Here is a 144179-nt window from a genome sequence, read left to right as displayed (position 1 = left end):
TGCGGGGGGTATGCTAGTTCTGAACGTCACATGCTAATGTAAAAAGCTGGTTTTTGATATAAATATGCATGCATGTATTGTATAACATAATGTCCTAAGATTGTCATCTGATGAAGATCAAAGGTTAGTGCTGCATTTAGCTGTGGTTAGGGTTTATGTGACATATGCTAGCTTGAAAAATGGGTGTCTGATTATTTCTGGCTGGGTACTCTGCTGACATAATCTAATGTTTTGCTTTCGTTGTAAAGCCTTTTTGAAATCGGACAGTGTGGTTAGATTAACGAGAGTCTTGTCTTTAAAATGGTGCAAAATAGTCATATGTTTGAGAAATTGAAGTAATAGCATTTCTAAGGTATTTGAATAATGCGCCACGGGATTCCACTGGCTGTTACGTAGTTAAGTTAAAATAAGTGTTCATTCAGTATTGTAATTATGATTATTACAAATTAATTAAAAAAAATAATAATCGGCCGATTAATCGGTATCGGGGGTTTTGGGTCATCCAATAATCGGTATCGGCGTTGAAAAATCATAATCGGTCGACCTCTACTGAAAATACTTATTTTGAGAGTTTGTATCCTACTTCGTAGTAACAATAACATTCAATTTGGCAAATATAAAGGTCAAATGTAGTCTTTACTTCAAAATATACACATTCAAGGTAAATATGAAAGTAGTTTAATTAGGAAATAAGCTAGTTCGCTTTTTCATGCTCAGGTTGACCTTAATATGGAATTGCTCAAATGTATCCTGTTTGAGCCACTTGGCCTGAGCAATTTGACAAAAACTGGTTTGTCTGAGTCCGTTCTCAAGCTCTGCCCTCTTCTACACATTGACTCGGTACTAGTACCCCATATATATATAGCCAAGTTATCATTATTCATTGTGTATTTATAATTACGTGTTATTACTTTTCTATTTTCTTTCTCTCTGGATTGTTGGGAAGGGCTGTAAGTAAGCATTTCACTGTTAGTCGACACCTGTCATTTACGAAGCATGTGACAAGTACAATTTTATTTCTCCCCCCAATCCATCGGCCCCTCTCCCATCTCTCCCCCTCCCGGCCCGCCTCTCTGGCAATTCAGCATGATCTTCTGTCAGCAGTTTGAGAACGAAAACACTTTCTCCAATTGCCAAGGCTTGCCAAGACACCTGTCACACTACCCATATGTTCTCATCCTGGCACAGGAGACTGAGGGGGAAAGAAGCAAGACGGAGCGAAAGGGAAAATGGAGGTGCAGTCCTACATTATTTTCACTCTGCCATCATGAGGCTTGCAAATATTGCGTGCATATTAAACCTATCAGTGGCCTCTGCCAACACTATGCATTACAAACTGAACTGAGAGCCAAGTTGAAGGGCAGCCAAAGAATGTATGCTCTGTGGCTGAGCTGAACCCAAAGGGGTGCCGGTCACATAAGCAATGCTAAAATGGACTGGATGGGAAACACAAACACTCACTTTAGTTTAGCAGGTCTGATTAAGCCCAAAATGAAAGATTCAATCTATTGTGGGCCTGTGACTTATGGCTGAACAAAAGACTACACTTCAAAGACAACCTCCAAAACCTGCCCATCAGCACTGGCAAACAAGCAAAGAATGCTTACTTCAAGATACGCAGTATTTTGCAAAACAGCATGCAGCCCGAACCAAGCAAGACATGATAGAGCAATATGAGATGGGCAACAAATAGTCTGCAGAGTGGGAGACTTCTGAGAAAATGTATTTTGTGAATTTGGAGGGGGATAATGTGTGGGGATTATCTTATCTGCCCTGGTGTGAGCAGCATAACATGCAAGCACATTGATGTATTTTAAATTTGAGCATTGGAAATAACAAGGAATGAATTAATAAATGTAGCACTGACCCACATGAAATCGGGTTTCTGGGTTGATTAAGACATGAGAGTTCCATTATCCATTAGCCTATAATCTCCTATCATCTGTGTAGCAGGCCTATTAGAATTCCCCATGCATTGGAGAAAAAGCACTGGAAGACAACACAATCCTTTAGCTACTAGCCTAATCAAAATGTAACCAACACCATGAAAATAACACCCCCACTTGGGATGTCACTACCTGCCTCGTTCTATTGGCAGGTCATCACTCTAACCTCTGTTTACTTCTATTACTGACATGGACTACTATTCACGCCATTCAGCCATTACATTTAAATGTTTTCACATTTACATAATTTAGCAGATGCTCTTACCCAGAGCGACTTACAGTATTGAGTGAATCAATATTAATACTGGTCCCCCTTGGAAATCGAACCCACAGCCCTGGCGTTGCAAGCGCCATGCTCTACCAACTGAGCTACACGGGAGTACCATGTCCATTCAATCATCTCTGTTCAGGCCAGTCCCTTTGGGTAAAGAACATTTCAATGACCAGAAACTGATAACCAAGCTGCCGTGGAATAACTGCAGCACAATTACAAGTAGCAAAGGCCTAATTAAAAAATGGCTATTACAAAATTAGCAAGGGAAATCAGGCTTTGCATAGGCCTATTTGCTGGTCATAGCCTAATCAGTACAACAACAAAAAACGACTTCCCTGTAAGTCGTTGGGCAGAGAAGTCAAATCCTTCTCTTTTACACTCACCCAAATGGAGCGCTGAGCTGCACAAATGCAACACTATGCTAACTAGCCTACTGGTAATAACTATAACTTCCTTAACCTGTTCTCAAAGACAGATGACTCAATACAACTTCAAGCATATATTTAGCCTAAATAACTACTCACCATTGAGATATCAAAACAGGCAATGTTAATAAATATGTTTTGATAAAGGAATTAAAATGAGAACCTCACATCAAGGCTATTACTGCTTTATTCAGAGCCAGACCTTCGTCTGGCTATTCCTAGCAGCTTGCCCTTGTACTGCTCAATCAACACTGATGGCAGAGGCAGACTAAAACCTTTTAAAGCTTATCCTGATGAGAACCATGACTATAAATGCAGGGTTTAATGTGTGCAAAGTCAATGCTACTCACGCACAAGGCTTAATTGGTTTGTCTCTGTATAGTCTGACAAGCCATTCAGTGAAAATATTCAGTGGTTGAGTAACTCCTATAATACTGCTGCACAATAGAACTCCCTAGAAGGTTGTATGGGCTTCTAGGGTGTTGTTTTACTGTCTTCCCTTTCATTAGAAAATAAATAAACTATTACAATGCACTGCCCTTTGAGTTTGTGGTATGGTTCTCGACCAAGTCATCGACAAAGTACTGTATGTGTATTAGCTAGTGAAAGGGACACACACAATTGTACTGTCTAACAAGTTAATATAATTACCCTTGAATTCAAGGAGAACTCAGGTGAACTGGATGACCCCAGATGACAATGCACTTTGTACTGCTGTGTCCTTACATCATGTCCATAACTAGTGTTTTTACAACATACAACCAGACTACCAGTGGTTTTATCTGGCCTTTTATCGAGGTCAGATGCTCCAAGTAAAGTTGACTACCGAAAACACAGACCCATCATGTGTTTTTTAAGCCAATAGCCTACATTTTATATTTCTGTATTACTATTACAATGTTTGTTTACAATCACTGTAGCTAATTTGCATGCTATTTAGCTAAATGCCTAGCTAACTATCAACTGACAATGCAGGAGACTAGGCAACTTTACTTGCAACACAGTAATTTAGCTAGATAGCTAGTTTATTAGTTACTTGTTCTACAGTATTTCCCCACAAATGTCACCTACCTACCTAAAGGCAATCGACCTTTCCATTTCCACAAAAACACGAACGTTAATAATGCAATAGTGCCATTGCTTTGGATAGATGCAAATGAAATGGAATGAACATCGTAACGTCATCTACCGTTAGCTACATGAACTGGGCGTTATCTTGATACACTGACAAGATAATTCTGTTGAGAAAAAGTTTGATTTGAGCAAACGTTAGCTCCAACTATAATTATTATTAGTAGCTAACAAGATAGACATTAGCTTCGAAAAGTTGCAAAGGCATTATTCCTTGTCTGTCTATCTAGAGTCGAGCAAAGTTTGCTGCCGCCCGAACGGACGTTAACGTCAGCCTGCAACAAATTCTGACAGGCTAGCTAGCTTCTAGCTGGATACATCCTACCGCATAAAAACACAAGACTGACACACTTGGGGCTATCCAAAATAAGTTAATGTTGGTTAGCCAGCTAACTAGGTCTAATTGACGTCATTTGGCTAACGTTAGCTAGCAAGCTATGTAATGCAGAACAAACCTGTGCGGGCTGAGACCATGGCTCTTAACAGATATCGAAGAGAACAGGCAAATTCCCCCAAAATGTGCTAGGCGTGTGCGTTACCTAATGTTACCCACGTTGAACAGTTAGCGCGCGCCGCTAGAGTGGAACCTTTTTCACCAAATGACACAAGCAGCAACAACGTTTTGACGATGAGGTTATATTCGATTAGTGTCCAAATCAATGTTTTTACTCTGTCGAACTCACCTTTTCCCGATCAAACGTCGCCCATTCCCCCCAGTAGCTCGCTTTCACTAGAGGAAGGCCTCCCCCACTCCAGCTGTGTCAGTAGCCGCAATTTTTTTTTATGCAACCGGAAGTGTATTATGTTTCGAGCCCGACCTGCCAATGGTTCTGCCTGGGCAGAGATTTTGATATAATGACGAGATAGCAAATATTATGGATATAATGGCAAGATGCATGTCCCTCCGCCCTAGCAATCTGAGTCGTTGTCCACAAAGCGGCACCGCGGGCTGTCAAGCTCCCGCCTATCCTTTCTTTGCATTATTGTAATCATTTTTGAATATTCGATGAGGGTTGTTGACGTCAACCGCCTATATTCAAGTACGAGAGATGCTATGGGCTGCTACGTGGTTGGTGGTGTCCAGTGCGAGTCGCATGGTTCTTGTAGGCAACACAGATGCTGATGGTCGACCTACTTTGTGAGATGAGAGTGAAGGCGGTACGTGAGGTGTCTCCTCAGCTGTTTACCATCGCTACTCTGACAGGACATGCCATGGGACCCAACTACTCTATCATCATGGACAAGGGAGCTGCCCATCGCTCTGGCAATGCCCATCAGTGGCAGGGAGGTTCTGTGTTCGAATCCAGGCTGCATCACATCCGGCCGTGATTGGCAGTCCCATAGGGCGGCGCAAAATTGGCCGAGCGTCGTCCGGGTTTGGCCGTAAGTGTAAAAACGAATTTGTTCTTAACTGATTTGCCTAGTTAAATAAAGGTTACATAAAAAAAAAAAAATGAATACACTCTTAATTATGCTAGCCTCATACCACGAATATGCATAGCCATCGCGAGACAACTCCGGTATAGTGTTTTTTTCCTCAACATTGCCGGGATGTCACGTGTCCATTCGTAACAATTTAAGTATTACGAAACTTCTATTTGATCAAAAAGACCTCACGTAGCAAATAAGCCATTAATTTTAATGTTGACCAAATTAAACACTCTCATTAACCAGGTTTGCGTTCAACTATTTTATGCGAGTAAAGTACATGTCAGATAAAAAATAGAATTACATTTTTCGGTAAACTTTCCAAATGTCGACAAAACAAAGTACGATAGACAAGGTGGGATATGTTTGTGTCTGTTCAGTGAATTATGCGAGAAGTGTCTGTGGAAACGCATTTATTCGCAAATGTTGATATAATAACCATCATTTTGAAGGAAACTTGGAGTCAACGATGATATGTTGTGTGGTCCTTCCACGACGACTCGGAATGCAGTTTATTACACTAGTACAGTTGAAATACGTTATGACGACCTTCACAGGGTGGTGAAATTGCAGTTGATGAGCATTATGCTCCTTTAAATATAGAGGGCCATATTCTGGTGACATGATGATTGGTGCTTGGCTGCCGTTTGACAAAAATAATATCGCTCGCTCTTATCCATAATCTCATAGTGTAGGTAGCCTACCCATACTGTATCATCGACCTGTTAGCTAGAGCGCACGTGCCAAGGCCACGCAAAAGTTTTTGTGAGAAGACCACCAGTAGCGTTGAAAATGCAATGCAAACCCATTTAACTTGCATGTTTCATTCGTACATTGGAATTTAACAGCAAATGTTATTTTTATGTGCACTACGTCATCATGCACATACTTTTATCCACAATAAGTCAGTTTGATGGAAACACATCTCTGGTGGGAAAATGCGCATATTGTTTTATACATATTTTAGAACATTCGCATGAAAATCTTTCGCCAATTGGATGGAAACCTAGCTATTGACCTCCATACAAAAACTCCTCGCTTGGTGAGCGAAAGAAACAAAACAACGCCATCTGCTGGTCCAGTTTCCCTGTTGCTTTGCCTCTTCCTCTCTGGTCTGAATCTGCTAGTATCGATAGCTAGATTAATAACCATAATAAAACAAATATACCTACACATGGGATAATAAAACTCACGGGGTTATGTCGTCATTATTATTATCCCGTACCTACTGCATCAAATACCTGCTAGGCACGTTTTTTTTTATGGTGACACATTTGTAGCATATCCTATCCAATTTTTTTATGTTACCTTTATTTAACCTGTAAAATCAGTAAGAACAAGTACTTATTTACAAACGACAGATTTGTACCTTGTCAGCTCGGGGATTCGATATAGCAACTTTTCAGTTACTGGCCCAACGCTCTAACCACTAGGCTACCTGCCGCCCCGATCACATTAAGGTACAACAAATTATTATCTGTTTGAGTTAGGTTCAAAGTTGTTAATCACAGTAATTAAGAAGTTTATGTGTGGGTTGTGGGATCACAAAATGCATTTCTGTACTGCTGTTTAGATTCCATCTCTATGCGCAAGCACATGGCCTATGGGGCCTGCCCTACAAAATCTATGCTTCATACACTGTTTAAATTATATTAATAAGGCTTGCCTACAGCATATCACAACATAAAACTCAGAGAAAAATAACATTTGGGATTTGTAAAGAGAATCCTCTCACAGTTGAATATTTTCAGAGAAATGCACATTGGGCCAGGGGTGCCAAACTGTTTGAAAGTAGGGGTCAGAGGCTGCATTTGGACAAGAGGTCAAGGCCAATGCCTCTATATTGGGGACACATGGGCTGCGTTTAGACAGGCAGCCCAATTCTGATATTTTTTCACTAATTGGTCTTTTGACCAGTCATATCAGCTCTGAAAAGATCTGATGTGATTGGTCGAAAGACCAATTACTGGGAAAAAGTTATCAGAATTGGGCTGCCTTTCTAAATACAGCTCTCCTTTATCATACCACATATGTGGTGATCTATTTCTGCCCAGAATAGTTAACCCTAATTTCAAAACACAATGTCTCTCATATGTCCTAACTGCAATGATATGTGATAGGCTATATTCTACTGTCTGGAGATTTTTTTTACGTAATGGAAAATTTAAAACAGGTTCAGCCCCTGGTTCGACCGTGATCTTGCAGAGTTACTCCACCTCAAGAATTGCATTTGGCGAAAGGCTCGGCACATGCATACTCAGGCTGACTGGCTATCGTTCAGGCAAATGAGAAATGAGTGCACTCAGGCTGTCCGGAAGGCCAAAGTTAATTACTTTAAGGAGCAGTTATCGCTCTGTGGATCTAACCCCAAGAAGTTCTGGAAAACCGTTAAAGACCTGGAGAATAAACCTTCCTCCTCACAGCTGCCCATGTCCCTTAATGTTGATGATATGGTTGTTACTGACAAGAAGCACATGGCTGAGCTCTTTACTCACCTCTTCTTTAAGTTAGGATTCCAATTTAACTCAGCCATGCCTCCTTGCCCATCCAACATTCCCTCATCTCCCACTCCTAATGCGACTATCCCAGATGCTTCTCCCTCTTTTTTTCCTGCCCCGCTACAAAGTTTCTCCCTGCAGGCAGTCACTGAGTCTGAGGTGCTAACTTGACCCCAACAAAAACATCTGGGTCAGATGGTTTAGACCCTTTCTTCTTTAAGGTTGCTTCCCCTATCATAGCCAAGCCTATCTCCAACCTTTTTAACCTGTCTCTCCTTTCTGGAGAAGTTCCCATTGCTTGGAAGGCAGCCACGGCTCATCCTTTATTTAAAGGGGGAGATCAAGCTGATCCTAACTGTTCTAGGCCTTTTTCTATTTTGCCCTGTTTATAAAAAGTGTTGGAAAAATTTGTCAATAATCAACTGACTGGCTTTCTTGATGTCTATAGTATTCTCTCATGTATGCAATCTGGTTTCTGCTCAGGTTATGGATCTGTCACTGCAACCTTAAAGGTCCTCAATGATGTCACCATTACTCTTGATTCTAAGCAATATTGTGCTGCTATTTTTATTGACTCGGCCAAAACTTTTGATACGGTAGACCATTCCATTCTTGTGGGCCAGCTAAGGAGTATTGGTGTCTCTGAGGAGTCTTTGGCATGGTTTGCTAACTACCTCTCTCAAAGAGTGCAGTGTATAAAGTCAGAAAATCTGCTGTCTCAGCCACTGCCTGTCACCAATGGAGTACCCCAAGGATCAAATCCTAGGCCCCACGCTCTTCTCAATTTACATCAACAACATAGCTCAGGCAGTAGGAAGCTCTCTCATCCATTTTTATGCAGATGATACAGTCTTATACTCAGCTGGCCCCTCCCCTGATTTTGTGTTAAATGCTCTACAACAAAGCTTTCTTACTGTTCAACAAGTTGTTCTGAACACCTCCAAAACAAAGGTCATGTGGTTTGGTAAGAAGAATGTCCCTTTTCCCACAGGTGTTATAACTACCTCTGAGGGTTTAGAGCTTGAGGTAGTCACCTCATACAAGTACTTGGGAGTATGGCTAGACGGTACACTGCCCTTCTCTCAGCACATATCAAAGCTCCAGGCTAAAGTTAAATCTAGACTTGGTTTCCTCTATCGTAATCGCTCCTCTTTTACCCCAGCTGCCAAACTAACCCTGATTCAGATGACCAATCTACCCATGCTAGATTACGGAGACATAATTTATAGATTGGCAGGTAAGAGTGCTCTCGAGCGGCTAGATGTTCTTTACTATTCAGTGATCAGATTTGCCACCAATGCCCTTTATAGGACACATCACTCCAGTCTATACTCCTCTGTAAACTGGTCATCTCTGTATACCCATCGCAAGACCCACTGGTTGATGCTTATTTATAAAACCCTCTTAGGCCTCACTCCCCCTTATCTGAGATATCTACTGCAGCCCTCATCCTCCACATACAACACCCGTTCTGCCAGTCACATTCTGTTAAATGTCCCCAAAGCACACACATCCCTGCATCGCTCCTCTTTTCAGTTCACTGCAGCTAACAACTGGAATGAGCTGCAACAAACACTCAACCTGGACAGTTTTATCTCAATCTCTTCATTCAAAGACTCAATCATGGACACTCTTACTGACAGTTGTGGCTGCTTTGTGTGATGTATTGTTGTCTCTACCTTCTTGCCCTTTGTGCTGTTGTCTGTGCCCAATAATGTTTGCACCATGTTTTGTGCTACTACCATGTTGTGTTGCTACCATGTTGTTGTTATGTTGTGTTGCTTTCATGCTGTGTTGTCATGTGTTGCTGCCTTGCTATATTGTTGTCTTAGGTCTCTATGTAGTGTTGTCCTGTCTCTCTTGTTGTGATGTGTTTTGTCCTATATTTATATTGTATTTATTTTAAATGTTTTATCCCAGGCGCAGGTCCCCGCAGGAGGCCTTTTGCCTTTTGGTAGGCCATCATTGTAAATAATAATTTGTTCTTAACTGACTTGCCTAGTTAAATAAAGGTTAAATAAGTAAGTAAATGATCCACCCTTTATGAACCAGTCATAAAGGTACTGCATGTAGTTCTGTAGTCTCTCCAGCATGGGGTGCCACTGACTAAAGAGAGGGCTGTGAAATAACAATCTATATGGAGCAATAGGGAGCAAAGAAAATAGTAAGGATAAATAGAGATATAGTTATTTGAAAGCAAAACAGAGGAAAGGAAAGGTCACAATAATTATATTGTGGCATTACTTTGATATGTTTCTCTTTAAAAATACATGCTTATCTGAAAATTCGATGGAATTGCAGTCGTTGATATCTTATGTGTAGCCTAATGCTACAGTATGTCTGCGATACTGTAACTTCACCACAATCTGATTTACATCTCAGAGCTATGCAATAGTATGACAAGGAGTCCCTCCCTCCTGATTTAGAGTATTGTAATGCAAAAGTGATTTGCAGTTTTAATTTCCAATAAAGCAGTCTAGCTTCTCAATAATTTGTATTTTTTATTTAACCTTTATTTAACTAGGCAAGTCAGTTTAGAACAAATTCTTATTTACAATGACGGCCTACCCCGGCCAAACCCTAACGATGCTGAGCCAATTGTGCGCCGCCCTATGGAACTCTCAATCATGGCTGGTTATGATATAGCCTGGAATCAAACCAGGGTCTGTAGTAACACCTCTAGCACTGAGATGCAGTGTCTTAGACCGCTGCGCCACTTATAATTACAATTAGAATTACAGTTAATGCAGTACATAGTGTTGTACATATGATCTAATGTAGCAATTGCAGATAACAGAGTTGTGTCAAATTAACTGTGTCACCTCAACCAAATCTATTTTTACATATTAACCATAATACAAAATAAACATTCATCCAAAGAACAGAAGCTACATTTAGTTTCTCTCTACTTGGATATTGACCAATATATGCAAAGAGGCGAGTTTGAAATCTTGCATATGTATGAAGCTATGTACTGTATATAACATGTTTATTTGTCAAAAGTAAAGATTTCTGTAAAAGACAGACATCAATACATCAATCTGGAGTCAATTTGGAAATGTGATAATACAACATAATGAACATCTTTCAAAACAGAAATACTCTTTGTGTACACAGTGGACTTTGGAACATATCAAATGGACAACCTTGTTGTCATTGGCAAGTTAGTGCATGGCTGCAACTTTTTCTTTTTGATGATGAACAAACTAAAGCTTACAAACCTGAATTTCTAATGATTGTAAAAAATTAAATAAAAAACAGCTTTATATCTTTCCTATAAAGCAAGAATGGAAAAGCTCTTTTCTTTTTGACTCTTTTAGACTATGGTAGTCTCTGTCCTTCCTAGCCTGCAGTATTTATGGACGAGAGGGCTGAATGTGATCCTGTGTGTATTTTTTCTCATTCTGTGTGAGTGACAGCTTGGCAGCTCTAGTGAATATCTTACCTAATCTGGGTGCAGGTGGATGATCGACATAAGGAACAGAATCGCTTTGTCATTGCACATGCTCCTTGTTAAACAAGTTGCTCCTCTATTCTCAACAGTAATTTGCTTTTTTCAAGAGATCGACACAGAACTGAAGGTGCTGCCAAGGTATGGTGATTAGAAATTGTTTTGTTGACCTGCAGGGGTGGTCATGGTATTGATAACATTTCAAGCAGCCTCCTAATCAAAGGGTTTCCTGTTGAAGTTGTAATCTTTCTTGAAAAAAGGCTTTGTTTGTTTCAGTTCCATTTAGGCTACTTGACCAATAACTTTTTGGCGGTAAACTAATGGGACTGGGTTTGAGTGGTGTTGTGGCAAGGATCAGGAGGGGGCTCCAGGTGGGGTGGCTTGAGGCTCTGAGATGCCTCACTTTATTTTTATTATTCCAGATGAGTTAGCAAATTCCCCAATGACCCCCCTCCTTAAATCTTTGGGGAGCAAGGGCTGCTAGGATCTGTTCAAGGTCATGATCTCAGGTATCAGTGTGAAGGAATAGGGAGCTCTACTGTTTTGTTTTGTCTATAGAACATTCACCCCCCCCCAAAAAATGAACATATGCCAAAGTTCTTTGTTTCAGGATAAAAACAGAATAACCTGAACAATGAAATCCTATCATTGTCACACAACTGTCACTTTAATTTTCAATATCAAACATAATTGAACTACAACATCTTGACATGCAAGAAAATGGTTTACACTTTAATAACATTTAATAGCAATGGAGGACATTCCATTTGTCTCCTTGTAAATATAACATGAATAACACATTGTTCTCCATGTGCAGCAAGAGTCCAGAAATAACTTGGCTGTCAGTACTCAGGAGGAACAATGGCCTCCCAGTCCTCTAGTCCAGAGAGAAGCTATAGTTCACTGATGGAGAACATATTTCCCAATAGCAGGTGTTTGAGTCTGTCAGTGCCTGGTCCTCACCATGACTGTCAATGAAAGGGCCAGCTCGGCCAGGTGTGGGAGCACCTCTCGGCCCTCTCAGGTTACTCCTTGAAGACGTTGAGGGTTTGGGGGAGGATGTAGCTGATATCAGCAAGGAAAATGTTGCCATTATATATAAAGAGAGAGAAAGCACACCACATATTTCCCCTGTCATTGTGCAAGACTAGAGCAAATTATTCTAATGATTCTAAAACCAAAAACCATGCATTTGCATCTTTTGTTTAGTGCTTTATCTGTCCCTTTAAATATTTAGGCGCCTTGATGAAAATGAATAGCTTAGATATCTTAATTTGATCTGAAAATCTGAACTACCAAAGATGAACAAAGGTACGGCACACTAGTCTCAGAAAAATCATAATTAGAGGTGTATGGATACAAATGATAATGAAGCTCTAAATGTTTCGTCTTCAAATGTATCATATTGCATTTGCCTAAGAAATTAAGGCAAATTGTGGAAATTATGGCCTGGGCTTTCAGCGAACACAGAGAGGCCTGTGGGGATGAGTGATATCTGGCACACCATGAAGAGAAGGAGAGGTGTGCTGTCCGGTGCTTAGCCCAAATGAAAGCCCTGCTTAGTGGAGCAGAGATCAAGATGACGGACTGGTGGAGGGTTCAGCTGGGCCTTTGTTATTGATAAGTCTGTCATCCCTGCTGATATTGGAGCAGTAATGGCAGCTGATGATTAAGCCAATCCTGAGCTATTAACTACATTTCTTATCCCTTTACTCGAGCCCAGGAGAGCAGGCTAAAGAGACAAAGGCCGCCTTTATGAAGCCAAGGACTTAAACGGCATCCACCTGACCTGAAAGACACAACTGTAACGTATTTCTACCAGGCCAAAGAAGTCAGGGATGAGGTACGTGTCAAAGGTTGCTATTTTAAATGAAGGGGTTCTGAGTGACTGGGCTGTTGAAAGAAGGCTGCGATGAAATTAGAGAAAATTGGCTGTTTTGTCAACATTTCATCGGCAGATTTACAGAAAGCTGACCTCAACCCTCTCTCTCCCCTTTTTCGTTAGGCTAAGGGGATTGGGTCACTCAGAATTGACTGACAAATCTCCTCTTTATTTCTCTCTCGCTTTCCCTCTCCCTCTCAAGAAGTGATATTTAATATGATCTCTTTTTAATGATCCTTAGCTGGCTGAAATTACATCTCCTCCAAAACATGTAAAAAGACAGGCTTTAGCTTTATTTACCAAAATCTTAAGGAAATGTGCCTCTTAAAAATGTTTACAACATATAACCTAGTTTGATTACAATTAAAACTAAACAGTAATACAAAGTAATATTTTGCCTACAAATATAGACATTAGATATTATAGTGAAACCAGCAAACAATGTTGTCAATCTTACAAGTGAACCAACCTGGAAATGAAATATTACAGAACTGAAATGAAAATATAGCTACTGGATTGGTTGCCTATGAACACATCACTTTACAAATTTTGCAACACAGCATTTCCATCTCAAATCCCTATCCTTGTCCCTGACCCCATACCTGTCTTATGTCTTTCTCTGGTATTCCCTGACAAAGACCAGCAGGAGTCCTGGTCTAGTTGGTTTAGCCACCTGCAGCCAGAGGCAAAGCATCTTTCATTAAAGTCTAAAACTTCAGGAATATGATACTGACCCTGTGATAAGATCTGGTAATGCAGTAACATGGAATTATGAAGAAAATTGCCATTTTGTAAATAAGCACCTGTGATCTCTTATGAAAGCCCCCTGTTTATGGGCCGGGTCAGTACAGGGAGAGAGGTGGCCCTGGAACCCAATCCGTCCCCGTGTGCAGACTCAGAGGGGGAATTTACAGATCAGGGGCCATGCAGGGGCCCGGGGGCAGTAATATTGGAGCTGTGGAAGGTCAGCCCAGGGAGGACTAGACAGTGCTCCCCCTTACAGGGGAGAATGGCCTCCTGTAGATGGTCCCTTTCATAACCACCAGTCAGTGGCCTGTGTTAAAGTCATGTTGAGAGTCGTGTTGTGGTGGTCAATGCTAACAGGGAGGGAGGCTCTACAGGGCAGCATTCCATCCACCGTCTGTAGTGTGTGAACCAGGCTGACCACATCACTTTATTGCATTGATCCCTGACTTCAGTGTGGAGGTGTTGTCCTGTTATCATAGACGGAAGAGGAAGCGAGACACCCCACTCACAGTTTGTTTTCCTGTTTTTTTGTTGTTCAATGAAAGTCAATTAACTAAGTAGATCAGACCCAGCTGTTTTTGCGGGAGGGTGATCTCTCACTCACCAGCTTAACAGGTTCTGAGACAGCAAACAGCTTAACAATGTCAGACAGAAAATGAAAGGGACAGTTCCAACAGAATGGCAGAAAAAGGCCTAATGTTTAACAGCACATTTTTTTATAGTTCTTTTTTTGATATCATACCTAGAGGCCCGGGCCATGAAGAAGCTATAACATTGCCGTTATTCTCTTATCCTCATTGATTATCCACATACACAGCACTTGTGGAGCTTTTAGAATATAGCCTCCCGAGTGGCACAGCGGTCTAAGGCACTGCATCGCAGTGCTTGAGGAGTCACTACAGACCCGGGTTTGATCCCAGGCTGTGTCACAACCAGCCATGACCAGGAGTCCCATAGGGCGGCACACAATTGGCCCAGCACAGTCCAGGTTAAGGGAGGGTTTGGCCGTTGGGGCTTTACATGACTCATCGCTCTCTAGCGACTCCTTGTGGCGGGCCGGGCACCTGCAGGCTGACCTCGGTCGTCAGTTGAGCGGTGTTTCCTCTGACACATTGGTGTAGCTGGCTTCCGGGTTAAGCGGGCAGGTGTTAAGAAGAGTGGTTTGGCGGGTCATGTTTCGGAGGACGCATGACTCGACCTTTGCCTCTCCCGAGCCCGTTGGGGAGTTGCAATGATGAGACAAGATTGAAAAGGGGGTTAAATAAAGAATATAGGCTACCCAACAATATAATGCTGTCCATTGTTTTGTTTCCTCTGTCACTTGTCAGTTCTTTTTAAAGGCTTGTAATGGGTTGTAATGATCTAGTGATTGATCCCACAGAGGCATGTCTGTTCTCCCTCCCCTCCATCCCTGAAAGTGCATGTCAGGTGCGATAGAGTTATGTGACATTCTGACAGATTTGACGAAGGAAATACAGTGTTGTACTTACACTCACCCCAAGTTCAGAACCATCAAAAGAGCCCACCAAGCATGCAGGTGTCCTGCAAGAAAATTATGCTACCCTCCCCCACCCCTTTAGCTCTCTCTTTTCTCTCTCCGAGCAGCCACAAGCAGAGCTATGCTTAATACTCACATAGCAAACCTTCTGAACATACTGATATCCATGATCAGGGCTGGCTGTAGCGTTTTGGGGTTGCAAAGTTTGGTTGGGGGCCGTCCCGACCTCGCGGCAAAACATTTTAGTGGCTCCCTTCTTTGTGAATTTTCTGCAATTAAAAAAAACTATTTTATGGGGTGGAGAGAAAATGTTGCAGTTTTATAGCAAATTTCCTGAAATTATACACATTTTGCCATCTGAGTGTAAAGTGACTAACATAATCAGGGACCCTGGGCACATGCCTTGCGTGCCCTGTCAGTAATTACGCCATGATTACTACAAGGTTTAGATAGCTGTCTTGACTAACTTACCTAGCAATCTATAAAATGTTAGCTGACATGGGCTAATTGAGTGACTTCTAGTGACAGACATAACAAGAGGCAAACCGCTGATGCTCTACCAAATTTTGAAATTGCAACTTGTGTATTCTATTATTCTAACCTAAACAGTAAGTTGAAACCACGACTGACTTGTTTTCGTTTTTGGTCTGGGGCCCCCTAGTGGCCCGCGGGGCCCTAAGCGGCCGCTCATGTCGCTTAGTGCCATCACTGTCCATGATACAGTTTCCAACAAGGTGTCATTCTCATATACTGTGGTTGAAATCTTCAGCCAAGAACAGGCTGCTGGTCGTTCACACCTCATAGAAGCACAGGACTATCCGTGGACTGCCACCTCTAAGGATTTGTTCTGTTTCACCTCATTATACGCAGCTTGCTTTGACAAATTCTTGATTTCCGTTTGTAAGTGGAGGCTTTGGTGAAATTTAAGTCAGAATGCCCAGTTCTCAGTGCAATCAATTTACCCAGGCTTTCCTTAAACATAATCCCCACTGTTAGTTAAGTGTCCACTGACTCATGACTACATAAGTCCCCCAACACAAGAACAGGTTAAAGTGGCTGGAAATGAGTGCTCAGGAGGTTTGCTAAAATGGAGAGGTTGGATGGAAGAAAGAGAGAAGTCTTATTGTGCTAGAACTGATGTGTTTCTTGTCTCCTCTGGGTAGTTTCCTCATCACCTCTTTAAATTTGAAAGCGATTGGCACACAGCCCACAGCAGGTTCTCTTGAGGAAGCCAGCAAAGCAATGAGGGTCAATGGTGGCCATACATTTTAAACTCTGCAGATTGGAATCGGCCATGGACGCACTGCAGGAATACTAACACAATTAGCTTGATCATATTATTGTCATACTACCCTCTTCAAGGATAACGTCAATTAAGATACTCTACCATGAAAGGTGATTGAGATATTTTGTATGTAATAATCCAAATATCCGAATGTCTGTCCAGGACATTTTGAGGTGTCAGTTTTAATATAGGTGGCTCTGTGCAGTAAGTGCGAAACCAGCAGTTACTTTTAATTCGTTCCCCAAAGATGTCTTGTGAATGAACATGAAAGACTGGAAATTTAATTTAAGTGCTCAAATTACTTGGCAAAGGCTAATCAAGGAAAAATAAATAATTTGAAATATCCATTTTGGAGAAATGGGTCTTTCACGGAAATTCATTTGGAATAGTGTCTTAAATCACAAATAAGTGAAATTAAATAATCTTGTCAAGAGATTTGGGGACCAGAAATGTAAAGCCAGTGTGACCACAAAACAGATTTTGAAAAAATACCAATCTTGAATAGCCATAAACTGCTTTTGACCTGCAGAGTACAATGTGTAACATGCTCAAACTCCCCATAACTCTCGCCCTCGGTGGAAGGGCTGGAGAGGGAGTGGGGTTGGCAGACATTTTTTCACAGCTCATTCCAGAACGATGTAATAAGTGACATGACTGTGGCCTTAACTAACACTCACAGACAAGTGTTTTTTCCACCAAGCCTATGTCCTTCCTCACCTAAATCATGCCTCTAGATTACACTGTAAAATGTACTGTATGACCTCATATGGTCATCATAATTGGATACATATTCTTAGGCCTTCCAACATAGAATATATCAGGGGCCCAAACACAGCAACTGTTTTGTACTGTAGACCCGGGCAAGCCTGTACTGTGCCACATGTTCAGACATACAGTACTGTGACTTACAGTCTGTGTTATATTTTTATATACCATCAGGGGGTGATGTGAGAAAGCTGAAACAAAATATCTAATCATTCGTCCATTAGTCCAATAAACAAGCAACCAATGCAATCGTTAATTATAGTAAACTAAGAAGTTATTTAAACCTAATCTCTCTTGGACAGATTTTGCGTGTTAACCGAAAAATCTGTCTGTTTGGGTTTCTCGTCACTGGTTATTTGTATTTCGCAGGGGTTAGCATCTTTCAAATTTCTGAAGGGGAGGGGACATTCGGCCCGTAGACTTGCCGGTAACTTGCGAAGAAAGAGGGTGGAGCTCCTTGTTCCGGTTCTGTTCCTCACTCTAGCAACTCTTAATCCCTTCTCTTAAAATGTATGGTCCCAGAACTTAATTGAGCAGCTGACCAATTACGCAAGACTTTAGTTCTGGGTTAACTAAGATTGTTTTAAACGTAATCAGGTGAAATACCATTATAGGGCTTATATCATTAAATAAAAACTATTTGACCATTTACTGTTCTTATTTTGCTAATTCAAAGTTGAGGTAAAATCATGTGTACTGTGTGTAATAGTCTCTGAACTGAAGACACTGAGGGGGAGGAGTTCAGAACAATATTTACAAGCTGGGAGTGTGATTAAGACAGTAATTCAATTAGACAAGTATCCCCGCCCACTCTGTCTGTGGGTCAAAGTTAACCTCCATTTTCATCATGGGAGACCGGAGATGCCTGAGCTCCACTGGTTTCCTTTTTGGGTTAGTCAGATTGGACAAACAATGGCAATTACATACATTGACTATCACTGCTAGAAATATCAAGAAAATATGCTACTGATGTACACATACAAACCCCAGTGAGGATTATAGGCTACAGGAGGAGGGAACAAAATATTGAGTTCAGTTTTTGCAAACATTTTCAAGCAGAGCAGTTTCACCTGAAACAAACCACAGCTGCTTTGCCCTGCAGGAGAACATGAAAACAAGTTATATGCAAAAGATAATTCATTGCATAGGGTAAAGAGGCATGACAGCGCACCGAGGGACATGCATAAATCAATAGATTGTAACCACCACTGTTCAGTGTAGCTCTTCCCTTGTTGGAAAGCACATGTACACCATGTTCATCTGCTATTAATCCAACCCAGAGAGAGACACTGTGTCGTACCTTGAGTCTGATAAAACACTCGTAACAAAGCAATACAATCTACAGGACTGAATATACTGTGCATACAGTGCATTCGGAAAGTATTCAAACCCCTTCACCTTTCCCACATTTTGTTACGTTACAGCCTTATTCTAAAATTGATCAAGTGAATTATTTTCCTCATCAATCTAAACACAATAACCCATAATGACAAAGCGAAAATCGGTTAGAATTTGTTTTGTAAATTATTACAAATAAAAAACAGTATTCCGACCCTTTGCTATGAAACTTGAAACTGGGCTCAGGTGCATCCTGTTTTCGATTGATCATCCTTGAGATATTTCTACAACTTGATTGGAGTCCACCTGTGGTAAATTCAATTGATTGGACATGATTTGGAAAGGCACACATCTCTCTATATAAGGTCCCACAGTTGACAGTGCATGTCAGAGCAAAAGTCAAGCCATGAGGTCGAAGGAATTGTCCGTAGAGATCCTAAACAATATTGTGTCGAGGCACAGATCTGGGGAAGGGTACTAAAGAATTCTGCAGCATTGAAGGTTCCCAAGAACACAGTGGCCTCCATCATTCTTAAATGGAAGAAGTTTGGAACCATCAAGACTCTTCCTAGAGCTGGCCGCCTGGCCAAACTGAGCAATTTGGGGAGAAGGGCCTTGGTCAGGGAGGTGACCAAGAAGCCAATGGTCACTCTGACAGAGCTCCAGAGTTCCTCTGTGGAGATGGGAGAAACTTCCAGAAGGACAACCTTCTCTGCAGCACTCCACCAATCAGGCCTTTATGGTAGAGTAGCTAGACGGAAGCACCTCCTCAGTAAAAGGCACATGACAGCCTACTAGGCGTTTGCCAAAAGGCACCTAAAGGACTCTCAGAGCATGAGAAACAAGATTCTCTGGTCTGATGATACCAAGATTGAATTATTTGACCTGAATGCCAAGCATCACGTCTGGAGGAAACCTGGCACCATCCCCACAATACAGTGAACCATGGTGGTGGCAGCATAATGCTGTGGGGATGATTTTCAGCGGTAGGGACTGGGAGACTAGTCAGGATCGAGGGAAAGATGAACGGAGCAAAGTACAGAGAGATCTTTGATGAAAACCTGCTCCAGCGTGCTCAGGACCTTAGACCTGGGGCGAAGTTTCACATTCCAACAGGACAACATCCCTAAGCACACAGCCAAGACAATGCAGGAGTGGCTTCAGGACAAGTCTCTGAATGTCTTTGAGTGGCCCAGCCAGAGCCCAGACATGAACCCGATCGAACATCTCTGGAGAGACCTGAAAATAGCTGTGCAGTGACGTTCCCCATCCAACCTGACATTGAGAGGATCTGCAGAGAAGAATGGGAGAAACTCCCCAAATACAAGTTTGCCAAGCTTGTAGCGTCATATCCAAGAAGACTCGAGGCTGTAATCGCTGCCAAAGGCACTTCAACAGGTACTGAGTAAAGGGTCTGAATACTTATGTAAATGTAATAGAGTTTTTTTTAATATACATTTGCAAAAATGTCAAAAAAACTGTTTTGGCTTTGTCATTATGGGGTATTGTGTGTAGATTAATAAGGAGGGGGGACGCAATTTAATGCATTTAGAATAAGGCTGTAACTTAACAAATGATGGAAAAAGGGAAGGGGTCTGAATACTTTTTGAATGCACTGCTCCTTCCTTCTCCAAACTGTTTGTTTTGTGGGCTTATGAGACTTGATGCACCTGCACTGTAACTTACTGGCACCCAGTAAAAGAAGATACAATATGTTACCGTAAATTCCATAAAGAAACTTTGTTTTAACAGTACATTACTGTAAAGTTTTGTATTTACGGTAACATACTGTGCCTTTATTTATAATAACTTACAGGTAACTGGATGCCTTTTTTTTTTTACAGTGTGTTGTTAATTGATATAAAATGAATGAACAACTTCTTGGGCCTGTTGTATTAATTTCAAGGCTACCATATAAAATGCATCTTTAGCGAGACAAAAAAAATCACAAGTTAGTTAGCACTTTGCCCCAAGCCATACTCACACTAAACCCTTTCTGTTTTGACAGATGGCAGTCTGTCCTCTCCCCTGGCTTGTTATTTCTATTCCCAACTTAACAACTTCCCATTGAAGCCTTTGAAACATTCCAAAGGCAACTTTAATAAGAGCTGGGTCTTCATTGGATGCACAAGCGTATCTTAAACTGGATTTCCGTACCTTCCTTTACCGTCTGAGACCTGTCTGAGACCTGTCTCTGCACCATGCATCTTCCTGTATGTGATTTCATACCGCCTTATCTTTTCAATAACTAAGTGCAAACAGTCCCTTCCCCTCAGTCTGAACCATTGCCATCAGATTGAACCTATGCTGGGGGCACCTGCAGGACTTTGCAATAAAATATTTCTGAGCTACATTACAGACAATGATACAAGAATGTATATACCAAGCTTATACAATTTGACTTGGACTTGTTGGACTTTATTACCAGCTTATATAGACCTATATATATTCTAGTATGGCTATACATATGCAGGTCATGTGACAATAACAACAACAAAAAATGTGTGAACATGGATGCCAATAGTACTACCATATAAATTATTAAAAACAATTCAACCTGGGACAAAGGGGAAAAAATCAATGGGAACAATATTCCAAAATCAATAGGGATATCTATCAGTAATGGCTGTATGTAGCTCTAATCTAAGGTGGTGAAGTGACAAGACTGGTATTGGCAGCTGACACTTTGGGAACACTGCAAGGCCCTATGCATTATTAAACATCTTGTGTGTTGATCTCTCCAGTGACCTCTACAACCCTGTAGTCCTGTCCCTCCATGGTGCTCTAATGAAAATCACCTAGCTGTCCTCATAATGTGGTTTCGGTATGACGACACAGCCAGCATCAAGTACAAGCAGTGGAATGTTGAAATGATGGTGTATTTGTGACCATATAATTCCACAAACTGTAGAACTCTGTGATGTGTAGGATCTCTGTGTTTGTGACAGCCTCGTGATAGACAGCCTATCACATTTTCTGAAATCCTTTTAAGTCTTATTTTATTTCAAGAACTCAAAAAAGATGGTTGGATATGTCTGATTCAAACAAATTATACAATATTTGCTGTCAGTCATTTCATGTCATGTGGGCAACTCAGGTGACCAATTTGTCCGTGGACTGAAAGTGCCTGGGTGCAGGGGAGAGAAAGGGTGGGGACAGCAGGGTAGACAGAGAGAGGGGGAGGAGAAGGACCATGCAGGCCTGTCATCCTGACTCTGAGATGAAGTGGGGAATTAGTGTGGAGGTGAAAGCCTGCTGAGGACCATGGAGAGATAGGATAAAATCTCCTGGAATTCACAAATGGTGTCGGCATGAGTAGACAGAGTGAGGGAGAAAGAGAGAGAGAGAGGCAGAGAGAGAGAGAGAGAGAGAAGATAGAGAGATATTTTGTGTTGTTCTAACCTCTTGACACCAGAATAGGCAGATATTACTTTCTTCACACAAAAAAACACAGGACTCTGGCCTCCAGATCATTACAGTATGACACCAGTACATACTACATACCTGGTACAGATCACTGTTGACCTTTCTGTGTGATAACCTGAGAAATCACATCTTATGATATACAATAATGAAAGCTGTCTGGAAGAGTGGATGATGTGTTTGTGTATCCTGCGGCTGTGTGTGTGTGTGTGTGTGTGTGTGTGTGTGTGTGTGTGTGTGTGTGTGTGTGTGTGTGTGTGTGTGTGTGTGTGTGCGCGTGTTGTGGTACAGCAACACCAGGCATTCCTCCTCCAGCAGACACACTGACTAGGCGAGAGTGGGCTCAGGTATCTCCAGTAACCTCCCTTTTGTCCTGCGCAATAATAGAGCCTTTTGTCTGCTGGTTTCTGCAGGTCATTGTGAGGAGCACTTCTTAGTGTCAGCTTTAATTTACACTGTAATCCTAACCATGATGCTCTGGGGAGCACTGCGGCAGCATTACCTGATAACTGCACCCAAGGGGGAACTTGTAATGTTTGTTGCTTAAATATTTAAATACCGGTTGAATTGACATCCGTTAGACCTCACCCAGAGTAACGGCAGGGTCCACAGGGTGGATGGTTGTCTGGAAACTTCCTAAGATCCCAGCCAGGAAGATGGCCCTCGGGCTCTGTCTGCCTCAGTGTCCTCAAAAAAGAAAAGAAAGAAAAGAAGACAGATCCTCACTTTAAAACAGCAAACATTATAACCTAATACAGATACTCAGCTTCAGTCAGACAGTGACTGGGACATAACACTGTCTGTACCGTGCTTCTCTTCGGAATTACATGATCCAGCAGGAAGAGTGTTTCTTCAAACTTTAGACATCTTGGCTGAAAATATATGTTAAACTTTCAAAGCTTATTATGATAACATTTACTGTTGAGAAATGGTTAGTAAAATGTTTGTCTTACTTCGCCATTCAATTATTATGTACTGTAAATGCAATATGAATGGGCTGGACTATAACCAACCAATCAATCAGTCAATATAATCATTGATCATTACTGAGTCTGGCTGTTTCTAATATCTCCTCTTAAATACTTTTTGTAAATAACGCAATAACTGACAATTTCAGGAAAGATCTTCGAGTGTAATGTATACTTATAGTAGCCATACCAGAACCCAGTTTTCCAGTGACAAGCAAGTAAAAACATGGGGAGGTTCAAACGGGCCTGTTGACTTGTGGAGTGGAGGGTTGTGGGAGCCAGTCTCAGCCCTGTTCCCCGGCACGGCTCACGTTCTCTGGGTGAACCCGTGTCCCGGGGCCCTGGGCCAGCTGGGCGGCTCTGTCTCATGTCTCAGGTCCTCACAGTTCACTGAGCCCTTTAAAGTGAACACACCCACCAGGGGCACTCAGGCCCACAAACACAGACAGGGCAGTCTTGGCTCCCATCTGAGACACACACACACACACACACACACACACACACACACACACACACACACACACCAGACAGGCATCCTTTTATCTAACTCACTTTCCTTTGATTTAATTAAGACACACATTTTTGTATTTCTTGTTGTTGTTTTTTTCATCTGCGAGAGATGGATTCTGAGATGGTTACTGGAGGGAAATGTCCAGAGTGGATCAGTTTTCTGACATGGCACACTCCAGTGAACATATGCATGGAGATCAAAGTGACCCCTGTACCTACCACAGTGCATCCCCGACAGATCTGACAGTGCCCCCATTGTGCAACCCTGACCTGTTACTGATAATGGATAGCCGCCACAGCCGCCCCCTTTGAGAACCGGTCACACACAGAGAGCCATGCAGAGCTATGGCTGCAGTAGCTATCCCCCTGAATCATCACACATGACAACAGGTCAACTCTCATGTAGTATGACAGACAGGACTATGGACAATACACTCAGTGCTGAGTCCTTGTATCTTCGTGAATGTGATTCATTATCATTCACTAGATTCATAGCTTCCTCCCTGTTGCAGCCATTTTGGTCTGTAATCTCTCCCCCGCATTACTGTTTATTTATCGTAGTGCAGAAACTCTTGGAACATCAAAGAAAGGGAACAACTGAGTGTGAGTTCCGCACATAGAAATATTATCTGCAGTTGTTTGATATTTCTGCTTAAACAGCAATGCACAGGATTTGGTTTCCATCAGGTCAGAACAGAATTCTCCCCCCACATCTGACTCTAGTCTGTGTTTTCAATTCTACTACGTTTTAGTATCTTGATGGAACTTTAGATTAGTCTAAAACAGACACTCTCTCCTTCAGGCTGGTGATAATTACTTTGTTTTGGTACTTGCATGGATCTGTAAACCTGTTCAGAAAGGTTGTATCCCTGAAAGTGCTTTCAGCATTCAGACAGTCTCAGAAAGTCTCCCTACCAGCCTTGTCTTTGCCCTAGGCTGATGATCTCTACGTCAGGCCCCTCACAAAACAAATTTGGATGATCAAGGCCAGAGCAGTAGTAAAGTACACCAACTTTGACCTTCTCATGAACTCTGTCTTCACTGTACCTTGGAGGTTGACACACATTATTGGTTCTGTGTATATTAGAGACCAATCCATGACAGGTTTGTGAATTATCACTGGCATGAATGTGTAAGATATACTGAAGGGCTGCTGGTGGCTCCATCTAACCCAGACTGACTCCCCTGTAGCAGAGACAGTGGGACCATGAGGGGGTCAAAAATGCACAAGTTATCAAATTATCCCCAAAAGCTCCTCCATACCCCCCGCCTGGGCTTACAGAAGCAGGCCAGACTCCCACAACGCACCCTGCCAGCCTGCCAGTCCTGAGGGCTCCTCCAGACAGCTCAGGAATTTAGGATGGGGATCCGACAAGGCCTACAGCTGGGATGGGAATTTCTCTCCTCCTCTGTTTCAGCTTCTTATTGTCTGGGACAGGGATCCTGGTGTGCTCCGTCTGCCTTTATCTTCCTCTGAATCACATGTTTGGATGACCTGTTTGTTGGGGTTCTGGGGTCATAATCCTAAAACATCACTGTCTGTCTTTCAGAGGAAAACTAGAATGTCACTAGAACAAAGGTGCACCAAGCTGAAACATTACAGGAAAATGGAGGGGCACAAAACAGAACTAATATTTCACCTCAGGGGGACCCTTGATGGAATGAATTGTTGTTAAAAACAATTGTAAATGTTACACCAGTTTGTAAAGTTGAAGCAGCCAAGGATGGGTTTGTACTGATTAAGTTCCATAAGAAACAGCAGTTTAATTTTGTATGAAATAAAAATTTGACAAATGCGTCTTGCAATGTGAAGGTAAATATAGGTATGCAAATTATTTATTTATTACATAAACACATGTTGCAACTTTCTATTTATGGTCTGGAAATGATCAACAACAACAATATCTAAAATAGTAATTATTTACATAATTACATTTGGAAATATTACTTGGAATAAATACACTCAATAGGCGAAGGAAGGTTTTAGCATTCAGGGTTTTATCACCATTCTCAGTTTAAAATCATTATAGACAATCCATCATCATACTGAACCATGCATGTTGGTATGGTATGATATGGTGATGAAACATAGCTTATTAAAAACTGCAGTAATAATTTCAGATAATGAAGTTATCAACACATGAAAACCATCACCAACACATAGGCAAAGTTATGAGTCTGATGCTTAGCATTAATTATGACAGTAAGAAGTTACCACACTACATTTTAACATGTGCACTTACTTCTAGAATGATTTCAGAGATATGGTTTTAACTTGATATTTATTAAGTACAAAAGGATTACAAAATATTGACACTTACATTCTATTATCTAACTGCTTCTAATTAATTCACAATTCCATTTTAAACATGATTGCAGTACAGTGAATGGGTTCCAGGGGGCAGTATTAACCTGGCAGAGATACATGTGGCCCCACCGCAGGTTGACCACAGAACAAATCAAATCAAATTTTATTGGTCACTTACACATATTTTGCAGATGTTATCACGGGTGTAGCGAAATGCAGACAAGACAGTAAATAATGAAACTCTTATCTATAGCTTAGACAATATCACCACAAATATTTCCCCACAAATTGACTGTTTCATGAAAACTGTATTAGTAACACCCATACAGAATCCTACCAGAAAATTATGTTCTCAGGCCTTACTATATTACCAACTTTGGAGTGTAGCATTGACATTTGATTGGTCATTATTTTCACCTTCCCTGTGGCAGGTAGATTAAGTCAACTAATCTTGGAAGATACAGCGTGACAAGAATGTGTCACAGTGCCAATAATGTATTTTAAAAATATATATATATTCTTCACTTTCATCTTTAATTAAGACTAGATCTCAAAGAGGTATCATGAAAGTAGTTCTAATAAATATTTTCTTTGGTATTTCTCATTTCAGGTGAAGCTATTTTACTTTTAAGAAGGTAGGCCTAGTTGGATTTAAGAAGGAATGAGGGGTGTGTGTGTCACTATGTTGAGCATAGCATATTTTAAAATATATTTCAATTGCTTTTCTCTCAATTAACTGGAGAGGGAGAGCTGCAGTGTAGTTTGATCATATGATTTCAACTCATTGTTTATAAAATTCATCGCACAGCTTATACAATCAAATATAAAAGCAACCGTTATTTTTTTACTGCGTTGGCACAGCTAAGAACGTTCCTCTGTTCCACTCGCTGCTCATTATATTATCAAAATAGGATTTTGCATATCTAAGATTTTAATAAAACATTCACATCATGTTTCAAGTTTTAGTGTCACGCGCACAAGTACAGTGAAATGCCTTTCTTGCAAGTTCTAAACCCAACAATGCAGTTGTCAATAACAATGTAATACTAAAAACAACAAGGTAGAACAAAAACACATGAGAAATAAAAACACACAAGAAAGTAACACACTGTATACAGGGTCAGTCAGTTGTCACCGCCCCTCTTTTCCTGTAGTCCACAATCAGCTCCTTGGTCTTACTGACATTGAGGGAGAGGTTGTTCTTCCGGCACCACCTCCCTGTAGGCTGTCTCATCCTCACCGGTGATCAGGCCTACCACTGTCGTGTCGTCAGCAAACTTAGTGATGGTGTTGGAGTCATGCATCGCCACGCAGGCATGGGTGAACAGGGAGTACAGGAGGGGACATAATGATTGTCGGAGGAAAAGTAAAATGTACAAGATAGTTTTATGACAGATTCAGTAACTTTCTTTTGTTTTGTAGCAAACCTTATATAATTTATTTGAAGACAATGGCAATCAACACAATTCACACCACTGCATTAACAAAAACAAGCAATCATTTAGGGTCTTATGAAATGAAATTGTATGGATATTAGATAAGCCTAAAGTGAAAAGATCAAAAGGCCATATGACAACAAACAAGTTGCACAGTAAAACAAACAGCCAATAACAAAATACCCAGCTAATCCTTGTCCTGGCTAGCCTCATTGTTGACCACACCATATTGCGAAAGCTGAAAAGCAGCTGAAAAGAAGCCAGATCAAAAGGCCAGATCACAGCTGAGGCCATGACACTCGTCACATACAAACTCAGCCGACGAGATGGACAGATGAGATGGAATGAGAAGATATTAGAGTAGGAGAGAGCAGGATATGGCTGGGCTGCAGATGAGGCCTGGCAGAGAGAGGCAGGCAGCTCCAGGGAGAATAGGCCGGCAGTACCATGCAGGTGGCTGGCTGGTTGGCTGGCTGTTGGCCCTCAGATGGGCCTGCCGCCAGTCTGGCCACAGGCCACAGGCCCCATCCCGACCTCCTGCTCTCTATTCAGCCCTTTGTGTTGCTGTGGGGCGGCCTAGACAAATTCATGTCTCATCATCATCACACACTGTGATAGCAGTGACTCAGCGAGCGTCAATATCCCCTGTCACCTAAATCAATAGTGATGACTGTATTACACAACAAGCATGCCCGTACGCACGCACGCACACACACACACACACACACACACACACACACACACACACACACACACACACACACACACACAGAAGAGTGATAAATACACAATTAAGCAAAGGCTAAATATTGTCCTTGCATTAATATATTCTTCTAATTTACATGAAGCCTTAAACCCAAATAGGAAGTAATATACCCATACAAAGCCTCGAGTGTCAAGCAATAATGCAGTTTGAAATGTACGCACTGTCTTTGGATTGGCTCTCACAGCTGATATCTGCAGATATCAGAGGAAGTGTCTCACCTTCTGTTTGATTGTTCTCTATGCATACTCTACACAAACACTCACTCACACCCACACACTGTCACACCCTCATCTGTTTCACCTGTCTTGTGCTTGTTGCCCATTTTCTCCATTATCCCCTGTGCATTTATACCTGTGTTTTCTGTTTGTCTGTTGCCAGTTCGTCTTGTCTCGTCAAGCCTACCAACGTGTTTTTCCATACCCCTGTTCTGTTTAATCCCTGTTTTCTAGTTCTTCCGGTTTTGACCATTCTGCCTGCCCTGACCCCGAGCCTGCCTGCCGTTCTGTGCCTTACGGACTCTGCCCTGGATTACTGACCTCTAGCCTGCCCTTGACCTGTCATTTTCCTGGCCCCTGTTTTGTAAATACAATTCTGTGACTCGAGCTGTCTGCATCTGGGTCTTATCATGAGGTCTGATGGTACGAACTGGCCCTGACTGACCCAGCAGACTCGGACCAGCTCCACAACGTCATTTCCTCCTAAGGAGCCACCATTGGGAGATACGAGGAGTTACTTCGAGGTATTATGGAAGGATTCCAGACCTTAGCGGAACGCCATGAACGTGCCTTGAATACATTGCTGAAGCAATTCCGTGGATTGTCTGTTAGGCAGCCAGCCACTACAGTAACCTCCCAGCCCCTCAATAACCCCGCTGTCAGCAGCGCGTCTCTCCAGGCCACCCCAGCATCCCGAGAACCCCGCTTACCTCCTACGGAACGCTTTGCTGGAGAGTCAGGAACCTGTCTGGCATCTCTCTCCCATTGTTCCCTCATCTTCGAGCTGCAGCACTCGTCCTTTCCCTCGGACCGCTCGAAGATAGCATACCTCATAACGCTGATGTCCGGGAGGGCCTTCGCCTGTGCTACGGCGGTGTGGGAACAACAATCTGCCGTGTGCTTCAGTCTGGAGGAGTTTGTGGCTGAGGTGAAAAAGGTTTTCGATTCTTCGTTGTCCGGGAGAGAGGCTGCCCGGAAGTTACTCCAGCTTTGTCAAGACTCCTGCAGTGTGGCCGACTATGCTGCACGTTGGCTGAGTGCCTGGAACGCGGAAACCCTGTTCGACATGTTCCTAAACAGATTATTGGAGGTTAAAGATGAGCTCGCAGCCCGGGAGCTGCCTACGGATCTCGACTAGCTCATCGCCTTGACCATCCGGATCGATGGGCGGCTACGGGAACGTAGGAGGGAGAAAAGATCTGATTCCGGTCCCACTCGCTCGCCCAAGGATTCCACCTCGCCTCAGAAGAATCCTGGAAGTCCCCGGCGTCTACGTTTCTGAGAGAATCCGAGGTTACCGAAGTTCCCCCGATAGTCTCCGAGGTCTGCCGACTTGCCTCTTCCGGAGTTGATGCAACTCGACAGGGCTAGGTTGTCTCCAGCCGAACATTTACACAGACTCTACACCAAGAGTTGTCTGTATTGCGGGACTACCGGTCATTACATGTCTACCTGTCCATTAAAAGACTAGGCTCATCAGTAGGTACGAGTACTCTGGTGGGCCATATGGAGAATTACTCGTACTCCTCTCCATGCCATCCTGCGGTGGGGCAACCAGTCAAAATCTCTCTGGGTACTCATTGACTCTGGGGCAAATTAGAGTTTCATGGACACTACTCTGGTGTCAGAGCTGGGCATCCCCACTCAGCCTCTCTCCATTCCCATGGACGTTAGAGCGCTGGATGGGCACTTTATTGGCAGAGTCACCCCCAATACCACTCCTATCAACCTGGGAGTGTCAGGGAACCACAGCGAGACAATGCAGTTCATGATCATCAAGTCTCCTCAGGTACCTGTGGCATTGCGGTTTTCATGGCGCCAGCGTCACAATCCCCTCATCGACTGGACTGCTGGTGCTATCATGGGCTGGAGCCCGTACTGCCATGCTCATTGCCTGAAGTCAGCACAGCCTTTCCCCGGCAAGTCTTCCTGTGGGCTTGAAAGAAGCCTCAGATATCTTTGCCATTCCAGCGGAGTACCAGGACCTCCGGGAGGTTTTCAGCAAGTCCCGAGCCACTTTTCTTCCTCCACATCGACCCTATGACTGAGTGATTGACCTTCTCCCGGGCACTACACCAACCCCGGGGACGGTTGTGTTCACTGTCGGGTCCGGAGACCAAGGCTATGGAAACGTACATCGAGGACTCCCTGGCTGCAGGGTGTATCCATCCTTCTGCCTCCCCCGCCGGCGCAGGGTTCTTCTTTGTGGAGAAGAGGGACAAAACCCTGCGTCCGTGCATTGACTACCGGGGCCTCAATGACATCACGGTTAAGAACCGCTACGTGCTGCCACTCATCGCCTCGGCTTTCGAGCAGCTTCAGGGGGCCACCATTTTCTCTAAGTTGGGCCTGCAGAATGCCTACCATCTGATGCAGATATGGGAAGGTGACAAGTGGAACACAGCTAGAGGACACGACGAATACCTGGGGATGCCATTCGGTCTGACCAACGCTCCTGCTGTGTTCCAGGCCCTGGTTAACGACGTACTCCGCGACATGTTGAACCGGTTTGTGTTCGTCTACCTTGACGAAATCCTCGTCTTGTCACGCTCAGCTCAAGAACACGTTCTCCACGTCCGACAAGTCCTCCAGCGTCTGCTGGAAAACCAGCTTTTTGTGAAAACAGAAAAATGCGAATTCCATCTCTAATTCCTTGGATACATCATTGCTACTGGTAATGTGCAGATGGATCCCGGAAAGGTGAGAACGGTGGTGGATTGGCCCCAACCCACATCCAGAGTGCAGCTGCAATGCTTTCTGGGATTTTCCCATTTCTATTTCCATTTTATCTGGGGTTACAGCACCCTGGCTTCCCCCCCTTTCAGCAATCACCTTTTCCAAGGTGTCATTCACGTAATCCCCAGCTGCTGACCAGGCATTCCTGGACCTTAAGCACCGCTTCACCACAGCTCCTATATTAACCTGTCTGGGCTAGGGGGCAGTATTTTCACGGCCAGATGAAAAACGTACCCAATTTAAACAGGTTACTACTCTGGTCCAGAAACTAGAATATGCATATTATTAGTAGATATAATAGAATATAATATATATATATTAATAGAATATAATAGAATATGCATATAATTGTTTGATTTGGATAGAAAACACTCTGAAGTTTCTAAATCTGTTTGAATGGTGTCTGTGAGTATAACAAAACTCATATGGCAGGCAAAAACCTGAGAAAAAGTCAACCAGGAAGTGGAGGATCTGAGAATAGTAGTTCTTTTTTCTAGTCCCTTTCGAAACTACAGTATCCATGGGGTTACGTTGCACTTCCTAAGGCTTCCATTGGCTGTCTAAAGCCTTCAGAAAGTGGTTTGAGCATTCTCCTGTCACTGGGCAGATAATAGGAGCTCAGTTTCTGAGTGGACTGCCTGGCAACAAAGGGATTGGATATGCGCGGTCAGGCGAGCACGCTGTTCCTTCTTTTTCTCCTTGAATGAATACGCTATTGTCCGGTTGGAATATTATCGCAATTTTACATTAAAAATACCGTAAAGATTGATTTTAAACAGCGTTGACTTTTCGTCTCTGGTTCCGCACTCGCGTGTTATGCCTTTGGATAAGTGATCTGTCCGCACGAGCAAAACGGAGGTATTTGGACATAAATATGGATTATTTGGAACAAAAACAACATTTCTTGTGGAAGTAGCAGTCCTGGGAGTGCATTCTCACGAAGATCAGCAAAGGTAAGAGAATATTTCTAATACTAATTCTGAGTTTAGGTTGCCCCGAACTTGGCGGGTGTCTGTATAGCTCACCGTGATGGCTGAGCTATGTACTCAGAATATTGAAAAATGTTCTTTCTCCGTAAAGCTATTTTAAAATCTGATACAGCGGTTGCATCCAGGGGTAGTCTATCTATAATTCTTTAAATAATTGTTGTATATTTTGTCAACGTTTATGATGAGTATTTTTGTAAATTGATGTGCACATTCACCGGGCGTTTTGGTGGGAATACATTTTCTGAACATCACGTGCCAATGTAAAATGCTGTTTTTGGATATAAATATGAACTTTATCGAACAAAACATACATGTATTGTGTAACATAATGTCCTAGGAGTGTCATCTGATGAAGATCGTCAAAGGCTAGTGCTTAATTTAGCTGTGTTTTGGGTTTTAGTGACACATGTCCTTGCTTGGAAAATGGCTGTGTGATTATTTTTGTCTATGCACTCTCCTAACATAATCTAATGTTTTGCTTTTGCTGTAAAGCCTTTTTGAAATCGGACAATGTGGTTAGATTAACGAGAAGTGTATCTTTAAAATGGTGTAAAATAGTCGTATGTTTGAGAAAGTTGAATTATGACATTTTGTTGTTTTTGAATTTGCCGCCCTTATATTTCACTGGCTGTGTCCCCTAGCCCATAGAAGTTAATCCATCCGGACCTGTGTCGTCAGTTCGTGGTGGAGGTTTATGCTTCGGATGTCGGAGTCGGGGCTGTCCTGTCCCAGCATTCTGCCCTGGACCTTAAGCTGCATCCCTGTGCCTTCTTCTCCCATCGTCTTAACCTGTTAGTACTAGGGGGCAGTATTGACACGGCCGGATAAAAAACGTACCCGATTTAATCTGGTTACTACTCCTGCCCAGTAACTAGAATATGCATATAATTATTGGCTTTGGATAGAAAACACCCTAAAGTTTCTAAAACTGTTTGAATGGTGTCTGTGAGTATAACAGAACTCAAATGGCAGGCCAAAACCTGAGAAGATTCCATGCAGGAAGTGGCCTGTCTGACAAGTTGTGTTTCATCTTGGCTCTTTTTATTGAAGACTGAGGATCTTTGCTCTAACGTGACACTTCCTACGGCTCCCATAGGCTCTCAGAGCCCGGGAAAAAGCTGAACGATATCGAGGCAGCCTCTGGCTGAAACACATTATCGCTTTTGGCAAGTGGCCGATCAGAGTACTATGGGCTTAGGCGCGTGCCCGAGTCGACCGAATGCTTTATTTTCTTTCGTCTGTTTACCTAAACGCAGATTCCCGGTCGGAATATTATCGCTTTTTTATGAGAAAAATGGCATAAAAATTGATTTTAAACAGCGGTTGACATGCTTCAAAGTACGGTAATGGAATATTTAGAATTCTTTTGTCACGAATTGCGCCATGCTCGTCACCCTTATTTACCCTTTCGGATAGTGTCTTGAATGCACGAACAAAACGCCGCTGTTTGGATATAACTATGGATTATTTTGAACCAAACCAACATTTGTTATTGAAGTAGAAGTCCTGGAAGTGCATTCTGACGAAGACAGCAAAGGTAATAACATTTTTCTTATAGTAAATCTGACTTTGGTGAGTGCTAAACTTGCTGGGTGTCTAAATAGCTAGCCCTGTGATGCCGGGCTATCTACTGAGAATATTGCAAAATGTGCTTTCACCGAAAAACTATTTTAAAATCGGACATATCGAGTGCATAATTCTTAAAATAATTGTTATGCTTTTTGTGAACGTTTATCGTGAGTAATTTAGTAAATTCACCGGCAGTGTTCGGTGGGAATGCTAGTCATATGCTAGTCACATGCTAATGTAAAAAGCTGTTTTTTGATATAAATATGAACTTGATTGAACAAAACATGCATGTATTGTATAACATAATGTCCTAGGGTTGTCATCTGATGAAGATAATCAAAGGTTAGTGCTGCATTTAGCTGTGGTTTGGGTTTATGTGACATTATATGCTAGCTTGAAAAATGGGTGTCTGATTATTTCTGGCTGGGTACTCTGCTGACATAATCTAATGTTTTGCTTTCGTTGTAAAGCCTTTTTGAAATCGGACAGTGTGGTTAGATTAACGAGAGTCTTGTCTTTAAAATGGTGTAAAATAGTCATATGTTTGAAAAATTGAAGTTTTTGCATTTTTGAGGTATTTGAATAACGCGCCACGGGATTACACTGGCTGTTACGTAGGTGGGACGATTTGGTGCCACCTACCCTAGAGAGGTTAACGTCACAGAGAGGAATTACGATGTGGGAAATATGAAACTACTTGCGGTGAAGATGCTGTTGGAGGAGTGGAGGCACTGGTTAGAGGGGGCGGAACATCCATTCATTGTGTGGATGGATCACAAGATCCTGGAATATCTCCGCATCGCCAAGTGTCTTAACTCCAGGCAAGCTCAATGGTCCCTGCTTTTCACTCAGTTCAACTTTACCATCTCCTACCGCCCGGGGTCCAAGAACGTGAAGCCAGATGCGCTTTCATGCTGCTATAGCCCCTCTGCTACACCCTTGGACCCCGAGACCATCCTTCCCACCTCGTGTCTGCTGGCTGCACTCATCTGGGAAATAGAGAACCAGGTCTGTGAGGCGCTGCGTTCCCAGCCGGAACCCAGGGGGGGGCAGCTAACTGGATGTTTGTCCCAGACTCTGCCCGCATCCTGGCCCTGGAATGGGCTCATTCCTCCATGCTTGCCTGTCAGCCTGGCTCTCGTCGTACCCTGGTCTTTGTTCGACAACGCTTTTGGTGGCCCAACATTGTCCCTGACGACTCCGCGTTCGTCGCCTCCTGCACTGTCTGTGCTCAGAATAAGACTCCTTGGCAAGCTCTGGCTGGCCTCCTTCAACCACTTCCTGTCCCTCACCATCCCTGGTCACACATATCTCTGGACTTCGTCACTGGTCTCCCTCCGTCTGATGTCAACACCACGAACCTTTCGGTAGTGGACAGGTTTTCCAAAGCTACCCATTTCATTCCCCTCCCCAAGCTACCCTCAGCCAAGGAGACGGCCCAGCTCATGGTGCAGCACGTCTTCCGGATCCATGGACTTCCGGTGGGCATGGTCTCTGACCGTGGTCCTCAGTTCTCATCCCGGTTCTGGAAGGTGTTCTGCACACTCATTGGGTCGTCGGCCAGTCTGTCCTCCGGGTTTCATCCCCAGTCAACAGCCAGTCGGAGTGAGCCAATCAGGACCTGTAGACGACTCTTCACTTCCTCATCTCCGCCAACCCCACCACCTCGAGCCAGCAACTCGTGTGGGTGGAATATACCCACAACATCCTTCCCTGCTCAGCCACTGGTCTCTCGCCTTTCAAGTGGTCGATGGGTTATCAGCCCCGCTCTTCCCTGAGAAAGAGGAAGAGGTCAGCGTACCCTTGGCCCAGACGTTCATCCGCCGCTGTTGCCGTACCTGGAAGAGAGCCCGGTCTGCTCTTCTCAAGACCACCTCTAGGGGTCGACGACAGGCAGAGGGTATGGCTGTCCACTCGTGGTCTGCAAACATTCCCCCTGTTTTATTGGCCTTTTCCCCATCTCTAAGATTCTTAGCCCCTCTGCTGTTCATCTTCTGTTGCCCCCCGCATCCTCCGTATACATCCCACTTTTCGTGTATCAAGGATTAAACCTCTGTCTTACAGCCCTGTCTCCTCTTTTCCCCATTATCCCCTGTGCATTTCTACCTGTGTTTCCTGTTTGTCTGTTGCCAGTTTGTCTTGTCTCGTCAAGCCTACCAGTGTGTTTTTCCGTACCCCTGTTCTCTTTAGTCCCTGTTTTCTAGTTCTTCTGGTTTTGACCATTCTGCATGCCCTGACCCTGAGCCTGCCTGCAGTTCTGTACCTTACGGACTCTGCCCTGGATTACTAACCTCTGCCTGCCCTTGACCTGTCGTTTGCCTACCCCCTGTTTCGCATAAACTTATGTGATTCAAACTGTCTGCATCTGGGTCTTATCCTGAGGTTTAATACACACTGACACTGACACTACAACACACACACACACATGCACACACACGCTTCATTTGCTCACACATACAGTTGAAGTCGGAAGTTTACATACACTTAGGTTGGAGTCATTAAAACTTGTTTTTCAACCACTCCACACATTTCTTGTTAACAAACTATAGTTTTGGCAAGTCGGTTAGGACATCTACAAGTAATTTTTCCAACAATTGTTTACAGACAGATTATTTCACTTATAATTCACTGTATCACAATTCCAGTGGGTCAGACGTTTACATACACTAAGTTGACTGTACCTTTAAACAACTTGAAAAATTCCAGAAAATTATGTCATGGCTTTAGAAGCTTCTGATAGGCTAATTGATGTCATTTGAGTCAATTGGAGGTGTACCTGTGGATGTATTTCAAGGCCTACCTTCAAACTTGGTGTATCTTTGCTTGACATCATGGAAAAATCCAAAGAAATCAGCCAAGACCTCAGAAAAAAATTGTAGACCTCCACAAGTCTGGTTCATCCTGAAGGTATCACGTTCATCTGTACAAAAAATAGTACGCAAGTATAAACACCATGGGACCACTCAGCCGTCATACCGCTCAGGATGGAAACGCATTCTGTCTCCTAGAGATGAACGTACTTTGGTGCGAAAAGTGCAAATCAATCCCAGAACAACAGCAAAGGACCCTGTGAAGATGCTGGAGGAAACAGGTACAAAAGTATCTACATCCACAGTAAAACGAGTCCTATATTGACATAACCTGAAAGGCCGCTCAGCAAGGAAGAAGACACTGCTCCAAAACTGCCATAAAAAAGCCAGACTACGGTTTGCAACTGCACATAGTGACAAAGGTCGTACCTTTTGGAGAAAAAAAGGGGGAGGCTTGCAAGCCGAAGAACACCATCCCAACCGTGAAGCATATCATGTTGTGGGGTGCTTTGCTGCAGGAGGGACTGGTGCACTTCACAAAATAGATGGCATCATGAGGGAGGAAAATTATGTGAATATATTGAAGCAACATCTCAAGACATCAGTCAGGAAGTTAAAGCTTGGTCGCAAATGGGTCTTCCAAATGGACAAGTACCCCAAGCATACTTCCAAAGTTGTGACAAAATGGCTTAAGGACAACAAAGTCAATGTATTGGTGTGGCCATCACAAAGCCCTGATCTCAATCCTACAGAAAATTTGATGGCAGAACTGAAAAAGCTTGTGCGAGCAATGAGGCCTATAAACCTGACTCAGTTACACCAGCTCTGTCAGCAGGAATGGGCCAAAATTCACCCAACTTATTGTGGGAAGCTTGTGGAAGGCAACCCGAAATGATTGACCTAAGTTAACCTCTCTAGGGGGTGTGGGACAGTAGCGTCCCACCTGGCCATCAAAGGTAAGTGATTAATTTTATCGCTATTTCTGACTTGTGTAACTCCTCTACTTGGCTGGTAACTGTTTGTAAGGATTTGTCTGCTGGGTGCTGTTCTCAGATAATCGCATGGTATGCTTTCGCCGTAAAGCCTTTTTGAAATCTGACACCGTGGTTGGATTAACAAGAAGTTAATCTTTAAACCGATGTATAAAACTTTTATGTTTTATTAATTTTTATAATGAGTATTTCTGTTTTTGAATTTGGCGCTCTGCAATTTCACTGGATGATGATCTTCATATGGTTGCACTCACAAGACTCCCATTTACTCAATAAATGTTTGTTTTGTTCGATAAAGTCCCTCTTTATATCCAAAAACCTCTGTTTTGTTTGTGCGTTTTGTTCAGTAATCCACAGGCTCAAAGGCAGTCACAACAGACAGACGAAAAATCCAAAATGTATCAGTAAAGTTCGTAGAAACATGTCAAACGATGTTTATAATCAATCCTCAGGTTGTTTTTAGTCATAATAATCAATAATATTTCAACCGGACAAAAGCTTCGTCAATATAAAAGGAAAACAAGAAAGGCACGCTCTCAGTCGCGCGCATGAAAAACCTCTGGGAACTGCAGTGTTCACTCATTCAGAGTGGTCTTACTCCCTCATTTTTCAGAATACAAGCCTAAAACAATTTCTACAGAGTATTGACATCTAGTGGAAGCCATAGGAAGTGCAATTTGAGTCCTAAATCAAAGGGATCTGTATAGGCAGTAAATGGAAAATTACAGACATAAAAATATCCCTTTTCCTGGATGGATTTTTCTCAGGTTTTCACCTGCCATATCAGTTCTGTTATACTCACGGACATTATTTTAACAGTTTTAGAAACTTTGGAGTGTTTTCTATCCAAATCCAAATTATATGCATATCCTAGCTTCTGGGCCTGAGTAGCAGGCAGTTTACTTTGGGCACACTTTTCATCCAGAAGTGAACTACCCTAGTGAGGTTAAACAATTTAAAGGCAATGCTACCAAATAATAATTGAGTGATGAAAGAAATTATAGCTGAAATAAATAATTCTCTCAACTATTATTCTGACATTTCACATTCTTAAAATAAAGTGGTGATCCTAACTGACCTAAGACAGGGAATTTTTACTAGGATTAATTGTCAGGAATTGTGAAAAACTGAATTTAAATGTATTTGGCTAAGGTGTATGTAAACTTCTGACTTCAATTGTACATAACATTATTAACATTATTGCTGACTCTACACACACTCACCTATTATCATCAGACACGGTGCTGCTACTCGGTTTATCATGTATATCCTGATGCCTAGTCACCTATACATATCAACCTCTATCACTCCGGTATCCACTGCCGGCCCGCTCATTAGGCAGGATTAGGCCGCCGCCTATGATGGCAGATTGACGAGTGCGGCATTTTCTGAGCTAAACTGACCAAGACCCACCTCCAACAACAACACATAAAACCTCACATAATTCTGCACAAAAGCAATTACAATTTCTCTCAACCAGTGGCATATGGGCTTTTTAGGTGAGCGCTGATGTCGCCCTGTGATACAGTGTCGACTTTGTCAAAGGCAGGGGCGCAAAATGTCCAGGGTGCTGTTGGAGAGAGCTTCGGCGCTCCACCAACATTCCGTCAAAAAAGTATCTAACATAAATCATATAGCAGATATAGGATATTGTAGAAAGAGTATGCAGCCTTTTCTGTAGCCTACAGGCTGGAGATAAAATGTATGACAGTGCAATGAGACGGACACTTTTAACATCATGCAGGTTTCTCCAATCAAATAGCCTAACCTAAATCAAATAAAATAAGAAATGAGCTGTCGTGTTAACAATCAACATATCCTAAAACAGGACAGGTCAAAGTAAAATGGACAATATGGAATGGACAATCACAACTTTTGTCCAGGAGTTTCACCCCATTGTCATGATCAGTCGTTCCAAGTTTGTATCGATACATTTTTAACAAGCTGATCATACACAAAAATAAAATACTTCTGCATTTCCTGCTGTGTTAACACATTGCAAATAGGCAGACGATAACTCCTGAAAAAGTTTAGTTGCTGATTTTCAGAGCTTAAATAGCCAAATTCATTAGTCACAGGAATCAGGACTAATAAAGCCAATGCAACGGCCTGTTTTACAAATGGTGAGCCTACAACATGGATGGGCATTCATAAAATTCCATTGCAGCCGACATGGAGCCCTCTTTCTTTGTAAATATGGTATTTGCACTGACCCTGGAACTGACAGTAGCTTACTTACTCTGTCATGTTCTTCTTATTACTATTTCTCATGTGTTTTTGTTCTACTTGACTTTTTTATTGTACTACTGTTATTGAATTGTTGGGAAAGACCAAGCAAGAAAGGCATTTCACTGTACTTGCATTTCACTAAAACTTGAAACTTGAAACATTCAGGACAAGCAGGGAACCAGAACAACCCACTTCCATTTGTTTTCTCTTCTGTGGCTATGAAGCTACAAAAGAGACTGTACAGTATTTGTTACCTTAAATCCATGTTGGTGTGGTTTGATGGTTGTGAAGGAGGCATGAGATTCATATACTGTGGTACCATGAGTGGACAGGACCTAATGAGAAGCAGGGGGGCCTGGGAGGTGGGAGCTGGATGGGCCCTGGGGACGGGGTCACCCTGGGTTAACTATCAAAGATGAGGGCAAACCTATCCCTGTGGAAAAGGCCCAAAAGAAAACATCACCCTGTGCAAACTAAGCCCTCCAAACAGAACAGGGAGTTCCCCGCCATACAATAATTAATCCAAGACACTAGAACCTGCATTTTTTTCATCCTACTAACTCCTTACTGGTCACAGCCCACAAGACTGGACACTGAGAAACTTTGGTCCAAAAACATGTTGGTCTATTGAGACGAGAAAGTCATCATTCAGCCATCCTGTTAAGGTGGATAACTTGACATTTGGCACAATAGCTGTGTATGATTGTTGTATAAAAAAAGGCTTTGACCCTCTTTCTTTGTAAATACAGTAGTTTGTTTTATATCAATATTTTTTGGTGGAAGAGTTGTATTACTCTATGTGCGTATTGCCAAGCCTTAGCTTTTGAGAGCATTTCATGGTTTTCAACAAAAATACTGACCATAAGAAATTGATACATGTTTATTTCTTTGACTGTTTATTGAAAAATATCTGAAGGAATGAATAAAGTATATATGGTTAACCATGGAGAAAATATGATAATAAATGTATTATAGAGTCTTGGAAAGATTCGTGTGGGGATTTTGAGAAACACCCAGCAAATGTGGAAACCACACGGTGATAGACAGTGAAAACCAAATGAAAATAAAGACAGATGTGAAAGTCCAACATTTAGCATGACAGAAACAGTGGCAACAATGAAGTTGTCTAGACGACTTGTTTTTATTAGATGAAAAGCTGGCTATTAATGCATTCTCTTGATTAAAGTCAACTTGAAAAAAAAGTCTAAACCCAATCCAAATTTCTGTGGATGTACAGTATACTTTACTGTTTAAACTTTAAAACATAGTAGTGGCATTCACAATCCCAAAATAACTCTTTCTTACAATGCTATTTAAATCTTTCAAACAAGCCTACTTAAAAATGTGACACAATCTGTGCAATTTAACTCATAATGATAATGCGGTATTTTATTGTCATCAACTTGACTGAGTCAGGCAATGTAACTATTATGACCACCACTCGATGAAGATGAAGTGCTTCTTCTACAACTAGAACAGTGTTTCCTGAATCCTTTGTCCACCATGGTCCAAGAGGGCATGCACCTGCCATGCCGTTACTGGGGCTGGCTGATTCAGCAGTGTGGTCCAGCTAACATCACAATTCATGTCAAATCCTCCATGGGATCACTGCATGGATATCAAGTGAAGAGCTCCTCTCTATGTTCTGTGATTATGATAGAGGACCTCAACCATACTGCTAACAAAACCCAGCTTCCCCAGCAGATCACTGGATGTTATGCATGTACATGTACCCATACCATAGATAAGAAGACACACACACACCTACAAAAATGCTGCCCCCCCCCCTCGTTTTTTAATCACCCCCCCTGCTGAAACACCTTGTTAGAAGGCCCCTTAAAGAGAATCTCTTTCATCACAGCGACACTTTTAGTCTCATTTCACATGTCCAGACAGAGGTAGCAGTGCTAATGGGGTTGCAATAATTGTCAAATGGGTTACAGGTCCTTGGGCAGAGGCAGTAAAGTCACATCACTGAGACACTGCTTGTCTGACAGCTCACTGCATGGTTCTAACTACTATAAATCTATGAAGTTCTAGAACCTTCTGATGATCACGTCTGCTTTATTCTTTATATTTGTCTTTAGCCAACTTGCTTTTTGTTGTGGTTGCCTTAACCACTTAAAAAAATACTATAGTTTACTATTTTATGAATACTGTAGTATTACTATAATTTAAAAACGGTGGTGTTTTTGTGGACTGTAATATATTGTAGTATTTACTATAGTGCTTTTGTAGATATTTCTGTAGAATACTATAGTATTTACAGTTTACTGTGTGTAAATACTGTAGTATTACTATAGTTTTTTGTATATACTATAGTATTTATTGTAGTGTTTTTGAGGACATTATTGTAGTATAGTGTAGTGTTTACTGTAGTATTTTTGCAAACCTTACTGTAGTATTTACTATAGTGTTTTTATCTTTAGAAGTGGGTTCTTTCTCTTTGAGGAAACCTACTGGACAAATACTAAAACAGCAAACTTTTCATAACCTTTACTGTGGGTAAGTAGGACTGGGGTCTGAATAGATAGTTCAGCGCTTCTGCTCCTTTCTATAACCTGTAGCGAACACAACACATCTTCTAAACTTGGCATGTAGGTTTCTCACTTATGGGTGGCACAAATTGGGATATGGGGAGGGGAATGGGCAGGGTTTATGCAAATTAAATACTGTGGTATCACTATAGTTAAAAAACTGTAGTGTTTTTGCTGACTGTAGTGTTTTTTCAGACATTACTATAATATTTACTGTAGTGTTTTTGCGGACTGTAGTATTCTGTCGTATTTACTGTAGTATTCTACAGTATACAACAACATTCTAAAGTAAGTACTACATATGATCGAGGGATACTACAATGTATAGTATAGTATTCTACAGTATACTACCGTTTACTACAGAATTCTATAGTAAGTTCTACAGAATACTACAGTCCGCAAAACCACTACAGTAAATACTATAGTAAACGGTAGTATTTTTCATGTGGGTAGAGCCATAAGAAATATGTTTAGACAAGTACAAAATGTATGCCGGTAGGACCTTTCTTTCCCCAATATGTCAAATGAATCAGCAAAGTGTACAACTGTGAAGTAATGCAAGCTGCTAAAGACTTAAGTTATTGGTTATTGGATATGGTCATAATGAGTATACTAGATCAGCGTTTCCTCATCGTCCAGTCAACATGGAAGAAAAAGAGAAACCAAAAGCCATTAAGACATCGCTCAGCACTTGTAGCCTACTGGGTCCTAAAGCACCAGTAATGTGTTGTTTCTATATGTCCAATGCTGATGAGTTTATTGTTTTAGAGCAGGGCTCCTCCTGCTGTGATCATTAACAGCTTTAAATTGTTCAAGGCTGAACTCGTGCTGAAATCCAAGCTCCCAGACATCATTCATTAATTCAATTAGGACACAATGACATAATTTGCTGGGGGAGCATGGTCGTAAACACTAAAGATGGCTGACACCTGTCTATGTAGATACTGCAGGGCAGTCGTACAGTCACATACTTTGCATATTTCTCTCTTAATTGTATTAACACCCGCATGGTCTATTAATGTTGCTCTGTTCCAATTGCTGTGGTGACACAAATATGCCATGTTTGCCATCATCCCTGCAGTGTGAGTCTAGTTATGTTTGGCATACAACCTACTGCGGGGATAATGCAAGATTAGATGGTGTTCTCTTCATTGTCAGGAGAACAAGAAGCGCACTAACAAACTATGTTATTATTTATTTTTCTCTGTAAGGGATGAAAGATTTGGGATACACATCATTCTGTAAGCGTATGTCAGACCTGTAGCTATCTAAAAGACCTGTGACAGGACTAGTTGGGCAGGGACATTTACACTTTACTCTTACAAACAGTTTATGTGGACTTGAATGATTAAAGCATGTACATTCCTCACCTGACACTGAGACAGCTTATCTTTTGAATCTTCTTCCAGACAGTTTGAACACAAACTTTAAGACAGTGAAGAGGCAACCCAATGTTTCCAGGGCAACTTGACAAGAAATTACATGCACCTTCAAATGTACAGCCAAAGGCAAGGGGTTTGTGGGTAGCCTTTCCTCCCTGAGCGATGGTAACTCATTCCAGACTGGCTGGGAACACAGCCCTCTCTCTGTCAGGGCTTGCTGCCTTCACCTGAGCCTCCTGCTGCCTTCACCTGAGCCTCCTGCTCCCTCCCAGAAGGCATCACATTGTTTTCCTCCTCTCAGAGGCAAATCAGGTGATCCAGTTACACAGTGATTGACACCACCGATGTGCATCTCAACAAGAGGATTGGATCTGCTCAAGAAGTATTTCAAATGTTGTTTTGAGGAGCTAATACAGAATGGATGTTTCGGAGTAATATGCAGACATCATAAAACTATGACACGAGAGCTTTACAAAGCATGAGTAATGTTCATTTTAAATAAATCTTTCTTAAACCCCTTCTCTGAGAACATTTTCATTTAGTGAAAAGCTATAACATAAAGACATAAAACCGTGTGTGACTTATCCTAATTCATGGCTTAGTGCTCAACGCCATATAGCTTGTCAGGCCTCCCTTTCAGCAGAGGAAGTCAACAGAGAGCTTTCCATCAGGAGGGTACAGGGAGTCTGATGACATGCAGGGAGGTGGGGAACAGAGCCATGTGAACCCATGTACCTCCACACCACCTTGGGAGAGAACCAGTAAATGCCCGGGGTGAACCGATCCATCACGACCTTGACTTTCCATTGCCTGCTCTGCCTCACTGATGTGACGGTCTGACCGCACCAAGCGAGGAGGAGTAGGACTAGAGGGAGGGTCTGTGAAACTCAAGCCTCACACACACAAATGCATGCACGGCCACAGCCGGATGAGTAAACACACAGAGAGAATGTATACATAAAACCTGTTTACACAAGACCGGGCCGGGCGGTACTGGTGGATCCAGAGGCTGGGGCTGAGTCTGAGGCTGGGGCAGTGCAGTGCAGGTCACCAATGCATCTACAGCCTCTTCAGAAAAACACCACAACTCTATGTTCTGCTCTGGTAGGTCCACTTAGGTTGTTGACTGTAAGGTAATCAATATCGACACATAAAGGTCATTCTGGGAGGTCACGTCCTTTGATATCTGTGCTAGGATGTAATCTGGAGCCAGAGATTATTGCTCCGGCTAGAAACATATACTATAAAAAATGATAATGCATCCTCATCCCAACACTGACAGGTAAACAATCAATGAGATTGAGGTTTATATAACATGGAGATCAAAGAAACGTCAAATGATTTTCCATACTGTACATGTTGTGGTGTTCTATGTCTAAATATTATCATGGATCTATTGAGATGAATATGTTATTACACCCAACAGTTAATCCTTAAAAATATATCTTCAATATAGGGAGAAGACAAACAATAGCAACACTTAACTTCACCAGACTCAGAGACATTGTAAAAGTGTAATTTCTCTCCAAAATGACCCCACAGTTAATTATTAAACCATGACATTTAAGAAAGCCCATAAAAATCCATATAGTGAATGTCCTAACCTTTTGAAGAAAAGTTTGGCGGGGCTGTTCATCTGAGGTTTATTTGGGATGTTTAAAGCCTTATAATAAAGCTGTCAAAGCCAGTCAAAGCTGCCCATCTGAGAGTAACGGTCTTCTGGTGTGGTGCTCCAGTTGGTCAGCTGAGAGAAGAAGGTACTGGGGTTCAGTCAGGCCTCTGATACAGTCAATACGGTCTGGGAGGACACAGCCATAGAGAGAAGACTCTCTGAGGAGGCACAAGGAATCATGCTTGTGCTTACACTATATATCCATCCATCTAATGAGACATGTATGGAAAACACATTCACATTCACATTAAAGTAATAGCATTGCTGTTCTGACAAAAACTCTGGAGCCTTCATAATATCTCAGAGAAGGTCAGAGGGAAGGGCATGCAAGTGACAGTGGTAGGGACCTCTATCCTCTCTGAGAAAACACCCGTTATCAGATAGGTCAATTAGGTCATACATAGATCACACAGGGTGACGTGACAAGATCCAGAATCCAGCCCAAAGGTCGTTAGGTTTGCACTGTTAAAGAATAGCTTTGTCACTGCAACTGGAGTTAAGCAGGATTCCAGCGTGGGGTTTAACGAGGGCTTAAATAATTGAGGTCGGCCAATTAGATTTTTGTGGATTCATTGCATGACTTGTCTGGGTGTAGTTAATCCCTTGGACCATTTCACTTAAACATGGCCCAAAGGTCCTTACTACTGTAGCTACTCCCCTCAGAATGTCATACAGTATGGCTCACACTGCCACTGACGTGGTAAAGCTTGGAAAGGAAGACCCTCTTCGCTCTCTGTGAGAGAAGTATCCCTCCTGCCCTTGTTAGGAAATTGAATTATTTATACTGACCTAAGGACATTCTTTTGAAACTCGTCAATATATAAAGTAAGATAAAAGTTGATTATTTCATTGTTTAGAAGTTTATTGCAATTCTATCAGAGGAAATTATTTCATAACATATGTGCAAAAGATGCTGCAAACTCGAGGCATCAGCTGATTTGAATGATAAAGATTAGGAGAAAAATGGTCAGTGTCACTTCAGTAAGTTTTGCACTCTGCAGATTTACTATTTTTCAAAGACCTTTGGGCATGAACAAAAACTTAAGCTAATTTATGTAAACAAATATAGACCTTAAGAACAGGCTTGGTTTTTATAACTTCCCTCATAAAGAACAGAGGCAAACTCGTATTTTGTGAGCAAATGTATGTCTTACAAGTCAGCAATGGCCTACAGGAAGCAGAGAAAAAGGGTCTCTTATTGGAGGTATTAAGCGTATGTAATAAATAGAAAGTACATGACAGGATGTACGCCAAATGCAGAATTCCTGCCAGTTTAGTTGACCAGTTATTGGCTGTTGACTTTAGGATTTACTGTCTACGGCAAGTTCTATGCCTACAGTACCTGTGATTTATTAGCCAATGGCTATTTCTGTCAAAACATCGTGGGGTGAAATATAGCAGAGAGCCTAAACACCTTGTCCTGTACTACATCCCAGGGTAACTGAAAGGTCTCTTCTACTTCCCAGAGGACTAGATGTGCTGTCTGGAGGGACCCAGTCTGCTGCGAGCCAGTCATCTGACTCTTCCCTGCCCTGAGTGTGCCTGGACAAGTTGTCTCCTATTCAGTTTCAGCTATACAAGTGTGATAGGATCACAGAGTGCAGAAAGCATCGGGCTTTAACAGGCTATCAAATGAAACTGATTATGTCTCTCCGTTACATGAAGCCATTTTTTTTGTAAGAAAATGAGACGGAATAAAATACTTAAATAGAGCTCTTTATTTGACGGATGGTAAACTGCCTGAGTAATATGAAACTGCAGACACACACTCCCTTCCAAGTCTTGTGGTTAACAGACAGCTTATCTAGAGAGAAAACGCCGTGACAGGTTTAATTCTGTGTTCCTTTTTGACGTATGTCCATCCAATACAACAGCAGAGGTGAACTTTAATTTGTTAGAAGTTAGCTCAGTAAATGTCAGTGTCCTGTGTATTTGCAAAAAGGTAAGTCAGGTCATGTAATAATGGTAAGCACACAGGTATCAGTTTACATTGCATTTCATGGTTATGAAACACTATAGTGAAAGATAAATCAACTTATTTACCCTGCATGCAAGCAATGACTTTGCCACTGCATAGTGTTCTAACAAATCTCTAATTAAAGTTAAGACCACAAGCAAGATATTAGGTTTTCCAATGAACTTATCTTTATCCACATTGAATAGCCTTTCTTAGGTTTCATAATAGGAGCATAATACTGTCTGTCTGTATGTCCATTTTAATTAGACGCAGCAAATGGAAAACTCTTCCTCTAGTCATTCTTATTCTATAAATTGAGGTCCCCGGTCAATATATTGTTCTAGTTTGCAAGACATACAATTCCCACGAGGGAGTCCAAAAATGTCTGTGGCAAAAATGTGTTTGGGGATTGTAGGGCAGCATTAAAGGTGGATCTCCAGGAGGTTAGGGGTGCTGGCTTGTGTTAGCCCTGGAGGTTATCTCTACTACATCCATTGCCCCTGGCCTCACCATCCTCCTCAGACTTCAAACAGTCAGACTGCATTCCTCGGCCGTGTACAAATAAGGACTAATAATGCTGAAAAATAAAAAAGCAAAACAGATGGTGTCCAATAGCGTGGGAGAATTACTGGGGCTATCCAAGGCTATATCTACACCTCTAGGCACAGAGAGGCAAATCACATTCCATTTCTTTCTCAGCAAAAGGACACAGAGTTGACCAGCCTCTCACGACGCAAATGGTTTCATACAGTATCTGTGGAAGAGTGTGGTATTTTTGATTGAGAGCCTGAACTCAAAGCTTCTCTGGGGGGCAGTACCTGGCTGGATAGCAGGCTATGACCTCTCTATTTGGTTACAGTCACAGCACAGTCAGTCAGCCTCAGTCGTGTGCTCATCACGTACAGGGCCCTTCAAGACTCTTTCTTCAAGAAAATGACTGGCTTGAAGAAAGTGTCAGAGTCAGACATCGGTTACCACCATTCTCCCTAACAGTTAACCACAAGCGATGAAAAGTGCTCAACAAAAACGGAGAGAAGCTCCTCTGGTCCCCAGTCGGACTAGGGCTGAACTCAGATGATTGTGCTGAGAGCAGGGAGATCCAGACAGTGGTGAGCCCACAGAGGCCTGATTGTCTTTGGCCCAGCATGTAATTAGTTGGGCTGAGGGAAATGTGGTCTCGGTCGCTTCTAATTGTAAGGTTGGGAAATAATGGTGATAAAATACGCCTTAAAGGACCTCATTGTGTTAAAATATGCTGTGGATATGAAAACAATAGTCAGATAAAAACAATGTATTGTGGGATATTCAGAGCAAACCCAGTCATCTGTTACAGTAGATTAATTAATGAAGGGCCTCTTCTGATTTGAGTGATGGAGAGAGGATGGTTGTAAGGTCACTGACTGACACATACTGTAGTACTATCAATTGTCTCCAGCCATGCTGTGTTCTTAAGAGGCCTGCTGCTAAGAATGTATGTAGCTATTCATTTAATACTTTGGATAAACAAACAGGACCATACATATGTTTTTTCTTGGGGCGGAATGTAAAGAAAACATCTAGAAGAAAAAAACAGGCCTACAACTGTCTCTCAGGTGGAAAATGGGGGATTTTGGTAATCTAATGAAAATATTGTCGCTGGACTAATTTCCTATGTGGTGCCAGAGCGGCAGTGGTGAAAATGTGTGAAAACTCTACGGAGGCCAATGGTTAACAGAGTGGAAATGTGTGTATGAGAGTGTGTGTGAGGGTGTGTGTGAGGGTGTGTGTGAGTGGTAGAGGTCAGCTCATGTTTCAGGACTGGTGTTTTCTTGCCCAGGCCACCCCACTAGTCCCTAACAGGGACTTCTCTGGGCTAGCTGAATCTCAGCGCAGGCAGTGATACAGGCTGGCATTCAGCTACTGCCTGCACTGTTTTGGCTTGATTAGTTCCGCTCTAATTTGAGAATCTAGAATCTCAGGTTTGTGTTGATGATGAGTGGTACATTATTAATGACAATAAGCAGTTCGTGGTTTGAAATGACAGGATATGAAGGCATATGGATGGAATAAGGAATTATGGTTGGGAAAAGCTTAAACAACCAGTACATTATTGAGATCCAGAAGTGCCTAAGAGTGAAAAGGTTTAAAATATTGTGATATTCACTAATACGATATAATATCTTCAAATAATGGAATACAACATGAATAAACATGATGTCAACTCTGCACAGTAAAGTACTATACAGTACAGTATATCACACTACATGCTTGTGTTTGCTGGTAACTGAGCTTACAGTTGTCGTCAGAGCCCTACACTGTGGGTTCATCTGGCCTGATGTCTACTAGGTGAGGTCCTGACCAACAGTCTTTTTGAAATGCAAACAGTCTGTGGGTGAGCCAGCTCCCTGTGTGTTTACTGTAAACAAGGCTCCTTTGTCACCCCAGTTTGCTGTGGCTTTCACTCTGTAATCAGTATGCACGACTCAGCCCATCACTTCAACCTGCTTCCTGAGAAGAGTCATAACGATGCATGTTCCCTGGACATACTGTATCTCCTCACAGCTGTACAGAGTCTTAGTTCGTCTATAATAAATCATTCCTAACATACTAATAATACCACACATATATTAAAAGGATATTAGCTAATAATGTACAGTAGAAATGGCAACTGCATTTGGCTATGGTAAGACTGTCATTAGTGGAGAAATGACAGCAATTCAGCCAGAGGCCATAACTCACATAGATTAACAAGGTGATATGGGTGGTACCCATTTCCCTGTCATTTGTATCTGTAGACACTGAGGTGTTTGGGCTGAAGTGGTAATGTAAGCGATGCTCCTTTAAGGAGTGGCGGGATAATAACAGAGAGACAGGGGAAGACGAACGACCCTCTACCTTCCAACACCTGTGATGTCAGATCTCTAGGTTGATAAGGAAGAGATATACTACTGTACCAGAGAGAGCAGGCATTCAGCAGCTCACTCACCCCACAAGCCCTCCAAGCCTCGGTCGTCACCATCACAGCAGTAGATCTCGCACGCATTGTTTTAGCTGCTGTGGAGTTGTCTTCAGGTGGACATTTATTTAATACCTCATTCACTCACTCACTCACTGTCACGGATCCCTCCGGAACTTTCATCACGCACACCTGTCCCCTATTCCCACTGATTAGTATTTGTATATATGTGCCCTTTGGTTTCCATTGGGCTGTCGATTAATGTTACTATGTCCGTTGGTGCGTGCGAGTACCTGTGCTGTGAGTTTTGGGCTTTCGTGCCCTGTGGATTGCGCAGATGATTACGGGTCTGGTCCCGTGGGTTAATCATTGTGCGCGCGTGTTATTTATTTGAGGTACTCCTCGCTCTTTTGTTTGGGTTTCAACCCTGTGTTTTTGTATAGTGTTTGTTTGTTCTTCGTCCCCGTGCCTTTACACGGCACGCCATAATTTAGGCTTAATAAAAAAAACTATTACGCATTTCCTGCGCCTGTCTCCCGAATCATTCATACCAACGTGACACACACGCTCATGTACGCTGTGCATGAAGCACAGAAGCAAACACACAGCAAAAAAAAGAGAGGGCAGCGACTACCCAATTAGGATTTTTTTTAAATCGAAGTGAACATCCTGACCACAGCAGCTGAAAGCTAAACAAATATACATACACATGTGATTCACTGTTTGCAGAATGTCAACCTGCAGTCACAAAAGGACATAGAATGGGAGGACGAGGAGGACTATAAAATTGGATTGACAGAAGTATCACCTAATTTAGTATGATAAGATAGAGCTCAGATTAGAAGAGACTGTAGGCAGTAAGCAGGAGGCAAGACAAGGCTCTGGAGGAAGTGTCAGCTTGCCTGACCGCATTGAGAGGCTGTCAGGGAGATGAAGGATCACCCAGGTGGTATCTAGCCTACATTCAAGCAGCTGCTGGGGGTGTGGCTGGAGCCTACTCAAGCCATGCTACAGTATCCTGCTCTTTTTCGGTCACCCAAATTACCCATCCCCCCCCCCCCCCCCCCCCCCTCTCTCTCCCTCCCTCTTCTCTCAATTCAATTTAAGGGCTTTATTGGCATGGGAAACATATGTTTACATTGTCAAAGCAAGTGAAATAGATAATAAACAATAAAATGCTCTCTCTCTCTCCCCCCCAACTCTCTCTCTTTCTCTCTCCCTCTCTCAATAAAATCATAAATGAACATGGTTGCAATTGCAAATTTCATCCATTCACACAGTTTAATAAAAATAAAAAATAAACCTTGAGTTCAGTCGCTTTAACTATTACTATACAATGAAAATACACAATACAATGTTGAATTTGCTATTATGAGGTTCAGTCTTTGAGTACAACAGTGCTTTAGTGTAGCATGAATTAAGCTATTATCAGGAGAAGGAAATATTGTTTATTCAATGAACCAATTGACTTTGGTAATTTAGCAATTTCTTAACATTCAAAATGTACATTTGACATGGTCTCAAGTCTGTACGAAATAAATAGCACAATTTTGCTCATTTACAGCTTGGCTGAAAAAAAAGGGTTATGGTTGGTTCATAATTAAATGGCATACAAATTCATTTTAATAATCATGGACCCACCAGTGGAGGCTGCTGAGGGGAGGACGGCTCATAATAATGTCTGGAATGGATTTGAATGGCTGGAATGGAGTGAATGGAATGGTATCAAACCCATGGACACCATATGTTTTTGATACCATTCCATTGACTCCATTCCAGCCATTATTATGACCCTTCCTCCCCTCAGCAGCCTCCACTGGTACTCATTAGTTACATAACAAAATATTATCCTTTTAAATAAAGCTTTTCAGATTCAGAAGTACCTTCAAGAGCATGTTATAGTTAAATAAATAGAATGTTTTCCATTTTAACATGCACAACCAATCTGTTTGGGAAAGTATTTACACTAAACAGACACTACACTCCATATTTATTTTCGAAAGGTGTATATGTCGACACATACATACTCACATCCTCTCTTGTGAACACACTGTCTATTTACTATGAACACCATATCTTCTCTTTAGGGCTAAAACTATCAATGTGATCAAGCTGAACACATTATAAAGAGGACATGGAGTTCAAAACCACATTCTGACATCTCAACAATTCACATGATTTTTTTTAAGGGTTTTTCACTTTTATGGTCATACGATTAACTATGGAGTCATGCATTATGAGAACTGGTAAGCTTGTAGTATTTGGTAAGAGTTTTTTAAATCAGTGGCTCCATGAAATTTCTTTAGGTGGACAAAGAAAGGTGTGCTACTTCTGTGACAGTACTATACAAATATGCTACCAATAATCTCTAGAAAGGAGGAGAAAATAGAATTATCCCAGGGAATCTTCACGGCTGAGAAAGTAGTTTCTCTCTCTTTGAGTCCATTGTCTGCAAATGATCCAGGAGTCACTGGAAGAGGTTGTTGCTTATGTCTTGTCCATAGCAGTGTGGAAACTCCTTGATGTGAGGCAGTTGAGGAAGTTGAGAAGCAGATTTTGTGGATGATCTGCTATATTACATAACATCATTTCTGTATGTGGTTCTTTCATGATGCAAAGTAAGAGTTCTGCATGGAATAGAGTCGGTCAATGGGTCCCACACGTGCTTGCATATTCACTTCCGAAGATGCCATGAAGCAGTCACTGAGGCTGGTTAAAGATGTGTCACTGTCTATATCATGGAAAATTGAGTCATTACCTGTAAAGAAGAAAAAGACAAAAATGAGTTGCAAGAATATAATCATGTACATAAAAAATAAATATTAAACCCACACATTGAATAAAAGCAAACTGCAACTTCCAATTGCACTGATAATACAGAGGATGTACTGTATTTATGAATGTCTTGCAAATGAATAATTGTTAGTCTTGAATCCCACTTTGAATTATTGTTATTACTTGCTAGTGTAATTCTGATAACTGTTTTGACAATAACTCTCTGAAGTCATTGTCCTGCCTCTCTGGGACAGTTACTATAGATCTGAGAGGAACATGTCAACAAAGAACTTAATATGCATCTCATAATTTCTTGTCCTATTATTTTCCTTGCGGGAATTGTTAACTTTATTGCACTCCAGATTTTAATGACACTGTTACACAAGACGGGGACAGAGTGATGAAGAGGCATATCGTTTAATGTGTTGGCAATATCATCCTTCCCTCTATTTATCCCATAAAAATAGAGGGAGTGTGATGAGACTGGGACTTTGGGTGTTGCAATTGCAAGAAACAAAATGGTGGCTTAAAAAAATGATATCACGTTCAAGAAGCTATCTTTATGGGGTTGGAGACACTGCTCAGAATTGTCTTCTACCAGTTTCACCCTGTGTAAGTAAAGGGAAGAATAAAACAACAGATTCCAGATTGATTCCCTCTGACTGTCACATATTAATCACATAAAATTGTTATTTTGCATCGTGGCACATTACTATATTCATCATGGTCACCATTGTTTAGATTATAATTTACCGCAAGCTCTTTGGATTATCTAAAAGCTCTTCACATAGTCTGCAATGCAAACTTTTAGATAGCATACCAGAGCATAGAGAGAATATAGTGAGTGATTGTGGGGTGGGAGTAGGAGGGTAGTAGAAAACATGTTGGATTGATTTAAAAATTAACTTCAAAATCAACCAATGGCCTGTTTGTGTCATCTCATGTGTGTGTGTGTGTATGGGGAGGTGGGGGTGGGGGGGGGGGTGGGGGGCTTGTACTTTGTGCGAGCGGCCTAAACACATGTCCCACACTGGGGAGTGTGTGGGGTTGAGAAGAGGGGCAGGGGGACTGATGCTCACCATATGGGTTCATGTGGTCTCCGGGCATCTGTGGGGGGGTGAGGCCCTGCTGGAAGGGGTCCGTACTGTAGCCGTTCTGATCCATGGCAACCAGCTGCTGCTGGGGCGGGGCCAGTGGCGTGAAGGAGTTCATCATGCCCTCCATCCGATTGGACATCACCTCTGTAACACAGCCAACCACACGGAGAAAGACTTTACATTAAGACTGTTGTGGAAGAGGCATTTACCTGATAAGCATTTCTCAGCTGGAAGGAAAGCCATCGACTCTAAATCTAATACAGAAACTAGACCAAAAGCACTGTCTCCATGGAAACCCTCCCTGCTCTACTGTGGCCAATGGAGATTCTCCCAGCATTTCCTGATAGAAGGCTGCTCTTGACTCACTCAGTGGTGAGTGGGACACACACACAGCCCTTGTTGGTTTAAGACTGGAGCTCACCACCCTGCACTTTCCTTTACATTGGTGAGCCCTTGTGAAAAAATGTCTGTCATTCATTTATTTTTAGTTTGAGAAGTTTTATATGTTCTTGAGATTTTTTCTTGTTTAAGTTAACTGCACAGAGTGGATTTTGTTATCTTAAATACATACACTGCCTTCAGAAAGTATTCATACCCCTTGACTTATTCAACATTTTGTTATTACATCCTGAATTCAAAATGGATAAAAAATTTAAAAAATCACCAATCTACACACAATACCCCATAATGACAAAGTGAAAACATGTTTGATCATTGCTAGACAACCATTTTCAGATCTTGCCATAGATATTCAAGTAGTTTTAAGTCAAAACTCAGGAACATTCACTGTCTTCTTGGTAAGCAAATCCAGTATCGAATCCAGTATTGGCCTTGTGTTTTAGGTTATTGTCCTGCTGAAAGGCACTGTATATCCTATCTCCTCCCATACCATCCTATCCACAGTATGCACTTTTGGGCATTTCAGGCCATGACAATATTCCTTTTCTTAGAGAGTTTGACAAAAGGTCCATAACTTAACACACCACGAGGTCAGTTTTACAAACTGGTCCATAAAATGAAAGCATTATTACATTAAGTTTATACTGTAACCGAAAATGATTCAATAATCTTCATGGCTTTTCAGTACCAAGGCAATGTAGGTCTGTTCAGTAATTCAATGTCAATGTAAGCCTTGGGATTTCCACAGAAAAGAAATATAGAGCTCCTTTAACTTGTAAAACTGTAATTTCTCTAGTGCAACATCTCTTAAATCGTGAATTTTATGTCTACTGTATACTTTGTTTTGATTCTTCCTTCTCACTGTTATAATTCCTGTGTTTTCTTAACATATTGTGAGATGCTTCCTCCATAGTGGATTTATGCCTTTCCAATTAAGCTTTTGTCTATGACTGGAATGATATCATTACCACAATTGAATCAAAAATCTCAATCTAATATGATTTGTAAACATTTTACAACTGCTTTAGGTATTTTGCCTGGCAGTGTGTTAGCATGGCATTATCTGCAATATTTCTTTATTTTCCTCAGTTTTTATTTGCTTTGAAGACTGTCTGTGAACACGTGTTGGTGTGGCTCTGACTTCGTGTGTGTATGACATCATTTACATTTTTCAAATTGAAACTTTATTTAACTAGGCAAGTCAGTTAAGAACAAATTCTTATATACAATGACAGCCTACCAGCGAACAGTGGGTTAACTGCCTTGTTTAGGGGCAGAACAACAGATTTTTACCTTGTCAGCTCAGGGATTTGATCCAGAAACCTTTTGGTTACATTCTAACCACTAGGCTACGTGAGATGCAGTATCTGCACGGGGACATGAGAGTTGGACCTGGCTACAGCAGGCAGACTACAGTACTCACACAGAACGGGTCATCTAATTTACAAGGATGCTTAACAGGATTTGAGTTGTAAATCTCCCCACCCACACACACAGCAGACACGGTCTCCCTTGTACCACGCCTGACTGGGGCCACAGACGCTAGCTAGCCTCCTCCACCTCCGCTCACCAGTGGACACTAGGAGTAATATGAGGGGGGTCACACATGAGCAGAAGCCATTACGACCGTTTGACTCCCATGGTTCGCATGTTCCTCAATTAATGCCATGTTTTAGAGCTGTGGTGTACAGTATGTGATTATCCTGCCTCTGTGCTTCTCATTGAAGTGTCATGCTACACGTTTAGCTGGTTGAAACATCATTTTCATTTCTGCTATGTGATAATCCCAGATCACAAATTAAACATCATGTCAAATGCAAAATAACTGTCTAAAGTCATGGTAATAACAGCTGCTTTTAAACTACTGAAACAGCTATTTAAAATGATACTGGGACAGTGGTTGTTGCCCTATTTCAGGCCGAACTGAAGGCTGTGTACTGTACCTTGGCCAAGCCGTTGAGAATTCTGTTGTTCCTGTTGCTGCTGCTGTCTTCTTGCCAGCTTCTTCATCTGAAAAAAGGAGACAGAGTTTTAATGTACTCCCCAAACTAACATGTGCTCTTTTTAATTTGAAAATGATGCTCCTTGTTGCTCACCCCTGAGTGAACTACAGGAACACGTATCTGACTGTACTTCATTATCAAAGGCTTTTGAAGATAATATCAAAAAAGGCAGTGGGTGTAGACATCTAATGGAAGACTGAGGTAGATTTGCAAGCATTGCACTTTAACTTTACAGAGTTGAAAGGAATGCAATGAAAAAGTTAAATTTATCGTTGATAGCTCTGGTGATTGGATAGCTGTTTTAGAGTAATGTTTTACCTATTCCAGCCAATCCATGTGCACCATTGCTGTTGTTACTTTGTTCTCTTGATTAGTAACAAATAACATCATTATCTCAAATAACACTGCCTTTGGGGTGGTTATGCTCTCACCTTGGCTCTCTGGTTTTGAAACCACACCTGTACCACACGAACACTGAGACCTGTCTCAGCAGCCAAAGTCTCCCTCACCTTTAATAGTCAACACAAAAGCATTTCAACATCATACAAGAAAACAAACTTAACTACAGATTGGAATCGTATGTGCTTTTTGAAAAACTTATGGCATATTTCCAAGTGGGCGCCTTGCCTCTCTATTTTCTTTGATTTCAAATGTTGAATTAATGTGGCGGTCTTTTTGGACTGCTTGGTTACTGCCTCTTCAAAGCTCTGGACCGGGTGCAGTGAATGCTTTTAGGGCCTACGCTAAATGCAGTTCCTCTCTTTCAGAATGTCATTTGGCGCAGGGCAGGCGGGCTGCGTTACCCTCTACCTCAGTTAACACAGACCAGAGTGCTGCTTGCCACTTCAAAGCACAGCTCTGAGGTGCTGGAGATTTTTTGAATTTGAGAATTTTATTTGTAGAACTACTGTAGGCCTCATGGCATGCATCCAATTCTCCACATGCCAGTCTGTCCAGGGGGATATTCTAAAATATTAGTGTGGATTTGCATCGACCGTATACTACAAAAGCACGTCAAAGCAAGCTTAAAAGATTGATTTTGTTTCACAAAACCCAGGTTTCAGTTCACAATGTGTGTATAATGTAGCCATGCAGACATTTCAAGTAGCTTTTTCAATGTAGGCCATTCTTACAGGTCATTTTCTGTCCATACTATACACTTGTTCCTCAGCTACGTTTGTGCTCAAGCTGCAGCCAGCTGTCTTCGCGTAAGAGGTTAAATAGAGTGTTAGTTTTCAGCTCTGTTCAGTGTTCAGTAGGCAGACAGTGGTATTGTATGTGTCTGTCTGTCTGTCTGGTGAGAATAGAGCTGCTGTGGCAGAGATCAGGTCATGTGAAGGACAGGAGAGGGCCTCACCTTTCTGCAGGGTTTGGAGGACACCTCGAAGGAGGCTTTGAAAGCGCGTCTCTGCTGAGTGGTCAGAATGGTGCGTGGCCGCTTGGGCCTCCTGGGGTCCTTCCCATCATCTCCCTTCCCCTGGCCTCCCGTGCCTTTCTCCTGCTTGATATCCACATCGTCATCGTCGCTTTTCTCTGCATGGAGATACAGATATTTTTCACCAATATCAGCATGGGTTTGAGCTGACAACATCCCTGACAGTCTACTGATAAATATATGGTCTGTTCTTTTCAATTCCAAGAGATTCAGACTCCACAACTGTATCCATAATGAATGGAGACACGTGGTTTTAATCATTTTTGATCAATTTATTACAAAAACAATAGGCCACATGCACGATTAGACATTCAGAGGACTGAAAAGAATAATGAAAAATGCACATTTGTCATTAGATTTGACATTGTGTCATTGGTAATTCATTACACTGGTTGTTTTACACCAAATAAATCTTTGATAAGAATCCTACATAGCAGATCCACCACAACATGACAAGGCAGCATGAGCACATATGGGAAATGAACTCAAAATATCAAAGGAAATGGGAAATATATATTTTAGAACCCCACAAACTCTAAAGAAAAGGAAAATGCACATTGGGTCCCAACAGACAAAAAGACTGAAGGGACGCTATGCATAAAGAGACAAATTGCAAAAAGTTACCAAAAGGTGGAAAGCTGATGTAGATTTTATTGTCTTTGGTAATTAAATGTGTCCATAAAGGGATCTCGATGTTTCTCTCTATTGGCACACATTAAGTGCTATCTTAACAAACTAGCTAAATTGCTTTATCATCAAAATAGTCTGCTAATCTAATAAGCAATATCAGTGTAATAGAAAGATAATCATAATTATAACACTAAACATAATGGCTTTGACTCCTGTGTTGAATAATGTATCCCCAGTGCATTAGTAAGATAATACAAGGCCTGTGTGAGTGAAAGGCAGTGTTCTCAGAAGCAGCAGCAATGTCAATTCAAGCAACAAATGATGTGGGCTTCCTGTGATTGCTTAGAGATGCATACATCATGGATCCGTTCTGTCTGCTGTCATCTGGTTCTGATCATCTCTACTGTAAACAGTGTGGTGTAGTAGGCCAAACTGCATTTCTCCAGTTGATTTCAACATTCTGTCTGCCGCATACGTCAAGGTTATACTCTGTTCATGTCAACTCTGGAATTTTGGAGACCCCCATAAAATACCAGTGTGATACACTGGGAGAAAACGAAGCGCGGAAGTTAAACAAATATTCCTATAAGTTGACAAAAGTGTACACAGGCACAGACGGTTTGATAAATTCTCTGCCTTTGTGTGTGTGTGTTTAAATGAGAGCCAGATGGGTCTGAACAGTAAGGCTTGGCGAGATGCCTCACTGTGTGGAGGCGAGGCGAGGATGCAAGGAACACAGAGGAGCAGATAAGAGGAGCTACGGTCGGCCCTCCGCAGAAAGGCCCCAAATCCTCCCGTCAGTCAACATGATACACTGATTTCATTCCTTCCAGCACAACAGCCCGCCCACACAAGAACCCAACAGCCATTAATACAGATTGGCTTCTGCTCACTGCCCATAATATCCATTAGAATAAAAAGGAATCACTAAAGACTGGGTGTCTCAACCAGAATATGTTTTTGGGATAGGATTTGGTCTTGGATAAGATTTGGTCCTACCTGAGTCAGAATCGTCTGGGCTGACAGAACTGAGCAGGTCCTTCTCCTTCTCATAGTCAATCTTACACAGCAGCTGGCCCTCCTTCAGGACAAACTCATCCCCTTTCCTCAGCTGCCGGTCACACACACAGCAGGAGAAGCAGTTTAAGTGGTACACACACTCCAGTGCACGCATCACAAACTCTGTGGGGGCGATCTTCTCCAGGCACCCACTGCACTTGGTGGCAAACAATCTATGGAAGAAGATGAGAGAAAAGGTACCATTTCTAATTGATGCATTGAAAATGTATGTAACATTAATATTATTATTTCATCACAGAATCAAGGGGGTCTACTTAGTCTCCCTAGCTTGGCCTGTCACCATGGGCTTTTGATTAAGAGGGTTTGGGGGCAGGGGCAGGAGGCTGTGGGCTGATCCTGTGGCCAGCCAGTACCAGTAAGTGATTCTTTTGACTAGAGCTCATGTGTTAAAGTGCCTAGGGTTGCCCCAGCCCCACGCCACACCAACAGCGCTCGGTCATGGGCACCCAAATGCCTCTTAGCCTCAGACAGCTGGCCAAAACTGGGATCAGTCAGTTATAATGCTCAATTAGAATCCACACATTAAAACCCTACACATGTCTTTTTCACTTGTTTATCGTAATCACTGATTCTCTGTCGGATTAGCATCTGATATATTTGGCCCTATGTAACTGATGCAATAGGTTGTCAGCATGGTCCGTTTGAGTAATGCCTACAAGTGGAACATGCCCACTGTGTCCCCTACCCATTCTATTCTACACCCACTATATCTGTTTATTCTTCTCCTCCTACGTATCAGACCTCACCTGGCCATCCTAAACCAGCCTCTATAGTACATTGCAACATTACCAGTACCCAGACAACACCTCCATCTTCCTTTCTGTCCTTTCATGAAGATGTAAAACTGTTTGTATTGTTTTATTGGTTGCTGGGAGAGTTTTTAATTCATTTGTTGTCATTCAGAAGGAGCCCCATTAGCTGGAGCAAGGAAACAGAGAGTGTGGTTGATCTTGGCCAGCCTTGAAGCTGGATTTACTAGCGTGCTCTTTGTTTGCGTTGGTTTGGAGGACAGCTGGCAGCCGCCAATCTATTTCTGGTGAACATCTATTTCATTGTGCAAGTGAGAGAGCACAGCAATTGACATAATCTGCTGTTTCAGGACAGGGATGAGCGATAGTGATGAATATGTGTAAATATGAGGGGAGAGTAACCCAGGGAAGGTTTTGTCATGGTAATGTTATTGTAGATGCTGATTTAAAACTGCTAGGGAGTTTGTCTGCCACACAGTTCAGTAGAGCAGCTGTTTGCATGGTTGAAACAAGATAGTACATGTTTGGTTGCTGTCTCTTGTCTCAACATCTCATATTAGGTCCATCTTTGAGCTGCCATTTACTACAGATCAGACTGTACTACAGATCAGACTGTACTACAAATCAGACTCTACTACAGATCAGACTCTACTACAGATCAGACTGTACTACAAATCAGACTGTACTACAAATTAGACTGTACTACAAATCAGACTGTACTACAGATCAGACTGTACTACAGATCAGACTGTACTACAGATCAGACTGTACTACAGATCAGACTCGTTCTACTCCAGTGGATGGGTCATTTTATAAGCTATCCAATAGTATTATCACACAATTGATCAGTGACATTGATAATAGAGCAACTATGACATTTTCTGATCGATTATAACCTCCAAATATAATGTTTAATACAAAATATGGCATTATTATCCAAAGAGGTGAACGCATTTGACCTGAGTGTGAAAACTAGCGTCCGACCTTAATTTTCCCACACTTTGCTCCAACCAACTAGGCTATTGGAACTTTTCTGACTATAATGGAAAAACAACAGAGATATCAGAATTAGCACACGTAGGATTGATGAAATCCTTTAATCTGTCATTTATTACAATACGTTAAGAAGATTATTATTCAACTATGGAAAAACCTTGAGGATAATCCCTTAAAAAAATGACTTTTTGCAAACACGCTGACTTCTTGTGAAAACAACCTGCTGATCTACATTACGCATATCTGTTCAACAATGAAATTACTGTGATCACAACAAAATATGCTATTCATACAACCTTAATGATCCCCTAATATGAATAGTCATGCATTGTGTATCAAAAGATTATAGCAGGGACATCAAACATCCGAAATCCAAAGTCTACCACAAAAATATACGCGTAAAACAAAAAGAGATCAGTAACACCGATAGCGCTCGTGGATCAACCATGCAGTTGCTTGGAAAATTGGCTATACCTGTTTACACAAATCCACATTTTCACCTGCTTTTTCAAAGATAGATCAATAATAATTCATAGCTTTAGAAAGAAGGACTGTCTAACTGTTGCATGCTGGGATTGAGGGACATGGGGGGATGAATGTGTGGAGACCAGCCCAGAGGCCCAGCTCTAATGTTTAGCTAATGATTGGCGTCTTAGTCTGAGAGTATAAAGGCAGAGGAAATGACTTGTTAGTATGGTTTGATATGTCCCGGATTTCACATTCACCTTCAACCGCTCTCTCAAATCTTCTCACCCAGATAAAAACATTCTTATTCAGACCCTTCTTTTCTTTCTCTTTCTTTTGCTCTCTGATTCTAATCTTGTAAGCCATTATTTTTCTATTTCCCCTCTCTGTCACTTTGCATTATTTTTGGTGCTGTAATTCCTATTTGTCCCTTCTGGAATCTTCCTGTCCCGCTTTGTCCTCTGGTCTAATCCAGACTTCTAGCCTGTTGTCGGCCCCTGTTCCCCATTCTCAGTGGGGTTCAGATGGAATATCCATGCATGACGCCCCTTCTATGGCAACCACACCTCCACAGGAAGGCAACGGCGTCTTTTCGGATGGGCAGAGAGGGCCTTTCAGAACCTGGCAGCAGAAGTAAATCCTTCTCTAAGGAACAAGGGGAATTAGCAGGGAGCACTGGACTAGGGATTTAACCCTACCTCTCTCCTTTGAAAGGCCTAGTCACTCCGACTCCCGTGGCTAGCCACAATCAAACAGAAAGGGGGTGGAGGGACACGGTGCAGAGAAGAGAACACAGCTCCCTGAATGACACAAGCACTGGATTGTGGAGGACCCTAATCCTGCTTTAATACCTTTCCAAGTTCAGCTCCTAAAGAATGCTCTTTAAAACAACACCAGTGTGTGAGCAGTGAAGGCCGACCAGGGGGAGGCACGCCATTCAACCTCCCTAACATTACCTGATTAGCAGATAGAGGCCCAGGCGGTGGGGAGAACATGCCCACGGGAGACAAGGGAAAGACGTGGATTATGATGATTACGCTGATCCATAAAAATACTATAATAAACACATCAACTTGGTTGTGCTGACTCCACACATAAGATGAACAGGGTCTGCAGTTTGCAGTGTAGGCTAGGCCTAATGGGGCAAGAGGGAAGAGATGCAAGAGTTGTTGGGCCAGCATTGTTAGATTATTACTTTCATCCAAATGTATAAATATGATTATGACTCATAAAACAAAAAAATGTCCAACTGACTCAATCAAATCTATGCGCCAAAGATCAATCAGTTTCTTCTGCTGCCAATATTAACCCCTCTGGAAGATGAAGTAGGACGTTTGCTGTGTGGTCAGCCGCTGTCCTGTATGTTTACTGAAGACAGAGAAAGAGCAGGTGTCCTGTACGTTTACTGAGGACAGAGATAGAGCTGGTGTCCTGTACATTTACTGAGGACAGAGATAGAGCAGGTGTGCTGCACGTTTACTGAGGACAGAGATAGAGTAGGTGTCCTGTACATTTACTGAGGACAGAGATAGAGCTGGTGTCCTGTACATTTACTGAGGACAGAGATAGAGCAGGTGTGCTGCACGTTTACTGAGGACAGAGATAGAGTAGGTGTCCTGTACATTTACTGAGGACAGAGATAGAGCTGGTGTCCTGTACGTTTACTGAGGACAGAAATAGAGCAGGTGTCCTGTACATTTACTGAGGACAGAGATAGAGCTGGTGTCCTGTACGTTTACTGAGGACAGAAATAGAGCAGGTGTCCTGTACATTTACTGAGGACAGAGATAGAGCAGGTTTCCTGTACATTTACTGAGGACAGAGATAGAGCAGGTTTCCTGTACATTTACTGAGGACAGAGATAGAGCAGGTGTCCTGTACATTTACTGAGGACAGAGATAGAGCAGGTTTCCTGTACATTTACTGAGGACAGAGATAGAGCTGGGACCAAAAAGAGGACCACCAGCAGGAACCTCTGTCCCTCCTTTAATTTGCAGTCAGGATCTGCGTTTCTCTCCTGCCACACCTGAGAGCACGGATTAGCCCATAAGACCCTCCTGTGTGGATCAATGATCACGATTCCAGCAGCAAAGTGTCAACATTTACCCAGACCTTCTCAGCATTGGACCTCATCACTAGAAGAAGCCATACTCTCAGCAGATACCTTTAAGAGGGGGAATCATTATCTCCTTCCAATCCTTTCTCCACACAATTCCTCCTTCCATCCTTACGTCTCTCACCATCTCTCCCTCTTCCCTCCCTCTCTCTGTCATGTACACATTCTATCAGTTGAGATTCACAAGAACCCAGACTCTCACCTCGTTAGAGCAATGCACTACTACAACAGCATAGTTGTATTCGATATGGTGCAGCTATGAACCCTCAAAGCACCTCTTCAGATGGAGAAGACCAAACTTTTTGACAAGCTTTGTCAGATAAAGATATTTCAAAAAATATCCCTGCATGGTCAAAGGCTAAGCTCAGTGCAGCTGAGAGGCCTCAGCCTTGGGAGTCGTGGGTTTTCACCTCCCTGTTCCTCTTCTTTCTTTCTCCTGCTAAAGCCCGCTGGAGAAGTATGAACTTTCCCTTTGAACTGATTACAGGCAATTTAAAGTGTGACAACATCTTAAGCTTTCACCACATGTTGCCAATGATTTCCCACTAAAGACATTACTTTCAATGCTTATACCGCAGTGATAAGGATCAGGGTGAGTGGGTGAGATAAAAGAGGAGGCCAGAGGAGAGAGAGGTATGGAGGAGTTTGTGGTTTGATAAACATGGTACATTTAGCAACACATGTTCCCATCTCACCTACTCCCCTTTTACTATTGAACAACCAGAGAAATAGCATAACAATTTAGTGAAGAATAGTCCAGGCTATTATGTCACCGCATCCCCTTCAAAAGAAAGAGAGGATCAGGATTAACCCACAGAACAGCTGTAAACTATCACTTTGAAGATCCTCCTTGTTTCACTAGGAAGCGGGTGGGCCTGTGAGGCTAGCCATGTCAATCAGCCAGACGTGAGAGATGAGGTGTATGGGCCAGGGTCACAGCCACAGGAAGGCCTCCGGACACTGATTGCAGACTGACGACCCGTGGAGCGATCGGTCAACACTGCATGGCTGGAAGTTTATTGATTTATTTACAGGCTACATCTCTGGCTTGACCTTTCTCTCCAACTATCCATCTCCACTGCAGCCCAACAAGAGCCCAAGCTGCCTGTGTCCTTGAGACCAAGGAGAAGGGTGGAGGGAGAGAAGGTTGAGAAGGGGGAGACCAGAGGCCAAAGTTACTGATAAACAGCTGCTCCATAACAGCTCCAATAAACAGCAGCTCCATGGTAACTCTATTCCAATGAAGACTGGAGTGTAACATGCTGACCAGAACACACGCGCGGGTGCGTCCGCGTTGATCAGGTCACGCAGGTTGAAATATCAAAACAAACTCTGAACCAATTATATTAATTTGGGACAGGTTGAAAAGCATTAAACATGTATGGCAATTTAGCTAGCTAAGTATGGTTGCTATTTTACCTGAAATGCACAAGGTCCTCTACTCTGACAATTAATCCACAAATGAAACGGTGAACCGAGTTCGTTTCTAGTGATCTCTCCTCCTTCAGGCTTCTTCTTCTTCTTTGGACTTTATATGGTGGTTGGCAACAAACTTTAAGGTGCATTACCACCACCAACTGGACTGGAGTGTGGACCTCAGTTCATCTCATCATATATGCTCCTAAAAACCAACGAGGAGATAGGAGAGGCAGGACTTGCAGTGCGTCGAGCATCACAAATAGAACCAAGTTCTATTTTAGCGCCTAGCTACGCAGACGCTCGTTGACACGCTCGAGCAGTGTGAGTGCAATGATTCAATAAACATGTATGTGTACATTTATTTTGCTACGCTCACACACGCGACGCGAGTAGTGTGGTCAGCATGTAACAGCGTGAATATGAGGATGAGGTTTACAGTTGAAAAGATTTACTGGTTGTGGATGTATTTTCATGCAATGATGAATAAAGGCGAACCTTTTCAACTTTATTTCACCTTTTAGAAAATTACTTTATCTACAATTGTGTAGGTTACTACATACAGCACCCTCTATGTTAGATCACAGAGGCACATGCTCTAAATATAGCAGCCTGAACTACAACCCTACTTTGTCTAATTGCTTACATTGATAACCACTGTTGCAAAACACACGTAGAGGGGGACTTGACATGGGAGTGTTTGGACTGTCATCATAACCAAATCAACACAAAACTTGTTCATTTACTCACAATCCAATTTCAAATCTAGAGCACACAATTGTAATTTAGAGCAGCATTACTTTTAATAATTCTAAAGGATATGGCTCAATAGCAGTAAGGTCTCAGCATGTATCCTAGGTTGGTGTAAATAGATACGTGTAGAAAGTAATGAAGCCAAATAAGAAGTGCCATCCTTCTAGTCCCTAGGGCCAGCTCCAGTCAGCTCTAAAAGCTGCTTAATCACCTCCCTCCCCACTCTTAATACATTAGCATAGTAATGGGCTTTAAATTGAGCCTCTGTTTTTTAATTAAACTCCCAGCAGGTAAAAGTAAAACGCATTAGAGGAAAATGTGCACACCACTAATGGCCCAAAGGGGCCTTTTCCATCACAACAACGGGTGGCAGGTAGCCTAGCGGTTAAGAGGGTTGGGCCAGTAACCGAAAGGTTGCTGGTTTGAATCCCTGAGCCGACTAGGTGAAAATTCTGAGCAAGGCACTTAACCCTAAATGCTCCTGAAAGTCTCTGGTTAACAGCGTCTGCTGAATGTAACAACTCTCTGGCATTTGCTAAGATACCTTGTTGAAGCAAGCTTCATAATAGCTCATTTGCACCTGCACCAAAAATTTCAATTTTGCGATATCACTAAGTTTAAAACATTATATAATGAGCCACAGTCTGGGATGAGGAGGTGTTATTCTTGTCACTTGACCCCCACTGCCGGTCTGGCTCAAATTAACACAGTATTTCTATGACAACATGATTTCCTATGTACTGGAATACGGAGACATTTCTTCAGACAAGCCTCTGGCCACGCAGACAGCCAGCTAGTCATATTAGTTTGGGCAATATCACTGTATTACACAACTATATACAACAGTCCTTTGCTTTTAGTCAGTTGTGTCACGTCATCTTTGGTATCAATATTAAATGTCTTCACATCGCTTTATATGGCAAAATGTATCAACTTCTATAGCTGGTGTTTGTTTACTTAAAATTGCAATTTGTTTGTGGAGGTGTACTCTACTGTAGCATGTTGGCCTTCCAGGATCCCCAGACACTGTAAACCCTGTGGGCACCACCTGACTGTCAACTGTGGGAGAATAAAAGGACCTGGGAGAGCCTCATCACACCTATAGGAAAAGGTCAGACAGTTAATCAACCAGGGCACTGACATGTCCCTGCTGCCTATCATAATGCTCTGTCTATTATTTACAAGACATTCTGTGGCACCAAGCATCAGAAAACAGAGCCAAGAACAACACCCACATTCCTCCAAGCATTGATCAACCTGTTGGCTACTTAAGTCTGACATATGGAGTCCCATTGTGTTGTTGTTGAGTTTAAAGGCCTGCTTCTGCTATGTTATCACCATCTTTCCCGTGAGTTTATAACAGAAGCAAATTAACGCCATACAGTTAACCTCTATCTTTTTCACTCTGTAGTCAAGAGAGCGAGCGGGATAACGTTCTATGCATGTTAGGGAAAGAGTTGTACTTCTACAGGTTTAGGATCTTTATTTGACATATATTTTTACAGCAAACTAATTCTGCACCAACAGGATTTGAACATTTAGTCCATAATGTTGCTTGATTGGTGGTTAGGCTATTAGCTGGCCAAAAGTAGGTTACATGAAAAGTGCAATACTGTTAATACAACCATGTGTTATTGTTGGTTTTCAGTGAATGTATGCAAATCACAAAGCTCATCTGCATTTCCTGTGCTGCAGGAAAATTCTCAGCAACAAGAGTGATCAAATTAAGATCCTACATCTGAAGCACACAGCGAGAGAAAAGCTAGTGTTGAAATGTGAAAGGACAGTGAAATGGCTGGCCAGCAGAAGAGGCTGAGTACACAACTAAGCCGGTGAGCAGGCAGCCAGGTACACAAGTGCTGTTTGGACAGCTGTAGTTTCTGAAGGTGGATGCTCAATTCAACATCACATTCAAGCCCTTCATCCACACATACAGTGTCATCACTCACTCTGAGTAATAGAGTGGGTGAAAAAAAAAATTCGCTCAAATGCGCTAGTCTTACGATACATCGAATAGATTACCTTCCTGAGTATTGCATCTACATGTACATTTGCTAATGAATAGCATAATATTCAAGGTAATCACCCGACTGTCTAAAGCAGGGATAGGCAACTGGCGGCCCTGGGAAGACCGACTGAGTTCCAATTTTGTATTTATTTCCCCAGTCGGTCTCAACTTACTGTTTTTTTGTTTGTTGTGGCCCCCACCCACATAAAAGTTGCCAATCCCTGGTCTAAAGGTTGAGGTCCATTATGTAATTGTAACTGTCTCTAAACTGGACCTTTATCTTGGATTCAAAACAGCTGAATGTATTCCTCTACAAATGAGGCAGAAGGCTGTGAATTACCAGACTGGTATTAAGAGTGCTCTGCTTCTTCTCACTCCAAACCAGTCAGTCTAGCTGAAAGTAACTGAAACTGTTTGTATGGCCCATCTCACCTGCCGCCCTGCTGGAGATTTGACATCTTAACAGCACATGCTCTGCAAATGAGAGCTGCCGAGAACAGAGCGAGGGCTGGGGATAGGTCCCATTTAAAGCCACTGTAAATTCCTCCGCACCCATTTTATATTTTTAATAACTCTATTGAGGGCCTCTCTCTGTCTGTCCCTTCCAAGCTAATCTAGGTGAGGTGTAGCAGACCCCCCTTTAAGGGCTTGGCCCACTCAATGAGGCATCCTGGGTGATTGCTTCTTTTGAGAGAGGGAGCTGGTGATGGCTAGCTACAGTTGGAGACATAGTTCTAAGATGTTTTGGAGTATACTGCTGCCTATAACTGCCCACAGATACAGTCGGCTCTTATGACAGTGGACCTGAGGCCTGCTGTACTTAAGGCAGCAGTTAGGGCAGAGGAGGCTCTGGGCCTGTGTGCTCATTACCACTCACTGCATCTGAGAGCTGACATCATCCTTCAAAAGTACAGTTCATAAAATAAACCAAGTGTAATGGCTAAAGTTCCAGTTTGTTTTCTGTAAGTAAATATGGAGGTCTTTGATGATGAATAACCTGATCCACCATCAAACACCAATCTAAGACGAAATGTTCAAGCCACAAAAAAAAACGATAAACTCTATAAACTCAGCTCAACACAATACAGAAGCACTCCTAGGAATCAAGATGCACATGGTTGTTTAAATGTATTGAATAATGGGGTTCTAACAACAAAAACCTAGAATTATATTTTGGGACATTTTGGGGGGAAATAGATATGGAACATCAGATTTACATTCAGCGGTGAAATAGTTCAAAATAAACATTTGGAGCAGAGGGCTTTATAATTACTATTGACCCCAGAGGGTCCTGGACTAAGAGATAAAACAAACAGTAATATGAGGTGCTCTGCAAATATGCAAAGACAGGGTCTAGTGGAGAACATCACGCGTTGGTTTCTTTTCTCAGCTACTAATCTGTGGGCGAACACAATATTAAAACGGCTTTGGGTCCACTTGTGACCCAGCTATTCGCTAATGAAAAATTCCACAGCTCCATGCAGAGGCCAATGGAGCCTGCCCCTCTACCAAAAACCATGCCCTGTCCATCTTGTGGAGTTTACCATAGCTGAAAAGACACTGGATTAATCGGTAGAGCGGGAGAGGCAGACAATCTGGAAGAGAATCCCATGTGTGTTTTGCCCCTCTGCTTCCGCTCATCTTTAGGATATTGGTGCAGACAAGTGTTTGCCCAGGTTTTAATTATCAGCAATGAGGTGGTGATCATTGTGATGATGGATAGTTGGGTGAAGGGCTCAATTTATTCAACAGAGATTCAGCCTAAGCCTAAAATCAGTCTGAAGAGAAGAATCCCAGGCAGCCAGGGCTTAGCTATTGTCCATGGTCTGGTCTGTTTGTGTTCCTACTTTTTCACTCTCTCCACTGATTCTGTCTTTCTCAGCGACATAAACCTCTTAACTCAGACTGCTCTGATCCACTGGTTTGATATCACTTTGGATGGAGATCAGCTTTAATTATCCTTGGGTATTATCTTAATTACAGAAAAGTACTGATTAGAAGAAATCAAAACCAAAATGTTACATTTCCAGCACAATTATCACAGAAATTTGAAATATATTTCATTCATTCTCAATGGTCCGGAATTGAACATCCCCCTTCAGCCCTCATGTTCCTGTCTGGCCAAGTATACAAATGCACATTTAATAGGCATACTGGAGGTTGGCACCTAGCTGTGAACAGCATAGCACACAGAGAAATACAGTCAAAAGCTGCTCATCTGACTCCCCTACTTGACTGAAAAACTATTTGGGCTGTAAAATGAAATCTACAATAGAGATATTGTATCAGACTTATATAATTTCATAATGTCATACAATTTACGAAAGACTCCCTTAAAAACGTGCAGTATTAATTCCAAAAAGGTTTTGACAGGATATGCCCTGAGTTGCCATACTGTAGTAAGGCTCTTAAAAGATCTGGTTATAGATTGTTTTGTGGGAAAGCATGTTGCCATGGCAACATTGGCAGGAGCTATAACATGTTTGTGATGGATGTCCTGGAGGGTCTCAGCGTGAGGACACCACAGCATCCCTGCCACAGCCAGGACACAGAGGCAGTGTTCTTTAAAGGACATGTTCTAGGCAGGGAGCACAGCACACATTAACCAGGGAGATGTCTGGGACGCTGATGGGAGAGGAGGAGGTTTACTCAAAATCCCATTGCTGCTTCTTCTTGGGACAGAGTTCACTGAAGGGACCTCTGTAAACTCTGGTTCTCTCAAAAAAGATAATGAATAGCTTTTTCTTGACAGGGATAGCAAAAGCTTTAGAAGATGAAGCCACAGACAATGTAAAATGATAGAGAGAACAAATGAGAGAGAGTGGGACAGGATGGGATAGAGAAAGCCAATGGGAAAAAAAACTATATTTTTCAATGACAGGATGTTTCAGGACCCAAAGGCCAGGGATTAACACTGAGATTAGCATACAAAGAATATATTTGAATTTCTGATCCGCAGGCCCCTTCAAAAGACTAAATCCAAGATTAGCAGGTGTTATGCTAAAACACGTTTTGTGTGACATAGTTACACTAGACAAACAAATATGTCTTTAGTGTGAAGGGCTGGCATAATGTATGGCCGTAGCCATAGAAACCAACTGGTATCTCAGAGCCTTGGAGCGGGGGGACAGTGTTGGAATGTGTCAGACAGAGAGAGGGGCTCACACACACCACAGAGCTAACCAAAAACCTGCTGTTTCCCCCCAAAAGCATAATCTACTCCGCTGTTCTGCCTACAGACCACCTATAAATATCAAGTATCTTCGGCCGAGGCAATCAGTGCCTAATTATCTCTGTATTGTCTATGTTTTGTGAGAGAGGAGCCAATTGAGGAAGATTGAAATAAAAAATGTGAAGCATTCACACAAAACATGCAATTTACTGAAGATTGACATTGTGACATACTGTCTGTGTTCTAAAATAGATTGACATTGTGGCATACTGTCTGTGTTCTGAAATAGATGGACTATATGTGCACATAAAGGCTGAAGTCAGGTGCTTTCCATTTTGTTGACAAAGAATTGCCACTCATATATCACTGCACCAATGACAGGGAGCTGGCGAGCTTTTAAAGAGAGAGACTGAAACTGCAGAGAATAAGATCAGATAGAGCGATGGCCCAGGATTCCTCTGGAATGTTAGGGGAAGCAGGAAACTGACTAGCTAAAGCATTCTGGACCTTCTGCCAAAGCCACATGATGACGCATAGACAAGCAATGCCATAACGAGGTCAGTTATGGTATGATAATACAACTGAAACATGGACATGACTTGGTTTTGTTTTACACACAGATATACAGTCACAGAACTGGTCTGGTGCCACTCCAAATCAAAACGATGGAAGAAAATCCTGCTCTCAAATACCACTTTATTAGGTATTGGGTTATTTTCAAATGCTAACGCATTTGATTTGACACTGTTATGTAATTGGAGTAAGGGATGACAATCAGAGAGGAATATTCAGCATTTTCCCTGAGAGGCAATCATCAAACGAGAGGGCAATCATAAAATCACTTGGAAAGGTCTGCATAGATTCATTAAGAGGTAAGTTACTGCAGGCAATGAGAGGGTTAGCAATTCATTCCTTGTTTGCAGATATTAAGCCTTAAAGGCACAATGCAGACATTTTTTAAATCTCAATATCAAATCATTTCTGGGTAACAATTTCATCAGCTGTTGTACAATATAATACAAAACAAAGGAAAATTGAATTTTGACTGCACTGGGCCTTTAATATTTCTGCTGCTTTACAGTATACAATACAAAGTCTGCAATATTTCCTAAAATAACATTTACAACACTATTAATGTGGTCTGTTCTGTGTTTTAAACCTTCCATCTTGAAAATGCCACAGCACCTGAGCAGTAGTATTTTCCCTTTGTGAAACTGGAATGATTAGGCTGCATTTACTATGTGCAGAGAGCCCAGCAGTTTCTATAACAACGGCATAAAGAACATCAAATGTGCTGCAATATAGAGGGAAAACCATGAAAAGCAATTTCTCTGCATCACAGCGATGAGAGTAACATACTGTAATGTTTAGACATTGTGCAAGGAACAAATAACAACCCCAAAAGAACAATAAATAATTGTCTGAGTTGTCCCTTACTTGCTGAAACTTGTATTGGTATATCTGAATTGGAGGTATTTTTGTGTGTTTCATCTTGAATGGGTTTTTTCCACCCTACTTGTTGCCATCTTATGTTACCGTGAGGCTATTCTGTTCATGTCTTCAAGTATTCAAGCATGCATTTCGCCTCCAGAGATCTGGCAAAGGAGTTGTCTGTCTGAGATGCCCCCCCCCACACACACACACAACATTTTCATAACTCACTGAACTATGGATGTGAGTTGGATGCACACACACACGTACGCACACACATACGCACACACGTACACACACACACACACACACACACACACACACACACACACACACACACACACACACACACACACACACACACACACACACACACACACCCACACACACACACACACACACACACAGCTCTCTTTCATGCGGTTGGCTGAGTGCTTGTGTGAATCACTCCAGCTGGAAGAGAACAGGTTGGACAAAATTCTCACGTGGAGCCTTCGAGGCACAGAGAGGAACGGTAAAGCATGGCAGAGCACGTCCACTCTCCCCACAATCCAACCCACACGCTGACTCCCAACATTCTCTACCAGCGCTGACCACAACACATCTCACTGGTTTAACCATGGCTCCTGACCGCAAACTACCTCTCTGACTGTCCACCAAGGGATTTGACCCATTTAGTTAGAAGTCTTTTTTAAAGGCCAAAAACACCTCAGCAGGACTTCTTTCTAAACATACCCTGTAAGTGGCATCAGCTGTGAGGTAACAGGATGAATCCTGGTTAACAGAGATCCAACCTTTCTTGGGTATGTGACGTTGTACCAGCTGTATGTGCAGTGAATGTGGCTTGTCTACCAAACACCATTCACTATACAAAACAACTGATATGGATCTCGATTTCTCTTCAGAAAGGGTGACAGTGAATATATCCTCCTACACTGACAACCTTGGTGATCCCTCTCAGCTAGTGAAAGGGTGTGTATTCACAAGCCAATTTTACACTCCCTTTGGGCACGTGCAGCCCCCTCATCGTGCCTGGGAGCAGCCTATTCTCTTGCCCTGCTTACAAAAAGCAGCTGTTTATATAATTCAGTGGCGGCACTTTATGTTACAGAATGATAAATAAATGGGAAGACCCAGAGCTTAAAGCTAATGAAAAGCATCTGAAACACACAGAAAAGTAGGGGCCTGCACACAAGCACCCACACACACAATATGCATATAAGCACCCAGCAGGTAGGGGTGGTGAAGCACAGACCCAGCCAGAGGTTATGGGGACGTGCTGAGTGGCTAAAAGGACGACGTGCCCCACCAGCCGAGGTCAGTCCCAGGGGGGTGAGGGGGTGTGTGGCCCCCTACGCCACCAGGGCCTGCAGCTCTCCTATCCTCAGGGCAGTCACCCTTCTCTCCACCTCCCACCTCTATAGCCTAATGACAGAGCCCTGAGGCCTTGTCACCCCCACACTCCTACCTCCCCACCCATCACCCCACTGTCCTTCCCAGGTGCCTGTCAGAGGGGTGTCTGCTTCACGACTGGTGTCACCATGGCCCAAGGCCCAGTCTTTCATTTGAAGTGCCCTGGTCCAGCTCTGCCACAGCCTGAGCCCACGGCCCGCGGCCTGGGCCATTGTCTGGCCTCAGAGAAACACCATTATTTCAACTCAATTTACTGTGAGTAAACACTGAGTGATGAGCCCCCCCACCCTGTCCTATCCCTCACACACACACACACACACACACACACACACACACACACACACACACACACACACACACACACACACACACACACACACACACACACACACACACACACACACAATTCTCTGATTCCTCTTTCCCTCTCCAGATTGTCACTCACTAATTCACTTCCCAGCATAGAGTGGAAGACAAGCCCCATGTGCTTCTGAGTACGCTTTCATCACTGAATGGGTTTTAAGGGCTGCTGGCCCTATGGTGCACCCTTATAAATAATATCCACAACACAACACACTGTGACCATACTGTGACCACCATTGTTCCAAACAAAAAAAAGTTATCAGACTCTAGTGTGACTCTAGTGTGTTATCAGACTCTAGTGTGACTCTAGTGTGTTACCAGACTCTAGTGTGACTCTAGTGTGTTATCAGACTCTAGTGTGACTCTAGTGTGTTATCAGACTCTAGTGTGACTCTAGTGTGTTATCAGACTCTAGTGTGTTATCAGACTCTAGTGTGACTCTAGTGTGTTATCAGACTCTAGTGTGTTATCAGACTCTAGTGCTACTCTAGTGTGTTATCAGACTCTAGTGTGACTCTAGTGTGTTATCAGACTCTAGTGTGACTCTAGTGTGTTATCAGACTCTAGTGTGACTAGTGTGTTATCAGACTCTAGTGTGACTAGTGTGTTATCAGACTCTAGTGTGTTATCAGACTCTAGTGTGACTCTAGTGTGTTATCAGACTCTAGTGTGACTCTAGTGTGTTATCAGACTCTAGTGTGACTCTAGTGTGTTATCAGACTCTAGTGTGACTCTAGTGTGTTATCAGACTCTAGTGTGACTCTAGTGTGTTATCAGACTCTAGTGTGACTCTAGTGTGTTATCAGACTCTAGTGTGACTCTAGTGTGTTATCAGACTCTAGTGTGACTCTAGTGTGTTATCAGACTCTAGTGTGTTATCAGACTCTAGTGTGACTCTAGTGTGTTATCAGACTCTAGTGTGTTACCAGACTCTAGTGTGACTCTAGTGTGTTATCAGACTCTAGTGTGACTCTAGTGTGTTATCAGACTCTAGTGTGACTCTAGTGTGTTATCAGACTCTAGTGTGACTCTAGTGTGTTATCAGACTCTAGTGTGTTACCAGACTCTAGTGTGACTCTAGTGTGTTATCAGACTCTAGTGTGTTACCAGACTCTAGTGTGACTCTAGTGTGTTATCAGACTCTAGTGTGTGTCTCAAAGATTCGTAGATGGTAGAACCTCTGGTTTTGTCATGAGAGACAAACAGTGAGGCAGTTCAATTGAGCTGGGAGTATACATTTTGGTGGCTTTTGTGTTCCTCAGACAATGGTCACAGTGTGACTTGACACACGCAGCTGCAGAATTAGACCGCTGGGAGTGTGTGTCTAATGTGGTCAGGACAGTCAGTCCACACAGTCAAAAGGCAACATGAGACTGGCATTCACTGATTGACACGTCAGACGAAAATGTGAGGATGTAGATGCGGGAACAGCCATCCACCAAACTCTGTGCATTTAAAAGACATTTGCATAAACATTTAAAATAAAGGGGGAAAGATGTCGTTGTTTAGTGAAATAGCACCATATTCCCATTTAAAAAGCCTTTATGTGGGAGACAATACAGTATATCTTAATTATGGGGAATTATCAGGCAGCTTTAACTAGTGGTCGTTTGCACTGTCTCTGCCCAGCATTGGTAATAGGATTATTTGGAGTGTACTTTATCTTAGGCAGAAAGAGGCTGACACAGTAGCACGAACTAATGTGATAAAAGCTCCTGCTATCACTGCTTGATTCAAGGATTTTAAAGGTAACTGTTTATGACAAGGTAATAATGCTGCATGCAAAAGGCTGGCCTGTAAATTGGTTAGTTAGGGCATGATGGATGAGGGACAGCCTAACCTTATTTCCAATAGAACTGCTTGATTTCTGAAGCTGAGGATAATGAATTTGATTTAATTAGCCCCTCCCTTATCTAGTTAAGAGTTTAAGAAATTTGACCCCGCATGTACTCACATGTAAAAAAAAATAACATTGTGGTGAAAATGATGAAAATATTTGAAACAAAACCCCCAAAATAAAGAACCACAGCACACAGGAGTAAAAGTAAAAAAGGTATAGTGCATTTGAGATATTTTTCCCTTTATTTGCCAACTGCTCCATCCATCTGTTTAAGCATGGCATCAAAAATATAAGCAATAATGCATGATAAAAATGTCATAACACATGGACTCGAGTGTATTATTGCTTTTATACAACGGGTTACCAGTATTGAAAAGCACGATTCTTTACTAAACCATACATTTTTCCACAAAACATGACGCTACATTCACTAACAATGGTTGGCAAGTGCAATTTTAGGCATTTTCTGGTCATTAGTTCTATTCGTATTGACTGCCACGTAAAGCAAAACTACCCAAGCGCTGGTTGATAGTTCCAGAACTCTGTGGGTAGCTATAGCAACAACAAAAAATGGTTGCTATGGAGGCTCTTCCCCTCCTTGCTAGCTAGCCAACCGCAATGCTAACACAATCACTTCAGAATGAAGCTGGAAATATGGCAAACTAGCTGCATTTTGTTGCGTTTCACCTGTTTTTCTATTGACATTTCTTTGTATATATCCATAAAATTATGCGGATTCATGATTTTGACTGGCTGAGAAAAGCTGCTTGTCTGTCTCTTCCCGACACGTTCATTATTATGGGACACAACGGAGATCAAATTTCAATTTTGCAACAATGTTGCAAATGTTGGAGATAATGTCGAGATGCTTTTTACAGTGGAGATCAAGTTTATAAGTTGCATAACTGGGCAAATGAGACAGTGGATCTGTAAAAGTAGTAGTAGTAGTAGTAGTAGTAGTAGTAGTAGTAGTGTGTTGCTACCAATGTTCGCTCTAATTGTTTTCGGCACTGACAAAATTTCAGAAAGCAAACTTGGATTTTGTGAAACTTCTGTGCTACTTCCTGCACGCGTTTACTGTGAACATTGAGGCTGTACCCGCTTTAAGTTACAGTTTTAACAGTGGCCAAGTAGGCAGCTGTGGCTATTTGATCATAATGTAGGCCTACCATCAAAAACAATGAACAAAATGCATTCCATAACATTTTAACATGGGAATAGCTGTTCTATCATTCAGCCTACAGTAGCAGCCAGATGTTTTAACATTACTTCAAAAACATAAGCCTATGCAACATTAACCAATTAAAAACAGTACTGTAGCAATGAGTTTTGTGCAGTAAGCTATAGGCCCAATACAGCATATTGGCTTTGCTTGAATAGCCCTGCCAATGCATTGTTGTTTAGGCCATGTTTTTAAATGATATTTCAAAATGTAAGGTAGGCTATATGTGCACACCGACAATAGATCCTTTGTTTTATTACTTGTGAGGCACAGCTGAGTGAGCATATATTTAAAGGATTTGTATTTTACTGGGCTGATGTTGCCTGCATCTGATGGTCAGTCTCAGCAGAGGGAGAGAGCAGCAGACTGAGGGGCCGCCTCTCAACATCCCTCCATTCTCCCTTTTCTCCACTGACCAAAAGGGACACCGTCTTCCAGCTGATGGAGAAACTTGAGTCGCACAGCATTATTTCTGCCTCATGCACCAATTCATGTTGTTACTCCTATGAACAGAGAAAGTGAAATATTCCTTGATTTAAAAAAATAAACAAGCCACTAATAATAACAATGCAAGCCTATAGATACACTTTCCTACTCATTCATTACTGCTGCAGTACTTGTAGCGCTGAGTGGAAATAAGAAGAACATACATTTTGTGGCTTATAAAAGTGTTGACAGTGCTGAGCAACAACTTAAACATGAGCTCAGTCATAAAAACAGCATATCTTTGCTGTATTCGTTGACAGTCTCTCTCTAGTCATGGTTTTAAACGTTTTGAAATCTCACAGTATCAACTTAGCTGTAGCTTTCTTTTATGGCTGTTACTTTTAATGCAGACATGGTAATCTGAGCCATCCGATTGGCCAGTGGTAGGCCTATTGTGCACTTGATTTACTCTCTGGGCCCACCTGAAAGGCAGAGTTTGTACCTTCAGACACATGAAACGGTTCAAAATGGCAACAGTTCGCCTATCCAAAACACCACAGTCGACCGCAGTTACTGCACTTTACTGCAGTTTTAAAACTTCCATTCTTTTTGTAAGGGTCCCAAGGGGAGTTGCGCAGCAGTCTCGGGTCTACTGCACGCCAACGCGCAGTTAAGAGGTAACATTGGTTGCTAAGTAACAATGTAAACTATGGCACTTTTTTATGAATGTGGCCATGTGTGTTGTGTAGTATATTATGGTCAGCATAGACTCTAACTATGGGAATTCCAAACCACCCGATGTACAATTTGTACTATCGCCATCTCTTTTACCAGTTTCTCTACATATCTACACTAAAGAAAGCAAATACATGAGGAAGTGTTGTATACAAACCTTTAAGAAGTCAGCTAAGAGGAGGAGGCTAGGGATCAGGCACTAGCTATAAATTGTTAATTAAGGTAGTGATTCATCATCAGATTATTAATGAAGCTTGTGTTGAACCCTCAGCTCCACAGTAATGGGGTGGTGTATATCTCTCTCCTCCTGGCCCTCTGGGTGGACCTGGGCCTGGTCTAGCACTGCCAGCTAATCTCTTTAAAGGGAGAACCAGACTCCATCATGCCTCTGAAATGTTACCCATCTATTGGTCCCCAAGCCTTTCCACACAGGCCTGCCTGACACCTCCTATTATGACTACTACTTCTATTTCACCTCTGAGAACAGCCCTCTCAAGTCCATCATTCGGACAGCCCCAGGTATGTGTCATCTATCACTAATTGACCATGCATGTGAGAACCCCCCACCCCCAAAAAAAAGCAAGCACAAAGAAAAATAGAGCTGAGAACAAACTATGGGTTCAGCCACTGCAGAACCTCCCTCTCCAATATAGGGCATGGTGTTTATACAAGTCAGGGGTTTTCTGGAGTTATTTATCTAAAGCTAGCTTTGATTTGCTGTGGGTTGTGTTGATGTCTATGGCCTGAGTCCTAAACTTCCTGGTTGAGGAAATCAGCCAGCACTACAACAAGACTTAAAGAGACATACTTATCACTGGCAGTTCATCTCATGCTCCCACTGGTAAACTGGGGGAACAAGAGCAACAATACAGAGCCCATTGATGCTTAAGAGGGGTAGCGCATTGGAGATCCTATTACCGGTTATACACATTTCAGTTTATCTCACTCCCAGTCATTATCTAAACTGCATACATATCATTAGAGTACCTGGTTGAGAAGTGTGTGTGTTTTTCTCGGTCTCCTAATAGGGCCCAAAGGGACATTGTTGTTTTGTAACTAACCCTCTGTAGGCCATGAAGGAATGGGTTTATAAACCATTTAAAAACTGGAGACATGCAGGACCCGCAGAACACTACCATGATGCATCAAATACAAACATATCTGTCATGAGACGGAGACGGTGAGCTCTTTCTCCCTCCTTGTGCATTGTAGAAGCACGAGATTAATTATGTGATTGTGGAGAAGAGAAGGAGCCCAACAATCCTCAGTCAGACTCAGACCAGTTCCTCATTATTTTACTGAGGCCTCTGGAGAAACCCAATTGACTTCAGACCCACACAGCTCCACTGCTTCAGAGGCGGAGGAGAGAGGTACCTACCCAAAGTAGATTTACACTGATTGAGAACCATAACATCTATTAAGGGTGTATTTCTGCTTCTCAGATAATGTCTCTTTGTACTTCCACAAGGGCAATGATAAATTGCAGAGGCTAAAATATAGTTGTAGATTAAAACTGACTGTAGTGGCAGCAGAATTACACTATATTTCAGTTTGCATCCATAGTCAAGTTAGCCTCTTATGCTATCAATTATTAGCAAATCAGAATGTTCCGGTATTCTCCTCTACTGGATTATCCATACAGTATTGTATGGAATAAATGGCTCCAAAATGGTCAAATCCTTGAAAACCATACATAATCATTGTGGATGACATTAGAAATGAAGCTGCTTTAAAGAGCAGTACAGTGCCTGGCTTCTGACAACCACAAGCATTCCTTTTAAGATGGTGGATATGAGGAAGAAATGATTACCCTACTAAGAGCCAACAAAAATCACATATTACAGTACATCTTAGATACAGATAAAATAATGCATTGGCATTAAAATGTTCCCTTTTGTGGACTGTCAATTTATTATTTTCCATTTTTTTTGTAACATCATGCTCATACGATGCCATTCAGTTAGTTGGCTGTACTACAGTATTGTCTGTGACGTTGATACATGCTAAAGGAACAAATAGTAATCTCACACTCCTCACATCTAAAGCACCAGCAAAAGATACCATCTCTTGTCCTCATAAAGATATCCATGCGAGTTAGATCAATGACCATGGCCTTCTCTCTGAGAGCCACACACCTATGCAATTACAGAAAAGGTGAGGCAGAAAACGCCTCATCCATAGGGAGTTTCACACAAGCAATAACATGCTATCAGGGAGATAGACAGCTAGATTAGATAGAAAGACAGCTAGATTAGATAGAAAGACAGCTAGACAGGCAGAGATCAAGCTGGATCCGTCATCTGGCTATATGTTCACAGGTCAGTCTTAGCTAATCTAATTCCTAGGATTTCCCACAAAAAAGGCGAGTGCCACTCAGGAGAAGTGGCCGGGAGAGAGAGGGTGTGAGGGTGGATGGGGAGAAAGGGCTTGAATAATTATGAATCCGGGAGCTTAACCTTCTGGGGAGTTAATTTGAAGAGCACTGGGGATAGGGTAGAGGGACTCTTTATTTCCCTGGGGAGCCTCTAATGCCATTGTGTGGGAATGGAGAGATCAGGCCACAGTGCAATATCGTGTCTGTTAACAGCCATATGACGAGCTGACCCCACTGCCATGCCCACAATCACACCTGCCGTCATCACGGCTAATTAGTTAAACATATCAATAGCGCTCTATTGGCCTTTTCTCTCCCGTATTGGCCCATTGATGCTGCCAGTGTGCTGAGTGACAAGACACCCCCCCTTCCAACCTCTCTGAAGAAAATAAAGAAAAAGGAACTCGTCAGATTCCCAGCTATGTATTGGCTGAAATAACTGAAATGTGTTATAGAACAATAGATGATGTTCAGCATAAAATTGAATAGAAATAGATGAATAAGGATGAATTAAATGTATGATATTTAAATATGCTCTGTGTAAATGTATTATAGACCTACTTACAGTATATGATGGGGTTTCCCACACCCCTCAAATCTTTTCCCTGATCAACCATGTGTAAGTTGTGAGAAATAGAGACAGAGAAGGGGAGAGAGAGAAGGGAGAGAGCTGGGAGGGAGGGAGGTGAAGGATACAGACATAAACCAAGGGTTAGATAAATCACAGCATGTGCAGAAATGATACTTTGCAGCCCTTGGCTTTGTTAAGGGGGCTAGCTGGAATTCTTTCATTTGGACTGGGGGGGCCCGTCCCCAGCTCTCCCCAGGAGAGTCTCCTGTCATGTTTGCAGCACGGAGGCTGAGAGATTGGATCGGTGGATGGCAGAAAGGCTCTGTTGTGTTGCTCTGGCAGCAGCCTGGGCTTATGGCAGCACGGGCCGTGACATCTGGATTGAGTTTGCTGTGAGCACACTCAGACAGGGCTGCCTCTGCCAAGAGGAATCTCAGCCCTTTGACTCCTACTCCCATGGCTTGCTCTAATTGTCATCTCTCATTATTTAGTCAAAGGTGCAGGGATGAATCATAAACTATTATGTAGGGACGACATTCTCCTCTCCCTGTGAAATCCTCCTCTCCTTCTAGCTCTCTCCCCCTTCTCGCCTTTTCTGATAACGGAACTAGATTTTTTTATCGGGGGAAAGACTGGAAGATAAACATTGCTCATCTCTCAGACTGGATTGGTTTCTGCTCAGATTTGGCAGAGAGGGGCTCTGAATTCTCCACTAGAGTTTCTTCCCAAGCCGCAATTGACATGAGATGAGAGCAGGGGAAGTTCACAATGATTTAATGAGAGTGTTCAATTAGAGAGGACTTAGAGAGGACTTTGTCTTTTGTAAGGAATGTCTCAACACAATAAGGGGAGTCAGTTCCAGGCTAGGGTTTAACCAGTAGCAATTGAGAGGATTATTGCAAATAAAAACAATGTGTTTACTGTTTTATGGAGCATGGTGTGCTCTAATAAAGAGCTTCATATTAAGAGGGTGGGTACTTCATATGAATCAACATCATACTCAATGGGATTATAATATTCCAATAATTTATAGGTAGTGGAGACAGAAATATGGCAGAGAGCTCAGAGTGTAAAACAGGGTGTGGGAGCTTTAGACTATTTCAACAGTATCAGTGAATAAATCAGAAAATTCTCTAAGATAGCTGTATATATGTTTATTATCGCACTCCATACGACATTGTAAGGTATTACTTTCACATCTCATGGTTGAGGCCCACTGGTCCAAATCTGTTAAACAAATAAACCTTTGACATTTTGATTAGATAATCTCCCCCAATTAAAAATATATATACTTTGAGAAAAGCAACACCAGAAATAAATAACTATAAGTACTTTAATATTGGGTGAAAACAAAATGTAGCACTGTTATATCATTCTAAGCATCCATAGTACAGTCCCTGTTCAACGTGGCATCTACAACCCTTGGGTCATAGGTTCAGTGAGCCTAGACTCCTATCTGATGGTGTTAAAGAAAATAAAAGTCACACATAGCTCCCAATTATAGCCATCTAATCCTGCTAGCTATGTGGCTGAAGAGTGTGTCAGTCAGTCAGGTGAGAAAAGGTTGCACTAATGCGATGTGGTGCTCTGAACACGGCGGGGTCTGCCTTTGACGTGTCAAATGCTTGTTTTGGAAACAAAGTGAATATGTGGAGTGTGTGTGTGTATGTGTGTATGTGTGCGTGCGTGTGTGTGACATGGCCTGCTTGTCACCCCACTGGTGGTATGCTGCTGTGTGCTCTTCATGACACTCACATCACTCTCCTCTCGTGGAATACATTCTACAGGGATGAGCAGGGATGAGCTAACCTTATGTCTAGATCCTCAGGCTAGAGGCTACAGATTCTGCAACAGATTACAACCAACCAAGCTATTAAGACATAGCTGGCCAGAAAGTATAATAGGAATCGAATCCTATGTATTGAGACACCAAATTTCCCCACTTTGAGAGACTACATGGCAAGTACCACTTGCATTTGCAGGTATATTGAAGGGTTCAAAATGAGGTGGAAAGATGAGTATCAGTCCCTTCTCCCTTACACAGCTTTGACTGCTCTGTTTATAGTAGCCATTACTCATTCATCACTGGTTGGGAGGGCTATTCTTTTCACTTTTGTGTGTCAAGCATACCATCAGATTAGGAGGACTCAGATTTCATCACTAATTCTGCTCGTCCACTTATGAAGGTGACAGCTCCTCGAGTGAGGAAGCAGGCCTTGGTGACACGACACTAGTCCATCATTGGCTAACCGATCACATCCCTCTCAAGGGCTATACGCTAACACTATTAGCACTACTGCTGGGCGTCTGACTAACACATCCCTCACACAGAGCTACATGCTAACATCATTAGCTAGCTCTAATGTTGGGCTTCTAACTAACACATCACTCACAGAGCTACATGCTAACAGCATTAGCTCTGTTGCAAAAACACCCGGACCACAATGCAGCCTTCTAAAACTATCAGATAGATATTTTGCCTCAACACCCTCTGTGGTTGTCGTGAGAAATGCCCTCATTTGTCTCTGAGAATGTGGCCTGCAGTGTTAGGGAGAGAAATACTGTTTTGATTCCACCCTCTTATGCCCACAAAAGCTCTATACATGTTATTGAACTTGCAGTACATGCCTCTAGCAGAGAAACGGGACCCACCATTCAAATCCTATTATAATGTAATATTTGACATAGACATTGAACTACCGAGATGATTTGTAATTAGAACCAGAATCAGTCAAATGAAAATAGGGTAGAGACAATAAAAAAGGAATGTTTTCATCTATGGGAGGATTCTCTGGCTTTATTTAAGATCTGTGTGAATGTGCTAACAGCATTAATGATGTTAGAAAGAATTATGAGGAAATCAAATTTGCCTCGCCACTTGAGCGCCACTAAAATGCCAAACAATAAACTACCAGATTGCAAATTAGATCAGTAAAAATATCAAACACATTGCAGTGGAAGAAAATCCATAATTGCGTTTAGCGCCGGGCCTCTCCTGGGAGGCAAGACAATAAAGATCATCAGCACGCTGCTACATGGGATCTTCTATTGACAGAGCAGTAAAAATCGACAGGCTAACTAAATAAACACTCCAGGCATCATTAAATATTCAACAGCTGAGATTTGACTGGAACGCCTGCTTCTCCCACCCCTTCCGATGGCTTCTCTCTGAAGCACATCTTCCTCAGTTGCCCCATCCTCCACCCCCCTGGCTCTTCACAACAACAAATGATGCGGTGCCTGAGGGCCCTACTGCAGCGGGAGACGTGGCTGGGAGGACAGGTGCAGGAGAGCAAAGGAAATAAAGAGGAGACAGCCTATGACCAATGCCTATTAACTGAGGGCTGAGGCAAAGCCCTATGGCATCCAGTGACCCCCCTCAGCCCTCATCTATAGAGATGGAGAATGTGTCACACACGGACATCCACCCACCTAATGCATCGTACCTCATTTTCTCTATCAAGATGTCCCATCAAAAGTCAAAGTGTTAAAGAGAAATCCAACAAATCTGATCCCAATCACCCAAATCCCACTGTGGAAAAATTCCATTGTGTCAGCAAGACCAAAGGACCTGTTAAAGGACAATTATATTCGATTACAGTATCAGAGGGCAGTACAGTTAAACACACAATATATGGTGTTGCACTGCTAAACTAAACACAATCTAGTATCTGTTTGATCATAGCTTCTGTATTTCTAGTACTGGCAGCATAAAGAAGAGAAAAACATATATCCATAAATAATATAAACTCCCTGAGGCACATGACAATATCATATACATTCATCTGCCTGTGTGAAGAGAGCGGGGTTATGCAAATGACTGATGACAGCGTTATTGTGTGAGGAATATCAATGGAGTAATTACTGTTATATGCCCCTCCACCGCTGAGCCTTGCTCGACGCTCTCCATTTCTCAGCCACTCTCGGGGGGGAGATGAGCCGCACGCTCTCGAGAGCAGAGCTAATAACGGCAGCTCAGATACGGGCATGACTTAGACGAGCCCTGGGGTCCTGAGCCGCAGACTGCTAAACGTCGCCTGGGTCTCAGGAGAGGTCCCCACCACAGATCAAATGATTAAAAAACCACCAGAGCTGAGTGACAATCATGCCTGCCACCTAGGAGAATCTCTCTGTATGTCGGGGTCACACCAACAGCTCTCACTTCAATAAGAACAACCAGTGACTTTTTATCACATCAGATGACCAACAGACACTGACACGTGTGATTAGTCCACCAAAACTTCCTCATTATACAATTGGAATAAAACAAACCAATGCAAACTAATGCTACATTATTCAGAAAAATAACTGAAGTATTTTAAAGTCATTATTATTAAATATCAAGGCAGATGAGTATGTTAAGTAACCATACATTTTGATATGACTAATATCATGTACAGTAACGAACGGGTAATCGTTTTGTTTTACGGTTACTGTTAATATGCAGGACCGAAGTGATTTGGTCTGACTTTTATAAATATGTCTTGGCACCTGGCCAATGAGCAAACACTCTTGGCATGTAAGTGTCTTCTAATGTAAAGCTCAAATGTGTTTTAAGTGCTTAAGAAAACACTCTCCATGCCATTAATCTATGTGCAGCAGCAGCAATCTGCCTGAAGACCTCTAATATGTCATCTTCATCATATTTTACAGGTGAGGGATTGTCTAATAAATAGAAAGGTAAGAGGGCAGAGGTATGTTTCAGAGAGAGATATAGAAGGATTACGGGGAACTTCAAAAGAAGGAGGTAGACTTGTGTAGGCCCTGAGGCTCATACCAACCAACCAGGAATGTTTCCCCCACATACCTTATCAGAGAGGGAAAATATGACACGTTCATACTGAGAAAACAGATCTTATTGACTGTATTTCTGTATAAAATCTAATTTGAAAACAAGAAAACAAATGACCAGGGATGAATTTAAGATGCAAGTGTAAGCTACCCTTACCCTGTAAGTGAGATAATGATCTAGTGTGCTGCAGTGTGGGTTGAAGAAAGAGGGCCAGGGGTCGCAATTGTACCCTCACACCATTAATTTCCTGATCAGGTGCAACTCTTGCAGTGTCGACACCTCATATATCTCCCTGAGTAGGATCAGGTTGATCTCCACACTTATCTCACAAGTAATAAGTCCCACTTAGACCTGCACCAGTCTAATACAGTGGCAAGAAAAAGTGTGTGAACCCTTTGGAATTACCTGGATTTCTGCATAAATTGGTCATCAAATTTGATCTGATCTTCATCTAAGTCACAACAATAGACAAACAAAGTGTGCCTAAACTAATAACACACAAATTATTGTATTTTTCTTGTCTATATTGAATACATCATTTAAACATTCACAGTGTATGTTGGAAAAGGTATTGAACCCCTAGGCTAATGACTTCTCCAAAAGCTAATTGGAGTCAGGAGTCAGCTAACCTGGAGTCTAATCAATGAGACAAGATTGGAGATGTTGGTTAGAGCTGCCCTATAAAAAACACTCACAAAATTTGAGTGTGCTATTCACAAGAAGCATTGCCTGATGTGAACCACGCCTCAAACCAAAGAGATCTCAGAAGACTTAAGATTAATAATTGTTGACTTGCATAAAGCTGGAAAGGGTTACAAAAGTATCTCTAAAAGCCTTGATGTTCATCAGTCTATGGTAAGACAAATTGTCTATAAATGGAGAAAGTTCAGCACTGTTGCTACTCTCCCTAGGAATGGCCGTCCTGCAAAGATGGCCGTCCTGCGCAGAATGCTCAATGAGGTTAAGAAGAATCCTAGAGTGTCAGCTAAAGACTTACAGAAATCTCTGGAACATGCTAACATCTCTGTTGACGAGTCTACGATACATAAAACACTAAACAAGAATGGTGTTCATGGGAGGACACTACGGAAGAAGCCACTGCTGTCTAAAAAAAACATTGCTGCACGTCTGAAGTTTGCAAAGGTGCACCTGGATGTTCCACAGCACTGCTGGCAAAATATTCTGTGGACAGATGAAACTACAGTTGAGTTGTTTGGAAGGAACACACAACACTATGTGGAGAAAAAAAGGCACAGCACACCAACATCAAAACCTCATTCCAACTGTAAAGTATGGTGGAGGGAGCATCATGGTTTGCTGCTGCTTTGCTGCCTCAGGGCCTGGACAGCTTGCTATCATCAACGGAAAAATGAATTCCCATGTTTACCAAGACATTTTGCAGGAGAATGTTAGGCTATCTGTCCGCCAATTGAAGCACAACAGAAGTTTTGTGATGCAACAGGACAACTACCCAAAACACAGAAGTAATCAACAACAGAATGGCTTCAACAGAAGAAAATACGCCTTCTGGAGTGGCCCTGACCTCAACCCGATTGAGATGCTGTGGCATGACCTCAATAGAGCAGTTCACACCAGACATCCCAATAATATTGCTGAACTGAAACAGTTTTGTAAAGAGGAATGGTCCAAAATTCCTCCTGACTGTTGTGCAGGTCTGATCCGCAACTACAGAAAACGTTTGGTTCAGGTTATTTCTGCCAAAGGAGGGTCAATCAAATATTTAATCCAAGGGATCACATACTTCTCCCACCCTGCACTGTGAATGTTTACACGGTGTGTTCAATAAAGACATGAAAACGTATAATTGTTAGTGTGTTATTAGTTTGTGTTTGTCTATTGTTGTGACCTAGATGAAGTTCAGATCTAATTTTATGACCAATTTATGCAGAAATCCATGTATTTCCAAAGGGTTCACATACTTTTTCTTTCCACTGTAGATGACCAGGTAGGGCAGGTCCAGATACTTGGGTGGTAGGCTACACTGTCCCTAACACAGGTTTGACTATGAACACTGTCATCTCACCTTACACACCCAACACACATGCACTCACACGAGCGCACGCAAATGCACACACAACACAATTCAGTTAAGACATTGCTCCAAGCCACACAAGATGCATTCCAATACAGAGCTGTCTGTCAGGATGTATGAAACACTTACAAAATGATTCACCTACTGTCCTCAGTCTGTACCATTTTTACAAAATAAATACAACTTCTTCTTCTACTGATGTAAGCATTACATCATTAGGTCTGAAACTATCATTTATCATTTTGACCACAATGCTGAAATAACAACACCAAAAATGATGATGCTATTCCAAAGCATTTTTAAGCAGGGGTTTAGTCTAAAAGTAGTGAAGACCATTTCAGCCATTAGCTTCAAGCTCAGCTAGACTTCAAGAATAAAAGACAGTCCATGCTAAAACAGTCAGATCAATTAGACTTCCCTAGCCGACGAGCACCAGAAAATTCCAGTATTTTAACGGCTGAGTAACAGAACCGAGCCACATACTGGTTCTTGTCTGACATGAATGCTTCATTCACACAGTGTTCTGCTCAACGTTTCCTCACAAACCCAGAAATGCATTGAGAATGAAAATGCTGTCAAACACAATTTTCATCCAATTAGTGTTCTGTTTCAATCCTGGACAGAGAAAATAAAATATTACAGAGCAATAAAAAAAGAGCCAAAAACAGAATATACTGTATGTCTGTGGTGTGACAGTTGAACTGTTTTCTGTGAGTTTTTTCCTCTGCCCTACTTTTAACTGCTATTGTTCTTATGTTGAAGTGGTCTGGTTTTTATTTTCCGTCTTTTTTTCACAGCAATAAAGAAACATATAGTAAAGAAATTGGCCTCTCCCCGGCATGGTTTCTCACCCTGGGATGAGTTGTAAATCTGATAGCATGATTAACCGTGGATGACAAAAATAAGGCCATTTTGTTTATTTGTTCCTGTTTCCTTGCCTAATGTCCTTTCAACAGGGCTTTGATCCCTCTAACCTTATGGATCTTCACCGTAAACACGTACCTTCTCATGACACTTTTAGTGCCATGAGGTTTGATGCCAGGCATCTGCAAGGAAGTCCAGAAACAGATAAAATCCCAAGGCACAAGAACATATCGTACAACTGGCTCTCCTATTGAAATGTCTTGGGACTATTGTAGTATACTGACAGATAAAGGACATTCAATGACTCTTTTCAGTTCTTGCTTTGTGAAGATAATGTTGTACAGACGTTGCTGTTGTGGTGAGGTTTTATCTTATGAAATGTTCTCTCATTGTGACAGTAGGCTATGCTATTCACAGAGATATTAATCTTTGAATATCATCTGTGCTGCAGAGATACCTGGCTTTTCTCTCAACCAAAAGGCCACCTACACCCAATTTCAGGAGAAGAGCTTCATCTGAAGCTTTGAAAGGCATTGCAAAATTACCCCAAAACCACCGTACTGCCTTCTGCCGTGAGACATCTCTACACATTCAAAAGGGCAGTTTAGACGTGACTGTTGTTCAGAAGAATGTCTGACTAAAACTCGGCTTTGATACGGCCAACCAGACACATTATTGTAAACAATGTGGTTTTGACCCTGACCTAAACATAATCATGATCTTGATACTACCATACTAACTGTCTTTTAATTAAGCAATAAGGCACAAGAGGCAGTGCTGTGTATGGCGTCGGGCCGAACAATGCCATTTACCTGTGACTGTATTCATGATACAGCACTGCTTCACGTGCCTTATTACTTTTATAAAACTGTTACAAACATATCTAAATAACAATGAATTACATATTTTCATTAAAGATGCACTATGCGGAAATCGCTCCACCATTTCCTGATTGCTAAAATTAGAATAGTTTGCCTAATTTCAGTTTATGTGACAAAAGAAGCAAATATAGCGTAGATAATCATTGTACCATCTAAACCGCTGTGAAATATCTTTTCCATATTGTATTTTCAGCTGTTTGAAGCTGGTGTTACAAAACCGAAACTTAAGAATGGGAAGCATAGAAATATTTTACATAGAACATATCTACTGCTTCTTAGACTTGCTTTCAATGAGAATGACAGATCTATAACTCACATTTCTATGTGAATTTGGTCAGGTCACCAAGAATTTCATTCTTCCACCAAAAATCTGGTTGTTAGTTCTTTCGGTCATGTTGCTACAGATGCGACCCAGTCGTTAATTATTTTTGCATAGTTGCTTTGCTCAAACCCATGCTCAAACCCTACACCCCAACCCAAGCACTCAGTTCTGCCACCTCTGGTCTCTTGGCCCTCCCACCCCTAGGGAAGCTCCAGTTCAGTCCAGTCCAAGCTCTTCTCTGTCCTGGAACCCCAAAAGTGGAACCTGCTTCCCCCTGAAGCTAGGACAGCAGAGTCCCTGCACATCTTCCGAAAGCACTTGAAACATGCCATCTTCCGAAAGCACGTGAAACCTTACCTCTCAAATAGTATTTTAAATAATAAATAATCTCCCTCCTCACCTCTAACCCCCCCCCCCTAGACTCTCTGTCTTTGCTGATAGCCACTTTCTTGAGGAAAAGTGTACTTACTATGTCTGTAATATGTGGTTGTCCCACCTAGATATCTTAAGATGTATGGACTAACTGTAAGAGCGTCTGATAAATGACTAAAATGTAATAATGTAAATGCAAAAGACCTGGTCGTCTGTTCTAAACAAAATGCTTGCTACGCAGGCTGGATAACGTTCTTGCCACTTGCTAGCTAGCTAGACAACTTCAGCTAACTCAGTCACGTCAAACTGAGCCTGGAATGACAGTACACTGCATTTTCATTTGTTTTGGCATTTACTTGGATATGTCCATGATAATGACATTGATGCGTGATTTTGCCTGGCTCAGAAAAAGTTGTCTCGACAGAGATCGAAAATCAAAAGTGAAACATTGTTTCTGAGGATGGACAGGCAGACAGCGACGCTTATATTAACCCTGCTGTAACAAACTAAATGCGAGGCTGGAAGCAAGGTGAAATAACGTGTGAGTTGAGATGAATACAAGAGATGATTCAAACAGCAAAATGAACATGATATTCTGATGGAGATGCAGTGTTCATTTTCAGATGGAACTGTTAGCAAGCATAGTGTGCTTGTGATAGCCAATGCCAGCACGGCTTGGAACACAGCTTGTCCAATTAGCATCCATGATCCAAACAGCCAGTTTTACAAGCATAAATATAGAAAACATCCGTAGGCCTATATAACTCATCTAATATTATTCATAACACACAATCAAACACACACATACAAAGACATGCCACAACAAAACACACACAAACCACACAACAGTGTGTACATTTGCAGAGAGCATGGAGAAGGAATTGTTTGTCAAAAGGAATCAGAGTGACTAATCACAAGCCGTCTTGGACATCTCAACCTGTTAGAGTTACACAAGTTTCTTCATCCCACAGTGACACATGTGCCATGGCATGACCTGGTCCTCCTCCTCCTCCTCTTACTCTCTGCCCTCCCAGCCCCTGTCACAGTCCCAGGCACACAGCTCCAGAGGAACACTCTGTGATGTTCCTCTCTTTCCCAGCAAGAATACAAACATTCAGGCCGAGGGCACAGAGAGCAGGGCACCGTGCCTTACTCAAGACAAATGTTCCCTTTCGTTTTGGTTTATATATCCCATCAATAATCTTAATAATTAGCAGATAATGCATATTTTTCCTCTCTCAACCATGTGTTCATGCCTGTGTATATCAAAGAAGCAAAGGAATAATTATTCTAAAAAAAGAATGCAACCAGAAGAAGGGGAACTAAACGTGATTGCTACTAGGCAAAGTAAGTTTCCATTAGCAGTTGCCAAGGCACCATTAAATGTTATGGGCACATGTTGGTCAGCACAGTGTGAGTATGACATCTTACACTGTGCAGGGCTCCATTCTGGACCGTGGAGCCAGCTTCAAAAGAACTAAACCATCAAGAAAAACAGAGTCTGTATGAGGCTACCATGGAGCCAAGCAGCATTCCTATCTTAGTTCCACTATTGTTTTCCTGTAAGAGCTAAATTCATTTATGGCTTAAGGTAAATGTTGAACCAAGCAACCAACCTGAAGATTGGAAGTCTTGAAGGATGTCTGTCACTCAAATAACAGTAGTGTAATATTGTACAAGAAAAAACTCAAACAAAGCCCCCATACACAGCAGCTCCATAATTAGCCGATGCAACAGAAATGGAGCCCTACTGCCCATAAGGGATGTTTCAGAGCCACTCAAACGCTTGTCAGGGCAGTTTATTACTTCCCTGAAATATCTGGAAAAGAGGAGCTATTGAGCAAAAAAAAAATGTTTCAAGGACTTGGGGTGTAAATCTTTTTTAATGTTGCTGATCCCTGTGTTAGTGGCGCTTCCAGAAACCACTCGCTGTTTCTCGCACCCCACAGTTCCCTCATTACGCATCGTCTGAGAGAAAAAGCTACTTTTTCACTTCAGCTTCTCAAAAATTGCAAACTATAAGCGGTTTCTAAAGTTATAACTGCAGAGAATGACTCTGCCAAGAGTCTGTCACTCTCGCTCTCTCTGTTTTTTTTTGTTGTTGGTTAGAAAACCCATAAAAACAGAGCTAAAGTTGGGACATAATAAGCCTCTTACTGTACATTACAGCTCTGACTCTGCTTATCTTTCTACTGTGGATTCAGATTCAAATTCATCCTTGATATTAATCAATAGATATGGCATATCTGGTCAATTGAGTATTTATCAAATAATATGTACATTAACATGTTGACCATCTTCATCAACTGCCAATGAAACAGAAGGTGTGTGGATCTGTCCAGGCAAAGTTGGCCACCCCTCCTCCATCTCTTCCCCAGGGTCATAGTGGGATGTTGTTGTGTAGATTGGCCTCTCTCTCTCTCTCTCTCTCCCATCTTCCTGCCATCTCTCTGTGGGACATCACTCCCTGACAGGCTCCAAAGCCACACGCTTCCCCTGGACCCAGAAGTGCTGCATGTCTGCATGCGTGTATTCTTTGAGGGGGGTGTATCTGTGGTGTGTGGTGTGTGTGTGAGTTTATTAGTGCCAGGATATGAGAGGGAGGGAGGGAAAGAGGGAGGGAGGGAGGGAGGGGGGAGGGAGGGAGGGAGAACATCTCTGGGTCGGCTGTGTGTACAGTCTCTAAAGAATACCCATCAAACCCTATGCAACATCACTCCACTACTAAGTACCGTGACATGAGAATAACTGCACCTGACAATGCACTTATAGTCATGATGATCCCCTATGTAAATATAAAACCACAGCTATTAATGATATCAGCAAGTACTGTACTTATTGATGGAATTACAAGAGCTCAATACTCCATGGTATGTCGATGGGCTGTCACATACACGTGATCTACAAAAGGAAACCTTTGAAACACATAATTTATAGTCTTTACTATGCACATTTGGGAAGCAGACAAGAAAGACTGACGCAGTTGGCATGAGCTCACAGACTTAGCTCTGCAGTCGCCTCAATGATGTTGTGCTATTTTATTTTACTACCGATAATAAACAATAAGAAAAAATTCTAAACTCTTAGCTACAACTACATCACAGCCCTGATATCTATACTTAAACATGTTATCCAATGAAGGGCATTTAGAACGGAAAGAGAGGGGGAAAGAGCTGTTTTACTTTTCTTTCCTCTGCATTCATTCCCATCTCAGAGTTATGCTGAACTTAAAACCTATAATAAAATAATGAAGAGCAGCGGGTGTAGATGATCTCTCTCAGAAATAGTTGCGGAGAAATAGAAAAACATATGCTGCATAGTGTGGCACCAAACCTGTATTTCATACATGACTTTGGAGAATGTTAATAAGGATTACAAACATACTTCAGCTAATGCACTTTTTTCAAGGCCAACAGTATTTCTTTTTACTTCTGTCTCTTAAAGAGAAGGATATGGAGATGTCCAATTTACAAAGAATGGATAAAACTTAATTAGTTAGAATATTTGATTACATACAAAACATGAGTGGAGGTAGACTGTAAAATGGTATGTCACAGTATAGAGATCTATGTAGTATCTATTGCATTAGATCTGACGTGTCAGAGAGCATGCTCTGACCTTACAAGCCATCCAGTCGGTGCCATGGTAACTGAGATCCAGTTGAAAGCTAAAAGACGCCTTCATGCGTAGATGGACCAATTCATCTGATTATGGTCACAAATCCTACAACATGTATAAGCGTGTCTCTGATCATGTGGGTTAAAGATGTTTAGGGTATGTATGTGAAAGAGAGAGTCATAGAGAGACATAGAGATACACTGTAACTCTGTAAGAGTAGAAGCTTTGACATTTATGAAGATTATTCCATTTTCTCCAGAAGCCTATTGAGCCTGTTCAGCTATTTACAGTAATGTTACAATGCTCATGTACAGAAACTTACTGCGCGCACACACACACACACACACACACACACACACACCTATTAACACCCCTGGACTGGAGGAAACATTTATGCAAACATTCCCTCGACTGACGTTTTGCATGCACTATTCATTTGTCAATTGATGAATGTGTATATCCACTCAGAATATGAGGACACAAGTGAGCAGCAACTGTATGCAAATACAGGCTCTGGGTCAGTGCATTGCCCCTGAAGCTAGAACGTATCTGCAAAAAAGGACTGAAATGAAATACAGAGTGAAATAGTAAACCATCTGTCAAAGCCTTACCGGTCTGTTTGAAAACACAACACCAGAGCACTTAAGGGTTTTAAACAGCCTCTTTTCACTGGCATGGCCATGAATATGCCTATTCTGAGGGCAATCCTTTCATTTTCATGTGAGAGATCTGAGTCACTCGCAGTCCTGTCTTCCGGAGGGGTGTATGTGTTGTGCCACTGCAGGCCGGCCATGCAAAGGGGTGAGAGGAAGGAGAACGAGGAGCTGACAGACAGGGCCTGATACTACACCTCCACCGCAGGCGAATCCCCAGCTAACCCCTGTGCTGACAGCCAGGATGTAGCACTCATCCACAGGCCACAGCCCAGGGCTTAGGGCCCAGAAAGGGAGAGCAGAGAGAGGGCCAGCGTGCCTATGATGGAGGGGGCGGTGGTTTGGGTGGCACGCACCGCTTACTGCCTCCAGAGCCGCGCAACCGGGAGGAGAAGCCACAGACTGTGTCGCCTGCCAACACCGTGTCCAATGCCTGGCTGTGGGACAGATCCACTACAAACACAGACATTATGCACACACTCACTCACTCACTGAATGTATTATACCACACAAAAGCAGATTCAGAGCATTCGGAAAGTATTCAGACCCTTTGACTTTTTCCACATTTGTTACATTACAGTCTTATTCTAAAACGGATTAAATAAAAAATATTCCTCATCAATCTACACACAGTACCCCATAATGACAAAGCAATAACAGGTTCTTAGACATTTTTGCAAATGTATAAAAAATTTAAATCAGAAATTCGTAAGTATTCAGACCCTTTGCTATGAGACTGAACGGAGCAAAATTCAGAGAGATCCTTGTTGAAAACCTGCTTCAGAGCACTCAGGACTTCAGACTGTGGCGAAGGTTCACTTTCCAACAGGGCAACGACCCTAAGCACACAGACAATACAACGCAGGAGTGGCTTCGAGGACAAGTCTCTGAATGTCCATGAGTGGCCCAGCCAGAGCCTGGACTTGAACCCAATTAAACATCTTTGGAGAGACCTGAAAATAGCTGTGCAGTGACACTCTCCATCCAACCTGACAGAGCTTGAGTGGATTTGCAGGGAATAATAGGAGAAACTCCCCAAATACAGGTGTGCCAAGCATGTAGCTGTAATCGCTGCCAAAGGTGCCTTAACAAAGTACTGAGTAAAGGGTATGAATACTTCTGTAAATGTGATATTTCAGTTTTGTTACGTTTCTGCTTTGTCCAGTGGTGGAAAAAGTACCCAATTGTCCTACTTGAGTAAAAGTAAAGATACCTTTATAGAAAACGACTAAAGTAAAAGTGAATGTCACCCAGTAAAATACTTCTTCAGTAAAAGTCTAAAAGTATTTGGTTTTAAATATACCTAAGTATCAAAAGTATAAGTAAAAGTATAAATCATTTCAAATTCCTTATATAAAGCAAAGCAGACGGCATCATTTTCTTGTTTTTAACATCTAAGGATTGCCAGGGGCACACTCCAACATTTACAAACAATGCATTTGTGTTTAGTGAGTCTGCCAGATCAGAGGCAGTAGGGATGAGCACATGTTCTCTTGATAAGTGCGTGAATTGGACAATTTTCCTGTCCTGCTAAACATAAAACATTTAACAAGTTATTTTGGGTGTCAGGGAAAATGTGTGAAGTAAAAAGTATATTATTTCATTTAGGAATATAGTGAAGTAAAAATAAAAGTTCAAAAATATAAATAGTAAGGTAAAGTACAGATACCACAAAAAAACTACTTAAGTAGTATTTTCAAGTATTTTTACTTAAGTACTTTACACCACTGGCTTTGTCATTATGGAGTCGTGTGTGTAGACTGATGAGGGAAAAAAAACAATTTAATTAATCTTAGAATAAGACTGTAACATATCAAAATGTGGAAAAAGTCAAGTGGTGTGAATACTTTCCGAATGCACTGTATGAACATAATATACACACATGCATACTTACAATATAGTCCCCCTTCCATCTGCTTAAGAGGCTTTGAACGTGAAAGAATAAAATTAAGTGTCAAAATTTGTAGAATCGAGTAAATATTGGTTATTAGGTCGAAAACTTGTGCTAGCACCAGTAATATAAAAATATTTAATCCCTAAAAGAAATATATATTCAAACAGCAATTGTGAAATACGACCCTTTTCAAACAAATACTGTTGGGTCTACAGTAACTGCTGTTTATTTACTGTAGATACACAACCCATAGGTCTGTTGTGTTTGAGTCTGCCAATAACAAGTCTCCTACCGCCAGTCTGTGTAGAGCAGAGGACTCTCCAGTCCCAGTGCACACTGCTGTGGTGTAGAGTAGACTGAGCAGAGGGAGAGAGGCAACTCGTGACCCCAGTTCCACACTGAGAGAGAGGCCCCGGTCAGAGCCAGCGCTGTCTCTCCAGCTGGGATCACAACGCTAGACTGAGGGTTGGGTTTCAGAGCTGGACCCCAGCCTAGGGGGTGTAGAGGTGGGATGCCTGTCCCCTGTGTTGGCAGAGGCAGAGCCCAGCGGCAGTCCTGCAGGACTGACATCAGACAGACGCCCACCCCAGGGGGCTGGGCCCGCTCACCCGCCCGCTCTCAGGAGGAGGTAGCGACAAGCACAGGGGCCGAAGTCAGATTGGGCTTCCATAGGGCTGTCATAGGGCTTCCATAGAGCTGTCATAGGGCTATCATAGTGCTTCCATAGGGCTGTCATAGGGCTGCCATAGGGCTGTCATAGGGCTTCCATAGGGCTGTCATAGGGCTGTCATAGGGCTGCCAAAGGGCTGTCATAGGGCTGCCATAGACCACAAGTTTGCATTTTCAACTGCTGAGTTTGTATTTACATCCCACCACAATGTACAGTTGAAGTCGGAAGTTTACATACACATAGGTTGGAGTCATTAAAACTCGTTTTTCAACCACTCTACAAATTTCTTGTTAACAAACTATAGTTTTGGCAAGTCGGTTAGGACATCTACTGTATGCATGACACAAGTCATTTCCCCAACAATTGTTTACAGACAGATTATTTCACTTATAATTCACTGTATCACAATTCCAGAGGGTCAAAAGTTTACATACACTAAGTTGACTATGCCTTTAACTTCACTAGGGTAGGGGGCAGCATTCGGAATTTTGGATGAAAAGCGTGCCCAAATTAAACTGCCTGCTACTCAGGCCCAGAAGCTAGGATATGCATATGTAGATTTGGATAGAAAACCCTCTAAAGTTTCCAAAACTGTTAAAATAATGTCTGTGAGTATAACAGAACTGATATGGCAGGCGAAATCTGAGGAAAATCCATCCAGGAAGTACTATTATTTTGAAAGGCTGTTTTTCCATTGAAAGCCTATCCACCATACAAAGACTTAGGACCCAGTTCACGATCTCTATGGCTTCTTCTACATGTGGCCAGTCTTTAGGCATTGTTTCAGGCTTTTACTCTGAAAAATTAGGGAGATACAGCACTTTCGATGAGTGGGCAGTGGACATTTCTAGACATGAGTCCAGCGTGTGATCGGGAGCGCGCCTTTCTTGTTACTCCTTTTCTATTGACAAAGCTTTGGTGTGGTTGAAATATTATTGATTATTTATGACAAAAACAACCTGAGGATTGATTTTAAACATCGTTTGACATGTTTCTACGAACTTTTATTGTACTTTTTTGACTTTTCGTCTGGATGTTGAGAGCGCGCTTTGTGCCTTTGGATTACTGAACTAAACGCACCAACAAAACAGAGGTTTTTGGACATAAAGAGGGAAATTATCAAACAAAACAAACATTTATTGTGTAACATGGAGTCCTGGGAGTGCCACCAGATGAAGATCATCAAAGGTTAGTGATTCATTTAATCGCAATTTCTGACTTTTGTGAGTCCTCTCCTTGGCTGGAAAATGTCTGTATGGTTTCTTGTGGCTAGGCGCTGTCCTAACATAATCGCATGGTGTACTTTTGCCGTAAAGCCTTTTTGAAATCGGACACTGTGGTTGGATTAACAAGAAGTGTATCTTTAAAATGGTGTATAATACTTGTATGTTTGAGGAATTTTAATTATGGGATTTCTGTTGTTTGAATTTGGCACCCTGCAATTTCACTGGCTGTTGTCGAGGTGGGACGTTAGCGTCCCAATGATACCAGAGAGGTTAAACAGCTTGGAAAATTCCAGAAAAGGATGTCATGGCTTTAGAAGCTTCTGATAGGCTAATTGACATCCTTTGAGTCAATTGGAGGTGCACCTGTGGATGTATTTCAAGGCCTACCTTCAAACTCAGTGCCTCTTTGCTTGACATCATGGGAAAATCAAAAGAAATCAGCCATGACCTCAGAAAAATATTGTAGACCTCCACAAGTCTGGTTCATCCTTGGGAGCAATTTCAAAATGCCTGAAGATACCACGTTCATCTGTACAAACAATAGTATGCAAGTATAAACACCTTCGGACCACGCAGCCATCATACCGCTCGGGAGGAGACGCGTTCTGCCTCCTAGAGATGAACGTACTTTGATGTGAAAAGTGCAAATCAATCCCAGAACAATAGTAAAGGACTTTGTGAAGATGCTGGAGGAAACAGGTACAAAAGTATCTATATCCACAGTAAAACAAGTCCTATATCGACATTACCTGAAAGGCCTCTCAGCAAGGAAGAAGCCACTGCTCCAAAACCACCATAAAAAACCCAGACTACGGTTTGCAACTGCACATGGGGACAAAGATCATACTTTTTGGAGAAATGTTCTCTGGTCTGATGAAACAAAAATAGAACTGTTTGGCCATAATGACCATTGTTATGTTTGGAGGAAAAAGAGGGAGGCTTGCAAGCCGAAGAACACCATCCCAACCGTGAAGCATGGGGGTGGCAGCATCATGTTGTGGGGGTGCTTTGCTGCAGGAGGGACTGGTGCACTTCACAAAATAGATGGCATCATGAGGGAGGAAAATGATGTGGATATATTGAAGCAACATCTCAAGACATCAGTCAGGAAGTTAAAGCTTGGTCGCAAATGGGTCTTCCAAATGGACAATGACCCCAAGCATACTTCCAAAGTTGTGGCAAAATGGCTTAAGGTCAACAAAGTCAAGGTATTGGAGTGGCCATCAGAAAGCCCTGAACTCAATCCCATAGAAAATTTGTGGGAAGAACTGAAAAAGCGTGTGTGAGCAAGGAGGCCTACAAACCTGACTCAGTTACACCAGCTCTGTCAGGAGGAATGAGCCAAAATTCACCCAACTTATTGTGGGAAGCTTGTGGAAGGCTACCCGAAACGTTTGACCCAAGTTAAACAATTTAAAGGCAATGCTACTAAATACTAATTGAGTGTATGTAAACTTCTGACCCACTGGGAATGTGATGAAATAAATGAAAGCTGAAATGAATCATTCTCTCTACTATTATTCTGACATTTCACATTCTTAAAATAAAGTGGTTATCCTAACTGACCTAAGACAGGGAATTTTTACTAGGATTAAATGTCAGGAATTGTGAAAAACTGAGTTTAAATGTATTTGGCTAAGGTGTATGTAAACTTCCGACTTCAACTGTGCATGTATTTCCATCGATGGGGTTTTCCACCTCACTGACTCAAAATAACAATCTCATTAAGGCTCTGGCATTAAACAAATGTAAACAGCTACAGGGCCAAAGAGAGACAAATCAAAAGAGATTGTGGCGGTACAGTAAAACTCTTTGAAAAGTATTATCCATAATGAGATATGGCAATAACTAAGCAACCGAAACAACATATGGTAAGTACATCAAATCATCCAGAGGTCAATAAATAAGATTCACACTATTCTCAACATAGACTATACTGTAGAATCCATATAGCGACAGTTCTCATACAAAAACATAAGTATATCAAATCAAATTGTACTTGTCATATGCTTTGTAAACAGCAGGTGTAGACTAACAGTACTTATAGGCCCTTCCCAACAACGCAGAGAGAAAAAAAGAGAAACAATAAATAATAAAAGTAGGAATAAATGTGTTTTTCTTATTCAATGTCTTTCACAATTTCAACAGAATTGAGACACATGAATCTTCATTAACACTTCATAACAAAATATATCAGAAACAATGTTATATCTCATTCTGTAAATCTTCCATATTTCATCCCCTTATCCAGCCCTCTCCAAGGTGCAGGGTCATTTTGCAGTGCTCACGAGCGCTGGAATGTCCCAGGAAGATGTATTGTGGGTGTTTTCAGGGAAATATTAAGATCCAGACAGCAGAGAGCGAAGGTGAGGTGCGGGGGGAGGGAGGGGGTCACAGACGATCAGTATCATAGTCTGTCTGATGATGAAATGCCTCTTATATCCCAGTTCTCTCTCTCTCCCTGTCTTTTGCTCCTCTCTCTCTCTCTCTCTCTCTCTCTCTCTCTCTCTCTCTCTCTCTCTCTCTCTCTCTCTCTCTCTCAAGCATGGTGTCTGTGTCCTACAGGGCGGGCAGGGCAGGCAGCCACTCAGTTCACTAGTAAACACTTTCCACTGTCATCACCACAGTACTACAGAGCCTCAACATCTCTTACACTGGTCATCAGCACTCAGCACCCGACAACCACCCCCTCCTCTCCCTCTCCTCCAGCTTCCTCATCTATATCATCCAAATATTTCCCCTCCATGCTTTTTGAAGCTTCCATGGGTCACGGGACCCTGAGCACAAATCATTTTAGCTGGTTGTGGGGGGGCTAACCAGAGAGGTTGGGAGAGACACATGGAAACCTAATCTGCAATGTTTTCATTCCAGGGTTACTTTTCTTGCCAAGACAGCGATGGTCAATCAGTGGTGATCCCCAAACAAAGAGGAGGTTTAGGAAGCCCTCGCTGGTCTGAGTGTCATCGTTGCAGTTTACTTAAACCTTTCTCCCCTCCTGCTCCAGGGGAATAGGCCTAAGCATATTTAGAGTCCCTGACAGCCTGCTGTGCCTGGCTTCAGGATTTAGCCCCGGATCTAGGGCCCTGGCTCTCCTTGATAGATGGAGAACACAATACATTTCCTGGTTTCCAATAAAACGGAGCTGTTCGTTTTTACACTGTGACACATCACTTGCCGTTCTTGTTGTTACTGAATTATGGCCCATTGAGCAGGGGAGCCAAAAAGTACAACATATTTCTGAGAGACCTGTTACTTCAGTTGCCCCAGCACCAAATATCTGACCTATAAACACTAATAGATTGTAGAAAGAACCAACATCAACCAACACTTTTATTTGCAGGCCAATACTGTAACTGTATGAGGTGATAATTGTCTAAACATTCATAGTGAATACACCTTGGAGGCTACTCTACAGGCAGCATTCATATTGAACACCTCTGTACGCCATTGGCTTGAGAGACAGAGTCTGCTGATGGACAGGTCAGTGAGCCAGGGAGATGAGCCAGAGCACTGCCAGTGACCCGCCCACCTGCAGTCTACATCAGCTACAGTATGAGTCAGGAGAGGAGAGAGGCTGGGGAGGAATCTGCAGGCCTGGTTAAAGTAATCAGATTGTTTCAGTGCATGTGATCAGCAGTCTAACAGACTTCCAAACAGTTGAATGAGTAAATAAAGTGCCCCAGGGGACTCCTGCTGGAGACGGATTACCGTAAGGGTGCACACAAAGGAGTTTAAGCCCCACAGTACTCAGGGGACTGCAGACAAAAGCCTATGTTGGGGTTCTACCAGGGAACTGGCCAGGTTTATTAATCTCATCCTGGGCTGCACCTCCAGCCATTGCAAGTCATCCACTCATTCACATACACACGAACACATACCTGTGCTCAAGTGTACACACACACACTTGCATGCACTGTATGTGCACCCCCCCCCCCCCCCCACACACACACACACCATTTTCGTAACTCACTGAACTATGGATGTGAGTTGAATGTTTGTGGGGGTGTGGGGGTGTGACTCATAAGATCAGTCTCCTGCTCACTTGGCTGTGGAAGAAGGCTTAGGGGGAAGTTGGAGCTGAGGCATTATGGAGCCCCATCCTATTCTGCCTCCATTCTTCCTCCTCTTTGGACCTGACACAAGTAAAGGGATTAGGAGCCCCTGTTTCTGTCAGGCCCTCTACCCAGGACAAAGCACTCCACAGCTTAGTGTCACAGTCTATGATAAAAGTGCAGATCTCTGTCAGTCAGCTTGGGCAGACAGTGTTTGGAAGCTAATCTCATTAAGAGATGAAGAAAAAGAGTGGCAGAGAGAGAATTTGTTTTGAAGTAATGGCATTCACTCAAGTGTCAGAGTACATATAAAATCAGTCAAAAGTTTGGACACACCTATTCATTCAAGGGTTTTTGGAATCATGTAGTAACTCAAAAAGTGTTAAACAAATCAAAATATATTTTAGATTTTAGATTCTTCAAAGTAGCCACCCTTTGCCTTGATGCCAGCTTTGCATTCTCTCAACCAGCTTCAGGAGGTAGTCACCTGGAATGGTTTTCCAGAAGTCTTGAAGGAGTTCCCACATATACTGAGCACTTGTTGCCTGCTTTTCCTTCACTCTGCGGTCCAACTCATCCCAAACCATCTCAATTGGGTTGAGGTCGGGTGATTGTGAAGGCCAGGTCATCTGTTGCAGCACTCCATCACTCTCCTTCTTGGTCAAATAGCTCTTACACAGCCTGGAAGTGTGTTTTGGGTCATTGTCCTGTTGAAAAGTAAACGATAGTCCCACTAAGCGCAAATCAGATGGGATGGCGTATCACTGCAGAATGCTATGGTAGCCAAAAGTATGCCTTGAATTCTAAATAAATCACAGAGTCACCAGCAAAGCACCCCCACACCATCACACCTCCTCCTCCATGCTTCACGGTTTGAACCACACATGCGGCGATTATCCGTTCACCTACTCTGCGTCTCACAAAGACACGGCGGTTAGAACCAAAAATCTCAAATTTGGACTCATCAGCTCAAAGGACAGATTTCCACCGGTCTAATGTCAATTGCTCGTGTTTCTTGGCCCAAGCAAGTCTCTTCTTCTTATTGGTGTCCTTTAGTAGTGGTTTCTTTGCAACAATTTGACCATGAAAGCCTAATTCACGCAGTCTCCTCTGAACAGTTGATGTTGAGATGTGTCTGTTACTTGAGTGCGCAGCTGAACATTGTATGCTGGAAACACTTGGTTTGTTATTTTTGATTAAAACAAAACCACTATTCATTAAATATGAATAATTGTTTTTGTGTGGATTCCGCGACACGGTTAGCTTTTAACACCTAGGACCGCTATTTCTTATCCTGGATTCCCGCTTAACGGACAGGTTGAAGCTTGCTTGAGAGAGACGCTAAGCTGCTAGCCATCAAGCTAACGAAGTTGGTACCAGATGAGTTTTACAACGAATCCCTCTTTATTTGAAGAAATAAATGAACGGTTCCAGCGCTGTAGGAAGCGTAGCTACTACGCTTTGTTTCGGGACAAACCAGATCACTCCAATGATCTGGTTCCAATGTGGCAATTGTTTGCTTGCCGAGGATTGTAGGCTTGAGGTGGCTTCCTTAACCTGTTGGGGATAGGGGGCAGGATTTGCACGGCCGGATAAAAAACGTACCCGATTTAATCTGGTTACTACTCCTGCCCAGTAACTAGAATATGCATATAATTGTTTGATTTGGATAGAAAACACCCTAAAGTTTCTAAAACTGTTTGAATGGTGTCTATGAGTATAACAGAACTCATTTGGCAGGTCAAAACCTGAGAAGATTCCAAACAGGAAGCGCTCTCTCTGACTATTTCTTGGCCTTCTTGATCATCTCTAACCAAAGAGCTCCCCCATCTGATATCAAAGTCGACGGAGAGAACAGCAAGAGGAGCAAGGCAATCAACGATGGTCGCATGTCACGAGCTGTGGAAGCCAAAGACAGCGGCCTCCCACAAAGCAGTCTACACTCCCAATGAGAGGCCCGGAGCAGATACAAACAATTAATAGTTTTGCCGTCCTGGAGCCTGATCTTCCTGCACATTTGTTGTCTCGGGTGCCTGTGTCCGCAGCCACAGTGCCTACTCCTACGATTTCGAAGTCAACATCGGCAACCTTCCATCCCTGCTCTGGATCGAGCGGGGCTTCTCCATCTGTTGGAGGCCTGCACCAGGCGCCGGGCTCAAGTTATCCTGCCTCTCGGCCGTCCATAAAGGGTTCTCTGAATCATGTGAAGTGTGGGAGTGGGCGGATTTCCACGTTCTTCTTGCCAGCAGTGATTTGGGCACCTCCATGGTAAGTAATGTGACCGTTCCCGGTGCAAAAACAATGTCCTATCCCTGAGCTTGTGTAAATGACATTACTAGCTACTCTCGAATGTACTACTATTCTATCATAGTCCATGTGAGTTTTACTGACATTATGATGGGAAACTCTTAACAGTTGAAACTGGATTTTAAAGAGCTGCTAGACATTAACAAAATACCCATCATATCTGGCCCTGTGCCCTCTCTGAATCATGGCATTGAACGCTTTAGCAGGATTCTTTCTCTTCACAACTGGCTACGTGATTATTGCAGCTCAATGGGTGTAACTTTTGTTGACAATTTCGATACCTTTTGGAAACAAAACGCGTTTTATAAGGAGGATGGAATCCACCCATATCATGTGGGTTCCTGGATCCTTTCACAGCGTTATAAGGCTGCGTTGAGACAATTACTTATCAATGACCCAAGCCCAGCTCAGCTAATCCCTACCATTGTGACGCAGAGTTGTCATAATGCTTCAGCAAATGTACATTACACCAGGGACATTGATAGACACACTGTAAGTAACCTAATTTATGTCCCTCTAACTACCCTGAATGCCACTGCTGATCCTACAGCTATTGTATGCAGTAATCATGTGCCTATGAACCATATTTATACTGTTATACTGAGGCAGGGTGTGCCCTAGGAGGAAGTCCACTGTGTGCAGCTCACCCTGCACTGACATAAATAACATGAGCATATCTACTTATGCTAAGCTTCCCGGTAAAGAAATGAAAAGATGTAAGCATCCCAGAAGAAAAGTGCACAAAATAGCCCACGTTAACATTTAGCTTAAGAAACAAGGTTCATGAAATCAATAATTTGCTAGTAACAGATGACATTCATATTCTGACTATCTCTGAAACTAGATAATACCTTTGATGATACAGTGGAAGCAATACAAGCAGGGGCGGAAATCCCGGGGGGGACGGGGGGGACACGACCCCCCCATCCTGGGAAAAATATGATTTGTCCCCCCCAATATATCACTGAAACATAACTATGTAATTTAAATAATATTAATAATACACAATGAAAGCAATTGTGCTGATTATAGACACTTAATAGCGCGTTTTTAAGTTTCAAAAGATTGCGACCCCCCCACCCTTTGCCTCACAATGGTTTGATCCACTGCCAGTTCCTTAGTTGGCAAGGTAACAGAGGGGTCGTATCTACTGTCTGAAAGGCACTCAATGAACGTAACTGACGTGAGGTTAATCTAGTCAATCGCGCACACACACTAGCTGAATATGCAGAGCTAGCGAGCAAATATTAACTATTAAGCTAGCTAGTACCTATTCCATTTATGTGGCGTCGTCAAAGATGGAATCTTTGCTATCGTCAATTTATTCCAAGATTAGCATGCAGATGATCTAAGTTAGTGCTTCAAAGTCCCTGTGATAAGGTTAGCGATAAACTGAAGTCCAAACTGAACAGAACTACACTCTCTTCTACCATTGTCTTAAATATATTTAATGGTCTTGTTGCAAAAGCTAAATTGTCGCAAGGGAACTTTTATTTATTTATTTTATTTCACCTTTATTTAACCCGGGTAGCAAAGATTATAGCAAACACCACTGAAACTGAATTGGTGCTCGCTAGCTTTGCAAATTCAGCTATTGTTGGAAGCCAGCCAATATGAAACAAACTATTAAAATTACAAAAGGTTGCAGCATATGTTGTGTAAATGATGAACTAATACAGCTGTCAACTCTTGTCATTTTAATCCGTTTCACATTTGCTAGCTACCTTTTAGATCGAAGCCCAAATAGAATGATAGAAGATGATAGAAGCCCATCTCCTACTGTAAATAACCTACACACTGTGTGTGTGTGTAGCCAGCCAGCCAGCCAGCCAGGTAGAAAAATGGCAGAAAAATAAAAGACGGACATCAGAGTATTTTTCAATACACCAAAACGCATAGTAAGAACCCTAGTAGCCTAATATCTCAAAGACTAGTTGATAAAATGTTCATAAGAAAGAAATGAAATTCTAATGGAAATGTTTCACAATGATTTCATTAGGCAGAGCAGGCAACAGATGGCACACAGACAGGAGAGTTGGGGACAGATATGCAGGGACAGACTGGCAGAGACAGGGAGTCTCAGGTAAGTTTGTTGAGTCTTTGTTTGGCAACATTATGAAAGGTTCTCAGTTTTTTTGACTTGTAAAATAGGAACATAATTGGAAAATGCCATGGATACCCCCACTCTCAACTTAAACTGGTAACTGAACTAAGATTTGTTAAAGGCAATGGTATTGCTGTTGTGATTAGTTGTGTAGTTCTGGGTACCGGTAGTTAGGAGTACGGCAAACACCTTATTTCTTTGGTTCCTCAATATACATTTACCATATTACAATGTAGGCTATGTGTTACTGCACTACTTTTGGTGTCCCCCTCAGGAATTGCTCTTGAGAAAATGTCATGTAATTGTCCCCTCCAAAGTTGATATCAGATTTTCACCCCTGAATACAAGGTTATAAAATGTACAGAAAATGTAGAAATGTCAATGGTGGCTGTGTTTCTGTTTATATTCAGAACCACATTACTTGTAAAGATTAGTGAGGATCTCATGTTAAATACTGTTGAAGTAATATGACTACAGGTTCATCTGCCACACCTAAAGCCCATTCTGGTGGGAAGCTGCTATAGACCACCAAGTGCTAACAGTCAGTATCTGGATAACATGTGTGAAATGCTTGATAACGTATGTGATATCAACAGATATCACATACTCTGTGAATGGTTTATGCTCTACTTTCCGGCTACCCGGATAAAGCACTAAATAAACTTCAGTTAGTGCTAAATACGGCTGCTAGAATCCTGACTAGAACCCAAAAATGTGTTCATATTAGTCCAGTGCTAGCCTCCCTACACTGGCTTCCTGTTAAGGCAAGGGCTGATTTCAAGGTTTTACTGCTAACCTACAAAGCATTACATGGGCTTGCTCCTACCTATCTTTCCGATTTGGTCCTGCCATACATACCTACACATACGCTACGGTCACAAGACGCAGGCCTCCTAATTGTCCCTAGAATTTCGAAGCAAACTGCTGGAGGCAGGGCTTTCTCCTATAGAGCTAAATTTTTATGGAATGGTCTGCCTACCCATGTGAGAGACGCAGACTCGGTCTCAACCTTTAAGTCTTTACTGAAGACTCATCTCTTCAGTAGGTCATATGATTGAGTGTAGTCTGACCCGGGAGTGTGAAGGTGAACGGAAAGGCTCTGGAGCAACGAACCGCCCTTGCTGTCTCTGCCTGGCCAGTTCCCCTCTCTCCACTGGGATTCTCTGCCTCTAACCCTATTACAGGGGCTGAGTCACTGGCTTACTGGTCCTCTTCCATGCCGTCCCTAGGAGGGGTGCGTCACTTGAGTGGGTTGAGTCACTGACGTGGTCTTCCTGTCTGGGTTGGCGCCCCCCCTTGGGTTGTGCCGTGGCGGAGATCTTTGTGGGCTATACTCGGCCTTGTCTCAGGATGGTAAGTTGGTGGTTGAAGATATCCCTCTAGTGGTGTGGGGGCTGTGCTTTGGCAAAGTGGGTGGGGTTATATCCTGCCTGTTTGGCCCTGTCCAGGGGTATCGTTGGATGGGGCCACAGTGTCTCCCGACCCCTCCTGTCTCAGCCTCCAGTATTTATGCTGCAGTAGTTTATGTGTCGGGAGGCTAGGGTCAGTCTGTTATATCTGGAGTATTTCTGGAGTGTCCTGTGTGAATTTAAGTATGCTCTCTCTAATTCTCTCTTTCTCTCTCTCTTTCTTTCTTTCTTTCTCTCTCTCGGAGGACCTGAGCCCTAGGACCATGCTTCAGGACTACCTGGCATGATGACTCCTTGCTGTCCGCAGTCCACCTGGCTGTGCTGCTGCTCCAGTCTCAACTGTTCTGCCTGCGGCTATGGAACTCTGACTTGTTCACCGGACGTGCTACCTGTCCCAGACCTGCTGTTTTCAACTCTCTAGAGACAGCAGGAGCGAGATACTCTCAATGATCGGCTATGAAAAGCCAACTGACATTTACTCTTGAGGTGCTGACTTGTTGCACCCTCGACAACTACTGTGATTACTATTATTTGACCATGCTGGTCATTTATGAACATTTGAACATCTTGGCCATTTTCTGTTATAATCTCCACCCAGCACAGCCAGAAGAGGACTGGCCACCCCTCATAGCGTGGTTCCTCTCTAGGTTTCTTCCTAGGTTTTGGCCTTTCTAGGGAGTTTTTATTAGCCACCATGCTTCTACACCTGTATTGCTTGCTGTTTGGGGTTTTAGGCTGGGTTTCTGTACAGCACTTTGAGATATCAGCTGATGTAAGAAGGGCTATATAAATACATTTGATTTGATTTGATTGAATCACGTGGCTCATTCATCACAAAACCAACTGATATTGCCAACTACTTTAATGTTTTTTTCATTGGCATTATTAGCAAACTTAAGCATGACATGCCAGCAACAAACGCTGACACTACACATTCAAGTATATCTGACCAAATTATGAGAGACAAGAAATGTCATTTTGAATTTCGTAAAGTGAGTGTGGAAGAGGTGAAAAAATTATTGTTGTCTATCAACAATGACAAACCACTGGGGTCTGACAACTTGGATGGAAAATAACTGGGGATAATAACGCACGAAATTGAGTAAAAAGTGCAAAGAGAGATTTTTTTTAATTTTATTTAAGAGCTCACATTTATATGCCTTGTATGCATAGACTGATACCAAGTGTCACAACAACCAATTTCCTGCCACTCCTATATGCCATATTTTCTATTTAAGCCTACTAGAAAGTGTGTGCCTCAGGCTTGGAGGGAAGCAAAAGTAATTCCGCTACCTAAGAATAGTAAAGCACCCTTTACTGGCTCAAATAGCCGACCAATCAGACTGTTACCAACCCTGCGTAAACTTTTGGAAAAAATTGTTTGACCAGATTCAATGCTATTTTGATAACAAACTTTCAGCATGCTAATAGTGAAGGACATTCAACAAGCACAGCACTTATACAAATGACTGATGATTGGCTGAGAGAAAATTATGATAAAAAGATTGTGGGAGCTGTTTTGTTAGACTTCAGTGCAGCTTTTGACATTATAGATCAAAGTCTGCTGCTGGAAAAACGTATGTGTTATGGCTTTACACCCCCTGCTAGATTATGGATAAAGAGTTACCTGTCTAACAGAACACAGAGAGTGATCTTTAATGGAAGCCTGTCCAACATAATCCAGGTAGAATCAGGCATTCCCCAGGGCAGCTGTCAAGGACCCTTAATTTTTTTATATCTTTATTAATGACATGCCACTGGCTTTGAGTAAAGCCAGTATGTCTATGTATGAGGATGACTCAATACTATACATGTCAGCTACTACAGCGACCGAAATGACTGCAACACTTAACAAAGAGCTGCAGTTAGTTTCAGAGTGGGTGGCAAGGAATAAGTTCGTCCTAAATATTTCTAAAACTAAAAGCATTGTATTTCGGACAAATCATTCTCTAAACCCTAAACCTCAACTAAATCTTGAAATAAATCATGTGGAAATTGAGTAAGTTGAGGTGAATAAACTGCTTGGAGTAACTATAGATTGTTAACTGTCATGGTCAAAACATATTGATACAACAGTAGCTAAGATGGGGAGAAGTCTGTCCATAATAAAGCATTGCTTTACCTTCTTAATGGCACTATCAACAAGGCAGGTCCTACAAGCCCTAGTTTTGTCGCACCTGGACAACTGTTCGGTCGTGTGGTCAAAAAGGGACTCAGGAAACTTGCAATTGGCTCAGAACAGGGCAGCACGGCTGGTCCTTGGATGTACACACAGAGCTAATACTAATAATATGCGTGTCAATCTCTCCTGGCTCAAAGTGGAGAGATTGACTTCATCACTACTTGTATTTATGAGAGGTGTTGACATTTTGAATGCACCGGTGCATACCCCACAAGACATGGCACAAGAGTTCTCTTCACAGTCCCCAAGTACTGAACAGACTATGGGAGACGCACAGTACTACATAGAGCCATGACTACACGGAACTCTATTCCACATCAAGCAACTCATGCAAGCAGTAAAATTAGATTTAAAAAACAGATAAAGACATGCCTTATGAAACAGCGGGGACTGTGAAGCACAAACACAAACATAGGCACAGGCACATGCATACACACACGGTAACATACACACTGTACACACGCGTACACATGGATTTTGTACTGTAGATATGTAGTAGTGGTGGAGTAGGGGCCTGTGTTGTGAAATCTGTGAATGTGCTGTAATATATTTTTTTAATTGTATAAACTGCCTTAATTTTGCTGGACCCCAGGAAGAGTAGCTGCTGCCAATGGGGATCCATAATAAATACAAATACTTGAACTCTGTGAAGCATTTATTTGCAATTTCTGATGCTGGTACCTCTGGGTTTTCCTTTCCTGTGGCGGTCCTCATGAGAGCCAGTTTCATCATAGCGCTTGATGGTTTTTGCGACTGCTCTTCAAGAAACTTTCAACGTTTTTCATGTCTTAAAGTTATGATGGACTGTCATTTATCTTTGTTTATTTGAGCTGTTCTTGCCATACTATGGACTTGGTATTTTACCAAATAGAGCTATCTTCTGTATACCACCCCTAACTTGTCACAACACAACTGATTGGCTCAAACGCATTAAGTCAAAAAGAAATATCACAAATTAACTTTTAACAAGGCACACATGTTAATTGAAATGCATTCCAGGTGACTACCTCATGAAGCTGGTTAAGAGAATGCCAAGAGTGTGCAAAGCTGTCATCAAGGCAAAGGGTGGCTACTTTGAAGAATATAAAATATATTTACATTTGTTTAAAACTTTTTTGGTTACTACATGATTGAATATGTGTTATTTCATCATTTTGATGTCTTCACTATTATTTCTACAAAATAGAAAATAGTAAAAAGAAAGAAAAACCCTGGAATGAGTAGGTGTGTCCAAACTTTTGACTGATATTGTAAATATGTCAAAGAAGTCACAAAATGCACCAACATGATGACATTCCTACTGAGCATGACAGATTTCATTAATCAGTGAGTGTAAGTAACACAGTAATGATTTATAAGTTATCAGTGAATGTACTGCTTCAACAAAATATGATTACAGACTGCATAGGGGCAGAAGAAACGGAAACAGGGAGATAGAGAGAAAGAGAGAGATCCACTGATTGAGGGTAGGCCTAATGCTACAGTGCATTCGGAAAGTATTCAGACCCCTTCACTTTTTCCACATTTTGTTACGTTTCAGTCTTATTCTAAAATGGATTAAATTGTTTTTCCCCCCTCATCAATCTACACACAATACCAAATAATGACAAAGCAAGAACAGTTTTATAGAAATTTGTGCACATTTTTTAAAATCACATTTACATAAGTAATCTGACGCTTTACTCAGTACTTTGTTGAAGCACCTTTGGCAGTGATTACAGCCTTGAGAATGATTGGGTAAGACGCTACAAGCTTGGCACACCTGTATTTGGGGAGTTTCTCCCATTCTTCTCTGCATATCCTCTCAAGATCTGTCAGGTTGGGTGGGGAGTGTCGCAGCACAGCTATTTTCAGGTCTCTCCAGAGATGTCCAGGCTCTGGCTGGGCCACTGAAGCCACTCCTCTGTTGTCTTGGCTGTGTGCTTAGGGTCATTGTCCTGTTGGAAGCTGAACCTTTGCCCCAGTCTGAAGTTCTGAGTGCTCTGGAGCAGGTTTTCATCAAGGATCTCTTTGTACTTTGCTCCTTTCATCTTTCCCTCGATTCTGACTAGTCTCCCAGTCCTTGCTGCTGAAAAACATCCCCACAGCATGATGCTGCCACCACCATGCTTCACCGTAGGGATGATGCCAGGTTTCTTCCAGAAGTGACGTTTGGCATTCAGGCCAAAGGGTTCAATCTTGGTTTCAGCAGACCAGAGAATCTTGTTTCTCATGGTCTGAGAGTCCTTTAGGTGAGTTTTAGCAAACTCCAAGCTGGCTGTCATGTGCCTTTTACTGAGGAGTGGCTTCTGTCTGGCCACTCTACCATAAAGGCCTGATTGGTGAAGTGCTGCAGAGATGATTGTCCTTCTGGAAGATTCTCCTATCTCCACAGAGGAACTCTGGAGCTCTGTCAGAGTGACCATCGGGTTCTTGGTCACCTCCCTGACCAAGGCCCTTCTCCCCTGATTGCTCAGTTTGGCCTGGTGGCCAGCTCTAGGAAGAGTATTGGTGGTTCCAAACGTATTCCTTTTAAGAATGATAGAGTCCACTGTGTTCTTGGGGACCTTCAATGTTGTAAAACATTTTGGTACCCTTCCCCAGATCTGTGCCTCAACACAATCTTGTCTCAGAGCTCTACGGACAATTCCTTCGACCTCATGGCTTGGTTTTTGCTCTGACATGCACTGTCAACTGTTGGACCTTATATAGACAGGTGTGTGCCTTTCCAAATCATGTCCAATCAATTGAATTTACCACAGGTGGACTCCAATCAAGTTGTAGAAACATCTCAAGGATGATTAATGGAAACAGGATACACCTGAGCTCAATTTCAAATCTCATGGCAATGGATCTGAATGCTTATGTAAATAAAGTATTTCTGTTTTTTATTTTTATTTTTAATACATTTACAAACATTTCAAAAAAACAATTTTCACTGTGTCATTATGGGGTATTGTGTGCAGATTGATGATGAAAACATTTATTTAATCAATTTTAGAAGAAGGCTGTAACGTAACAACATGTAGAAAAAGTCAAGGGGTCTGAATACTTTCCGAATGCACTGTATGCCCAGAACCCCATGTGGTTGTAGAATGTGTGACGTTTGTGTGAGAGTTAGCTACAAGCATACACCACTCGGACTGCAGCACGTGCCACCCTGATGCCACCCCTTTCTTGTGTATCTGTGAAAAGCCTACGTGTTGGAAAAACATTCCAGAGTGGGATCACATTTACGGAGTGCAGGGGCCCAGCCCTGAAATCCTGAGCCAGAAGAGGCCTTGTCTCAATTTCACATGCACATTCGACTGGGGTGCTTGTAGAACAGGCAAGGAAAGAGCCGATGCTGTTTTGCAGATACATACACTAAAACGTTACTGTGAAAAAAATGCATCCCAATTATTTATCTATTTTTCAAAATAAAATCAATGAAAAACTACAATCCTACTATCTTTTCCCAAAAAACATCCTCTACTAATGTGCCATTAACTCTCTCCCTTTTTCATTGTATCTTCTCTGTTTTTCTCTCTCTTTCAGTTTTCAAATGATCAACTGGATATTTAGCTTTTTTCATATTCATTCTAGCTGTCATTTTTAGATTACATTTTTGCAGTATATTGCTGTAAACATTTGCGGTGTGTTTTGAATAGTTGTCATCCTCTGCAAATACATTTGATCCCCTGAAGAGTTGAAGCTGCTGATGGAAATCACCATGTACTAGTTTCTTTACCATAGCTGAGGAGTATTAATAATATCTGACTGACCTGTCTCGCTGGCTCCCTCACTGGATCCCTAACAGACAACTTTATTGTGGCTACCAACAAATTGCATGCTTGAGTTGCTTTGCTTCCTTTGCTATCATTCTAGTGTGAACCCACCAGACAGCTCCCAGTACAGGTCTGACTCCCTTCCTCTCTTCCTCAGGCCAACAGCTCCCCCACACCAAGCCACAGAGGTGTAGCCCCACAACCCTACCCATCAGCCTGGCCTCTTAAGTGTTGATGGGCATTAACATGGTTGAGCCTCTGTGGCTTGCCAAAGTATTCTGCTAGCTCTTTGTTTTTCAACTGTTATCATGCACACGTGCAAGCATGCATGCACACACAGACACACAAAGACACACACACACACACACACACACACACACACACACACACACACACACACACACACACACACACACACACACACACACACACACACACACACACACACACACACACATTGTGATTAAGCAAGACATTGTTGCAGACATATTAAACACACCATTTTGTAAAGTATTAGTTTACAAATGACTATGCCTATATTATGTTGGGTATTATGACCTGTTCAATAAAATATGAATCATTTAATCTACAAGCTTATAATTGGAAACTCAATTAACCATTGGGAAATGCACCAAGTGAATACAAAGTGCTTACGGCATTACACATTAATACCCCTAAAATACCCTTAACAGGTCACAATGTGTAGGGGGAAATGGTTTGCACATTATGAAATGACAGATGTTTGCATCATTTTATGTTGCTAGGATAGGCCAGGCAACGCTGACACAGAACCCAATACTTCCTTACAGAGGAACACAGCTAACCCAGTCAGTACACTAAGAATCCAGGCAAGCTGAAGCAATATTATCCAGCTTACGCCAGCTAATATTAGATTTGTCTTTCTGCAGGGGCCCTCTACTTCGTCACCAGCACTAGCCGTAGCTACTTCTTCACCCCCTTTCACTCTTTCTTTTGGAAAAATTTGAGAACAAAGAACACTACGTCTTGCGAAATACATCTGACTGTTTCTGACCTTCCTAGTCTTTTATCCTATCATCTAAACACCATGCCATAGCTACAGTATGTATGTGTAAGAGTAGCTTTGCGGCAGGAGAAAACCTTGTCCATTTTGCGTGCATCCCTGTTCACACCGAGAACAAAGGCCACGCGGGAGTGTCGTACACTACAGTGAGTGGAACACAGTAAGTTAGTGCAGCTCATGTTAGAAACCTAGCCGTCAGCATGTAGCCTATCCACCCCCCCCCCCCCCCACCCCCCCCACCCCCACCACATCCCAAACACAGCTAATTAAAAAACACAATTTCACAGGAGGACACCCCAATCCGGCATAAAAAGCACCTATCAGCACACCAGGGGATCGTCCAACACTGAGCATTACGAGGGAAGGTGTGAAGGTAAGGAGGCTATGGTGTTATGAGTTCAGGGGTCTGTTAAAATACTGTGGCTAGTGAATTGAACAATACTGCTGCTTCAACATACTGTATATTCATATAGTGGATCAAGTGGTTAGCAATATAGATTACAAACTGTAATATTGCAATAGATAGCAGAAATATTTATTCAGCAAAAAGATTTATTCTAATTTTTATATTTCACTAGATCTGTTGCCACCCATCTGCACTTGTCTGAGCATCACAATATAATAGTTGACAACAATATATCTTCAGAAATGATACACTTTAATATTCTCATAAACTGACAAAACAGCCAGACCATTAGAATGCTCAACATTCCTCAATAGTAGTCTACTGTCCAACACATGTGGAGTGACACCCTTATTACATGGGTCTTTTCAGACCAGATGCTTGGTTAGGGAAAACGCTCCTCTCAGGGAGATGTGTGTCCTCTAATGATGTCTAATTGATCTCCCAACACCAGGTCAGAAGCAGCTATCTGGGGGATGGTGTATTTCCACTACACTTCTCACACATCATCTCACTCCCCGACCGACAGACAAATGACCACCTCATGGTTTCTACGGTTACAGCTCCCACCCAGCAGACAACCAAACCAACCATAACTATTTACTTTGGTTAGTAGTGGCTTTACATTGTAACCTATACTAGTCTAAACTACTACACATCATCGTCGCGGGAAGTAGGGATAGTGCTGCAGCACCCCCTGAAAAATCTGAATTTTTGTATTTGTATTTGTAGTGCACAGGGCCTTTACTAGTCCTATATTAGCAGACCGATGACGCGGGGGAAAATGCTCAATCCAGTTGTTAATATCAACAGGAGAAGGTCTTCTGAACATTTATAGAATTAAATTGTACCCTAATCCTAAAATAACATTATTCAGCCTAACAGGTTTTGTAAAAATACATTGGAGGGAGAATTTACTGGGACACAAAATCATAAAATCTCCTCTGTCTGAACATAAATTGTGCTATATGTGCTATAGGTGTGAAAATAAACGTTTGCCAATCCATTGATTTACGGTAGCCAATTTCTGTAGGAATGTAATTAGGCATCTCTCCTGTTGTATGGCAAGGAGCCTGCCTTGCAGCTCATGGCAGTTTGTGGGCTGATAAATGCAACTTAAATTGATGTCATAAAAATCAAAATGGTGCCAATTACATCTCTAAGTATCCCATCAATGCAAACGAAATAAACAAATACAGGTAGTGTTGTGTACACATGGGACCCCCCTGCTAGTTGTTGACCTGAGACTGATGGAAGGTGAAGAAAGGGAGGCTGGATTGTGTAATGATGGATAATAGTGTGGGAGTACATGACAGGAATCAGCAGGTTGCTGTTTAGAGGCTCTGGATATCCTTGAAGCTCACACCGTTACAACAAGTTTACGGCCAAAACAACATCCCAAATGTGACTAGAAATTACTGCCTGTTCAGACCTCATACACAATTTTACACACACTCACACACACACACAGTCTTGTACAACTAACCTTGTGGGGACACACAATTCAGTCCCATTCAAAATCCTATTTACCTATTTACCCTAACCCTAAACCTAACCCTTACCCTAACCTTAACCTGAAAACCTAACCTTAACCTGAAAACCTAACTCTAGCTCCTAACCCTAAAACTAGCCCTAGCTCCAAACCCTAAACCTAAACAATTTTTTGTTTGTTTAGTATTCTTGTGGTGACTTCTGGTCCCCACAAATATAGTTAAACATGTCCAAATCCCCCCCCCCCCCCCCCCCCACACATCCTCTATTCGCAAACAACACAGAGAGAAAGGTGGTAAAATAAGAGGACCCCTCTCTGCTGGCCTGCACCGTTTGTCTATGTCACTATTTCCTGACTGCATCTCCCAGGCAATGGCATCCTGGAGCTGCTGCTATGAAATCCACATTGTTCCCACTAACTGCCTATGGTCATGTCGGACAGAGCAGGATGAATGGCTGACAAAAACAGTGATGCAGGGCAATATATGTAGCTCATTGTTTGTTGCAGGGCATCTAGCAGGGAGCTATAATGTCCCAGTGATTGAAGTAGCAATGTTAAAAAACCCTGACACAAAAAGCTTAAAATGTAGTGACAAGCATGAATAGCACTAATACAATGAGTGGGGACATAGGGCCACATGTTGCACACAGTCAGTGAGGCGGAATAAACTTAAGCCTCCCGTCGAGACAACAGCAAACGCCACCAGCCAGTGAGTTTCACTATTATCAAGGCGCACTGATTGGATGCGCGCAAAGGTAACTTTGCCAATAGAATTCCGTGACTCTCTTGTCCTTTCCACGCATGCATGTCGGCTAATCGGCAGCAAAATACCATAAGTGAAATGTGCCCATGTTCTTACTGTTGGTTATAGATAAATAACTAAACAAATAAATGTCGTTTGTGTAATAATTTCACAATACATTTCCATTCAAGTCGTATTAGTCTACCAACTAAACATTTCCGAAGTCAAAGTTGTAAAGACCAAATAATAATAATAACAATAATAATAAGTTCAAGAAATGATAGTTTAAGTTCTCAGAGTGTAAAACCATTTGAAGACCATGAAGGCCACAAATCTTTAGCATGCCATTGTAGCTTTGCGCGTGGAGTTTTTTTTATGCTCGAATGCTGACATATTTTTCTTCTAATGTAAGAAAGGAACAAAACTAAACCCAGTATTTTCATATAGGCCCACTATATTCGAAAAGGCTTATAGCTCCTTCTAGTTCTATTTTGTTCGTGTGTGTAATTATTACCATGATATAGGATTAATAACGAAATAATATCAAGAAACTATTCCAAAAGCTGGGTCGATATGTTTTGGTTGTTGTTTTATCTTGAAACGAACAAAAGATCTAGCTACATTTAAATCTAAAATTGTTCAATTGTGCCTTCCACGTACCATATACAGCGGTTAGGATACATTCTCCACTAAATGCTGCAGTGACCATCATCGGTCTCCAATCCAAGAAATCCTTGCCTCAAGAGATCCTTGTCATAACAATTCAGAAAATATCAACAAAATTGCAGATAATGAAGTGCCAGTAAAAGCAATCGTTTTGTGACTGACTATAGTTTTGACTAAGTCGTCGATACTGGATAGGCTATAGGAATACATCTCCGTTAGAAACGTATTACGATTAACACTAAAGGGAATTATCACATGCCATACAAATAGAAAGAAACGATTGAAAAGCAAAATGTTCTCAATTATAGGTATATAATAAATGTAGGCCATATTTTCTAAAGAGCGTCTGGCAACTGACAAGTAGCCGGAGCGCGTATCTGGACCTTACAGTGTGAGAATGACAATACTGGAAAAAATGTACACATCAGCTTATAGTGTAGGCCTACTGATAGATCACGGGGTGAATAAAGTTAAATTGAAATGGATTATTTGGCTGGAATTATACAATTGTTGGACACATTCTAAACATAATTATATTCATGCGGCACAAGTGAATAGGCCTAACCTACTTGGTGATCTTTCATTGTGCGTAAAACAACCAGAGAATAGTCTATATGTAAATATTATTTTTCTTACTGTTGGTAGTCATGTTTGCAGTACAGTTTCCTATCTCGGAAGTAACAACTGGTAGCTAGAGGTTGTTGACACACAGCGCACTGCAAACACTCCTCATGCCACGAGGAATCGTTGACTCTCATCAGAAACCTGTCAGATATTGGACGCTGGCATCCTTCACATACAGATTGGTGATGGCATTCCGTCCCTAAAATGGATGTAAAATAAGTTAAAAGGGCCAAAATATTTTAACAATAGTATGCATACTAGCTATACTTTATGGACTGTTTGTGTCTTTTTTATATATAGTTACCGGTTTATGACATGTTTATAATCTATATGACCTTATATTTATTAGCTAAACAATGTAAATGTTCAGTTTAGCTAATAAATATAAGGTCATAGATTATAAACATGTCATAAACAGGTAACTATAAAAAAGACACAAACAGTCCATATCACACTACAAGACCCGGTTTTAGGGCCTACCTAATCATATAATTGGAATTATCTAAATATTCTAAACCAAATATATGAATGTGTTTTAATTGGCTATCTATACCTCAACCACAAAATCTGAAAAGAGAAGGTATCAGCTTGCGGTGAAAATACAGTATTTGTTAAATGTGATATGCCTAAAAAACAGCAATCAATTGCAGTAAGGGTAATCCAATTATTTGAAATAGTGATAATTTCACAAAATAATGAAATAGGCTAGTTTTGTCAGTGTAATAGGGAGATCATAAATACAATTATATATTTGTGCTATTTGTTGTGCTAAACAGGCCGGCCTACAGTAAATGCACTACATTCATAATTAAAATGATAACTAAAGCAAATGGTAAAAGACGTCAAATGTTAAGGAGGCCTATGGCTCGTGAGAGGATAGTCTGCACGTATAGCTGCAGGACACACACTTAGAGCAATGTAAGTATATTCTAGAACTTTCTCGTATTGTGTGTGATATCTGTGCTTCGGGCTCTTTTAGATGCAGATGAAACTATACGGACTTACCAAGCACGACTCCAAGGGTAGCTTGACGATGGGGATGATCTTCAGTCTTTATACCGTCTAACATCCTTGGGTACTTGGATTGGTTTCTCTTCAAGAAACAGTGTTCCAGTGACTCCGGACCTGTTGCAATATCCATAACAATGTACTGTCAGACTTTTCTTCGCTTCAAATACTAGCTAAATGCCACAATATTTGCTGGGGCTACTTGCACACACATACACAAACAATGCGTTTTCCCAGATCGCTAACTTAAAAAAAATATTTAAAAAAAAGTCGTCCCAATGTTAAGACAGGCGCCACTGTTTGTAGGACTATCCTAAGCAGAATCGTCATATGTCACAGAATCGGATGAGAAGCGACAATAAACATGACAAACACTATTTGGAGCAGTCACCTGTTAATTTGGACTGAATATGTATACTGTAGGCTATCTTCTTGTTTGCACCCGCGCGTGACCAGAAGAGAATTCTATGGAGGATGTAGCTTCTCCGCTCGAAACGTATGTTTCTACCAAGAAAAACTACTAAAACAACAACAATTGTAACTCCAGAAAATATGAGTGAAATGTTCCAATGGTAACTCTTCAAATGCTATGCCCCTTGGACGGATCCCTGCCGCTTGAAAAGTCTGCATTACGAGATTGAAGCGAATGGATCCTCCTCCCACCCCTCTTGGGACGCGTCACTTTTTTAGACTATTTAGTGACATTGAGATGCTATTGGTGCTCACTTTTGGTGCGCTCTAAAAGTTGAACGCTGTTTCGCCTATCACTTTGAACAAAGCTATAGACACAATATGGCGAGACAAACAAAAATACAGTCAGTGTACAAAAACTCAAATACTGTACATTGTAAACTAAAGGTATATCAAGTAGTTTAACTTGCTATGGCCATTTGCAATATATCTTTATTTAGTTAAAAGTGAACCATTGTTAAGATAATACTTATTTATTGCAATTGATATTATAATAAATATAATAATACATAAATTATTATAATAATTATTACAGTAGTAGTATAAGTAGCCTAGTAGGCCTATTGTTGTTGTTGTTGTTGTTGTTGTTGTTGTTGATGATGATGCTTCTTCTTTTTCTTCTTTTTCTTCTTCATGTCGTCATATAGGTTAGTAAAAGCTTTGAAATGAAGTATTGGACCATTACGCTTTCGACGTTCACATGCTTTGTGGTATTGTGTCCACTGTGCACTACAAAGACTCGAACCTAGTGACTCCTGTACAGCCGATGCACCTGGCGATGGGTGGCGATAACTGAGCACTGTGCAGCCTTGATGCCGACGGTGAGAGTGGCTTCCACTGAAACATGCTTGAAAGTAGCCCGTCTAGAAAGTAGCCTATACTGACTTTTTCTTCCTCTAATCACGTTGCTAGAGCTTATCCATGTACAATCTATTTTAAAAACAGGATGGAAGCCTTTTTTTTTTTTTATCTCATTCAGTATTTTAGGGCTATCGTTTTCAGAATTTAGGTCTATGTTAAATTGTTAGTAATATTGTTGTCTAATACATCATGGAATGCGACCTGTTTGGCTGTGCACCTATTTGCATAAGCCGAGTTATTGTACGCAGTTGGACACGCTTCTCTTTTTGGTTGTGTGCATCCCGAGAAATCAAAAATATTATTATTGTGGCGTAATTTTCGAAACTAATTTTGGTTGAACAAAAATGCATTTTATTTACAACATTTATCATAAACAAACAAGTGTAGTTATACTAATTATTCATACTGACACAATGCTGTTCTGTGCCGGACACAGGCCTTCATTATAATTCAGCAGAGGGCTATAATTCCTTTAATCTTTTTTTATCAATCGCACGTGTCCTCGGTTGTGATTGAGATGCACAGGACTTGGAACCAGATTTATTCATGACAGCATGGGTCAGAAAAGCACGCCTTGGAATCGAAAATAGTATCCCCCACACAATAAAAGAAGCACTCCTCAATTATTTCCAATTTTAACCAATAATACACATGTAAAAAAGCAACCATGTGAAACCATGTTTTATTAAATGCAACTAGTTGCCATTATGTAGGCCTATAGACTATAACATAATGTTTGTCTTAAAGGCTATGTAAAATATTTTTGCTTTCCAATGCGGGCTTCATGTTTTAAGTTGCCTGCAAAGGTGAGGAATGTGAGTCGACCGTAGCTTAAATCACAGGGTGCTATAGATAATTCGACATGCCTCCCCTTTCGCAGTACTCCAGGGATTCATTACCTCAGAGGCATAACGACACTTCAAGCAGTCACTCTGAGATACAAGGCTACATTTCACCTCACCCCTCTCTATATCTCTACACCAAGTGCAGGCCTAGAAAGTCTTGGATTGGCTAATAGACGCACACCTTCATGGTTTTGACCATTCCGTCGCCCATGCATGGTTTTAGGCCTGGAGATTCCTCAGTTCAGCGGTTTAATGTGATTCTAATCTCAATGTGATCAAGCGTAACATCGAGGAGGTGGTTTGGAAGAGACGTCCTCTGCTTAAGTTAATTACTTGAATCGGCTATTATTTATCGCCGCGCGTCTAAATCCAAAGGATATCCTAAATGTCCAAGTAGTCAAATAAATACTAGATCAAACTCAAACCGACTTGTCAGCGATAGAAAAGAGACTGGCTACATTTTCATCGTTGTTTAAATAGCTTAAAGGACCTATATCAGGTGGTAATAGTTTATTGCATTTAGCCCATCTTTTTTTCCAATAGTATATGCTTCATGTTGTTGCAGGGCTGATCCAACCAAAGCCAAAGTCTGGATATGTATACATATAGGCTAATAAATAAGATGTATGGTAAAGATGCCAATGATGTGTTGGCCGATGCAAATTATTTGAGCTAAAATTCGATAGAATTCTACACAATAAATAGCAACCACATCAAATACAAAATAACAAAAACAACAATCAAAAATAACATAAATAATAATAATAATAATAATAATAATACGTTTACGATCGTAGTAAAGGCATTAAACATAACCAGGCAGCCTATATTACACATATAAATATAACCAGGTATTTTACACAAAGGCCTATAGAAAATAATAGGAAAGCCAAATTAATAAATTAAACATGCCGTTTTGAAAATAAAATGCATAACATAATCCTATGAAAAAAGTATTACACATGATCGAATGATACTACAGTGTGTAGTCTTAGTTTTAGGTTAGAGCTACCTGGTATCCATATTGTTCTTGATATCCTTTGTGGACCATACAGTGAACTGTAGCCTACTTTGCAATGTTCAAGCCGATGCCCTCTGGCGTTCAGAAGAAGAACTACTAACGACTGGGTCTAATGAAGAAATGTCTTGACAATAATTATTCGTTCATGACTATTTAGACATATTCTGAATTGGGCTGGATTTGATTTGGTAAATATATTTGTTTATATGCTTCGGTTCTCTTACAAAACGACTGCCTCAACAGAGACTAATGTTGGATTTACTTTGCTTATAGGATATACTGTATGTCAGAGACATCAGACAAAGGTATTATGTCATATTCAGAAAACGCATTTTGAGAAATAGATAATTCGCGTACAATAGAAGAGTATAGGTTTATAATAGATAGAACAATAGTAAGCTTCCTGAACGGTAGGCCTATGGGATTGACCTGCCTTCTGTGAGGACGGTATTCATGTTACTCTCGTTGCATCATATCGACAAGACAATTCATACGTGCTTATCATGAACACCAACTACTGGGTATCGGATAGGCCAATACTAAACCAAAAGCTGTGTTTTTGCCCGCGGCGTTTAATGGTCTCTACGTGAGAACCCCGTCCTGCTATAGTCCTACTTTCGAAGAAACTTCACGCAGCAGGTGTGCTGCTTGTGCGCCTTGGGAAAGGTCCCAATAGTATGCAAAGAAGAGTCTGTTCTCAGTAAAACAACCCATTTCTATTGCATCCACCGAAAAGATAAGAGGTTTTGTTTGAATGAAATTCAATTCGTTGCAGACCTATATTGCAACAACAATATTGACTTTATTTCTATTTTAAATAGGCCACGGGCCATTCAAGACATAAGAGAACGAATCAAGTAACCCGAATAATAAACTGCTAACTCCTATTTGTAATGCTAATTTGAGTCAACATTTTTAATTGGTGGTTACAAACTGGAATTTATTATTGTGTCCATTGTGATTACATTTATTTTATGATAAAATGGACGATCTTGTAGTACAACAGACCAATAATCAATAGACAAAAACTGAAACTGCTAATAAATTCGTTAAATATCTAAATCGTTTTATTATCGTATATATAGATCAACAGTGATATGACAACCAAATGTGATGTATTCTTTATTCGGCACGTTTTCCCCCTCCGTGAACAGTTAGTTAACTTTCAGAGCCCGGGGCAAAAGAGTGTGTTTGTGAGATGACTGAGAGAGATGTGAAGGGTCAGGTCAATACCTATTTCATTATCGGCTCGAAGAACCTGTTACTTGTTATTTTCATCGCCAAACCTTCTATAATAGACCGACAAGGAATTAAACACGGCTTATAACTACTATATAAAATAGATATTATAAATAATATATTGATAAAACAATTAAAATATCAACTTTATATTTTTACCACCATCATAATGACGGGTCTCAAACATATTGTGATAACTAGTTGAATAACACACAAAAAAAATTCGTTTTATTTAAGTTATTGATTTACTGTTATTACTGTTACCTTAAATAATACTATTAATAATAATACAAACAGAAAACCTAAAATCGTGGTATAATGTAGCCAAGTATAAACATGCATTTGATTGTTATGTATTTCAAGGGTACATTTTAATACACTTAACGCCTACGAATTTCTGGTAACTATAGGCTACCTCAATTTAGTTTGCTCTCACTAATATAAACGTTTTTCGATTTCAATAATGTGCATGGGGCACAAAATACGATTTTAAGTATTGATGATTACATTGTAGGGCAAACATCATGCGTTTAATTGAGTTAAAATTGGTCAAATCAGTAAAATTGATAGGTTGGCTTTCAGTTTAACATATCCAACATAATCATTAATCAACATAATGAGAATAACCATTTAGAGAGTACCTTTTGTGGGAAAGTTTGTAAAGCTTTTTACTGGAATCCTGTACTCTACAAAACACTTTAATTATACTTTAAATACATCAAATCGGATTATATTAAATGTCAGATAAATAGTATTCCAAAATATTGACAATGGCTACAAAATTATATACAAATATAGGAACGCAAATCAAACTTCCCTTTAATGCAAATGTATGTGACTTATTTAGTCTAGAGATCCTAGTGAAAAAGCCTATTCCTGACTGAAAGCATACACCAGATACATACAGTAAATTGCAGTGGTGGAGGACTTTGGTGGTTTAACTCACTTTGATCTTTTAATGAATGTTCCTCAAAACCCCTGGCTCTCCATGATGTGTCTTTAAAGGCAAGGATAAAAGCTCCCGAGCCCCACACAAGATATGGCTTACTGTAGCTTAAATAGCTGCTTACAAGCATAGGCTGAGGTACACAGAACATGATCTCTGAGATATCATACAAAATGGGCATAATATATTATTAACTAGGTGTTGTTTATTCAACTCTTGATTTCTGAAGGCCACTCCTGGAGGCCAGTATAGACCACCAGAATCGTTTATCGTGCAACTCAGTCATGCCCTCTTTGATACACTCATATCCAAAACTACAAACAACATCCTTGATTTAGCCTAATCAAACATAAGTTTAATAGTAAACTAAATATAAGAAAGGGAAATAATTAGCCATTAAAACACATAATATAAATAAATATATTGAAATATGAGTGCATATTATATGTATATCATGCTGCAATCCCAAAACGACATTATCATTTCACACCAGTTTTAAAAATACACTGGTTACTCCTTTCTGAACAAACAGCAAACACATGGTCGCTTTCACAGCAGAATGTACTCGTACAGATACAGTACATAGAAAGAAGGAAGAGAATGCTGTAATTCTACTGGCAACATCAAATAAAAACAAACATAATATAACATACATAATCAACAACAACAACAAAAGAACAGCAAAACAACAGTGCTGAAACTATAATTTTCACAGCGCCAGCCTTACACCCCCTGTGAGAAATGATGAAGCACAGTGGCTCTCCTCCCTATCAGAACTACAATGATGCCCCCTGCTGTACAATCTGACTCACTTACAGTTAATTCCCACACAGCAGAAATATGAGCTACTGTTTTTGCTCCAGAACTACTTTCAATTTAATATGGTAAGAGATCATAATAACGTTATACACAAAATGTGTAGTGCCAAAATCTTGAATAAGTGTTATCCACAATAAATGACAATGTCAAATTGCTACACAAGTTTACAGTGAACAGCAATTTAATGTTGCATAGAACAGGGTGGCCAATACTTCTTCTTTTTTTGTTGCATACAATATAGCTCAGTATTTGTATTATTTATTTCATACGGCCTGTTTTGCTCATCTTTATCAAGGGTTTCAATCATTTTGGATCTGACTATAATGAGTGAGTAATATAATCTGAGCAATATTTATTAAGAATAAATAACAATATCATCAAAAATGACTAAATTCAAGACTGGCACATCTTATCCAAACACCGATGAATAGATGTATAATGGCGTAAAGAATACTGGGTTGCCAATGAAGGGTTGTTCTACTTGCCATTGCTGCAGAGTTTCGTAAAACACACAAAATGTGTCTGCCTATGACATGCCATTCACATAGATCAAACAACTTTCCCCATCAAAAGTCCTCCTCAAAACTATACATCAATCATTGTGGCGAGAGTAAATGAAAGATAGCAACAGATGAAACATACTGTCAAACCAGCATTGGAAAAGGCTTTGTTTTCAGGGATATGGGTATCTTTCTTCTCTGCTTTGTGTCATATATACAAGGTATTGTAAAACATGTCTTCATACAGCCCAAAACTTCTCAAATACCCAAAACACATGGCAAGATTTTGTATTAACAAAACAGTACTAGTACCAAATCTCTGTCAGTCACCCAACATCTCTCCGTGCCACTACCCAGATGGTTGTGACCATAGTTGACCATACCATTGTTGGTAAAGGCTGCTATGATCCATCTGGCATATGTATAGTGCTGTGACTAAGAAACATTAAGCATCTGAGGTAAGTGCAGAACGAAGCTGTAGAACAGTACATAGAAAACCAAGCCACATCTGGAGAAGTTAATAGGCCAAATAGACAGACAGGGGAGTTGTGTCTGTGAGTGGGAGATGATAGAAAGGCCAGAGCAGAGACTACTCAGCTGAAACAATAGAGAACATACAGTACATGTTCCATTTGCTCACAGAAATGGACAGATACAGTGTCCTTCCTGGGAAATAATTATAGGAGAAGTGAGTGTAACAGCTGCAGAAATATATTTTCGCCTGCTTTGAGGCTCTAGCGATGGCAAACGTTTCTCAACTTCGAGCACGATTTACAATGCCTTTCATCAGATGGTTGTGTTGTTCATTTGATTTGTCTCCAGAACAATAATGTTTCCCTTGACAGAAAGCAAGGCTGCAGGAGGTTCCTAGCATGATTGTAGGATATGTGCCATTTACAACAGGCATAAGCAGATCTTTCTCATGTGGGACGCATAAATTCTCTATGAGCTCTCTAAATGATATGTGCCTACAGACTTTGTGGCTAGAGCACTGAAAGACACTTTAAATGGATCTACAGACTCCATGCTGTGTCATAACACCATGTTAGTTTTAGGAGTCCTGAAAGCTGTGTAATCATGACGAACACCACACTATGGAGAATCCATTACAGAGGTACTTGGAGACATTTGACATCAAATCCAAAGTCATTTACATGCATTCCATGCAATACTATCACAAAAGATGCTAAACAGAGACATGATTTCATAATTTATTGCACAGTAATACATGCAAAGTAAGTCCATAATGTTTAGTAGATGTGTGTAGGCAATGCACAGTCACACCTACTGTGCAATGGCTTAGGGGCCAGAGTTACTAAGAAAAGTACTTAAACTATTATTTTTAGTTATATAATTGAGTTAATTACTTCACGAACACGTCACTTTTCTTGTGCAGTCCATAGGTGTAAGACAGTGTTCTTGTGGAAGTGTGTGTGTGTTTCCCATTAAAAGGCTTCAGAGAAAAGGTAGAAATCCACCAGATGTTTTTCCGCTGGGTGGATCTGGTAGTGAAGATCTAGACAGCATCTCTCACAAGTGAACATTTCCAATCTGTCCTGAATATTAGGCATAGTATTCTAAAACCCCTCTCCATCACAACGTGCTGCTCCTTATGTACTGAGCACAACTTCCGCATATCCCTCCCAGAAACGAAGAAATACTTGGAACATCTGACTGAATAGTTACATATACCTATAGTGTGAGAGAGAGAGAGAGAGAGAGAGAGAGAGAGAGAGAGAGAGAGAGAGAGAGAGAGAGGAGAGAGAGAGGCTCTCTGGCTTTTGTCAAGATGAGAAAGCCAGAGCAGAGAACCATAAAGTCTAATGAATATATTTGTGGATGTTTTCTGCCCCTTAAAGGAGAGCTAACAGGCTAAATGAAGTTATTAGAGCCCCCACCTGTGGCTGAAGACCAGGGCTTTGAACTAGTGGTCTAGTGGTACTCACAGAGGTCACTAGAAAACCAATCATCTATAGTGTAGTAATACAGCACAGGGTATCTTGCTAATAATATTTGAGTGATTATTCATGTAAAATGTTCTTAAAATACATTTGGTACCATTTAGAATTTGTTTCTGCAAGTCACAAAAAATCTTGTCAAAATTAAAGGAATGTACACTGAACATGCTACTGGTCAGGTCTGCATGGAAGTTGTATGTAGGTAAGTACCACCCTCAGTAATGTGGGAGTAATTGAGAGGGTGATTGTTAGAAAGTGACCTTGCTGGTCTGCTGGAATTTGCTTCCTGGAGTTCATGTGCCTAGTTACCACTTTGGCAACCTTGTGCCCTATGAACTGACCCTGTCCTCCCTCTGGGTTCAGCAGGGAAAATAAACCCATCCTCTGTAGAGCGCTGCAACTAACAAGAAAAATGGTGCCCAAATCTCTCAGTACTGCTCTGTGTTTTCCCTCCGGACCACTTTCAGCTTAATAAACATCTTAACTGGGCAAGCGTCCCACGGGAGTTGCTGGGAAATCCTATGGGCAGCCGGAGCTCAGAAGCTGACCCTTTATTGCATCCAGGTGGCTGTGTTAAAAAACGCTGCCCGGCCATAAATGTCCAATAAAATGCATGTAGCACCTCCAGGGGTGTGCGGGGTCACTGCACCTGTCTGTGGAGTAAGTCTCTCCTCTCTCCCCATGGCCCATCACCTTGCTGTACCACACCACCTCCAGCCCCTCCCTGTTTGTCATACAATGTCATCTGGTGACATTAACTCTCCCGTAGTAGTACTATACTACATAACAACAACTAATCTCTAATTTCCACTGAGGGGACTTTTAACGTCTCACTACAGTATTTGACGTCCAGGAGATATGAAAACACATTATTCCTTGACATTTTTGTGTGACTGTTGATTATTGCAAACATATGTCTGAAGGGATGTTTGCATTTGTTGTACACATATTTTTGAATGATCTAAATAACCTGAAATATACAACATCTCATTACCAAGTTGGTTTGTTTGCAAACATCCGTCCTAGTCAATCACATAACCCTTGTTTTCGACTAGCTAACACATATGAGACACATGGCAGCAAACTCCCTTCATGTGTCCAATCAGAAGAGCTTAATGAGGCTGCAGGTTCTGCTGAGGTCTGGACACAGCACATTGGCCCTTTGATCTCACTTGAAAGGAGTTAATTGATCTCTGTGTTACAGGCACTTTGTGTTGAAGGGCTACTCTCCCAGGAGGGAAAAAAAGATTCTGACTGGTCATCGCACATATGGAGAAATATCAGAGAGACGGAGGGAGAGAGAGATCACCTCACGCCCGGCTCCATCCTTGCTCAATTACAGTAATGTGGCTCACATGGCCCAGACGCCATGGCAGAGAGAGGAGAGCCGTGGGGCTCTGTTCTCCTCTGTGAGATCACTCATTGCACCACAGCGCTTGCTGTACTTGGCCAAGATGGTTTTGATATCCCTCTCTCCCTTGAGTCCTGTTGGGGCTTGTTAAGGTAGAGGTGCGGGGAGGACCACACGTTCAAGCTCCCCTCTAAAAGGCGGGACATTCCACTACCTGACGACACTCACAAAACAACAATTAGACTAGAGGCCTCTAGGTGAACTTCAAACAGTACTGAAGTACCAGTTAGAGCAATACCACCTCCCTCTACCATGTATGGTCCTATCCAGGTACACAGTGCTAAGCCCATTAAAATAAACTACCGTGTCACGTGTTGCTGCACGTAAAGCAGGAAACATTTTCTAGATAGTAATAATATCTGTGTTGCTAACCTAACCTACCAGATCATAGATCACGTGTTAAGCTACAGTATGATAAAAGACAAAGCTAAACTTCTTGCTTATCCATATCTTGCGAATGTAATAAGGATTTGTGGTGTAGAGGCGTATTGTAGGCTGGGTGTGTTGGGACTGTGCGTGTGCCGTTGCTCTAATCAGATTAGTGGTGTATCGGTGGAAGTTGTGTGCATGCCGTTGCTACTGATCAGACCCTCTGTGCCAGCGGGAGAGACATGGTCTCTGCAGCACATCAAATAGAAAAACAGCCCGACATGCTCTGGGATTAATGGCTCCCTGTGCTCCTTTTCACATTGGAGGCAGAGTTTATCAGTGGGCTGCTGGATCACAGGAAACCTGCCTACCTGCTGTGTGCCCTGGGTCTATAGGGCTGCCTGGCCCTGACAAGCCTCACACCGTCACTCTCTTTACCTCCCTCTCCCTGGTCTCAGAGGAAGCAGGCCTGTCAGAGGGAGAGTGAGAGGCTAAGCCAGTCTTAACACAGCCCCTCAAACCACCTCATAAATACAGGCTTCCTTTTCCAATTTCCAACTGGCAGATCCACCTCTGTCTACATGCTTACATACTGTTCCGTGTCTTGGGTGTGAGGTTAAAAATGACTATGGTGCATCTGGCCTGACTCTCAGAAGACGGAGCTTTGAAGTGCTGATCCAGAGTTCAGTTGAACTTCCTTAAATCAAATCTCACATGTATTGTAGCTGAAAATGAAGATATCTTCATGCCAATGGTTGTATATAGCAGTGCCAGAAATAGCAGGGGAGTTACAAAGAGATACCTTTAAATAGATCCGCTTAAGACACATGTGCAAGCCTCTACCCTTTTAACTACGGCATGGGTTTACACAAAACAGGGACAAAATAAAGACCTATTCCTTTCTGATTTTACAGTGTGGTCTCTGAATATCATTATTATTTTTCAATATCACAAAGTGGAGCAGAGGGAAAAGTGAAACCATGTGAGGCAGCTTTTTGAAGGGGCGCTGGGCATGGCTTGTGAAGGAGCTGTGGTTCTGATGGAGGAGGGCCTATTCTGAGCCCATCTGGTGTGCTTGGCCAGCCACAGTCCCCAGCTCAGCAGCAATACGCCCCCACAAAATTGCCCAAGTGACATGGGCCGCCACAGTCTAAGTGTACAAATTCAGCCCTGAAATCACATCTGATCTGCTGTGCTTCTATTCTGGTCTAATTGGATCTGTGTTACAATTATTACCTTTCAATCGATAAAAGATTAGACAACAAAAGGCTAGTCTTAAGGGGGCAAGGGGTCATGAAAAAAACTCAGTCTCACTCACATTGTTTGTCAAACGCTGGCTTCCCATGTGATGGATCAGGTGAAAATGAGTTTAATGCTGACTAAAGTGTGAGACAACAGATACTGTGGCAGGCTGATAGCAAACACTCATATTACAGGGAGAGCATACCTTTGTCATTACTGTCGCTCCACTGTCACATAACACAGTGCTCTTAACCCTGCTTACCTCTGCAGTGAAACCTATGAGTTTGTGTATTCTTGTGTAGAGTATGTGTGCATGGGGGCTCCCAAGTGGCGCAGCGGTCCAAGGCACTGTATCTCAGTGCTAGAGGCGTCACTACAGACACTGGTTCGATTCCAGGCTGTATCACAACCGGCTGTGATTGGGAGTCCCAAAGGGCGGAGCACAATTGGCCCAGCATCGTCCGGGTTAGGGTTTTGCCGGGGTAGGCCATCATTATAAATAAGAATTTGTTCTTAACTGACTTGCCAAGTTAAATAAATACAATGAATGTAGTGTAGCTTTGTGTAGTTTATTAGGGGAGTGTGTGAGGGTGCGGTCTCGGGCTGTCACTGTGCTTTAGGGCTTCACTGATAAGGGGTGATGGGTGTCACCTTCATGAACAGCAGAACAGGAGACAGACCGTCTAAACACAGAGGGTTGTCATCTGTTGCACACATCACTAAACACCTGGGAATACCAAAAGTCATTAGGAGTTTCGGTAGAAATCATATTAACACTGCTTATACAGAAATCACTAATTCATCAAGGTAACAAGCGAGTCTAATTAAGGAAGCAAATCATTACATTAATGTAATTTCATAAACAAATTAAATCTGCAGAAATTAGCAAATAGATTCTGCTATCTCCATTCGTTCAGAATGACACATTTCAGCAGTTGTTAAATTGTTGTAAAATGAAGAGACAACTTGCTACCATTTAAACTTAAGTACTGGCCCTTGGAAAGAGGTGTGATTCCAGAGAGGAGAGGTAAAGGGAGATTACAGGTTAGGTCCTTTGTGAAACTGGACTACAATGGGGGGTCAGGGAATACTTCATTTTTGACAACATATTATACAATTTGCTGGAATGTGTGTGTGTGTGTGTGTGTGTGTGTGTGTGTGTGTCTGTGTGTGGGGGGGTCTCTGAAGTGGCGGCTCACATGTCATGAAGCGTTGCTCATTCTTGCTGCACAGTGCTCATGATGGACTCTGTGATGGATGTCTGTGCTTGTTCCACATAGAGTACACCTTCAAAGAGAACTGACTAGCTGACTGGATCTGTCTGTCTCTCAGAGAGAGCAGAGCAGAGCAGTGATGCGGCCTGCCATTTATTCCCTGCAGTCTCAATCACTGCTACTGCTACACAGGCTCAATCCTAAATGTTAGTATGACAACCAAAAGGGAGACACAATGAGATTCAGTGTTAGTCATGAGAATTGTAAGCAGTTTATTCATTCTTAGACATTGCACTGTCTGTATAAAATGTACAGAATAACATTTGAGTTAAAAAAGTTCAACAAGAATATAACATGTGTATAGCCTATTTGATTGTACCGAATCATTACGGCAATTTTTCCTAAATAAAAAATAGAAAAGATTATCATATTTGGAGATGCACTACTGCAGTGGTTTCCAAACGTCTTATAGTCCCGTACCCCTTCACAAACATTCAACTCCCAGCTGCGTACCCCCTCCAGCACTAGGGTCAGCGCACTCTCAAATGTTGTTTTTTTGCCATCATTGTAAGCCTGCCACACACACACACTATACAATACATTTAATAAACATAAGAATGAGTGTGAGTTTTTGTCACAACCTGGCTCGTGGGAAGTGACAAAGAGCTCTTATAGGACCAAGGCACAAATAATAATATAATAATAATCAATAATTTTGCTCTTTATTTAGCCATCTTACATATAAAGCCTTATTTGTTTATCAAAAGTTCTGAATAACTCAAAGGCTAATGAGAAGGGTGTGCTTGAAAGGATGCACATAACTCTGCAATGTTGGGTGGTATTGGAGAGAGTCTCAGTCTTAAATCATTTTCCACACACAGTCTGTGCCTGTATTTAGTATTCATGCTAGTGAGGGCCGAGAATCCACTCTCACATAGGTACGTGGTTGCAAAGGGCATCAGTGTCTTAACAGTGTGATTTGCCAAGGCAGGATACTCTGAGAGCAGCCCAATCCAGAAATCTGGCAGTGGCTTCTGATTAAATAACATTTTCACAGAACTGCTTGTTGCAATTTCGATTTGGCTCTCTTGTTCAGATATCAGTAAGTGAACTGGAGGTATGGCATGAAAGGGATAACGAATCAAGTTGTTTGTGTCATCCGTTTCGGGAAAGTACCTGCGTAATTGCGCACCCAGCTCACTCAGGTGCTTTGCTACATCACATTTGACATTGTCCGTAAGCTTGAGGTCATTTGCACACAAACAAATCATACAATGGAAAGACCTGTGTGTTGTCTTTGTTAATGCAGACAGAAAAGAGCTCCAACTTCTTAATCATAGCCTCCATTTTGTCCCACACATTGAATATAGTTGCAGAGAGTCCCTGTAATCCTAGATTAAGATCATTCAGGTGAGAGAAAACATCACCCAGATAGGCCAGTCTTGTGAGAAACTCATCATCATGCAAGCGGTCAGACAAGTGAAAATTATGGTCAGTAAAGAAAATTTTAAGCTCGTCTCTCAATTGAAAAAAACATGTCAATACTTTCCCCTTTGATAACCAGTGCACTTCTGTATGTTGTAAAAGTGTTACATGGTCGCTGCCCATATCATTGCATAATGCAGAAAATACACGAGAGTTCAGGGGCCTTGCTTTAACAAAGTTTACCATTTTCACTGTAGTGTCCAAAACATCTTTCAAGCTGTATGTCACGTCCTGACCATAGTAAGTGGTTATTTTCTATGGTAGAGTAGGTCAGGGTGTGACAGGGGGTGTTTGTCTATGTTTTGTATTTCTATGTTCAGTTTCTAGTTTTGTATTTCTATGTTGGTTTTGTTTGGTATGATCTCCAATTAGAGGCAGCTGGTCATCTTTGTCTCTAATTGGAGGTCATATTTAAGTTGATGTTTGTCCCACCTGTTTTTGTGGGTGATTATATTTTGAGTAGTGTGTTTTCTCTCTGTGTCAGGGTTTGTCGTTTTTGTTAATTCAAGTATTTAGTGTATTGCATTACGTTTCACGAATAAATAAAGATGTGGAACTACAAACACGCTGCATTTTGGTCCGATCCTTCAAACAGCCGTGACACTGTCAGGCATTCCCTTGGCAGCAAGAGCCTCCCGGTGGATGCTGCAGTGTGCCCAAGTGGCGTCGGGAGCAACTGCTTGCACGCACATTACTACTCCACTATGTCTCCCTGTCATGGCATTTGCGCCACCAATACAGATAGCAACTCGTTGACCACCAAAGTCTGTTTGATGTCACAAAGCTGTCCAGTACTTTAACAATATCCTCTCATATTGTCCTGTTTCCAGTGGTTTGCAGAAAAGGATGTCTTCCTTAATTGACCCCCAATAAACGTAGCGGACATATACCAGGAGCTGTGCCAGGCCCGCCACATCTGTTGACTCATCCAGCTGTAATGCATATAATTCACTGGTTCATATGCAAAGCAGTAATTGTTTCAAAACATATCCTACCATGTCACGGATGCGTCGTGAAACAGTGTTGTTTGATGAAGGCATTGTTTGTATATTTTTGGGGCCTTTTCACCCAGTGTTGTCCCAGCCATATCCGTGGCAGCAAGAAGAATTAAGTCCTCCACAATAGTATGGGGCTTGCCTGTCCTAGCCACTCAGTAGCTCACCATATAAGACGCTTCTAGCCCCTTCTTATTAATGGTATCTGTTGCTTTTATACATGTTTTACTACTCGAAAGTCATCTTTATTCTCGCTCAAAAAACTCCCTTGGCTTATTTTTTAAAATGTCATGTTTCATTTCTAAATGTATGCGCAAGAGTGAAGGTTTCCCGGCAGAGAGTAACGGTTAATGTGATTGGATGTTAATTATTTGACTAGGCTACCTGTATTTGACATTGTGTTGTTATTTCGCTGAACACTAGATGGTTTAATTTTATTTTTGGCAGTGAAACGAGGCTACTCAGTTGAGGAAAAAAAACTCACCCAAATGTATAGCCCTGTTGGAAAATATAAATGTACTGTTTGAAAATGTGGAAAAAAAATGTACTAACAATTTTTTTTATATACAGTGAGGGAAAAAAGTATTTGATCCCCTGCTGATTTTGTACGTTTGCCCACTGACAAAGAAATGATCAGTCTATAATTTTAATGGTAGGTTTATTTGAACAGTGAGAGACAGAATAACAACAAAGAAATCCAGAAAAACGCATGTCAAAAATGTAAAAAAAAGTCTGTTTGAAATACTTATTTCCCTCATTAAAATGCAAATCAATTTATAACATTTTTGACATGCGTTTTTCTGGATTTTTTGTTGTTGTTATTCTGTCTCTCACTGTTCAAATAAACCTACCATTAAAATTATAGACTGATCATTTCTTTGTCAGTGGGCAAACGTACAAAATCAGCAGGGGATCAAATACTTTTTTCCCTCACTGCATATATATATATATATATATATATATATATATATATATATATATATATATACATACATTTAAATTAAAATGTGAATCACTTTTTTACTTGGCATACCCCCGACGGCATTGAGCGTACACCTGGGGATACCTGTACTACAGGATTCAAAATACATTTCCGATAACTTGAAGTATGAGGGAAGTACATAACATTTAGTGTGAAGTCACCCAGGTACATTTGGGCAAATCGTGAAGGAAACATTTGTATTCATATGACATTTTTCTACAAGAATATTGTCCAATCTATATACTTGGACTTTGATTTAGCTTTTCCAGTATTAGTAGCTATATTATAAGTTCAACATTTGCAAAACAACCAGTTTTCAGGCATGCTGTCGCAAAAGGTTAGCACCTACATTTTGCGACAGATACAGGGTTTCCGGATACTCCCATAAAGCGCAGCTCATAGGCTATCTAGCTTTGTTTGACCCAGATTGGTGCTTATTTGACAAAGATACAGTCAATCAAATGAAGACCGGTTGCGTCATCGGCGTGCCATGAAGGCGACGCTCTCGGACCAAATTTGGTATCGAATAGGATATACTACACCCCTAATGATATAGTGAAGTCTGGTTACATTCTAGGATCTCTGAGGAATACATACAAAGGTGATTTGACTGGTTGAAACAACGTTTAGGGTTAGATTTTCACAGATTCCTTTCTTTGCAAATTGAACGAGTGGAAATACAAAATCAATCGTGCATGCTATATGGACCTTTTTAGGATATGAAAAATGATTTTATATAACAAAACGACACTTCATGTTATCTCTGGGACCCTTTGGATGATAAATCAGAGCAAGATTTCAGAATGTAAGTTCACATTTCACCTTCAGAGGTGAATTTATCAAAGCTATCATTTGTTGATTCTCTAACATCTGCGATCGTGACACAAGGCACTGCATGATTTACAACTGTCCCGTTGACGGGACGCCGATCCCTAAGCTTAAGACATTAACAGCTTACAGACGGTAGGCAATTAAGGTCACAGTTAGACAGGTCCTCACCAGACATCACCGGCAACAATGTCGCCTATGGGCACAAACCCACCGTCGCTGGACCAGACAGGACTGGCAAAAAGTGCTCTTCACTGACGAGTCGTGGTTTCGTCTCACCAGGGGTGACGGTCGGATTTGCGTTTATCATCAAAGGAATGAGCATTACACCGAGGCCTGTACTCTGGAGCGGGATCGATTTGGAGGTGGAGGGTCTTTCATGGTCTGGGGCAGTGCGTCACAGCATCATCGGACTGAGCTTGTTGTCATTGCAGGCAATCTCAACGCTGTGCGTTACAGGGAAGACATCCACCTCCCTCATGTGGTACCCTTCCTGCAGGCTCATCCTGACATGACCCTCCAGCATGACAATGCCACCAGCCATACTGCTCGTTCTGTGCGTGATTTCCTGCAAGACAGGAATGTCAGTGTTCTGCCATGGCCAGAGAAGAGCCTGGATCTCAATCCCATTTTGAGGGCTAGGGCCATTCCCCCCCAGAAATGTCCGGGAACTTCCAGGTACCTTGGTGGAAGAGTGGGGTAACATCTCACAGCAAGAACTGGCAAATCTGGTGCAGTCCATGAGGAGGAGATGCACTGCAGTACTTAATGCCGCTGGTGGCCACACCAGATACTCACTGTTACTTTTGATTTTGACCTTCCCATTTGTTCAGGGACACATTATTCCATTTCTGTTAGTCACATGTCTGTGGAACTTGTTCAGTTTATTTCTCAGTTGTTGAATCTTGTTATGTTCATACAAATATTTACACATGTTAAGTTTGCTGAAAATAAACGCAGTTGACAGTGAGAGGGCATTTCTTTTTTGCTGAGTTTATGAGATAAATTGTTTACTGTGGCTCTTATCAAGCAAAAGCAAACAATAAGTGAGCACAAACAATTTAATGAGCGTAAAGCGATCACAAATTTGATCACAATTCCCAAATTAGGCCATAACTCTGAAATATATAGAGCTATGAAGAGATTGAAAATGCACATTTAGAATATTTTTCTCCAATATTATAATATTTAGAATTCTATTAAACTTCACATCCTGTTCATGAGGTTTCTGCTACCTGTTCCTTTAAGATAGATTTGAATCCAGTCGACTTCTGATATTGTGGACTATTGTGAATGTGTGCTCTAATCTGGACATTAAAGAAATCATTCCAGTAAGTGCTTTGCTGTTGTGGAATGGGAGACCATTCATGAAGGTTCTGTAGTCTTATATTCTGTCCCTCCAGAGCATTCCTCACTCCATGCAAGGCTCTTTCAGTACTGGCTCTGGGTGTGCCTGGTGGGCAGATACGGCCTGATGCTGTGCTCCATGCTGAAGTCGTACTCATACTGAAACACGATAGAAGAATACAACATACAGTAGTAGTATATCAAGTACAAATTCTTTATGAAGGAAAACACCTCTGCAAACCCATTCAGATATGTTGTGAGGTAATATTAGTTCACATTGACAGATCTTTTCAAGGAAAACACTATTTAAGGTTTGATTAAGCATCGTATAAGCAGTCCTCTCAGAACCAGAGCACTTTGCCTTTAGTATTACAGGATGGATGTGGGTTTGGGTATAACCTGAAAGAAGAAATATGGGCAAATACTGTCTCCTTGTGGAATAAGATGAGAATGGAAAATAATGCAAAAAGGCAAGGCGACACTGTGCATAAATGGGTTGAGGGGAAAACAACAAGACTTCTGAATTTGCTTCAAACAATCCATCTCCCAGATGTGTTAATTTTATACATCACACTGTTCTTCTTAGCTTTCTCAAAGGATAAAAAATATCTCCTATTTCTATGTTAAGTTTGAGGCCACATCACACGCAAAAATAAAAACAAATTGCAATCAAGAAAAGCAATTCAAATCAGTTTATAACATATTTGGATGCAATTAAATGTTTTAGTTTTTTAAACTCCAGGAATCAATAGTAAATCCAGGAGTTAATAATAAGGTTGTTGAAAGACAAGTACCACCTATGAACTGCTCCCACTGGAATTTTACTAAAACAGGCAAGCAGACAAACAATAACAATGAAGTGCCTCTTGTAGATTTATCTCTGTTCCTGTAAAGAATAAATCCAGACATAGATGTTTTTGCTCCCATAATTGGGCTGCACAAAATACCAACCCATCACTTCAATAGTCTAATCTGCAATACTGAGGAACAGCTCTAGGTGATGCTGCAACATCATAACATATGTTTTAATATCTAGCTACATTCCAAGATCCCAACTAAGCACAATGGATGTTGTGGGGATCTCTACGTCCAACCAACACCCCTATGTCTTTCAGGAAAATGAAAGTTATGCATCACATGTCACAAGACGGTTAGTTATAATTAAATTGAGCCACGACACCTCGCAAAATAAATAAATAAACAAATAGAAGTAAGTGTGAGCATGCGTGTGTCTGTGTGGATGATGGATGGGGGAATGGGGTGTTATCAGGAAGAGCATGTATCACTGTCCGCCACTTTTACACGCGGGCTGACAGGACAGTGACACGCAAGAACATGGGCGGCAGTCACCCAGATGAGCAGAGCTTCATTTCCTGTCCCTGCTTCACTGCCAAAAATATGTGACATGTTGTCTTCATCAATTCCACCTCTATTTGGAGCTCTCTCTCCCTCTTCTCTCCTTTTCAGTCTCTCTCTCTCTCTTTCTCATTGTCTCTCTACCACTCTCTCTTCTCTCCTTGTCTGTCTTTCTCTCTCTGTCTGTCTGTCTCTCTTACACACTATATGCACCAAGGCACGCACGCACACACACACACACACACACACACACAGTTTACTTCGGAAACACACGCACATGCAAATGAAAAGAGCCGTCAGATGCATACACACATATGGAGAGACATCCACACTAACAGACACACTCTCACACACTAACTCTGAAAATCATTAGCCAAACGCCAATAACAACATTTTTCAGCAGTGCAAACTACATAAAGACATCAGCTCAAATCTCTTACTAATTAACACTTAAAAAGACACTAATTAGATATGCGTGGCTAAAAGCAATTATAATCTCCACAAGTTTTGCGAGTCATTTGGGAAATGAAAAGAATGCCTAATTGCTGGAACCAACATCATCTAAGAAATATGGCTTAGTTGATGCCTAGGAAACATTCTTATCTACAACACTGTATGTGATTACAACAGTTTTCCTCAATTACATGTGCAAATGATAAATACCACCAAGTACCTCTCTTTTATGTATCTATTTTTAATGAAATTCGAAATCAGTCAATTCGAATGTGCTTAATACCGTAAAGGCTTTCTTCTCCCTGAAGAGAGAAAGCTAACTCCTCCAGTAAGTGTACACTGACAGTGACATCTGCTGGACAACTGAAAACCACTCACAAGTGAACAAAAATGGTCTGTTCATGTGTCTTCGTATTATAAAAGCTGCACGCACTAAATACTACACTAATTAGATACATTGATAGAGGTATTGGATATGATCCACTGAAAACAAAGATATCTAGTTCCTTGAATATTCTAAATACTACTAAGCTTTTGATAACTGTAAATATATGTAAACAACTGGTTTGAGCAGGTGTTACTAATAAGTACCGGGTACTCAGTTATTGGTTGGGTATTTTAGCTTCAACATTATGATAGAACAGAAAACCCGTATCTACATTTTGGAGCCCTACTTTCAAATATGACATATTTTTCATATTTTACAAAAAAATATGTACTTCAAAAGTCCTGAAAATATATTTGGCATGTGTAACATCAAACTGAAAGATTATATTATTTTCCCATCTCTAGAGATATTGTAGCGAGATAATAATGCGAGAGTAGAGAAGTAAAAATAACACAATGGTGAGGGATGTTTCCTCTTGGAAACTAATTATCAAGCTAAGCTGTGACTTCATCCCCATCAACCTGGCCCCACCATTAATCTTGTGCTGTCCTCCACTTCACTAAATCCTGCGTGTTACACTATCTCACATTTACTTCATCAGTTCCAGCTACCACCGTGGTAATGAATGATTCCTCGCGCCCTTCCCTTCACTTCCCGGGCACAGCTCGCCATGTGTCCTGCTGCTAATCACACTCTCTGAGAGGAGAGCGAGCCTACGGGACGAGCTGCCAGGCTGTTTCCATCAGCAGTCCACAGTGGCCAAACACACACACACACACAATATTAGTACCTCAGTTGACAATGACAATGAGCTCCACTCTCAGAGACCAGATGACAAGATGGCGACTCTGTGTGATTTCTATACTATGTGACAGAATACAGAACCAGGGAGCAGAACAGACACCCAGTTTGATGAGGGAGTGTTTGCTCTGTAACACATCTCAAACCCAACAGCACCTGTTCGTTTACTGTGGTCTGTCACTTCCTGGCAGTTCTGATACCGAGATATCGTGCTAATGAGAGAGAGGGTGGGAGGGGGGGTGTCACTCTCTTTAGTGCACACACAATAAGAGTGTGAGAACACACACACACGAGAACGAACACACACACTCACACAGGGAATGAACACACACACACACACAAGCACACACACACACAAACACACAAGAACGAACACACACACACACACACACACACACACACACACACACACACACACACACACACACACACACACACACACACACACACACACACACACACACACACACACACACACACACACACGAGAACGAACACACACACTCACACAGGGAATGAACACACACACACACACACAAGCACACACACACACAAACACACGAGAACGAACACACACACACACACGCATGCACACACACACAAACACGCACATGTTTGTTTTACTATCCTTGTGGGGACCAAACAATTAATTCCCATTCAAAATTCTGTTTTCCCTAACCCTAACGCTAACCCAAAACCTTTAACCTAATCCTAACCCTATAAGTTTTCCTTTTGTGGACCAGCGAAATGTCCCCAATTTTCTTTGTTGGACACCTGGTCCCCACAAGGATAGTAAAATCCAAAACACACACACACACACACACACACACTTTCTAATTTGTTCCTTACTAAGAATGCCTGTAGGGTAGTCACGGGGCCGGCCCTAGCCTTTTGGGGGCCCTAAGCAAGATTTGGTTGTTTATGCCTGGGGCCAGCGCTGGGTAGTCACTCTGTAACAGATCCAGGACCCAGAGGGTCCGGAATTCTAAATATTGTCACGGGTCTGCGTGGGATCTGATATGATTCTCACAGGTCTCGGGTATGTGTAATTTTAACTGACTTATCTGGAAGGGCCGGTACATATCTGAACATGACTGCTGCAGTAGAGAGAGAGAGATATATTTGATAATTTATGCTGCTATCCCCTCAAAGAGCTCTAGTACACTGTATTGTTTAATTTGCTCTATATGACCTTCAATCTCTACTGTCTGTATGCTGGCTATGTTATTGGGTAAGAAAGATCAAGTACGGCTAATTGAAACCAAGCACATGCAGTAGGTGCATCACGCGGACTGGGATATGTTCCGGGTAGCCTCAGAGAATAATATTGACGTATACTCTGATTCGGTGAGTGAGTTTATAAGGAAGTGTATAGGAGATGTTGTACCCACTGTGACTATTAAAACCTACCCTAACCAGAAACCATGGATAAATGGCGGAATTCGCGCAAAACTGAAAGCGCAAAGCACCGCATTTAACCTTGGAAAGGTGACTGGGAATATGGCCGAATACAGGAAGTGTAGTTATTCCCTCCTCAAGGCAATCAAACAAGCAATATGTCAGCATAGAGACAAAGTGGAGTCGCAATTCAACGGCTCAGACACGAGACATATGTGGCAGGGTCTACAGACAATCATGGAATACAAAAGGAAAACCAGCCACGTCATGGACACCAACATCTTGCTTCCAGACAAACTAACCACCTTCTTTGTCGCGCTTTGAGGATAATACAGTGCCACCGACGTGGCCCGCTACCAAGGACTGTGGGCTCTCCTTCTCCGTGGCCAACGTGAGTAAGACATTTAAACATGTTGACCCTTGCAAGGCTGCTGGCCCAGACGGTATCCCTAGCTGTGTCCTCAGAGCATGCACAGACAAGCTGGCTGGTGTGTTTACGAACATATTTAATCTCTCCCTATCCCAGTCTGCTGTCAAGATGTCCACCATTGTTCCTG

At 41.7% G+C, this 144179-nt stretch overlaps 2 protein-coding genes and 1 non-coding gene across 4 annotated transcripts in view; all 3 read right to left on the bottom strand.

The window, feature by feature from the left end:
- LOC106585539 (zinc finger and BTB domain-containing protein 34) overlaps positions 1-5322 on the bottom strand; it is a 23448-nt gene extending 18126 nt beyond the window's left edge. Inside the window, exon 1 of the mRNA XM_014171858.3 lies at positions 4460-5322. The gene's annotated coding sequence lies outside the window, so the exon portion shown is untranslated. The remainder of the gene's footprint in view (positions 1-4459) is intronic.
- Positions 5323-42050: 36728 nt separating this feature from the next.
- LOC123730461 (U7 small nuclear RNA) lies at positions 42051-42107 on the bottom strand. The gene has a single exon (XR_006761905.1). It is a non-coding gene; the product is annotated as a U7 small nuclear RNA (small nuclear RNA).
- A 9420-nt stretch (positions 42108-51527) lies between these two features.
- On the bottom strand, positions 51528-121341 carry lmx1bb (LIM homeobox transcription factor 1, beta b). 2 transcript variants are annotated; one of them, XM_014171863.3, is made up of 9 exons: positions 121085-121341; positions 120691-120810; positions 119698-119884; positions 59441-59673; positions 57734-57909; positions 56808-56885; positions 56317-56383; positions 53957-54118; positions 51528-52860 (listed from the first exon to the last, which is right to left on the bottom strand). In XM_014171863.3, exons 2-9 carry the CDS (start codon positions 120752-120754, stop codon positions 52709-52711), a joined length of 1119 nt encoding a protein of 372 aa, XP_014027338.1. In that variant the 5' UTR covers positions 120755-120810; positions 121085-121341; the 3' UTR covers positions 51528-52708. The 2 variants fall into 2 exon arrangements, with proteins under 2 accessions (XP_014027338.1, XP_014027337.1); XM_014171862.3 differs by having other exon boundaries at positions 120691-121341.
- Positions 121342-144179: the final 22838 nt, after the last annotated feature.

Source organism: Salmo salar, chromosome 24 (assembly GCF_965601325.2).
Source record: "Salmo salar chromosome 24, fSalSal1, whole genome shotgun sequence".
Lineage (NCBI taxonomy): Eukaryota > Metazoa > Chordata > Actinopteri > Salmoniformes > Salmonidae > Salmo > Salmo salar.
This window is presented reverse-complemented; position numbering and strand designations above follow the sequence as displayed.

Excerpts from the sequence above, each read along its gene's own strand:
- lmx1bb (XM_014171862.3), bottom strand. The coding sequence starts at position 120,826 with ATGGATATTGCAACAGGTCCGGAGTCACTGGAACACTGTTTCTTGAAG. Across the intron at positions 119,885-120,690 it reads TACCCTTGGAGTCGTGCTTG|GGACGGAATGCCATCACCAA; the intron begins GTAAGTCCGTAT and ends CATCCATTTTAG. Across the intron at positions 57,910-59,440 it reads CCCAGACGATTCTGACTCAG|AGAAAAGCGACGATGACGAT; the intron begins GTAGGACCAAAT and ends ATCTCCATGCAG.